We start from the raw sequence: 144,179 nt of genomic DNA, 5'->3' as shown, positions 1-144,179 counted from the left end.
AATTTAACAATGAAGATGACACTTGTGCAGTATGTTGTAAATCCACAGAAACAATTAACCATATTATACTTGAATGTAATGGTGTCCATCCGGAAGTCGATGCAGCGGTCACTCTTCTTGAAGTCCTGGGGTTTAGAGATACCAGTGGCTGGGTGAATGAACCTATGGTGGAAGCTAGCAAAAAACGATTGGAAAATTGGTGGCTTAAAAGCAGAAAAATGACATAATGTTAGCAATGTAGAAACAAAAATTTAATAAATAGAATGATGGTATAGTTAACCAATTTAAAACAATAATTAAGATATAGGGGAAAAAATGAGCATGATAGCAACTGCTACCACCCCGTTTCAAAGGGGATGCTCCTATATTCCATCCATCCGCTAGGGTGCCTCGATGCGCGCGCCCTCTGGAGCGCGCGTGCATCGTATTTCCTTCCTCCATGGCATCGAGGCACCCTAACAGGCGCTGGGTTTCCGCTCTGCGAGCGAGAGCTGCTCAACGGATGCAGCAAACCAGGCGGCAGTTTCAGTGACAAAGCGCTGATTGACTGAGTGGTGGACGCTGGTGCGACACTAGAACTGCTTTTACGGATACTGTTTCGTCGATATTATGTGTGTATTCGCTTCGCGCTTGATAGCGTTATTGTATTTGCATGTAACCAGCCAGGGGCGCCCTTGGTAGGCACCCGCCCTTTACAAAGGAAAGGCTACATCATCATCATCATGGCGGCGGCTCCTAGCGAATGCCCGTTGCCTATACCGGGTTTTTAGAAGGTCCAGTATTTTAATTAAATGTCTGTAGCTTAGCTCGGCTGAGCCCAGTTATGCAAGCGACAGCCTAGTTATCTTGTGCGGCTTAGCCCGATCAGACTCGCAGATAACTTGGTTTACAGAGCGGAAGCTCGAAAGAGCATGGTCAGACACAGTTTGCTTTGGTTTAGCTCCTCCATGGCTGTCTGCGAAGATCAAGGAAATACATCCAAAGCCCTGGTTCTAGCGAGTGACTCCTTCAATGGTGTCTGCGAACCTCAAGGACACCACAGCTGGGTCTAGACGACACGAAGGTGTCAAGGGCATCTTAGGGGAAGGGGGGTGGGTACCAAGAGGCGAGCCAGATGGGCAGCGGTGGGGGCAAAGAGTAGGCAGAGAACTGGAAGACTGGTATTGTGTCAGGCAGTGTTGAATATTTGTGGAGATTTGCATCGGTATGAATAAAGTTTGTGAGGTGGGGGAAGAAGCAGCAGGTAAAAATTAGAAAAAAGCACGGCGCCTGCTTCTCGCGTCGCACCTGAGGTCAAATTGCCAGCGCTGGTGGTGGTGGTGAAAACAATTATTACAGTTGGGGAGCCACAGAGTGGCTTCGCTATATGGTCGGCGTCCCTAGTCCGGTGATTACACGCGTCCGAGACATCGCATGACGAGGTCCTGTCTCGCGCCCGTTTCACTAGAGCCTGTTGAGACTCCAGTGAAGAGCAGTTGAGGTGGGCAGTCCCGATGCCTCTCGGAAAGAAGTAGGGGAAAGGGGGAGGTGAGGATTTCGAATACATTCCCACACCATGTGGCAGGTATCGCAGATCTCCCCACAGTGCATGCATTGTCCATCCGTTTTTAGATTGTATTGTTTTATATGATTGCAGGACAGAGTAGAGTACCTGCTTGAAGGCGCCTTTAAGTTAGCTCCTCCGTTTTACTCAACCCCTTGGTAGGATCCGAGAAAAGGTGGGTTGTCGCTGTAATGTTTTATTTTATATTTCCCCGAGCTCCAGAAGCGGCTGGTTTGTCTCCGAGACATGAGCTGTCATAAGGTACCGGGTGAGTAAGCGCTCGGCAGCTGCGTCAGCGGTCTCATATTACCTCGTAAGCCCAAATGATTTTCTTCGGCATTGGAGCTGTGGCTGCCCGAGAATTCGGCTGAGTAAGGAGGAATTCTTCCCTGCCAAGTTTAAGGACCACATACTTCAGAGACTTGGAATGGGAGCAGTTAGGGATAAGGCTAGATGGAGAATACCTCAGTAATCTGCGATTTGCTGATGACATTGCCTTGCTAAGCAACTCGGGAGATGAACTGCAAATAATGATTGATGACCTAGACAGGAAAAGTAGAAAGGTAGGCTTGAAAATCAATATGCAGAAGACTAAGGTAATGTTCAACAGCCTCGGGAAGGAACAGGAGTTTACATTAGGTAGCGAAATACTGGAAGTAGTAGGCGAATATATCTACTTAGGACAGGTAGTAACCGCAGATCCGGACCATGAAAAGGAAATAACAAGAAGAATAAGATTGGGATGGAGCGCATTTGGCAAGCACTCGCAGATTATGACTAGCAGCTTACCGGTATCGCTCAAGAGGAAAGTATACAACAGTTGCATCTTGCCTGTACTCACCTATGGGGCTGAAACGTGGAGGCTAACCAAGAGAGTTCTACTTAAGTTGAGGACAACCCAGAGGGCTATGGAACGAAAAATGGTAGGGGTAACATTAAGAGATAGAAAGCGTGCAGAGTGGGTCAGAGAAATAACTCAAGTTAACGACATTCTAGTGGAAATTAAGAAGAAGAAATGGACATGGGCAGGACATGTAGTGCGAAGAGAGGATAACCGATGGTCGCTGAGGGTAACAAACTGGATTCCAAGGGAAGGAAAGCGTAGCAGGGGGCGGCAGAAAGTTAGGTGGGCGGATGAGATTAAGAAGTTCGCAGGGGTCAAGTGGATGCAGCTAGCACAGAACCGGGTTAAGTGGAGAGATATGGGAGAGGCCTTCGCCCTGCAGTGGGTATAATCAGGCTGATGATGATGATGATGATGATGATGACTTCTCGGGAATCCGTGGTTATTCTTGAATTTGGGTCCACGGCAGCAAACGCTATCGCTACTTACTCAGCAGGAGCTGAATTGTGGGCCCGGAACTGAGAGTCCACCAACGTGCTTTTCCTGGTGAACGACAGCAGTCGTGTAAAATCCCGTGGGCGACGGCCCTGCTAGGTTTACATAGTATACATACCATACACCGGGTCTGGAGCCGTATTGTCTGTCAAGCGCCCGAGCCCGCGTTACCCGCGTTAATTGTTTGCTTTCTTGCGGGTCGGTGTCCATGTTACAGGAAGAGGAGAGGCCCAGAGCATATGGCGCTACAGTTCTGGGGTATGCTTCGCCTCCGAGATCTGGAGTACAATAGTGTTGGGTGTGTAAACGGTTAAGCAGTGGTGTCCGGGTGCCGTCTGCACGAGCCGTGTGTACTGGGGCCGAATTACGGACTCCGCTCACAAGTTTGTGAGCGTGACGTCAAAATTACGAAGCCGTGATGCAGCCTTGATACGTCAATCGTGACGAAGTGCGAAATTGTCCAATTACCAGCGACTTTTAGCGTGGCTCCGCCCTAGTAGTTCCGAAACCTCGGCAAACGTTGATGCCACAGTGTGGCACAAAACTGAGCAGGGACCATCTCCTAACTTTTTATAACACGACGCAACTAATACGCAATAAATAAAACAAACAAAGATTTATTTTGGCAAGATACTATTTTTAGTATTGACTAACATTGAGCTCAAGTAGAAGCGTTCTTAGTTTTGTAGTTATACTTGCTATTAGGTAACCTTTGTTGCCGCGAGGGTGCGCCGGCGCCGTCATGGCGTGCACGCCCAACGGGCCCTCGTGACACGTGCGCGGGTAGCAGCGGCAGCCGCTGGAGTCCCGGACTAGGGACCCCACCTACACATCCCCCTCCCTTAAATATACTTAATAAAGTTTCACACACACACACAAACATGGCGCCCTGCAAGCAAACAGCTGATTCCCCGAGAAGGTGCTGCTTTTTTTAGCGTCGTCGGTAATCGAAGTAACCGTACGGGTGCCGTGAGCATGCTGAAAATCTAATAGAATGCAGTCGAAGTTCAGGGCCTGCAGCGATAAAATTTCATGGAGCGCTTGACACGAAAATGGACAAAGACAACTCGCGAAGGTGTTTTCGGTCGGCGCCTACTAGTATCGATGAGAAAAGTGCTGAAAGTGCAACGTGCAGTCTCCGTGGTTCTATTTGCTTCTCTTTAGGAAATACAAGACGACTGTGAAGCATGTAGTGTAAGCCAAAATGAAGCTCTGTCCTTGCATGATCATCTGTTTGTATGTAGCTGGTGTCGTGATGCTGGGGCTACGTCGACCCGGCCTTCACTTGGTAGCGTGCAGAGACTCGGGGTTGAAGTAGGATTGAATCTTCGAAGTTGGTGAAATATGTACAAGCAGGTTTACTGGCACTTTGAGAAAACGTATTTACAAGAATATTTACATGAAAAAGAAGGGTACATCAGCAAAATGACAAGCGTTAAGAGTTCATAGCGAGAAGCGACTGGATGAGCCGTTTACCCAGGGCCCAGAGCCCATTTCGTGCTCTGCAGCGTCCTTAAAACCCCCTATGTCCAGCCCCTCTCTGAAGATGCTGACCAACCAAATCCAGGGCACGCCCCTCAGGTATCGGCATCCAATCGAACACATCACTGCACTGATGGTTTGAAGCACTGACTGGTCCGGCATTCATTCGTTGGGCGTGATCACTTGTTGGCGGGAAAAGCTTGGGAACGGCGAGGAGAGGAGGTACATTTCTATTCTTCAGCAAAGAAACCACAGGCTGGTTCTGACAAGGGGTTTTACTTCTCAGAAACCCGAGTGCACGTGGCGCCGCATAGGGCTCCCAACATTGTCCCTTTTCGACAATTGCAAATCTTTCCTGCATTCCCGGGAAATCACTTAATGGCCGTATGAGTCATGCTCCTTTCTTGTCCTGCACGTCAGCGGACATGTCACTCTGTCGTCTCCTTTGGATAGGAGGCATTCATCACTGGAGGATATCACTTCTCGACTGGAAGGGTGAACAAAAGAAAGAAAGCACTTCCTGCTATTTCCCGCAGGGGGACGTTTCTTTGTGTTTTTCCAGACGTTCTCTTGACAGGGTCAATTTGGCATTTGCAGGTTGTCCACAAAGCAAAACAGGCTTACAAAACAGGATTCTTGGAAACAGGCTCACTTAGAGCCATTGGACCATCACCACATTTCCACAGCACTTATTCATGCCCACAGGCGAACAATAGAGCGCGCAAATGCGGATGCTTGGTCGTAACAGCCTCCTCCCCCGCCAGAAGAGTCTCGGAGGGCAGCAGTCCCAGCTGCTGCATGAAGAGACGACTTAATGGTCTGCACGTGAACGCTTGAAGCTCGCTGTTGCTTGTCGCGTTGTCTTGATTGTTGTAGGCCAAATTGCTCGAGCTGTCTGAAACTCAACCACATGTCGAAGCAAGCACTCGGCTCCCGTCTGAAGAGACCAGGTCAAAAGAAAACTGCCATTGTTGTTCGAGAAAAGCCCACTCTCAAGACGTTCAGGACCCACGTATTCCTAGAAAACCAAACGTGCTGCTTTACATAGTCACACATATACAAGCGCACGAAAAAAAAAAAAAAACCTGATTATCAATTTGGATACATGGTGAGGAACATCTCGGACCGCTTAGAAAGAGCGGCTAAGCGCGTCCGCATTCCCATTTAACTTCCCCTTTTTGTATCTTATTTCAAAATTGTACTGCTGTAAAATCAAGCTCCACCTAAGAAGGCGACTGTTCTTTGATGTCGCAGTTTGCAGCCAAGCCAGGGGACAATGGTCCGTCTCTACGGTGAATTTGGCCCCTCCAAGATAACACTGCAATTTTTGAATGGCCCATACAATGCAAGCGCACTCTTTCTCTGACGCGCAATAAGCCCTCTCTCTAGAACTCAGTTTTCTGCTCAAGTAGAGCACGGGGTGCTCATTACCGTCGTCATCTCTCTGGCAGAGAACAGCACCTAACCCTCGATCACTGGCATCACACTGGACCGTGAATTCTCGGTCATAGTCTGGAGCTCGCAATACCGGACGGCTAATCAGCACAGCCTTCAGGTTTACGAAGGAGGCTTCCTTTTGTTCGTCCCAGACTACATTTGTCGGTTCTGTCTTGCGGAGAGCGTCGGTCAGAGGGCTAGCCAAAGCTGAATAGTTAGGGATGTAGTGATTGTAGTACCCAGTCAGACCCAGGAATGCTCGAATTTCCGTCTTCGTGCTCGGCCGCGGGTAGTCTGCTACCGCAGAAATCTTAATCTCGCTGGGTTTCCTGAAACCTTGACCTACATTGTGACCCAAGTAGTCCACGGTCGCCCTTGCCAGGCAACATTTCTCGGCCTTTACGGTTAGTCCAGCTTGACGCAAAAGGCTCAGTACAGCTCTTAGATGTACCATATGGTCCGCCCATGAGTCGGAAAAAACCGCAATGTCGTCTAAATAAGGCACCGCGAATGTTTTACACCCATTTAAAACCCTATCCATGAGTCGGGAAAAACAAAATTGAGCATTTTTGAGCCCGAAACTCATCATTGTTGGCTGGTAGCTGCCCGTCGGAGTGACGAAAGCCGCGTATCTGCTGGCGCGTTCAGTGAGCGGTACTTGCCAGTATCCTCGAGTAAGGTCCAGCGTAGTCACATATGCCGCTCTACTGACCTGTTCTACTCTCTCCTCAATATTCGGAATAGGATACACTTGATCCCTGGTGAGAGAATTTAGCTTTCGGTAGTCTACCACAGGCCTAGGGTCTTTACCTGGAGCTTCTACTAAGATCATAGGCGAAGCATAATCGCTTTCCGAGGGTTTTATTACTCCTAATTCCAGCATGCGAGTTACTTCCATATCCAGAATTTCTCTTTGCCTTGGAGAAAATCGGTAGCACCTTGATCGCACTGGCACGTCTGAAGTCAGCTCAATATCGTGCTCAGTCAAATCAGTCCTGCCTGGCCTGTCCACGAAGCAGGCCTCAAACTCTGTTATTATTTCGCCCAGATCGGACAGCTGGGATTTCTTTAGTTCTCCTCTCTGCTCCGTCTTTTTGAGAAGCTCCTGAGCGTTGCTTCCCTTTCCGCTGAGGCAAATCAAGTTGTCCCCCATCTCCTCGGGAAGGTTTAACGTTAGATTTACCACGGCTTCCCTCTGCACATAAGGCTTCATAAGATTGCAATGATAAATGCGCACTTCTTTACGCCTACCGGGAATTTTCACTGCGTAGTTAGTGTTAGAAAGCTTTGCAACGACTTCAGCAGGTCCTTCCCACTGTACTTCGAGCTTATTCTTGGGATCATTGGCTTGCTCCATAGTTAAGTCCTCTCGGGTTCCACTTAAAAGCCTCGTGAGATTACTAGACACTGGCGGCAAGAGGTTATTCTCAAGAACGTCCTCATTCCGCGTCTCATCAAATTCACTTTCAAGTTGACTTATTTGAGATGCCTCGCTCTCAAAGTTTTCTGACCCGCTATCTTCCACATAGACCACTGTTTTAACTGCCGTTTCCTCCGCTGTGGAATTTTCTGGTATGAGCAGTGTAGCTAGTTCTCGCGCCTTTGAACGTGTTAATGCTTGCACAACAGTGTCTCCGAAAAGGATGCCCCTCTTTCGCAGTAGCATGTCCGATTTGTTGGAAAACAAATACGGATAGCACTTAGGCAGCTTTTCTGAAACGGCAGCCTCGGTTGTTAACTCGCCGAAAGGGCCCTCGATGACCACGTTCGCGATTGGCAAGCACACACTCTGTTCCTCCACTACCTGGCGGATCCACGCACACTGTCCTGTATAGTCGGAAGGCGACACATACGCCGGATGGACAACATCCATCGTTGCGGCCGAATCGCGCAGTACCTTGCAAGGCTTCCCGTTGACTACTAGGTCATGCAGGTAGGGTTCTAAAAGCTGCATATTTTCATCGCAGTCACTGACATACGAGAAAGCAATCTTTTCTTTCCGGCAGTTGACGGCAATGTGACCCTGCTCATTACACCTAAAGCATGTGAGCGGCTTCCTAGCCTCAAGCTTATTCTTTGTGTTCTGCACGTTGGTCACTTCCCCACTTTTCTCACTGCCGTCCTTTCTAGGGAATTTGCCTGAAGAAACCTTCATTTCTTCGTTTCCAACTCTAGCAAAGTGCCTTTCCTGACGGTTTTTCACACTGAACTTGGGATTGCGGGGCCTATCCACTGCTGGGTTGCTGAATTGTCGGCGCGAAGCATACTCCTCAATAAGTTCGGCAGCTTCAGTTGCCGACTTAATTTCGCCTCGGTCCTGTAACCAATTTCTTTCTTTTTCTGGGAGGCAGTTATAAAACTGCTCCAAAAGAATTCGCTCGACTACAGCGTCCCTATCACTGTAGGAATCTGTGCTCTTTAGCCACTCGCCCAAATTAACTCTTAAATTGTACAGGAATTCAGGGTAACTCTCGTCCCTGGACTTAGTAGCTTTCCGAAAACGTTGTCTGAACGCCTCGGCGCTAAGCCTATACTTTCTCAGAAGGCAAGCTTTGACCTTCTCGTAGTTGTCCGCGTCCTCCTTGCTTAGCCGCGCGACAACCTCCGCTGCCTCGCAGGGCAGAACCGTCAATAATCTCTGAGACCAAGTGTCTCGCTGGAAGGACAGTTTTTCGCAGGTTCGCTCAAAGTTAGCCAGATACAGACCGATATCCCCTGATATCACATATGGCTGCATGTACTTTGACATCTTGAAATCTGCCTCCTTGTTGAGACGAGGTACCGCTAGCTGGGGACAATCGCCCGACCTCTTGCTCAACTCTAGTTCTAATTTCCGGAGCTCAATTTCTAGCTCCAGCTTTTTTGCTTCTCTTTCAATTTCACGCTCTTTCTGCTGTCTGAGCTGTTCCTTTTTTTGACCGATGAGGTTCCATGCTTCACTGAGCTCCTCATCATCGGTTCCCAGATCAGTGATTGCCTTTATAATCAAGGGTTTTCGTGCCAAACCACTTGTATCAATTCCCAATTCCTCACACAATAGCAACAGGTCCGGTTTCTGCAGCTTTTGTAGGTCCATGATCGCTCCGAGTGTCGGCTACTTCCAAAACAACTGTGCAAACTACCAACCTAAAGGCGTTTCCACACTCTCTTTACCAGTTCTAAAATCTAACCCTGTTCTAGAACCTGGTCCACATCAGAAGAAAAGCCAAGCACTCACCCACACATGCGATCGATGTTCCGAGCTGCCCTCTTGTTGGCCGATTGTTGCGCCTGCTTGTTGCTTGAGAGGCCACCTCCGATCACCAGATGTTGTGGCTTGCAGATTCTGATCCACCTCGAATCACCAGATGTTGTGGCTTGTAGATTCAGATCCCACCTCCAGTCATCAGATGTTGTGGCTTGTAGATTCAGATCCCAACGCTGGTCACCAGTTGTCGTGCTTGTAGATTCAGATCCCACCGCTGCCACCAGTTGTCGTGATGCTGGGGCTACGTCGACCCGGCCTTCACTTGGTAGCGTGCAGAGACTCGGGGTTGAAGTAGGATTGAATCTTCGAAGTTGGTGAAATATGTACAAGCAGGTTTACTGGCACTTTGAGAAAACGTATTTACAAGAATATTTACATGAAAAAGAAGGGTACATCAGCAAAATGACAAGCGTTAAGAGTTCATAGCGAGAAGCGACTGGATGAGCCGTTTACCCAGGGCCCAGAGCCCATTTCGTGCTCTGCAGCGTCCTTAAAACCCCCTATGTCCAGCCCCTCTCTGAAGATGCTGACCAACCAAATCCAGGGCACGCCCCTCAGGTATCGGCATCCAATCGAACACATCACTGCACTGATGGTTTGAAGCACTGACTGGTCCGGCATTCATTCGTTGGGCGTGATCACTTGTTGGCGGGAAAAGCTTGGGAACGGCGAGGAGAGGAGGTACATTTCTATTCTTCAGCAAAGAAACCACAGGCTGGTTCTGACAAGGGGTTTTACTTCTCAGAAACCCGAGTGCACGTGGCGCCGCATAGGGCTCCCAACATTGTCCCTTTTCGACAATTGCAAATCTTTCCTGCATTCCCGGGAAATCACTTAATGGCCGTATGAGTCATGCTCCTTTCTTGTCCTGCACGTCAGCGGACATGTCACTCTGTCGTCTCCTTTGGATAGGAGGCATTCATCACTGGAGGATAGCACTTCTCGACTGGAAGGGTGAACAAAAGAAAGAAAGCACTTCCTGCTATTTCCCGCAGGGGGACGTTTCTTTGTGTTTTTCCAGACGTTCTCTTGACAGGGTCAATTTGGCATTTGCAGGTTGTCCACAAAGCAAAACAGGCTTACAAAACAGGATTCTTGGAAACAGGCTCACTTAGAGCCATTGGACCATCACCACATTTCCACAGCACTTATTCATGCCCACAGGCGAACAATAGAGCGCGCAAATGCGGATGCTTGGTCGTAACACTGGATAGTTTAGGAAAACATGATCATAGGAATGCTTCCACCCCTGCCGGGACTGAACCCGAAGCCTTCATTCACTGCAGTGCCACCGTGACAGGACTTTCGATGTAGCGTTCATTGTAGTGTGCTCTGTATTTTTTTTTTCTTTGTTCTCCATGACTGGGTTGCATTGCTTTTGAGCGGTACCTTCTGCCCACACACCATTTGCTTGAGGCATATGTGATATTTTTTCACCAGTTTGTATACCTATGGGATTTTCTTCTTATGCTACAATCACTGTGAGCACTAAAACTCGCAATATTACGCATTCAATTTGTCAGCTTTACGCTGTTTAGCATTAAGCAAATGCGTTCTATGCATCCTAACAGTATATGCAGGCCTGTAGTCCTGAAAGGCTCACTATGGAGACTGCCCTATGCAAATGCATTGTACATAGCACTACTTGTGTTATGTTTCTGCACTGCTAAGTGCCATACTTTGTTTCCTGCTTCTGAAATGTGCCGCACCTATGACAACTACTATGCAAGCCTGTAATCCTTAAGCAACTATTCTTTTGTGTCTTGCCTCTGTGTCGCAGTTTTATGCACAATACTTTCATTTCTTGCTTCTGAAGTGTGTCAGACCTGCGATGAGTACTGTGCCAGCTTACAGGCTCTAAACATTATTCTTGGTGTGTCCTCTCTGTGTAGCACAATCGTGCAGCACGTCAAATAACTGCCGATGCTATTGCAGGCAGTTGGTTTCGCTGCTGCATATTCAAGCGTGCGATATTCAAGCGTGTGATATGCTGCAGGAAAATAAAGGTGCACAATGGATACACGTGCTTCTAAAAACTCTTCTGTGAGACTTTCCCATTCCGATAGGCTTCACAATTGCTGCCTCGTTGTGAAACACTTTAATTATGTACTCAAACACATGCACACACACAAACACCAACATGCACGGTTGCAAGCAACAGTGAAGGGGGGTGTACGAAGACAATTTTTGACTTGACAGATGAGGTGTTTTAACGCATGGTTCGAGAAGATGCATCTTTATCACAACAGGTTTCTGGCACAGACATGAAACGAGAAGACGCTGCACTTGGCTGCCTGTGATGAGTTGGTCAGCTACGTGTGGTATATCACGGCCGATTGCTGTGCTGTGATTGACGCTGCAGCAGTTCCCGCACCATGGGCAGCTGTGCCAGCCTCTGGTGGCAGGTTCTGTGGAACAGGCTCACAACATTATTCTGTATGGTTTTTCCCTAGAGGTATGCATGGCAATAGTGATCCCACTTCCAAGTAGCCAGTGCACAGATGTGACCCTTTCTTGTCCAAGCCGGCAGCACCCTTCTCGTCTGCAGGCAGGCAGGAAGACATCCAAAGAAGTTATGCACACGGTACATGCTACACGCTCTGGCTGGTAGAGGAACGTCTAGTATTTTTGCAAGCACCGGAAGCGGGTCTTCAGCACGCCGATGCACTTACCTTGTGGAGGTGTATGCCTTGTTCTATAACAGTTATGGAGAGTCGGGACCGGGATTCCATGGCACTGGCAGCCGTCTCCAACAGGTGCCCCTCTCACCAGCATAACGGAAAATGGCACGCTGTTAAGCACATTCTTCGTCACGTCGTTGTCGACCTCAACAGCCTTACTGACACAATGGAAGAGTCGCATCAAGTAGTTCATTGCCAGGTTTTGCTGACGATGACAATCATGGGCGTGCAGACAATGAATGACTGAACGTTTCAGCAACACTGCTGTAAGGACAGCCCTGCATGCACTTCATAACGGTATAAATGATGCCCCAATCCTACTCAATACAGGCATCAAACACACGCATTCTCATCTTCGTTTCTTACGTAGGCATTTCAACAATGTAGTAGTGTCTTATGTTTCAGCTTTTATAAAAGCCCGAGAACGGTAATACATGTGAGGCATGTGGAGCCTACCGTAACTTATCTTGCAAAGAGCAGCGCGGCGCAGTGTCGTGAATTCGACGTCTCGCAGCAGGCCGGCTTCGACCTGTGTCATGCCTGTGTGCAGCCGAGAATGTCGCCAGAAGAAAGCATCATGCCAAGATCCCAGGTAGGGAGGTTCATGGCCAAAATCATGTTGGCATTTCATATCTGAAATAGGGACATCACAAGGCTGCTCGTATATAGACGACCGATGTGCCGTCGACAAACCCGACGACACCGGGTATTGCCGTGACGAAGGAAGCCTTTCTTCGCCGCACTAGCTGCACGCCGCCGCAAACGCTTTCGAACTGTCGGCTGCGCGAGGCCGGTGTTCGCCTCGTTGCCAGTAGCAGCTTGGAAGCCACTAGCAGTTCGGAAAAAGCACACATTATCTGCCGCCGCACAGACAGCGCACTCGGCCGCACACACCTATCTCAGTTCATCGCGTCGCACAGTCACTGTACTATATCCTTCTCGAGTATACAACATGCGTCGAAACATCTCGCCGGGCACGTCAAACAGTCTTCGTACACCGTCCTTCGCCGATGATCGCGTCGGGGCGCCGCCGCTATACCGCCTCACGAGAACGCCGGCCGCCGCATAGATCGCCGCCATTTTCCCTTTGTGAGCGCTCACAAACAAGTTGTGAGCAGTTCGCGTCGCTCACAACCCCCGCTCACAATTGGCCCTACTTCCGCCATGATTAGCCCGTAGCCAACGTCATCACTTCAAGTGTGCTCATGACGTAAACAGCAGACGTCGATGATGTAAAGGACGGCCACTCCCGCCGTGTTGCCGCTGGCCAATAGGAAGATTGTGAGTGTGATTGTGAGTGTGAACCGTCTGTAATTCGGCCCCTGGTTCATGAGGTGCGCCTCCGAAAAAGAAGTGGGAGACGGTAGATGGCAAATGACATGGCCGAGCACTACCTGGACGTAGGGCTTCCTGACATTACGTTTGGCAGGAGCAGCCAACTCGGGCCTCTCCTTTCATATAGGAGGGTATTATCACAATCAGCCTGCGAAAACACTTGCATTCACGTTATCCCTAGTCCACGCAGGCACATTCATACGACTCGGTTAAAGCGGGGCTTTATATGCTGGCTGGTATATCTTACGTTATCGCTTCATCGCGAAAGTGGGAATGAAAACGGAGATAAAGAGGTGCCGTAGTGGAGGACTTTGGATCACCTCGCAGTGTAGGGATTCTTTTATTGCGATAGCAATACTGCGCCAGGTTTCGAGCCGTCGCGTGGTCCCGGCGGAGGCCACGCTTGACCTTGAACAGCCGACAGGAGGAGCATAAGAAGAAGACGAAGAAAAATGTTGGTAACTTACGCTCTCGCGTCATACTCTTAAAGGATGAGCTTAAGTGCCCCAAATAATGTAGTGTCGTGACCCAGGTTGCGTGTTGTAGGCCCGGTTGGTTGTCGGAGCGGGAACAAGGACGAGGCGGCTGGAAACGGACTTTGAAGTGAGATGGGAAACGTTTATATACAGTATTTACATAGTAGCATTGCTTAGTGGGAGACTGACTAGAGGTACAATCTCCGTTTTACGACCCCCGAGTCCCAACACACACTTGTCGCCAGTTTTTATAGGGCTGTTTCCCTCTTCCCCAGATGAGAGGCTGGCCAGTTTATGAGGGAGTGTCTGTCACCTCACTTTCCCGCACTCTCACACACACGCACCAACGCTGCTCGCACTCGTTGACATGCCCCTCTGACTGGTCCTGGCTTGAGGGTGAGGAGGGGGTCGTCTAGATGGCGTGGAGGGCGTCAGCAGGTTGTCGCCGCGCGTGTTTGCACCTGGGCTGGCTCATCGGTCCCGACGTCGCCGGGTGGCATTCAACCAGGCAACTTAGCCGGAAGTTGTCCCCGTGGCCCACCACGGGAACAAAGGGAAGAATGCACGCCCGCTCTCCGTAGCGGTGCTCCACACTTGAAGGGACCGGAAATTGGTAGTTTCCTCTCCTTTGTGCGTCGTCGATCATTGTCGCCGTTCTTAAGATTCGACGCGGGTCTCCGCAGCTCGTCCGATCACAGTAGCTGTCTCCGCAGCTCGGCCGATCACAATAGTAGCACCTTACACTTATAGGGCGTGATAGGGGAATAATGTAGTAGGCAAAAGAAGCTTCCGCCGTTGCTATCGCAATTCAACTAGGGTTAACCAGAGTTAAACAACAACTATTATTTTTTGTGCTTATATTGCGGGCTATGGCGGACACCAGATAAGAGGCAGAATGCTTCAATTCGCTAATCAAGTAAATACGTTTTTTTTTTTACTTCAGGGGAGTCTGTTTGCAAGATCGGAGGTAGTCTTCCAGATAGTATAACCGAGAAAAAATATAGAGGTTCAACTATCTGAAACAAAGTTTCTCGAGTTAGCTGTCGGCCGCTGCCCCAGTCGCTGTTGCTGCTCTGATCTGGGCTGGCTTCCATGCTTGGTAAATTTTTGGCAATTGTCCGGCGTCTTTTTTATGGTCTCGGTAGTCTCGGCAGCCTGTCTAGCAAGGCTGCGGTCTCTGTCTTGGGCAAGATGGTGTGTATGTATGGCGTATATTTACTTAGGTTAAATGAAGGAGAGGCGCTGTTGCAACTTGCTGAAGACGACAATGTTTACTCCACAGCGCGAGAGGGGGTTGCCGTCTTACACAGGGCGTGATCAGCTGCGTGTCTCGTGCCTGGGCACGACGAAGACGGCGATATTTGGTCCACAGCGCGAGCGTCACAATTGTACCATCCATTGACCTTGAGGTTTGTACATGAGGAGTAGAGCTAGCGCTCTAAAAATAAGAAAATTTGTAGCGAGCGTTACAAGGCCCACAGATGTCAGCCGTGGTAGGCCGCTGCACCCCCATTTACACGAGCCAATTAAGCGAGCGCGTCTAGTCACGGCCGGTCTCGAGGGAAAGCGCGCGCTGCGCGCTCTCCCTCGAGACCGGCCGTGGTCTAGCGCAGATCGAACCGCACCGACCTTGAGGCTGGATGGGAGCGAAATGGTCTGGCTTTGTTTATGGGGCTTAACATCCCAAAGCGATTCAGACTATGAGAGACGCCGTATACTAGAGGACTCCGGACATTGTGACTGGCAGGCGGTTATCGCCTACAAACTTGCTTTTTATTATGCTTCTCTACTTAGCTTGCTGTTTTTTCATCAACTCATGTGTAACCTTTCAACGCTTAGTGTCATACAAAGTAAGGCCACCTAAGCACTCATGTGTATTTCTTTACACGAATTTCTTGAAAATTTAAATCGTAGCTGGTCTGAAATGCGTGAACTGCGAGGAACGACTCTGATTATAGGAGCGAATTTTGAAAGCAGTTCTCTTCCATTTTCCTCTATATGTTACTTGTGGCTCAGACTGATGCTCTCTCCTGTCATTTACTTCCGTAATGATATTAGCTTCGCAAGCTTGCACTTGTTGCGACGCCTTTCAGCAGCGTTCCGCTGACAGCGTCAAATGCACTTGTGAAGTACTGAAGAAATTTAATTCTCCCAATAAATTATTGTTATAACAGAGTTTCAAAGAGATATCATTCGTCCTTTATTTTCATAAAGCCCCGTCAGTCAAATACTGTTTGTTCTTTTTTTTTAATTCGAGCAAATCTTGTTTCCTCAAATCCTCGATATTTCTCTGAAATGTCAACGAAATGAATGTACAAACTAATTTAAAGCAGCGACAAGGTAGGCCTCTCCACAGCCTTCTTTTTTTTTTTTTTTTTTTTTTGCTATCGACTCATGACTTGCGAAAACTGGCTCCAGATTGAATGCGCGAACGACAATATCAGGGGATGACACGCAAGTGTTCTGCAGTGAAGTCTGTTCTGCAAAGCCTTACGCTGTGGCTGTTTATGGGCTTTAAAAAATAAATTTCCCGACAAAATTTACCCGCATAAAATCATCTACAGAATATAATCTAGGACGTTGATCTATATACTGAGACATTTCAAGTGTTTTTATCTTGAAGGCCTTAATTCCTAATACAGACCTGAATATCGCGAGCAAGTCCCTTTTTGCGTAGTTTGTAACTGTTTGTTTTAAAAATTGCTTCGGTCAACAATTTTAGATTATATTTAACACTACCTACAGCAGCCTGTGAAAGCGTAAGAACTTAATTCGGTTGAAGCATTAGTAGCGTAATGTAAAAAAAAGGGGGGGAACGCCTCTCTTTTTTTCTTTTTCTTTGCATTTTTAGTGGCCCAAGAAAGTACCAGTTCTTACATTGTTTCATTCATCAAGTGACATCAAAAAACAACTCAAATGAAGTATACTACAATAATATCTGTCGTTGCGTCTTGGTTTCCGCATGATTTAAAAAAAAATATTCTGAGATCAACTTTTCCTTCTTCGCGACGTCAACAAAGAATTTATCCCGAGAAAAATACTTAGACGAAAAACGTTTCGCAATTGCCAAGCGTGTTTTTTTTTTCTTTTTTTTTTTGTAAAGAATTGGCGGCATTCGGCTTGGGGCCTGAGAGTCTGGGACGATTCACATGCAACGGCCCCTCTAGGGGGAGAAATCTACGCCACACAGGCGGGCCAGCGCTATGTTACGGAGTGATGCGCTGCCTATCAGGCTGACATTTGTGGGCCTTTCCAACGCGCGCTGCAATTAAGAAATTTTTTTCTTGATTATACAAACTGGGGCACGAGCTTGAATTTTGCAAATACCACCGATCCCCTAAAATCAAAATTTACGTCATCACGTATTTAGTTAATGAGGTTCTAATTATAACATTCTGTCGCATACCTTGTGACCGCCGAAAACCCCAAATACTAATAAAAAAAAAACCGGTAGTGCTCTGGAACTACAACAGATAGTGCGTCGACCTCAAAGATACCAAAATAATTTTGTTTCGTTCACTTCCGCAACAATTTTATTGCTTAATTTTGTTTCCGCTTCATGAAATTTTTGAATTTTGTTTCCATCTTCATGGACGTTTCGAGGCGCTTTTTCTGTAAATGTATTCTAAAGTACATTGGTTTGCAAAATTTAGTCTACATTTATTTACCTTTATTATGTCGATCTTCGTCGTACCAGCCCGTCGGGTCTGTTCATAAACACTACCTTTCTCCTTGAAGAGAGAAATCATTTTATTTAAAGGAAAGGTGGAGAGGTCGATCTTGTTACGAGTGGCCGTGGTAATAGCGTGCTGCACTGGGCGTCGGGTACTGGGCCATCGCCACTGCGCCAGTTGAGGAAGGAAAGTAGGCCGGAAACGGGGAGTAGGAAAATCAAGGGAGAATTGTATTTACATATTTACAGAATCGGAGCGTTACAAAAACCAACAGAGTTGAGACGGCTGCTGGGAGCCGCTCCTCAATGCGAGTGTTGGGCACTTTCAATACCTTATCGTCATTTTCCTGGCCTTTCCTGTCCAATCCCGGGGACTTGATCTTAGACGTCGTTTTTGGAAGGGGTCATTGATGTTCCTTGGCTCGCTTTCTCAGGTGACCGAAGTCTGGCATTCTTTCCCGGCGCCTCTCTCTCCATTGCCTTCTTTCGCCGAGTCACTGGGAAAAATCTCCCGAAAGTTTCTTCTCCTCTGGTCACCTCCTCGCCGACAAGTTAACGCGCAGTTGAACAAAACCAGCTGGCTTTTTATTAATTAGGATCCGATGACCCAAGAGTGGTTCAATGCCTCGTCCTGAGATCCTCCTGACGGCAAGTACCACCGGAACCCTCGACGCCGAAAAGGAGAGGAGCGCAGGTGATTGACAGCGAGTTTGCTGCGTGCAGGAGGTTGCGTGATACTTTCAAGGCTGGGCTGCTTGACGTAGGACCGTTTCTGCTGCGTTGGGGGCTACCTAATGACACCACCTGAGACTGCGGGACACACATGGTGATGGTCGCATTGTAGCGGAGGCGCGTGGAACAATGCAGTCGGCCAGACATGGTGTCTCCGGGCGTAGCTGAGCTTCTTTTTCAACGGTGGTCGCACGAGAGCGAGCACGCGGAGACGCCCCATGTAGAATGGTCCCGCATTTCCGTCTTAGGTTGAGGGAACTGAAACTGCCTTGGCGGAGACAGACAGGAGGGAGGTCGAGAAACAACACCCTTCGGCTGAGACCCTGGCCTGCTACTCCACTTTGAGATGTTTTACATCAGGCAACGTCCAAATTTATGGTCGATTTTTCCAGGGCCCGCTTGCACAAAACAATCTTAAGACTGTCTTAGCTAAGTCCAGACTTAACTGGAGTCTAAAGAATAGGCCACTAGCATGGCCGCTTAAGACTGGAGTCAAGACTGGGCTTCAGTCCTGACTTGAATATGTCGCTTGTATGATTACGACTCTGGTGCTGTCTTGGTTAAGACACAAGGACGCCAGGTGTCTAAGTAGAGAAATTAGGGAAATACAGGGATGCGCTGGCACTGTCCCTGCTGTAAGACGTACACATTCCGTCAATTTTGCGTTGTGTAAAAAACGTGTCATTGCTTTTTGCGGCATAAGATTGTGTTACGAGGAAAAATGCCCCAAGTGGTTGCTGAGCCGTTCTGGGAAGCCACTCTGGTGAACATGAACCCGAAGCGTTCGACGTTCGGAACACGAGCCGTCTTAAATAAGCGTGGTCTTTCTAAAGACACCATTTAAGTCTGGACTTAGCTCAGACTTTATCGTGCAAACCGGCCCAGGTCTGTGTTGTAAGTCGAGTAAAAAGTCATACGTTATACAATGTTTTCTGCCCTTTGTGTAAAACGGTGTGTAAAGGAGACAGTCTGCTTTTCCCTATCTCGCTCTTGATTTCCCTCACCACCTGTGCTCGAATAACCAGAGACCCCTGCATTTGATGGAGCCAGACTTCAAGCACTGAGCGGTGCACGGGAAAAAAAAAAAAAAAAAGATAAATTCTTAGTAGATTAACGACTGCTATTGAACGATGTGGTCTGATGAGGTATTAAGGCTTAAAATAGGCAATGGGTGGCAAAGTTACACGATGGAATGAAGCAATAACTTCGTAACTCGCACTTGTTGGTAGTCCTTTTTATGTTCAGCTTTTTGCAGTTGTGTTTGTGTGTATATCAAAAGTTTAATGATTGCCATAACAATTATTGATAGGCTAATTACGTAGAAAAAATGCTGGTGCTTTTTTACTGACTGGGAAAAAGTGAAGTCCTAAATTTTGCATTGGAGCACCGCATGCAATAGCATCCAAGTGTTCTACACACATTGCCACACTCAGTCGTGTACACATGTTATAGACTATACATGCAGCCTTTGTGTTTGTGGGGAAGGGCATGAAATAAAGTTGAGAAAAGCGTGTACTGAAAATTTTGAACTGTGATAAAAAATGCTGTCCGCTGACCATCGGATTGCCGAGAAGTTGAATCCATTATATTGGGATTTGTGTGTCTTTGGACTCATTCACGTAAAAAACGCAATGCAGTAGCAAAATGCGCATCATCCAACGTTCACTAAGATGTGTGGCAACTGGTGAGGCCAGAAACCGCTTTCGTTTCTATGGCTGGACAGCGGTGTGCCGTTTGTGGCACTCGTCGACTGTTAATTGTGGTTAGCAAGTGGTCTGGGGGGCTTAAAGCGCAGCATCATAAGAGATACATGAATATTCGCAGCCTTTCTCGGGCATGTCATCAGCGCAGCTGTAGAAAGGCTCCACCGCTTAGGAGCGCAACACGAATAAGCGAAAATAAATGGCAGCGGCGAGAGTCATCGAGATTAGCTGGTGAAGTCATAAGACGGCCTTTGCTAAAACGGGTAGACTGCCGGAAAGAAGGAAGTGAGCGCCAGGGCAGAATCAACAATCGCGGCTGCCGCTTGCTGCAAGGAGCGCCGCAGGGGAGGGGGGAGGGGGAGTGCACCGGCGAAGAAAGCGCGCACGCATCTCGAGGAAAGCGCTGCGTTCCAGGGCGGCGCTCGTAAAAAATGCGCTCCCGACCTCACGCAGGCGTCAGGTGACGAAGCGCAGACGCGCCGTCGATGCGGCGGCCAGCAGTCTCGGCCATACTGCCGGAGCTCCTCGCCCGATAACGGTTGTCTGCCGCGCGCTGGATGTCCCGGCCGCGCCTATCGCTCGAGCAGCGGAAAGCGCTGCGTCGCGGCTCTCTCGACGTCTTGCGTCGCGTAGTCAGTGCTTTGTGCACCGCCGGCAACACGAGGGGATTTTCCTGCTGCTTCCTTGGCTCGCTCACGGTTCGAGCTACGAGCGCTTGACATCCAGCGTTCTGAAGCTTTCGCTTTTCGAAGAGTCGACTGCAATAGTTGTGGCGCGAAAATCCCTTATCTTGTGTCGACGCAAGCTACAAAATAAACCTCGTCGACGTACTATATCGCCGTATAAAAATAAAAACTGGCTAGCTGGCGTGCTGCTTACTTCGAAAGCGGGTCGCTATGGGATGCTATAAGTTGTTGGCTGTAAATTGAGGGACTTCAGGTCGTGCGAGCATGAAAAAAAAACAGACGAATTTCGTCTCGATGGTATCGTAGTCTGGTCGATTCCTAACGCAGTACGACTTTCTTATGACGTAGGGATATGTACAGTGTTGCTATGCGGTAAAAAAAATCCAGTAAGGCAAAAAAAAAAAAAAAAGGACCCCATATGGAGGACAGTAGCGCTGCAGTGTGCTCTGCTGCGCTCTCGCGGTTAGCTAGGTTTGTAACCCCCCGTTTGGTGCGACGTTGTAGTCCGTGGAATACGCTAGTGATTGACATTCCGCAGTCACTTCCATCACTGTCCGCGGATGTATGTTTCGGCGCAGCTACATGACATGACAGGCAGCAAAGACATGAGCGCCCTCACGTGGCACTGATATGACATATGCTTCATATGTCCTCCTAGCCTGAGTGAGCCCTATGACAGCTCCATCAGTGCTTGGTGATGTTAGGACAAATGACACACACCGCGTGCTAAATAAATAGGTAGACGCATTTTATGCTATTGCAGTTGAGCGGACAGGCAAAGATGCTGGTTTGGGATTTCTTATCAGTGAAGGTATAGCTGCAACATATAAAAACAGCATTAACGAGAGAGCGGTGATTGGATGTTGAGGTTGTTGCTAGCTACAGGTGGGGTTAGCTTTGCGGATTCTGCCGTCAACTACTCAACCATGGCGACACTTAAATATTAATGTCCACAAGCCAGGTACATGCACACGATCACAGCAATAGTTAATAGTCACTCCTGCTGTCATCATCCGAAGTCCAGCCGAGTCCTGCAGGAGAATTCAAATGCGTGTAACATTTCTAGAGAACCGGTTTCCGCACGGATAGACAACGTCCTCAAGTGAACTGTGGGAGACTCCTTTCTTCAAATTGGAAGTTACAAAGGCCTGCACACCTATATATTTGGCCATGGCGGCGAAGTAGACAAAAGGCCATCTGAAGATATGGGATCAACAATAGACTAGAGTAAAAACGTGGCACACTGTCCTGGTGGCCGACTTCAGGGCGAAGAAAGCAGGCAACCAAGGGAGACGGTGGCATATGAATAGCTTGCGGGACGTGTTAGTTGCGCTTGCAGAACGAGATAGTTAACAGCTTTTGAATAGTACTTTATTCAATAAAAGCTAGAACCGAAAGTGACCTTGGTTAAGGCTCGAATGGCGAGACTAGCATTAAAATTGCTTTCACAGTGTGCTTCCATCCTGCTTGTGTGCAGGATATGAAGCTTCTCTGCGAATAGTGAGGGTGGGGTCTCGAGTTAGCCTAGTAAGTGAGAGGCACCTAAGCAAGTTATAGTTAAGAGAGAAAGTAGAGGAATTCAGGGTCCAGCTTCAGAACAATATTCTGCTTTAACCGAGAACGACGATCTTGGAGTTCAGACCATGACTGATTATCTCACTATGCCATTAAGTAATGCGAAAAAGAAGTAGGTGGGAGGGCAGCTCGGCAGGATGTAGTCGCAAGCTATCAATAGACGAAAGAGCTGATTAAGAAACGTCAAACCACGAAAGTTTCTAATCGTACAGATGGAGTACAACTGGCAGAGCTATCAAAGCTAATGAGCGTAAGGACCGACGTAAGGAATTGTAATGCTGAGAAAATCGAGCATGCTCTAAAAACGCAGTTAGCCTAAAAGCGGCTAGGAATAGTAAAAATAAGCTGTGCGCTCCACGAAGAGGAAAAGGAAATATTGTTTGAAATGGCGTTGAGCACAACAACTATGACCGCTCTTGTACTCATAAGGCCCCTATATATCTGTCCAGGAGCCCTTGGCCTCCGAGTTTTCATTCGCTCGATCGATCAGCCTCAGCTGGTCGGGATAAGATACGAGGAGGGCAATGTCATTGCCAGATATATATATGTATATATATAGATAAGGTCGTTAATGTAGCCGAGGAATCTGGACACAGATCTAAACGGCAGCAAAAGTTGCCAGGACGCTTATGACAGAGGCAGTGATGTGGAGGAATTGAGGCATCCCGGCAGGAACGAAAGAGGAAGTAAAGAAAATCTCATAACAGCGCAATCCAAAGAAGCAAAATGACTGATATGGATCAGGTTACTGGAAGTCTGTTGAAGGACGACGTGAAGACTGAGATAGAAAAACCTGCCACTCTGTATATGCAATGCACCACGACCTTCAGCGTGCTGTAATAATGCCATAATTGTTTTCACCAGTTGGCTAGCGAACATTTCGACAAGAAGGCTTTCCTTCATCTGATGACGTAGACATGCAAAGCAGAGCAGAGACCTTAAACAAAACATGAAGAAGTATAAAGCCGTGTTCAGTAGTGTGAGAAGTACGATAGGCATTAAAGCATTGAGCGTTGTGCGGAATAAATACATACTGGGTGTTGCAGCAAGCACTTTTGAAAATTCCTGAAAATACGAAATTCGAAACAAAATAATACTTCTAGGAACAAAGTTTCTGCCGCGGCGGACGTACGTTACTGTAAAAGCCCTTATAATTGCATGTCCGATCAACTAAAATTCGTTGCCACATCTGGCTCTGAAACGGAGGAAAGCAAATTTTCTAAAGCCCTACAGTGTGAGAAAAGCACCTTGATCTTTGGTTGCGTTTCTGAAGCGCACTTCTCCCTTGTGCAAGTATACGGGTCGATGGTGGACGACGCTTCTGAAGGGTGGCGTTGGTGTGGAGAGGTGGGTGGAGCTCCTGTAGGGTGGATCGGTGCACTTGCCGAGGGTACACGCGCACTAAGACGCTATTTTCGCCAAGTGCCACTGATAGTGCTATCGCAATGAAACAGAAACCAACAAAAATGTCAGATTGCCCACTATTTCGCATGCTTGACACATAACGACCAGCAGGAATGACTCTATGCGTACTTTCGCGCTCTGTCGAACTTCGTAACTTATGGAACGGTCACTAGAAGAAGGTTCACAGGAACACCTAGTGACGTTATATGTTGACAGTGCGATATATCATTATGAGTTATTGACGCCGTTACATGTAGTTTGTGTCATCCTTTTAGGCTTATGTCTCTCAGCATACGGATCGGACATCTCTGCGGGTCATCAATCTGGTGGCTATATGTCTCCCCGATGGTGCCTATAGAGGTAGCGTCAACATTTAGTTGTCACTTCCGGTCTGATGATGTAACTTTCCTGCAGCCAGTTAATAAATGTTTCGACCGACAACACATTTTTTTTTTTTTCGATGACGCTTCTAATTCTATGGCATTGCAAAATTTGCCAATGGCCGACAGTTTAGGAGCACCGTATTTTCCCGCCTTACGTACGGAACTTATCATCGAAGCATGGAACTGTTAAATTAGCGGTTATGTCTTCTGACTTCAAAGTAAGTGTTTCCAGTGACTATTGTGCTTTCACTATCGCTATTCGAATTAGAATAAAGGGTGCACCTCAAATCATCTCGCTGGCATTGAAGTGGCCCAATGCTCGGCTTGTGAGCGCGCTGTTGGTTAAACAGTGGATTATGCACGTGTACCAGACAAAAAGTTGCTCATCAGAAACGAATACGTTTTGGAGGAAATTTCCAATCACTTTATTACAGCCAAGGTCTTTGGTCAGTCGGAACATGAGATAGAATTAAATATAGCTCTTCTGCATACAACATGATCTTTTTCTCACGAACATAGTGCAGCGAGTGAAATAGTGTACTAATTCACACATATTCAGGTTACACATTTTCAGATTCGCGCCGTTCTATTAGCAAGGCTTATGAGAAAAAGATCGGCGCAAATAAAGGCACAATGTGGGTGAGCCATAAAATATAAGAAAGGCCCTTGACTCGTTAGGTATCGCAAGGCATAAATACTAACAAATGCGTGTTTAGGGCGTTTGCTTCATCGCACGCACAAGAAAACACACTTCTTATTGCTTCTCCCGCTTGTTCGAGAAGGCAGTTAGAGAATTTGGCGCAACGTTAAGCGTTCCGCTCTTTTGCAGGTCCTTACGGTAAAGCGAAAGGCACAGTTCAAGTATGAAAATAAACGTAACACTGAACAGTCACCGGAGCTAACACATCTAAGAACACACACGCACACACATACCAGCGCTTCCTTAAATAAACAACCATTGCAGTATGCTAACGTCTTCGAGACGCTCTACAACAAGAGGAGGTTGGGCCTCAGGTATTCCACAACCTCAAAATATACACCGCCACTCCGGCTATGTGCAGCTTGTCTAAAAGCTTTTACACGCAGTGCGGCAAAACGCTGAATGATGCCACTGAGCCGTATACATAGCACGCGGAAGCGGCTTATAACTCTTTATGAAACTGGCAGCTGCAGTGTAATAGCAGTGTAACGTTCTATTTTCACTCCTTGCTTGGCCGACAAGCAACATCAACTACTTGCATGCATATAGCACCGATTCTTTGATATTAAAAAAAAAAAAAAAAAAGGAAGGCAGGAACTGAAGGACTGGGTCCTAGGTCAACGAATAGAAACCTGGTTTAATACTGTCGGTAGGCAGTCAACTGTGCAAGAATGGGCTGGTGGAGGATTCCGGCAAAACAATGCATTCGAGGTGCAAGAAATACGCAGGTAACGAACAAGCAATCACTGCGCGCAGCAGCGACAGGTGACAGCAATGAATCCCTGTGCGTGTTATAAAACAGGATTCTCCTTTGTTTCCTCGCGTGCTGTGAACAACTTAACGTACTGGTAATTTCCGCCGATGCAGTCGTCAATGAGCTTCACAACTACTCCGCGTAGGGAAACACGGGTACGCCTGTTTTCGTATAATACGCCACAGAAGATGAACGACCTACATCTGGCGTCAAGGGGGGTGTTGAAGGGTCCCCGGAATCTCCTCCCTGTCTTCGTCTTCAAAACAACTGGGGTATGTGAGCCGCCTTACGGGCGACGTCGTTGCCGAAAACGAACGGAAATTTAATTGTGCAGTGTTTAAATCTCTCCAGTCCCTAACTCGGTATTATTTTATAGCCAGATTTCATTCGCTTTGCTCATTCGAGAGCACCTCCACGCTCCCCAAATCTGTGGCTAAGGCAACTCTATTCTCACTGCACCTTGAGCATCAGCGCTAGTTATTTGACCGCTCCCTTCCACCCCCCCCCCTCTTCCCCCCTCCCCTCCAGTCTCCCAATCATTGCACTATTGGGTGATTCAGCAGCCATAAGAGAGGGAATGAACCTTACTTTTGCGCTTCGCAGGCTCTTAAGACAATCTCGAAGGGAGGCTAGGACTATTTAAGACCCGACTTGGCAAGCTGGTCCGAAAGGGGCACTTTGGGCTGACAAATCATTTCAACCGCCACCAGCAGTACGGACACCTTCGTCTGGTAAAAAATGCGTCGACAGTTTCTGTGGCTTTTAAACGACTGAAGCGGGCATTTTCGGACACTTCACGCGTAGAAACTGAAAACCCGCTAGCGCGTCAACTAAGGCGATATGCATCAGCGAAACCGACATCTCGGCACTGGAGCAGCGTTGAACGCGTGCCAGAAGGGAACGATATCTCGAATGGCATATTTCTTAAAATAATGCGCTAAAATAAAGTGACATTAATTCGAACGCATGGAAGTGAACTGATTGGGTAAAAAACTGACATTTGACTAGCTCTGATAAGCAAAAAAAAAAAAAAAAAAACACCAAACAAAGGTAACGCCAAAGTCCACGAAGAGGTCGCCTCATCATGGTAGCCTTCCTCTATCTAGTGATCATATAGGGGGCACTCAAAACAGGGGGCACACAAAACGCCACAAAGAGGCACGTTGTTGAATTTGCGGTGAGGCGAGAGGTTCCCACGACTAACACGACTAAATAGTCGACTGCGCCCACCTGCAAGAAAAAGAAAAAAACAAGATTTCACTACCTTCGCACTTCGCACTGATTCTAAGAGCATTGGCTCGGCTGCCGATGTATTTTTGCCTCAGACATTGGTGGAAAGTTGCTCGGTCATGAGCAACCCGGCGGTATTTCCAAGAACAGTATTCGGCGACAACATTGCATGTAATGCCCAAAAGAGTCGTCACACTTTCTTGATTTCCCGTGGCTTGTGGCTTGCAAGCCGATCGTTATTATAAAGGCTGCAGGCAGCCTCGTGTTCAGAGTCGACTAGCAGTTTGACTTAACGCTTCGTCCTTCTGATCTGTGCTGTCGGAGTGACCGTGCACGAGAGTCGACGTCCGGCGGCGAGCAGTCCCGGCAGGCGGGCGCTGCTCAGAGGGCGTACTTGGACTCGTAGTAGAGCGGCTGGGGCAGCGCGGACGTGGGTGCACCAGGGCTGAGGCTTCCCAGGCCGGAGAGTTGCGGGGCCGAGAAGGGGCCCGCCGAGAAGACCTTGCGCTCGCACGGGCTGCTTCCGCTGTGGGAGAACCGCATGCCTGCACAAGACAAGAAGCAGGGCGCTTGTTAGCGCTTGCCAAATGGAGCTCCTGTGACCATAGTGTACGGTCTACCTGTCGAAACGCCGCCAGCAATAGGCGTTTTGACTGACAAAGGCCCAGGCAGTGAAGAAGGCAAACATAATTGTTAGAAGAGCATTATAAAACGAACGAGTGAACAATCATAAAACACTTGTGGAGGAAGAGCCGAGTTGACCAGCTGATAGCGGATCTAGTGCATACAATGCAGCGAAAAAGAAAAAAAAAATGCAGCGAAAAAAAAAAAAGCTTAATTGCTTCTCAGCCCCGGCCATGCAGCCTGAAATTTGAAGATGCAGCTAGCACTCTTGTGAAGGGTTTCCGCAGTGCATACTATCGTCTCGTGCTGCATACCTAGACGGCGTGGAAATTCAGTTTTCTGTTTGTTTCTTTATTGGTTCGTTCGTTGTATCGCATAAGTCTATCGCATGTGTACAGTAAAATTGAGAGCCGACAGTGTGCAAGGCGACTGTGTCGGCTTACGGGCATCGATATCGTGCCCGTAGAGAAGCTCCGACTCCAAGCAACCGCTGCCAGTCTTGTGAGCAGCAACCGCTGCCTGTATTGGGAGCGAGAATGATATGACGTGCTTCTGTAGTCGGTATTGTCCCTTTCTATACATATCTACACAGTCCTCGAGCTGACGAGCTCGGTTTTACCTCGATGATACGTATGGTTGTATCTTGTTTTACGGCACGAATTCCATTTTCGATTAGGAGCGACTTTGGACGGCTGGCAGTAGGTACGAAAATGTACGCTGTGAATGCGTTTTTAGCAAATTGAAAAGAGAGGCTATTCTTCGTCACGGGAAAGAAAGCAAAAGAATAACAAAATAGAATAAAAAATGGCAGCTAATCTCCGGTTCGTTTAACTAAATTTCAATTTGTACGCCTTTCTTTCGTTGAAAAGCACTGCAAAATGCGCGACAGTTAACTCGTTCGCGTTAGAGTACGCTCCACCTGCATTCGTTGAGGGAGTTGAAGCGTGCACGTCGTCTGAGACTAATCACGTTGTCTCCGCGCAGCTTAAAAAAAAAAAAAAAAATAAAAAATGATGGTGCGTCACTGATACCTCTGCGTACAGCTGCACACCAGATGGTATACAAAAGAAGAAGAAAAAAGTAAATACAGGTGTCGCCAAACCGGCGGATTTCGCACATAAACATGCGTCGACACCGATTTTAGGGCGCGTCACCCTTCTAAAGGGTATACGCTGCATCGCCATTCACTTCAAGCCAATGGCAGCCTGTCCTTTTAGGTAAGACGTTGCGGTTTTGAGTCACCCGGCTAAAGTATTTTCAAGTCTGTGTTTTTTTTTTTTCTGATAAATGCATATCCTACTGTCGGGCAAGCGTCAACGTAGCAAGAAGTAACCATAGATTGAGTTTTTGGTGAGAGCAATAATTGGACAGAGTTCTTCCATGTCACATGAACTGGACTGCGGGTATCACGAGCGAACATTCCAAACAAACTTTTGCTAAGTCCCTCGCAGTTTCAGTTCGATGGATTTCAGCTATCTGAAACGCCAAGTTTAGCGAACATTAGGAAAGCAACGATGTATTGGTTTCGGTTCAAGTTGCGCCATTTCGGCCTACGTGCAGCAGTTTTCGTGCGCGAACCTTCGGACCTTCGAAAACATATCCGCTTGCTTCGCGAGCTTGTTGTTTCGGTCAGTGTTCTTTGAACCACAGATATGTAGCGGTTTTATCAGAACCTTCATTACGTCGTGTCCAAAAACATTATTGGAGATTACTTTTGGGTGTGTTCATGGATTAAAATACTTTCATCGGCCACCGCGGAGTGATGACGTTGAGTCTCCCGAAATCAAGGAGTACGGGCGTATTTTTGTTTCGGTGGGCTTCATTAGGGGCTATGTTTTTGCCCCTAAAGTTATTTATTCACAAAACCCCCAAACCAAATAAAAGCAAAAATGAAATTTTCTAGTAAGGACGCCCTTTCGTGCACTTTTAATTAAGGTTCTCAGGCCGGAGTTCGTTTTAGTGATCGTAATTGACTGCAAGCGTACGTATACAAAGAAAGACAGCACCCTCGTTACGGCAAAAACAAGAGGGCAAGGATTACAAATATGCGAAAATATTCAATACACGCTAATTTAATATAGACTAATGCACGAAAGAGTCGCATAATTTTCGATCCTTTTGAATGCATATTTATATTGTAGTGACACTGCGTTCCCTTCAAGCTTCACCCACTTCACTTTTCCGTCACCCTGACATCACGACGCTCTGTGTACAACTGTCCTGGACTACAAGTGGCCGCCATGCGAGTAGAGGGCGAGAATTTGATCAATTTGTTTGTTTTATTTTTCTTACGCTTTTTTTTTTTTTTTTCACGGAGAGTCAGCACAATTTCTTTAATCATTGTGCTTTTGGGTTAAAATTTGCAGATCGACTGCTCAGCAACTTTATTCTTGTCAGTTTGCTACCAGAGGCATACATAGGCCCGTGGCAGCAAGTGCGGTGGCCCGTCGGGCGCATCTACTGCGTAGTTGAAAAAAAGTTCATCCTTGTTTGGATCTAGTACTAAAACACTTGCCATGCAGCTCTAGAACGCGGGGGTAATTATTATTCGTGACAGTCCTTTCCCTTTGCGGGTATTAATGATAGTGACGATATGATGTAGTCGCTATGACACAAAGGAATGAAAACATATCCCCCCTCTCCCAATAAAATATAGGCCACCATCATTAACCATCATGCATGAGGCATGCATGGCCAATCCAATGGGCGATCGAAGCGCTCCGAATCCACGAAGGAGCAAGATGTCTATAGGAGGATGTGAATCCAAATCACCCATCGAAACAGATGTCCGCTTTCGTAGAAAAAAAATATATATCGCTCCGGATCGCCGACTGAAATTCGCCATTAGACCCCCCTCAGGTGGAGCAAGCCACTCCTGAAGTGATGCGATGGATAATTGGGTGGGAGAGAGTCTTGGAGGCTTTGAGGGCAGTCCCACAGCACGTGCACGGTGTCGGGGTATCCACAACAGTAAGGGGGAGGGTGGGATATCCGGCGATATAATGGAGGATATAAGGGGTGGGAAAACTATGCGTCTGGGCTTGTCGGACAAGGCAGGAATTTCGACGGGAAAGGAACTTGGCAGGGGATGATAGAAGGCAAGCTCTTGGAGGATCTTATGGCGCCTATCTCGTTCTTGGTGGGCTTTGTCGGAAGGGGGGGGGGGGGGGGGGTGATAGTGGGTGGGCCAAATTTGCGCCAATCTCCCGAAAAAGCTGCGGCATGGGAGAGCTGATCAGCCAACTCGTTGCCCGGCTTCCATCATGACTTGGGACCCAGTCTAGAGTATAGGTCATGCCCTGGTAAATGGCTAAATGAACCAAGAGTTGATGGAGGATGTGAGGGGGGAGCGCGTGGTCAAAAAAGGCACGAAGGGCGTCTTGGCGGTCGGTGATTATGATGTGTTGGAGAAGAGTGGTACGGCAGAGTTTGCCAAGGTCTGAGTCTCGAGCGATAAGTAGGTGGGAACACGTGAGAAGTGGGTGACAATAGGGAGCTGTCTTGGGGCTATAACAGCCACCGTACGTTGCTGCGTCTCGACATGGTATGAACTGTCTGTATAGGTAATCTGTCGGGTCGAAGTAGCGGTAGCGGTGTGTACAGATGCGAGCCTTACTGCGGCGAGTATGGTTTACTTGGTGCATGTTGCGGGTGGCAGAGTTGTCCATGGAGATGGTTTTGGTGGAATTGGGGACAGGTCGTTGATGTTGTAGTGAAGGGAGCTAAAAATCTATCTGCCATGATGCGTTGGCGGGGCGTGGTTGTTGTGCTAGGAGGTGCATGTAGATTCTTGAGTCCAGGGGTGTGTGCAGGGCGGTTTTTTTTTTTAAAGCTTTGAGAGCGGGGTGTAGCGGGGCACCCCGAGAGCCAGGTGTGTGGCGGGGCGCACGAGTCTGTTCAGTTTTTGGGTTGGGGTAAGTATATATGTATGGGAGAACATACATGACTCTTGTGCAAAGGTAGGGTTCTATGAGGCGGCGTATGTCATGCTCCTTGAGGTCCTGACGTCTGTGTATCATACGTCCGATTATGTAAGTAGAGTGAGAATTCGTTGGCTTGTGTTATGTCACATTCGGTGGCTTTGTCATCCTCCGTAAGGTCGAAACCGAGTACTTTGATTATTCGCTGATCGGGGAGGGGTGTGTCGCGTATGGTGCGGCGGATAAGGTCGCGATCGGCTTGCGCTCGGGCTCGGTGAGGGCGATTAGCGACAACGACATATTCGGATTTAGTAGGAGAATGGGTTAGCCCTATACCTGATGAAAGAAGTTGACAACAATATCAATGCCTTGTTGAAGGGTGGATGAAATAGTGTCGGGGTTGCTTGTGGAAGTCCAGAGGGTTACGTCGTCTGCGTAAAGCCCAAAAGAGGGCGATGGCACCCGTTCGAGAAGGGGTCTTCATCTCCCTTCATCTTTCATCTTGCACGAAAGATGAAGGGAGAGAGAACAGAGCCTTAGGAAACACCGCTAGAGGGTATCCAGAAGGGTTGAAGGTAGTTTGGCTGCTCAATAGTGCAGTGACGGGCCGTGAGAAAATTTTGGATATTAGTGTACAGGCGAGAGCTGCAGGTTATATGTTTGAGTTCTTCATGGATGACAGAATGGTAGATGGAGTTCAAAGCTTTTTGAAAGCCGAGACTTACAATGTAGCGGAATTCATGTCTGCTGGAGTATTGATATATATTTTGCTGAATACGGAACTTCGTGTCTTGCGTGCAGACATGAGCTCAAAATCGAGTCATGGTCCAATGAAGGGCATCAGGTTGATCTGTAAGACAATTAAGACAACCGAGGACCATCTTCTCCATAAGATTGCCTACACATGACGCGAGAGAGTTGGGTCGAAGGTAGTCTAGAGCTGATTTTTTTTCTTCTTTTTTTTCTTTTTTTTATTTTATTTTTTTTTTTTGCCGGGCTTCGGAATGGGTGGGAACTATGCGAGAAATTAACCTCTCCCTGGGGAGGATCCCTGTTCGACGTAGTTCCTTTATGTGGCCGAATAAGACTTCTAGTGCAGTGTAAGAAAGATTACAGAGGCGGCCATATGCTATGCCGTCGGGGTCAGGGGTCGTTCTTTGTAAGCCACGCTCAGCCATGCTGAAATCCGCATCGATTGAAAGGCCAGTGGGATTACTTTTAAAGCGGGAGACTCGCTCGAACATGCCAACATTCTGACTAGGGCCATGACGAAGACCAGTCTACGCTGACGCATTGGCGCAAGCGTGGCGCTTCCACCCACGTTCTATTAGCGCTCTGTTTCTGTTCTTGTTCCCTGGCGAAAGCAAACTTCCTGGTAAACTGTTGGCGCAGGCTCTCGGTCGCTCTCATTTAGTTCGGTATGCGTTTTTTTTTTTAGTCTATTTCTTCTTTGTATTTCAGCGACGACGTTACCGACAGCTCTTGGTTTATTGAACGGTGTGTTTCAAGCACTTCTGCGTGCGCCCCGGGAGCTCAGTAACTGCGGTGCCCTAATGCTAAACAAGCGATTTCAGGATTTAACTGGGACAGCAGCTGCCGCATTTCGAGGGGTGAAACGCAGAACCAAACCACGAAACGACGGGCCTCATAGCGCGTGGTAGTTTTGGAGCCTTCAAAAAAGTTTATCGTTTTTATTCCGTTTAGGTCAGAAAATATTGCAGTGAGAGAAAAAAAAATATCTGAGAAACTAAGCTGCGGCTTCATTAAACAGTTAAGCGATAGCCGTCATTACTTCCAAATCTGACGCGGCAAGTGGGGCTCATACAACCCAGAAATGCATTTAGGCAAATAAACGGGAGTTTCCCCGAACAATGTTTGGTCATCCATCAGAGCATCCATCAAACAGCTGGCTTAAACGGTTTCACACGATGAACACGCCGGATTTGCGGTGTAACATGATACGCACCGTTCGTCACGTCATGCCCAGTAACGCCGTCGGGCTATCTACCAACCGCAAAGAGCGCAAATCAGTGCCGCAGAATCACGGCGATGCGCGCGTGGTCCGCGGCTCAATGTTGCCATGAGTTACTTCGTGGTAGCCACCATCAAAATGTAGTTCTCAAGGCCGTTGCTCGCACCCAGCTTCGTTTTCGCTGTTCAGACTTTCATACAGGCGTACTATTAGGAGTGCCCATAAAATGGCAGGGAGGTGCAAAAGCCGTATCGTCGCGTCGTCAGTACAGCTACGCAGTTAATTCACTCTTCCAGGCGCCGCTGTATGTTTGAATCCGAAATATAATTTATATATATATATATATATATATATATATATATATATATATATATATATATATATATATATATATATCCCTTTGTTGCATTATAAAAGATGACGTGTGCAAAGTGCGAATTTTGGTGGTTTTCTGTCTTTGTGCATTCCGAAAACCACAAGAAAAATATTTTGCTCCTTTCAAAGTGTTTATTTCATAAGATATAGAATGTTCACTACAGTGGACATCATGCACCCGAGCTCCGAGGGCGGAAGTTCAGACTAGTGTTTTTTTAGTCAGCAGTCAAGGTTTGCTGCTCCACACAGGAATCTTGAGTACAACATGCTAGATGAGGTGTTACTCTGCCTTATTAAACAGAGCCTTGCATCACTAACACACACGTACACCTTGCACCTTTCGCAGAGATGCGCGGTTTTGCTCTTGCGGTTGCTGATCTCACGTCATTGAGCAGTATACATATGCCAGCTGACAGCGAAAATGACATAGACAACATGCACATCATTGCAACCAGTGCTTGATTTCACAGGTGGCCTTAGGTTCACTGCGGCAGAAGCTGCTTGCAGATCCACGAAAAGATCGGCTTCATTAGCTGTGGCCATTTATTCGGCTTTTATCAGCCCTGTCCTATCTATTGCTTGAAATAACAAAGTTGGATGGTGCACTCTGCTGTGAGACGGTAGTAAAAGAGCCATGCATTGACAACCGCGAAGTGTTTGAGAAAAGAACGTCAAACATTTCGTCGACTTCGGTATCGGATGACGATTTCTTGTTGCAGCCCGCTGCATTATATTCATAACACAAAGTAAAAAAAAAAAAAAAAAAAAAAAAAAAAAAAAAAAAAAAGCAGACACCAGAAACCATGCATGTGATGTTATAAGTGACAGAGCACGGAAGATGCTTTCATGGGATCGTATTCCGAGTTTGCATCGTTATTGAAAGTGTTGCTGTCTGCCTTGCCTCGAGTCTTCTGATTGGAGGAAACGCCGGAACAGGTTGTTGCCACTACTTTCAGTTCTGGCGTTTCCACCGATCAGATGACTCGAGGTCGCGAAGATAACAACACTTTCGATAACGACGCAAACTTGTCCGTTCAGGATGCACTCATTATTGAAACTACGTTTTCAAAACTTGGTGGTGCCGCGGCGCCAATCTAGAGTGGTAGAAACAAAGATTTTTTGTCCACTGTGTTACCAGCATGCAACAATATATATATATATATATATATATATATATATATATATATATATATATATATATATATATATATATATATATATATATATATATATATATATATATATATATATATATATATATATATATATATATATATATATATATATATACTTTGTCTGCCTAACTAACAGATCAAGACCACCATCATATTAGTTCTGTAATGACAAAGACCAAATAATAATTATTTCACTTATTTACTGCGTGAGGAAGCTTTAACAATAAAAAATGCCCACCAATGTTCTCGAATACATGTTTTCGCATGACGATGCCTCCGCACACAGAGCTTCCAACCGTTAGAAACTGGTCAATATCAAATTCGAAATGCAGCACATTATGCCTTAATCGCCCAATTTAGCTCGAAGCGGCTATCAGTTTCCGAACCTTAACACGTGTTTTTGTACGGGAAGATATAGCTGCTGCAAGCGAGTGGTTTGATGCTCAGCTACGATATATTTTTTTTTTTTTTTTGGTAGTGCCTGCGGAAGTTGAGGAACTGGCCTAAAAGATAGATGCGCCTCCGAGGAGATAATGTTGATCATCTGGCAAGTTTCATTCGTGTGTTGTTAATTTTTCTTTTTACAGCGATTTCAACGCCGTAAAAAAAATCTATACTACAAAGAAAGCCCGCGAAATACAAAAAAAAAAGAAAACAGAATTACATGATCAGCGCATTCGTGCACCACAGTTGTGCTGTTTTCAGGCCTGTGCCTAAAGCCGATAAAGCGGCCTTCTGTCAATAACGTCGATCCAGCCAGAATAGTTTGTTTCGTTCGTGCGTGCATGTTTACTAATGCTCGAATCCGAACGTAATCCTAGCAAAAGTGACATGTTTTCGCCTACACATCTTGTATAGGGTATACGCGGCACTTGTGTGGATGCAATTAGTTCAAGAGTTGCCAGCGTGTTTGCCCCGGTACTCAGCATCGCTCGATACGCGCGGGTTTCCGTGTATATTTACATACGGCCTTTGCATGACCTCTCTGTGTGAGTTTACGCGACAACTCGCATGTATCAACAAACCGAGTGCAGAGTGATATAACGGTTCTCTTGTACCATGGTCGAGCCAAACAATATATCGCCGCACCCAAAGAGCGCTCCGCGGCAGCGCTAGCTCTCTAAACAAACGCACACAAAACAGGGGAAAACTTTATTTTTCCGCGCCGTAACTTCCCCTTCCCTTTTCGATTCGCACATCTTCCGTACAGCCTCGGGCAGGGTTCGGGAAATGCGCCGATACGCAACCAGAGGGAGCTCCGCAGTTCGAGCGCTTGCGAGCAAAGTTTTTGCACCGTAGTGCGCGAGCAAGCAATGTTCACTTGGGTGGCTGAACGTTAGTGGAGTATAGCTAGCACTAGTTCAGTGACAACACAGCCGCGTTTACTCGCTCGGACGGCCGTATAGAACGGAAGCTTATACATCCAAAAAGCAGGACGAAAACGCAGTTTTCTAACCTTACGAGCACGGAATAATAACAAAATAAAAAGAAATCTTGGGGTACACTTTAGCTTCTCCTTTGTTTTTCTCCCCTAACATGGCAGGCTTGGCTACCAGTTGACAGGCTAGTTGGATTCGGTGCCCTCGCCCAGGACATACAAAGGTCTCTCTCTCTCTCTCTACTATTCCTCTTGCGGATCCTCGTTCGTGTGCAGGCACTTTACCACTAGTTTAATCGCTAATCTCTTACTCTGTGCCTGCGCTATCTCACAAATACTAATTCGCATATGATGTCAAAGACCCACGGGCATATATATAAAGCCCCGCCCAAGCCAGCCGTATAAGAACTGGCCTGCAGATCATAGAGGTGTGCCTGACTTGGGATGCGAGGCTCATGGAGTGCTCGATTCCCCTCAGCCTCCCATCTGAATTGAGAAGCCCGAGTTTGCTTCAGAAACCTGCCTAATCTGCGATGTCACGTGGTTGCGTGACGTCGCACAACCGTTCGACCAATAACTAACTACCCGGCCATACAAGCCTAACAACTATACTCCCTACTAGTGCCATGCCCATGGTTTTTCGCTCACAAAGCTGACACCGACAGCTTCGACGCCAGATTTTCTGGGGAACGGGCATTTACCACTCCCCAAACTACTCGTGGAAATGGGAGCGGGACGGCTATGAGGGATGTTGTGGTGAGGGGCTTCCGATTCAATTCGGCAGCCTGGGGATCTTTAGCGTGCGCTGGCATCACGTGGCACCAGGCTGTGCATTGCGTTTCGCCCCAGTCAAAAATGCAATCCTCTTGGAAGGTATCATGTCCCGCGACCATGCGTTCAGCAGCCGACATGGGACGAAAAAATATAATCGAACCTCAGGCTCTCTCAAACACATAGAATAGCCACTATAATATCCCGTAATAGGTATCGTACGAAGCGTCCCGATGTTGCAGCAATGGGGAAATAATTACTCATTAGCACATACATTAGCTTTCGTGGTCTGAAGTTAGCCGCAAGAATAGAGTGAAGCCCTCGCGCGTGGCTGCAAGCTTCTCCATTCCTATTGTTGTCACGGTTCACTAGTCTCTTAATGGTCAGTAATTAATGCATAGAGCTGGGCTTTTTTTTTTCCTTTACTATCTCACCTTTCCATCGACTTCATTAACCGATGCAGCATATCAATAAGCTATGGTACCATTTTCGTTATTTGCGCTGGCTCCCGCTTCCTCTCTGTTCCCCGCACGTTTTCAGAATATGAAAAGAACGTCACGTGGCATGCGTAACAGCGTCGCGGCAGTCAAATAACGAGAGAAAGAAGATGGCTACACAGTATGAAAGAGCACTGAACTAGGGTCTGACGAAGACAAGTCCGCTTGTCGAAACGTTGGCTCGGCTTGCGAGCTGAGACTCCCCCTCAACCCTTGTTCAATGCTCTTTCATCGAGTCAAAGAAGTTATTCTCATTTTGCCATGATTAACCGCCTGGTTAGAGAACTTGGGGCAAGAATCTGTAGACTACGGTGTACAGTTGTGGTTTTCAATTGTTTGGGCGTTTAGAGATGCCATCGAATAATAAGAGGGCGACAAAAGAAGAGGCAGTAATGTCAGCGTGCATAGCGCAGAAGAGGAAGAACTTTTTTGCGCATTAGTGAGGAATATAAACTCTGTGTAAACAAGCGGCATGCGCTGAAGGAGGAGATAAAGTTGATAGTTATTTAGCATTAGCCGCAGGGGTTTTCAAAATTACTCAGAAGGAAAAGAGACTCCCGTCTACGCGAGTTTAAAACAGCGGTTCATCTACCGCGGGAAGGCCAAAATGGTAATTTCTTATTTGTCATAGCCGGTGTTGGGCCAAAGGCGTGAATTTTGCAGCATAATCATAACTGCACTGCGATGCTCTCCAGTCTGTTCAGAGCATTTTTCACTTCTTTAGTAAATTCAACGCAAGCGTATATTTGATGTTAGGCTCGTATGGCCACCAGCAAAACATTTCTTTGAGGAGAAGTATATATTGCTACGATTGTATCTATAGGCGCCAATACTATAACATCGTGTCACGTCGCCACTTGTCCTTCGTGTGAATGAGTGAGGGAATAAACTTTCACAGGAGAATATATCTAAAATAAAGTGCTTTTACTACTACTACTACTATATCAGATATAAACCGCTAGTTGGTTGAACAACTCTATGGCGTTGGCGAATAGCCCAAGTTTATTTTTTCTCCTTTTCTGTGTATTTACCGCTCACAGCTACAAGGAACGCACTGTTACTTTACAGCCGCAGTTTAAATCGCTTCATTGGCTAGGACTAAACGCTAGGACTGAACGCTATGTTTAAATCTGCACACGACCGATAAAGTTTGCTGCGCCCACGAGAAAAAGACTGCAGAGCTCACATCAGACTTGCTATTTTGCCCTATGCAGCCATTTCCGCCCGTAGAAGGAAACCGCCAGCGAAATCTATCGGTCTCCGCAATGTGCGGGAAAAAAGCTTTACGGAGCAAACTGGCTTTTCTTTTTTCTTTTTTTGACGCCTTATTTGTTCACCGATTCGGATCCATCCTATAGCATACACGCGAAGGATGACGAACGGCCCGTCGTCACATTGGCGGGAACTGGGAGGACACAGGTGATTAGGGCGGAATTTACGGCTCCTAGACACCGTGTTGCGCTCCGGGCGCGCAGCGGAAGTTGCGACAGTCGCGTCCCCGACCCTCCGGAGGGCGCGTGGGGCCCTGACCCAGCCGAGCTGTCTGGGAGCTTCTCGCCTTCTCAGTGCGCCACTTGGCTTTGTGCATTTCTGTGCCCGCGTGCGTTCCGTCCTTGATCCGGTGAAAGAAAAACACGGAGCCTCGTAGCGGGTCGAGCCCACACACAGGCAGTCGTATTGTCTTAGCTGGAGACACCCGGCCGCCTCTTCCTGTTCCTCGGCGAGGCCTGTCAGGCGGCCGCTGGTGCGCCTTCGCCCGGGCGGCTCCCGGCCATTACTGTCAGCGGCCGAGGGCCAGCCACCGAGGGCATCGGCCAGCTATTCTCAGTGTTCGCGCGGACAAAACGAGCCAACAACGGGTTTCCTCTGTGCCTATGGTGCAGGCCGTGTGCACAGTATTCTCAATAGAGTCGGCGCCGATCGAATACGAAAAGATGGACGCCCGGTGCAGCCGCTCTGCATGCGACGCACCCATAACACGGACGCCGGACGGATGTGCGCTGTTCAGCTGTCTACGCATGAGGCAGAATGAAGCAACGCTGGCACTTCAGCCGAGTCACATCAGTCTATACGCGTGGATGTCGCGTTGTATAAAATAGAGCTTGTCCCCGCGTCCCGAAAAAAATATATATATTCTCAAACACTGTCGTAACGGAAGGTTTGGTTTGGTTAAAGGGGGTTAACTTCCCAAAGCGCCGGCTATGAGAGACGCTGTAGTGGAGGGCATCGGAAATTTCGACCTCCGTGGGTTCTTCAACGTTCACTGACGTCGCACAGCCTACGGGCGCCTTGTTTTCGCCTTCATCTTTTGAAAAGCGGTCGCCGTGGCCGAAATTCACGCACTCTTGGGTGCAGCAGTCTAGCACCCTAACCACTGCGATAGAAAGGGATGAAGGCGCGGCCGAACATTCGTGGAACTTACATGCTACACGAAGCGCGTCCTCTTCTTCCAGCACGCTACCAGTGCGAGATCGAGACAGATGAAGCTGCGAGACAGATGAAGCTTTGATGATACGAGCTCTCGGCTCATTGTGTGCGATTTTTTGCCATGTGTTGTAGTGAAGAACGAAGCCTTGATAAGCTAGCGAATGTAGAAAGGAAATGAAGTTCTGTAAAGCCAGCTCTGTAAAGTCAGTGTAATGGCGGTTCTGTGAAAACATCTCTTGGTCAAGTACAGTGCGGGGTCAAGTGATTGTTTTTGGATGAAACTACAATCCAATAAAGTCGCAAGACCCGCCTTTCTTTAGCAGGTGATATAATTCAACATACATACTAAAGGATTCGCTATACGAGAAAGGTAATCAAGTAAAACTTGTTGTCCTTGTGGTTCCTTGTGAGCGTGTTCTGCTGCATTGAACTTGTTACCGAAAAATGTGCATCAAACAAGCACAGCAACCACGTTCGTTGGTAAAATCGCCGTAACGGATATTCATCTCAGAATATTAGGCACCGGCGAATTTAACGCATCACCGACGAGCGGCGCAATCCCAAGATCATGCTGAAATGAAATGCACATCTTCTTGTGCCACATACCCTGATAAGGCGGCTAGAGCTGTTAAGAGAACTGGCTGCGGCCCATGGACCTGATTTATTCACGACCTTCACGCAACTACACTGGGTGCTCTGCTCCTAGTGGAATGATTTTTCGTGAAGCTTTGGATTTTTCGTCGGGGCTATTTGCATTAGTACCAACTTCCAATCGACGCGTTCCTAGTGCGTAAAGGCGGCGTCTGTGACACGCACTAGCAGAGCAGATTCAAAGGGCGGCTCTCTATTGCTGCATGCATGGGTATCAGATGTTTCAAGACAGCCCGCCACTAATATTTAAAAATCGCCGAGTCTACACATATGTGGCAGAGAAGATTTTGTTTATAGCTCGGAATAATAATAATAATAATAATAATAATAATAATAATAATAATAATAATAATAATAATAATAATAATAATAATAATAATAATAATAATAATAATAATAATAATAATAACATAGCAGAACCGTTTCGAAAGCAGCAAGATGTAAGGCACCGAGGGGCCATCGAAAAGGCAGACGGCGTATGACGAAGTCAGGCGTGCGCAGCGGCATTCCCTAAGTTGAGTGCTCGCGCCTGGCTACACTTATCGCCACAAGGTGGAGGGAGGGAGAGGAGATGAGGGACTCAGTAGGTGGAAATGGCCATGGAATGAGAATTACCGAGCGCAAGTTGCAGAGGGCGATGTTTGGGACCACCGAGGTCACAAATCATCTGCCTCGGGAGGAGGAGGAGGAGGAGCAGGAGGACGAGAAGGAAATATATATCCGGGCAGCAAGACGTTGGTTTGGTTTGGTTTGTAGGGTTTAACGTCCCAAAGCAACTCAGGGTATGAAAGGCGCGCCCGTAGTGGAGGACTCCAGAAATTTCCACCACCTGGGGTTCTTTAACGTGCACTCACATCGCACAGCACACGGATGGCACTCCGTTTCGCCTTCATTGAAACGCACCCGCTGGTGGTCGGGTTCAAACCCGGGTATTCCGGCACAGTAGTCGGGCACCACCCGTTGGTTCACCACCACTGCAGCACCACGGCGGGGATCAAGACGTTGAGTTTGAGGCTTGTTTATGTCTTGACCGCGATGGAAGTGACGGGTGGTCGACCTTCATATCTGTTTTCATTGTTTTGGTGTTGTTGTGCTACCCTTGTAATGGGGTTTGCAGTAGGAAAGAAGAGTGAAGGAATGTTTGTCCGGGACGGAATTTCGACGGGAAGACGAAAGAATGCGGGACTCACACCTGGAGAGAAATTGTCCGCTCTTGTTGGGTTTAATTTGTGTGTATGGAAACCAAAAATTAATTTCAGTCGTAATTGCAATTTGTAATGTAATGTCATTAGTTTTTGTAGCAACAATCGGTGATGTAAGTTAATACCTTTTAGTTACATACTTGCGATTTTTTAAAGTAATTTGTAATGTAATTTAATTCCTTTTAAAAGTAATATTGTCATGTATAATATGTACTAAAGAAAAAAAAAAACTCTTTCCTATTGGTTTCATTGTTTTCGATGGCCGTTGGCTTCTTTCATATGCACTTCGTGACGAGCCCCTCCTTTTCCCTATATTCGGTGTTTCTATATACCAGGTGTTTCAAGGAAGCCGGCCACAATTTTTGTTTTTTAACAAAGGGTTTTTGGGATACGAAGACGGCTTCAGTGGCGTAGTCGTACCAGTGTCGGCGAACATCGGAAAACAGGGGAATTATTTTAACTTGGAACTTAGTTAATTAATTGCTGATAATTATTGCTTAACTATTACAGTTAATCAAATACCGGAGCCTCAGGCTTCTTTACTGGGTTTTGAACCCGACATTGTCGCAATGCCCAGACACATAACTGAGCGCAAATATTTTAGAACTTGTCCCAACCGGCTATATGCAGTTGGTCGTTAGACGCTAAATTACCAGAGCACGGAAAGATGGGTGTTTTGCTAAAGCAAATCATTCTTCCCTCAGACATGTTGGGCGTCACTGCTGTTTGAACAGTGTATGGCCCAATATTCACCCGCCCGATTATCAACATACCGGCTGCCATGCAACATATCTAAAACATGTGTTTGCCAAGTTCATTGCCTAGTATTTGCGATTTAAAATCCAGAAGTGACGTGTGGGCTTGGAGGGACACTGCAACGGAGGGCGACGGATTAATTTAAACCACCTAGGATTCTTTAGCGTGCGCTGACATCGCACAACTCACGGGTGCTTACGCGTGTCGCCTACATCTAAATTCTGCAGCCGCGGCCAAAGCGGCCTTGGCAACAGCAGCAGAACGCCAAAGTCAGTAAGCCTTCGCTGCGGGTCGTTTTAATTTCTTAGACGCGTTTCCGTTTGGAAGGTAGTCGATCGTGACTGAAGACTGTAACCTTCCAGGCGTACACTGAAGCTCTCAGAACCCGCGTACTCCGAACAATAATCTGACGATTAACTTCTTATTCACGTTCAACCTCGTCAGCTCAGTGATATTCTTAGCGATCATTTCATAGGGCTTAGGCTGTGAAATAAAAATGGAAACATGAGTGCTATCGAACTACAAATGAGCAGTTGGTAACTAACCTTATCCGCCTACATCGTACAAAATGACGTGTCTTTGCATTTAATGAGGCTAGCGATGATGCTGTATGTGACATGCCTCATTGATACCTGACTATATCACTCTCGCCTAAATGCATTAACCATCAGTAGTGTATCAAAGAAACCGAGTGAAATAGTACCTGAACTCAAATTTAGCACACACACACACACAAAAAAAAAAAAAGAGAAATAGGTAACGGAAATTTCTCAAGGATAAAAAGGAAATATGGAAGATGAAAGGGTTCCCGCACTTTTTAGCTTCGACCCGGAGCTAACTTCGACACCGACTGATCAGGAACTGAACAGGAAAATCTTGCTGTGAGCAAGCTCAGTCACTTCCCGAGACTTGCGATTGTGTTCGAATGACTAATTTTGGAGAGTAGTAAAATATTCTGCGTAAAAACTCGGCAGCCCTTCTGAGCAACTCGCGTCAAGGTTTAGAAGAGAATGGTGAATTTCGCGCGATGGAATTGGCGACGGCATTAACCGCGGAATCTGCTATGCGGCTGGTCTGTAAGGGAAACTAAATATTAATGTCAGGCGGTGGTGCCCCTGAAGTCTGGCAAATAGTGTGCGCACAAGCGATTGAAAAGACGCGAACTCTTGGCTAGCCGTTTTTGTATTTAGGCGACATTTGACATGATATTATGTACGCCTGTCAGCTCACCTCTCATACAAGACACAAAACGTACTTTGCTGAGAAAATAAGTTTGGGAATTTTTCTACGTTGTTTAGCAAAATAGCGCGAAAAAAAAAAGGGGGGGGGGGAAGGCAAAAGACGGAAAAAAGCCTTTGGTGTTCCACTGGTGTCTTGACTTCGTCAGTTGACATCGCTTTTTGCTTTCTTTTATGTTACGGCACTTCGATAAGTTCAGATAAACAGGCTTAGATTACGCTGGCTATTTTGCTCCGGGTTACGGGCGCCAGCTGTGTGTCTAGCGGTATCTAACTTGTATTGTATACCTTCGACCAAAGCGTACAATGACGTGGCGTATGACCGTGGAGTCTACAGCGACCTGCGCAGAGCCAGTGGCAAGTAGCACCATTTTCAGAGTAAATATTAGGGCGAATTACACCGGCAGTGTAGTAGTGAGAGGTACTCATTATTATTGAACCAAAGGAAAGAAAAGCAAAGAGCAAAAAGAAAGGGATATGGCCTCCACGCCTCGGAAAGGGAATCTTCCTAAACTATACAATGTCTGAGAGAGAGCTTGTAGGTATGCACACTTAGCGCAGGAAAATATAAAGAATATAATCAAGGGCCGATGTGAGTTAACTGTCTGGTGCAAAGAAGGGTATTTTATGCGACAGTGTATACAGGTTGTTTGATCAAAACGGCATCGCCGTCGCCGTATAACCCAAAATTAAGAAAAAACGTGTCAGGAAAAATTTGCAATTTAATAAATTTGTCGCCAAAGGAGTTCGAACTCAGGTCCTCTGCATGACAGCGTGTTAGAAGGGCACCTATAGTGAACGCGTTGTGGTAAGCATGGCTCATTTACGTGTCCTTGGGATGTATACTGACGGTACAGTAACAATAATTCTAAATGTTTTAGTAATTTAAATGAGAAAAAAAATTAAAAATATCGCCCAAAGCAAAAACGGTGTTAAATGCGCTATCGCGTCTACTCATAATGCGAACCTTAAGCGTCTTCCTGTTATTTTTTTTTTTGTGTAATTACTACAGAGTTGATCTCAGCAGTACTGCCGCTGTTGAGGTTTTCATTTGATTGTGTACTATAGCGCTGCGGTCATGCGCAGCCCGTCCAGGTAGACTTTACGGAGTGAGAGGAAAGACCGTCATTGAACAAACTTGAAAACAGCGCAGAAATGTTTGCGGGGTAATTTGTGCTTGGAAAAATAAAGAAGAGAACACGACGGTTTGTTCGAATCAATTGTGTACATAGTGTCATCAGCCCTCTCGGAGCGAATAGAAAACCTGCCTTCGACAGGTAGCAAATTTGTGTCAACACAGGTGTACTCCTCGGCGTTCATGACCCTCCTCAAAATATTTTAATAAATTTACGTGGTCGGCCATAAAGATAACTGGGGGCATGTTCACTGTACTGTCTGTACAACGATGAGAGATTCATTTGAAATTCATAAAATTTATTTTCATTCTCAGGCACGTAAGAATGCACAAGTGACGTTATAATAAACGAAGTAAGCGAGCTCTTACCTCTTGAACTATTGATATAGTTCATATTGATATAGAACCTTATTCTGGGCCTCGATGCCATTGCTTGTGAGCAAATCAAATTCAAGCCGGTAGAGAAAGACGCAGAACTCCTTCACAGAGAGCCACATTTAATATTTGAAGTAGGTTCGGAATCTTTCACTCACCCAATATTCTACGCTCGCCTATGAATGCATATAACTGCGCAAGCAGAGTGACTATGCGCAATATATGAAAAAAAAAGAAAGATAGAAATGGCAATATGTAAATTGTCAAGATTGATGAGGCTAGTGAAATATCATTAATTGTAGTTATTTCAGTAGTGGCGCCGATTTACGCTCTTGAATTATTGATGCAGCACAATTAAATTCCCGTGATTCGGAAGGTGTGGCAGCGATCGTTCTGCCGTCGATATTTAATTCTTGAATGTTCGCAAACGTAGCAAATGGCTAACGCTTTTTTCACGGTGCTCATTATAAATATATTGCACATGGAACATTTCAGCAAAACGAACAAGCGCCTATCCTTTACTACTCTTTCACAATAACTACTATTTGCATCGTAACAATTAAATTATGCCTTCTATTTCACTTAATCGCTTCAGAAAGGGAATCCCACGTTTTCATCCCAACTGATGATGACCGGGATCAATCAAATTACAGCGCTTATCCCGCTTGAGCGCTGTTTCACGGAATACGCGTTCGTCCTAAATATCCAAAAGCTGAATCAGATCTGCACAAGAAAATATGTTTACTGCAGGTCCTTTAAACCGCCAAGCCTTAGCAGTCGCGTGCTCTGCAGTATACCGAATCATTCGCGACCCGGCCTCGGTCAGCTTCCTAGTGCAAATATCCATTTAGCCAGAACATGCGATCGACATTTAGTGTGCCAGCTATGGTGCTGGGCGAGTTTACTGCATTTATTTGTGTCGTTTAGCTTCTGGAGCAATTGTGGATATTGCCTACAATATTTCAAGCAACGCCGCGGTTGTTTCTTTGATCTCCTAGTTGTGATATCATGGCGATCTTCCCTATACTGCCATGGAGAGCATGCTTGATAAAGAGCCTATATGCAACAGTTGCTGTGTGGGCTATCAGTCGCGTGTGCAGGTATGAAGCCCGCGTGACTTGATGGCTTCCCACATTTAATTTGCTGACTTCTAGTATTGTACATAAAGGGAATAGCTTTGTTGCGGAGCAAGCTGTCGCCTCTTGCCGCAACAATAATAAAATTGGATTGGACGGCTCGAAACGTTTCCAAAAAAATATTTGCATACTTGGAAACGAGTTAACGATTTTTTGAAACAACGTGCACCACGTGAATAGCGATTGCAGAAACCTTCAAAAAATGGAGCGCCCGCACATCAGTTTCTTTGCACTGAACATGTAGCGAACTAAGCATGATTGACTCATGGTTATATGAGTGCTTTATATGCATATACATATAGTAACTCCCGGCTTGACTGATGGAGATTTGTAGCTGGAGCACACTTAGACCATATGGGCCCGATTTTTCAGTAGACTGGTTGATTTTTATTTTTATTTTTATTTATTTATTTATTTTTTATTTATTTATTTATTATTATTATTATTATTATTATTATTATTTTATTTTTTTTTGCGGTTAAACTGCAAGCTTGAGCAGCACCGGCTCACGTCGGTTCAAAAAGAAAAAAAGAGTGCGTTTTTATGCACTACCGGAAATTTAATGAACATGCAAGTTGGCTCCTCTTTTGCTTCCAAGTAACAAATAACCTAGTCTGTATCGTAAATTTAACGCGAACGGCCTGCAAAGGTCTGTGGAAAATCAGCGCAGGAAGTAAACGCTGGAAACTGGTCGGCGCGTTTACACGTGATAGCTCGCATTGCGTTTGATGAGCTTGAACGTTCGCGCTAAGTAAAAAAAATAATAATAATAATAAACAATGCTGATACGTGCCTGGTTCCCACAAGCATCTAACATTATTCTCACAGAGTGCATACAGGACAACTCAGCGTGGCATCCAGACTTCATTTTTCACATGAAGCTCAGCTGTCTGTAAACTGCTTATGGCTGCGGTTTCGTTTTCTTGACCGAAACAACAAGACAGGCTTAGTTCTCGGAGCGCTAAGAGATGGCGCTCCACATTAGATAGTAACTCTACGCCTATCCTAAGTCGCATATTGTCTATTGCCACTCAATACTATCACCTCGCGCAAGATCGTTGAGAAACCCTGCGATCTCCGATACAGTAAATTAAATCCTCCATTTGAAAGAGCTTATGCCAGAAGGGATGAATTAGTTTTTGATTTGCGGATGTAGAATAGTCCGCAGACTCTGACTTCACACTCGCACGATCAGTGGCAAAGGAGGGGCCAGACGGGGCGTGCTGAGGAGGAGTCCGATAGTCCGGTTTACGTTTACGGTAGCAGGTCCTTGTAATGCTAAAGCTCCCTACTGTTTGGAAACAGCATTTTTTTTGCACAGAGCAAGAAATCTGACTTACGGGGCTGTACTTTCAACAGCGAAGACTGAACAAAAGCTCTTTTTTTTTTAACCAATATCTGTTAAGCTTACCATCTAACGTGCGTGGATATACTTGGCATCTTTTTGTAGTCCATCATCATCATCATCATCATCATCATCATCATCATCATCATCATCACCATCTTAATAGGCCTTACTATGTGCTGGTGCTGGTGAAGTGCCTTCTCTATTGATCTAAAATGAACCTCATTTGCGCGCAGCAATCCCCGCTATTTATCTTTTTTCGCACAAATAAAGCCAAAGGGCGACATTTTAACAATCCTACGCAGTGTCGCGTTCCGATGGTGTTTCCTTTACACTGCGTGTTGTGCTTTTAAGTAGCCTATGACACTGGTACTTGAGAAAAATCATCTAATCGAGCTAGGATAACAGAAGAAGACGCCCCCCCCCCCCCCCTACCCCTCTCCCCTTTGTTGTTATTCACTGAATCAACTGTAGTCGGGTACAACCCAAGCAAAAAAAAAAAAAGCGACAGTTTCCCTTTAGAGGAGGCGGCCCTTCAGCCAATGGCGTCGATCGACTCTCATGACGCCGCATGTAATCTCATCAAGGTGTGGTCAACGCCGTTTTATTTGCCACAGCCTGAGTCCCTACACTATAGCGGGCCCAAGTGCACGAATTACTCACCGACGCTATTCGCTGCAGGGGGCTCCTCTGAGGGGCAAAAACCGCTTCTTACTTGACTTGTATCCGACTATAGCCCAAACTGCAATTCTACATGAGCTGGCTACTACTTATATTATTTGCACAGTGCAGGTTGAAAGCTTTGTATGTAAAATAGTGAAAAGACCAGCGCAGAAACGTTTTTATATCATCATTATCATCACCACCACCACCACCACCACCACCATCATCATCATCCGTGGTATATCCACTGCCGGTCGAAGGTCTTTCCCATATTCCACCAATTAACCCGGTCCTGTGCTAGCTGCTTTCATACTGATTGGTAAAAACTTCTTTTTTTTTATTATAAACCCTTTGTTTAATTAACTCTACCGCTAAATGCTGTGCCTGTACTAGCTGTGCGTTCGTCACGAACATTATTAGATCATAAAGTGCAAGTGAAACCCCTTCATTTCTGGAAGTGGCATCCGTATGCGCACTGCAAGCAGTGTTGTGTCTGTCTGCACAAAAGCCGTCGCCAGTTCTGTGTCGCTGCAAAGCTTGCGGCGAGCGTTTGTTTAGTCTATAACGTCGGCGAGGAAGCCGATCATTACTCGAGGAAGGCACCAAACCGCAGTGATAATGGCAGTGTAGAGCCTTGTTTTGCCCGACAGCTTCACAGCAGGCACGTGCGCTAAGACGAGGAACGCGCACGTTTACTGATGTTGCTTTAATAAACGTTTCTCCTGTAACCGTTCTGTCTTTCAATTATCATAAGAGCACCAAGAATGAATAGGAAGCATAGGCTTAAGGTTTTTCCTTTTTTTTATCATTCGTCGAGTGCGCATATAAGCATGTGTCTAGAAATGGAGATTAATATACAGGACGCGAAGTTACAATGAAGACTACAACACGGTTTCACGAAGAATACCGAAGAGAGGGTCTGTATTGGAAACATTCAAGAAATAGGCGTCATGCAGCAACGGTTCCATAAATTCAAGATACAGCGGTGGATACAACCCGTCGTCGTCCTCCTCGTCGTCGTCGTCATCATCATCATCATCACCACCACCACTACCATCATCATCACCACCATAATCGTCAGCAGCAGCAGCCTGACTATATCCACTGCAGGGCGAAGGCCTCCCATATTCCTCCAATTGCCCTGGTCCTGTGCTAGCTGCATCCACTTGACCCCTGCGAATTCTTAACCTCATCCGCCCACCTAACTTTCTTCTAGTGCCTCGCTACCTAACGTAAACTTCTGTTCCTTCCCGAGGCTGTCGAGCATTACCTTAGTCTCCTGCATATTGATTTTCAAGCCTACCTTTCTACTTTTCCTGTATAGGTCATCCATCATTCTTTGCAGTTCATCCCCTGAGTTACTTAGCAAGGCAATGTCATCAGCAAATCGCAGACTACTGAGGTATTCTCCATCTACCTACCCCTAACTGCTCCCATTCCAAGTTTATGAATACTTCCTCTGAGTAAGCTGTGAATAGTACTGGTAATATCGTGTCTCCTTCCATAACATCGTTCTTTATAAGACTTTTGTTACTTTCTTTATGCAGAACTATGGTTGCTGTGCAGCCACTATATATATCTTCCAGTACTTTCGCGTACGGCTCGTCTACCCCCTGATTTCGCAATGCCTGCATGACCGCCAAAGTTACAACTGAGTCAAATGATTGTTCGTAAGCAATGAATGCTATGTATATGAGCTGGTTATATTCTGAGCAATTTTCTATCACCTGTCTGATGGTATGGATATGATTGATAGTAGAGTACCCTTTCCGAAAAGCTGCTTGATCTTTTGCTTGTTTTCAGTCTAAAGTTGACCTGATTCTATTAGCAATATACCTTAGTAAATACCTTATACGTGACAGACAGTAAGCTGATTGGTCTGTAATTTTTCAGGTCCTTTGCGTCCCTTTATGAATTAAGATAATGTTTGCGTTCTTCCATGGTTCCGGTACCGTCGATGACACCAGGCACTGCGTATACAGGGTGGCCAGTTTTCCTAGGACGATATACCTCCCGTCCTTCAACAAATCTACAGTTACCTGATTCTCTTCTGCTGCTTTCTCTCTTTTCATATTTTTAACACTTTGTTAACCTCGCCCTTCGTCACTGGTGGAACGTCTGACTGCTTTTCCCTACTGCCAATCTCATTATTGTCTTGACTACTTTGGCTACTGTGGAGACCTGTATTGAACTCCTTGGCTACTTTGACCATCTTGTCCATATTCTTGATGACGTTGCCCGCCTTGTCCCTTAGCGCATACATATGATTTTTACCTATGCCCAATTTCTTCACCGCTTTTAAGGCTTTCCCCGCTCTTTACAACATGCTCAATTTTCCCCATGTTATACTTCCTTATATCGGCCACTTTGCGCTTATTGATTAGCTTTGACATCTCTGTCAATTCTGTTTGATCTGCTGGATTGCAAGGTTTCATACTTTGCCGTTTCTTAATAAAACGTTTCGTCTCCTTAGACAGCTTACCGGTATCCTCTCTAACTATCCTTCCGCCTACTTCTACAGCTATGTACTTCAGTTCACTCGTTCAGTCGTGTCCGACTCTTCGTGACCCTATGGACCATGTCACGCCACGCTTTCCGGTCTCTCACTATCTTCCTAACATCACATAACTTAATCTGCAGTGCCTCGAGGATGCCATCTAACCATCGCGTTCGCTGCCTACCCCTTCTCCGGCGACCCTCAACCTTTCCCAACATCAAATCTTTCTCCAGCGACTCCTCTCTTCTCATCAGAGGACGCCTTCCAACCCGGGGGGCTCATCTTCCGGCGCTATATCATTAATGGTATTGTGACTGGCCATAGGGTTTTCTTGGCAGGAAATACTGGAGTGGGTTGCCATTACCTTGTCCAGTGAATCACATTTTGTCAGAACTCTCTGCCGTGACCTGTCTATCTTGGGTGGCCCTACACAGCAGAGCTCACGACTTCATCGAGTTTCGCAAGCCCCTCCGCCACGACATGAAGGGGAGCTATGTACTTACCAGCTATATATTTATTGACAAGGAAACCTACTCCTATAGTTCTCACCTCTCCGGTAAATGTCGATAACACTGTACATGCTCAGTCCTTCAGTACAGTATATGCCTCACTCGGCCTGCTAATCTCACTAAGCCTTACGACATCCCATTTCATACCCTTGAGTTCCTCTAACAGCACTGCTTAACTAGCTTCACTAGCTAGTGTTCTAGCGATAAACGTTGTCAGGGTCAGTTTCCAATGGCGGCCTGTCCAGCGGAGCCAGGAATTCTTAGCACCCCCGCTGCGTCACGGGTCTGATCAGTTGCTCCCAGCCGCTGGTAGCTGAGGGCCGGGGTTTTATAGGACTAATCATGGGAGGTTGCGGACAATTACTGTACCAGGGTAGGGTGGCAACTCCTGTTCTGGTGCAGGGAGTGCGTTGCCGGAGGTGTTCACCGGCATCAGGTCGTACCTCAAACCTGTTTATGCAATTTTATCAAGACGTGTATTTTTTTTTTTATGATCCGGTGGAGAATTGCGCGGCACTGGAATTCGAACCACGATCATCTTGCATGCGAGGCGGATGTCCACCTCTACGCCACGGTTGCATCGCCACCTGACAACGCTTAAGCGGCCCTCCGGCCAATGTTGTGGACCGGTTCTCATGACGTTGTGGTTAAGCCCATTTCATGATGTCACCTACCAGCCGCCCGCGATGTCACGCTAGGGGAAACTTCGTGAGGACTGGTAGATGCCATTGCAGCGATGTATTAAGGGGGAGGGGGAGCAAAGGGGAGAGGGCTAAGGATGCTGGGCCAAGGCCTCGTCTCCGAGGGTACAGAGGAAGGGGCCCCATTTATTATAACCATTTTCACATATGAAGGCACAAATAACGTAACTTCAAGCAAAAGGCATGAAGAGAGAGGGAAAAAAAGGCAGAACGTGGAGATGGGGCCCCCGCCTAATCTGACTTTGTTTAGCTTTTGGGAGACCTTGTCGAGCTCCAAAAAGCAAGAATTCCCCGGCACCTTGGGAGGTCGCTTTGTTGTGAGGTGACCTGCATTTGCTTAAGGATTGGAGTAGAGATTTTAATGGTTTCGTGTCAATCACTTCATCCTGTAGCGGCGCACAACATTGAAAAAAAAAATGTAATTGGAACAATATAGATGAGATAAGGACGAAAATCTTTTTCCACCACCGCCATCACTATCGCCCTACATCTTTCAAATAGTTTCAGCATTTCTTTTCTCCCGCTTTGAGGGAGGAAAAGAGGCCGCGTCAGTTGAGTCCCGGACTATATTGTAGCGTGTGCAACAGCAGCCGCTAGGCGGCTGCTCATCGAGAGTCTTGTGCGCGGACTCGAAGAAGTGGCCCCGTGGCGTTCGAGAAGAAGCTGAGGTCGGCTGCTGTCACTCAGTGCTCTCTGGACCTGCTCTTCTGTGCCTACTAGGTCAACCCCCTATTAAAACCAACCTTCTGGTTACGGGCCTAAACGGCTACGTGACAATATGATAGATAGACGTGTTTATCGGATGGAAATGTAGAGAGGTCGATAGGAAAGTTGAGCATCTGGCTTGCTGCTCCGCACCAGATAATGGGAAAAGTAGAAGAAAAAGGGTTGTGATGGGTGACAGTGTGATGAGAAGTAGTATGACATAAATATACAGGCACAGCCATTCGTCTCACAAGCGCAAGTCCAGTCCCGTGTTGCTCAGGAAAAGGCAAAAGGTCCGAATTTCCTGCAGCTTTGCACTTGTACGGCCAAGTGCCCAGTAGTAATCCACCGAGAGAAGCCTGCTGTTCAAACGCTTCAAGGAAGTAGCTAGCATTATCTTTTCGCCACCATGCACTGGGCGCACCAATATAATATATGCTACACGGTCGCCGTAATGGCACAAGTTGAACATTCCCGGGAGTCCGCCTGTCCAATTAAATGCAAGTATTTGCACGTGAAAGCCACGTTTAAACGCAGTCTACGGATCAAGCATGCGTGAAGGCGCGCAACATCCACGCGGAACAGAAAATGACAGTGTCCAATCTAGCCTTCTCAGACAGATGTTTCGGGGTGCCTGGCTAGGCCCAGTAAGCCATCGTCGCACTCCTCATACAGTTCGAAAGAAGACACGTTGTCTCAGCTCTTGAAAAAGCCACAACTGTTTGGAGGCCACCGCAGTGGGCGTGCTTTGCTTCAGCGTCTGCCTGCTCATTTCTGTCGAGCCCGCCACTGCAGTATGCAGGAAGCTATTGAAATATTATCCTGTGGCCTTGGGCATTGGCAGGTGTAAGGAGCTCCATGATTTGTAGTGCAAGAGACTGGTAAGCGTGGGGAAGGACGTCGGAAACTCTCCAAAATTTGTAAACTCTCAAAATTACAAATTTGTTAAAAGTTAAATTGGTTCACAGGAAGGGAAAGGCGCAGTAACTGTCACACTTGCTCTGTGGACACCCGAACCGCGCCGTAAGGGAAGGGAGGAAGGTGGGAATGAAAGTGGAAAGAGAGAAAGAGGAGCCGTAGTGGAGGGCTACGGAGTAATTTCGACCACCTGGGGATCTTTAACGTGCGCTGACATCGCACAGCACACGGACGCCACTTCGTTTCGCCTCCATCGAAACGCAGCCGCCGAGGCCGGGATTCGATCCCGGGAACTCCGGCACAGTAGTCGGGCGTCTTACCACTGCACCACCCCGGCGGGGAAATTTGTAATTTGTGACTCTCCAAAATTCACAGACTCCGGCTTTGAGTCTGTGAATATACACCATTTTTGAGGTGTTTCCCCACAAATGTAGCAAATCGATTCCCGGTTGATGTAAAGTTATGACCTAAAAGAAACCGCAGGGTCCTCCTCTGGCTCGGTATCACCGTGGCGTCAGTTGATGCTTGTGCTGACACAGATCCGCCAGTATACACATGAGTATAGTACAGATATTCTTATCAGATGTACGCCAGAGTAAGTTGCTTCAGCTCACTAATTGGCAACATCGATTTCTTCAGTATTCCGGGAACATGCAGGCGCACCGAAGGTTTATCTACACTCTAAAAAAAAAAGGTGTGATCTTAGTCTTTTTGGGGGGTAAACTGCTTGTCGCTGAGCTAACACCTTTTTGGGGTAAGGTTACGCTGTGTCTTGGAAGATTAAGTATTTATACCACTGCATGTAGTGTAACATTACGCTTCTGGTAGCATAAACTTGCACCTTCACAAGCAGTGTAACTGTATTCTACCTAGGCATAACGTTGCACCTTTCATAAAGACCTATGTTTTAGTCTGTCGATGGCATAAGCATACCCTTGCATCAAAGGTGCAAGTTTGCACCTTGACAACGTAAACTTATCCTGTATGTACAGGTGCAAAGTTACCATTTTAGAGTATAAATTTATATTACGACAAAGAGCGCAAAGTTTTGCACCTTTATGGTGCAAGCTTATACCACCAGGAGAAGGATAACGTTGCCCTCCAAGCAGTTTAAAGTAATGCCATATTACATAGGGTATCTAAGCATCATCTTGTGGTATATATATGCTATCCACACAAGAGTACTATTACCAATCTGCATCGTAAACTTGGTCACTGGAAGCAGGAATAAAGCTAACCAATACATTTCAAGATTTTCTGGAAGGAAAGATTACGTTGAAACATTGCAATATCTTTGTGTCGTCTGGAGTGTGACAGTGAGCAATGTTTCAGGTGAGGTAGGCTGTGTCATGTTGTGTTCAAGCCGTAAGTTATGTTGCAGAGTGAACAAAAAGAATTTACAGAACAATCGGTTAAGATAACGTACCATGGTGTTTATTTCACCTCATTATACACCGAAGTTGCAGCAAGGGACTGGATAATCTTCTCCGCACAGTCAGGGCAGGGATGTACCACGTATTTGACCTGCATAGAAAAGAGAACTTGTAATCGGTTACTCACGAAGAAAGTCTCACAAAACATGCTTATGGAGTAATTAATTCACATATAAAAATAACACCGCACAAAGGGCAACTAAAAAGGAAGACAGATGGAAATAGTGCACCAGTACAGGCTTCCAAGTGTTTATATAATGAGAATTGTGAACTCACACAATATATAGATCAATGAAAATTCTCCAAATCTGAGCTTTACCTGTGCCACTAACACACACATAGACAACTAGCACATTGCAATCTCAGAAAAAATTGACAATATGCTCAATGAGACACAATATACAATGAGACATATTCTTGTTAGGAGCAGGGTCAAGCCATAGGCATCACTGATGTTGGACTACCCAGAGGGTCATTTAAAGAAATATGAATGAAAACATATTGATAAAATAGAAGCTAGCCTAATAAAGGCAAAAGATGTGATTTAAAAAACCCCTCCCTCTACTCGTTCATATGTGCAGTTCTCCTTTTTTTTTATCATTAGCTTTTTATGTTAAACTTTGTTTTATCACCTTCACTTTCACCTTTGTTGTTTGCTGGTTTCCACTCCAACACCCAACCATTATAGTTTGCTTTCACACCTGACCATACCAGTGGTCTTGTTTCTAGTCACTATGGTCTCACCCTCCTAGAAAACACTGTCTCTGGTCCTTCATGACATTATCTTATGTTGCCTATAGTGTTAATGTTTTCCTGAGACTACACTGTCTTTAGTCATCTGATCATCCATCACAAGTGACAACTGCAACTCTCTTCTTCTTCTTCTTTTTTTTTTTTTTTGGGGGGGGGGGGCATTTCTCATGAATATAACGAATGAAGCTTGTTCCTGCAGAGCTTGCTCCTGCAGGGGTATGTCTAAGGCCATTCTATTGTTTCTGCCTTTAGTGCAGTTTACATTCCTGGAAAAAGGCATGAATATACCACAGAGGCTATGCCTTATAAAATGCGGGATACCACTTCTGAAAGATGGAACATTTCATGCTAAAAGAGCAATGATAGCAAGGCACATCCAAAGCACCTTCTGCACATGTGCATTACTGCAGTGATGTCACAGATGCAGAATTATGTAAAGCATGGCAATAAAATGCAACTTTTACATAAGTTCATTGCTAGTTTCACACCACACATCAGCTTATGCCGATGCCAAAAAATTCTCGAGACTGCCGTTTCACTTCAAAGCTACATTATCTTGCTCAGGAGGCAAAAAACAATACACTTCAATACCCCTATAATTCCTTGAACAAACCACAAAGCTTGAGATTCTATGTATTGCTGCTTCATGTAATGCTCGCAGCACATGCAGCAGGAATAAAACTTCTCATAAACTGCAATTTGCCAGAACTGTCAACTGCTTATCTCTTTAGATGCCTAACTAATGAAATTGTAAATGCTGACCAATATTATACAAGAATGATTATTAAAAAGTGTTTACAACAAATTTCTCGAAGATTATGTTCTTTACCTTTACAGATTGCAAATCATAAACTATGAAGAGACACCCGTGCAGTCTTTGCCGGTGGGTTGTGCAGCAATGTGGACTTTGGGTACCTGGTACAGCTTCAGGAATAGACTTAATTATCTATTCTTTTTGTTTATAAGAGCCAATATGAAAACTGCAAAATTGAAGGCTATTAATGAGTGAGCCTAGGCCTAAAACCCTCCTAATCATCTATGTGGTCTAACATAATGAGCATCAAAAATATTCCTTTAAAAGCTTTGTAAGTTGGTTTTTCCACATTACATAACTAAAAAAGGGTGTTGCTGACATTTCTTATTCAGATAATATAGACATATTTTGTGTTTTTGATGATGCAGAAGAAGCTAACATGATTCTGGCAACAATACCAAGTGCAGCAACATTTTTTACATGTAATGTGGGAAAGCAAGACAATAGTTTTCAAATATGCCTTTCCTTGTTCAATATTCTGAACTACATTGCTCTTTCAGAAAATTTAAGAACTGGGCTCACCTATAATATTGGGGACCCTCATTTCTTGTATATAATACTGTCCCCTAAAATTAAAATGCAAAAGTTAAGTCAATTTTGGTTGATTAGCCATTCAACCATTATCCTCTACCACAGACATGTCCACTGTGCTGCACAATCCAGTTCTAATTGTACTGCAAATTTCATTTCATTCATTCTCCCTTTATAGGCCCATAGACATGACATAAGGGGTGGGGGCATATATATACATATATATTTGTTAAATGGTAGTGGTGGAACACAAGGAAAATACGCTGAGTACAAATGGCACAAAACAATATAAAGAACACAAAAGAAACAATAAAGCTGAAAGTGCAAAAATACCGTCCATTACATATCACCTGCAGTACTTCATTTTTAGTTTCATTCTATTGTGGACATACCTAGCAACATAAGAGCATGTGAGTTGTTGAAAATTACACCCATCAGAGAACATAACCTTACTGCTGAGAACCAGGTGCAAACAATTTAAATATTAGGTTTTGAAGAAAAAAAGAAAAGAGGCATACATTAACAGCTCACTCAATAAAAAGAAGTCAACATGTTCAGATCGATTACATACTGAAAAAATTCCTCCCTTGCTAACTTGCTCAATAGCACTGAATGGTTCCAAAATCAATGTAATGCCAGGGCTATTGCTCCTCAGCATAGAAAAATATGCTCTTTGATAGACATAAAGCAACAATGAACAGACCACAATGCCACAGCTATGTCGAAAAATACACACCACACAAATCTTTCCGTAAGTAGTCGTCCAGCGCTGAAGAAAGCAGGTTGATCTTTAGAAGCAGGAGTAACAGCACTTCTACACCGTATTCCTCCTACTGGCAGGTACGCTGCAGCAAAGGTATCATTCATAACATTAGCATGATACTCGTAACTAGTACATACATAACTATAGTACAAAAAATAATGGCACCACACATGCCAAAACAATGACTCAAATATTTTGACAATGAGCTTAAAAGCTACAACTCCTGTTCCTAGATATATCTGTAACAATATCTGCCACCTCTTTACAGTCGAAATAACTGCTTAAATAAACTAGAATAGCAGATTTATGACAAACTGCTAGCACAATGACAATACACATTAACTTCAATGAGGGAATGTCTCAGTACCAGTGAATTGTAATAATGAGTATAACACAATGTCTGACAACAGAAACTACAGAAGGAAAAGAATGTGTTGTTATTGGTCAGGCATAGCCTCCTTTCTATGGGTCAGGAGGCTGAAAAGTTCAGAATGGAAATAGCTGAGTAGAAACTATAGCAAATCCCCAAATGAAAAATATTAGTGATATAAAAATTTTCCGTAGCTCGCTAACGAAAATTAGCACATTTAATCAAAATAGCTGTTTGGGCCAGTTAGTTCATACTTACACCCTAAAAGACCAGCGAAAAAAAAAGAAAAAAAAAAGAGAACAGGTACAAAGGAACACAAAACGTATTTCAGTGCCCGTCCTGTCATTTTTTGTTCCTTTGTCCCCGTAATTATTTTTTTTTTGCGCTGGTCTTTTTATGTACCGATTACAAAAAGAAAGTCAGTCTTAAAGCAGAGAAGGGGTGATACATGGTTTGCTTCAATGCTGAAGACATCTGATCACCAGCTAACCCAGATTTTTCACTTGTTAAGTGATTTGATCGAGTCCAATATTTATTATCAGTTCTTAACATAAGTGATCAGCAAGTTAAATAACACCATTTACTCGCACACGCCCTCAAACACAATGAAACTCAATTAATAAGTCACTGTCTGGGCGTGCACCATATTGCACGGCATGAGCAAAAATGGCAACACGCAAGGAGACACACACATGGCACGCGACATAAATATTCTCCGACGAGAATCCCAAACAGTATACATTGAGGCAGATGTCAGTGATCAGCAATATGTGCCACAAATGTGTGCGTGTCAATTTAAACGCCCCTTTCTGGACGGAAACAATGCTTTGGACTTACCAGCACGGATAGCAGAGACCAGTTTCAAATTCTTTGAAGAAACGACAGTCTACGTTCTTGAGCAGACGAGACGAAGGACTTGAGCCTGCAGCGAAGAAAAAAAAAAAGCGTGAGAAATGTCTTTCCTGCACATTGCGTCACTGCGACAGTATACATGTACACGAATCGGCTCGGTCCCACCTCTGGTCTCGACGCCATCAGCTCAAAACTGCGGGGTTAAATCGGCGTTCTGAAAGCGTGCCTTTAGGATATCAAGCGCGCTGCCTTCGAACGTACAGGTTGCTGGCAAAAGAACCGTAAACTTAACCCATCACCCTGCATGCTCTCCCGCGTTTATCGCAACGTTCCCGTAAAGCAGCAACAACAGACGATCAAAATCGATTGTAGGCAGCGAGCAAAAATAATGCGGCATGCAAACACGTCAATGCGTATCACCGGGACTGCATTAGCGCTCGTCGACGCATACTTTCGACCGCGGGATATGCTTGTGAGCGTCGTAGACGACTAAAAATGCACCATTAACATCCCGCAAAAAGGTCGTGACCATCTGAAAATTTTGGGATGCGCCGCTCCTCCAGTCTGAACTGAGGGAGTAGTATGCTCAGGTTGGGATCCAAGACGTCGTGCTCAGAGGCCGTTTCACAGACAAACAAGCAGCGTCGCGGACGTAAGCAATAACAAAACATGTTCAGGCCAAGCTAAATAGCAGAGAAAAACACGTAAAACGAAATGTAAAACGTCACTTACATGCGCGGCTGAAATTTGGCGCCAAGGATCCGTTGGAACACCACCACCGCGACGACCAGCCATCCGCCGTTTCATTCGAAGTTCACACTTTCACGAAGTCGTTTCAGAGTGAGGCATCGATGAGCGCACTCGATGAAATAATCGCTGAGAGCAACCGAACTTTTCTAAAAACACAGATGAGTACCAACGACAAAGAGCACGAACGCTGACTCGTGCGGCAATCGCCGTCGTCGTCTTCTCGGACTCGCAGAGTCGCAGGGAACGCAGGCAGGCTCAAGCAACTACGAACACGTGACGCTGCGTTGAGAATAAAAGCAACAAAACTAAAAAGCAGCTGCTTCGCTTCTCGCCTCACCACCACTCCCCCCTCACCTCCCCTTTCTCCCTGTTTTGCAGCGTACACACTTGTCTGTCCGCCCTTGTTCTGAGTTCGGCCTTGCTCCCTCCACGGTCAAGCTCGCGTAGGAGTCAAAAGACGGGACGACCAAAGGCTGTCGGGGGGGGGGGGGGGGGAGGGGGAGGTGAAGGGGGGAGGCACCTCTTTTTGTAAAAAGATAAGATGCTCCCAACTTTCGACGATTCCCCACCTCCTCCGGGGAAAAACGGGGGGTCCTTTTGTGGTAGCTCTTGAAAGGACATCGGACGGGAAGTAGAAACACAGCCGCACCCAGCTTGAAACCGGTTACCATTATAAAAAAAAAAAAAAAAAAGAAGAAACAAGCGGCAAACTTTTTTTTTGCTTGAGCTGCAGGGACGAAATGGTGTAAAGTCATGCGAGAGAGACTAACGTCTTCCGTGCGGGTGATTGCGCAGGGTATATTTAGGCCATGCGGTTTCAGATAGCATAAATCCCGAAGTTACCCTCCTTTTACACTCTTTTTTTTAGAGTGTATCACTCACGGTGGTTGGACGGGATGATGCGGGGGAGCATAACCTGATGGTATAGTTGCGACTGACGGCAGCGTAATACACTCGAAAAACTGCTGTCCGGCCGCTCATCCCGAACCTTCATCAGCGGTTGGTAACGGTGTCGTGTAAGTACACGTAAATGCACACAAAGTGGTTCGTGTGACAAATATATCGATATTGGGCGGGCACGTGCCTCTTCAATCGTGCCTTTGTTAGAGGTGCATCGTGGCAAGCCAATGCATGTCTTGAGCGCCTGCGCTTCTACGCTCCCTCGGCAAGCAGGAAATACTCATGTCAGAGAGCATCGAGAGGCTATACCGGATTTAGCCTACGAACAGAGTCGCCTAAACTGGTAGTAGGGAGTGTTTAGCTGGCCACATTTGATGCTTGCTATAAAACGAAGAACATCGAAAAAACTGGTGAGCTTTTTCTTCAGCATATTCATATGCTTCGGCCCCGAGGTATTATCATATAAAGTATTATCACTCTTATTATCACACATTTGTCCGTAAATGCGATTACTGCACAATTTTCTGCTGCTAGCTAGGAGCAAACCTTGCCGTCGTAGGTACATCGATGTCGACGACACAGCTCGTTGCAATCTCGCGCGCAGTTGTGGGCACGTCGAACCGGAAGTCCAGATGAAGATGCCGTCGGCATATGCTGTGATGTGGATATTATCTGCAGTTCACTGATGAGAAGGATTATCGCAGCGTTGAATAAAGGACTCCTCTCTGTGAAACAACGCGACAGACCTGATGGCGAGCAATATCTCCATGAGGCGTAGTCATGTAGACTCAGCGGCCGCTGAGATAGCTCACAATCCACGGGTATACAGTTGGCCACCAACTCCCAAGTCGTCGAGTCCATCAATAATGGCTTCATGAAAGACGTTGTCGTAGGCCCCCTTCATGTCTAAAAAGACAGCAGCTACTAGCCAGCAGCGACGTTTTTCGTGTTCCACTGTCGTCACAAGGTCGATGACGATGCCAGTGGATGAGCATCAGCGATGAAATCGAGTAATCTTGTCCGAATGACGATCAGTTCTTTCTAGAAATCATTCCAGTCTCGCCAGAACCATTATTCTCTCCATAACTTTTCCTACGCAGCTTTCTAGGCCAGCCGGCCCAAATGACGTAAGCTCGTAAATAGGTTTTGAAACGAGCAACCAGGTGGCTGACCTTTCAGTGTAATGGAATAGTACTGGACACCCATGTCACTGAAGTAATTAAGCAGTGCATTCCATCCTTGGCTAAGTTCGATAGAGTGGAATGAGAAATACTGTCAGGCCCAGGTGCAGATGAATGCCGACAAGAGGCAAGAGCGGCGTCTAATTCTGAGAAGAGCAAGTTGAATTTGAAAGGTTTGAAAAGAGCAAATAGTATTGGGAATTAGGCGAAGGTGGCCCAAAACATTCTAAACTTGATTGACTTAGTGACGCTGACTGTGCTGTGCCCACAACATTTTATAAAAATCTCCCCCTACCTCAACTTCATTGTGGCGTTGGTAAATGGGCCAGTGTACGGAAAGGGCACTTTCGTTGCGGAGGTGAGCGCGAGCTCCTGACCCGGACTAGTCCTTTAATTATTATCTCCTCGTCTGAGCGTTTATGGCTGAACTAGTATTTTGTGTGCTTCAAAACCAATACATCATGCACTCCCGCTGTAATCACTATCAGATTTTGTTCTTCTTTAATTTTGTGAAGTTGAAATGAAGTGGTGTATATTGAAAAAATGTAGCACGTGAAAGTGAGGAAGGACTGCCAAGAGGGTGGGCGGTTACATGCGCTTTATCCCGGGGCTCCTTTCTACTCCGGCCCTTCGCCATTGGCTGGAAGGGGCATTATTCGCCGCTACAAACTGGTGTTTTATACGTCTATACACCCAAGAGGTCGGCGCTCGCTACCGCGTTGTTTGCGCGAGTATTTCGCCGGCACATCCAGACGTTGTAGCTAGACTGTCCCCGGAAAAATACATTGTAGGTGCATTGTGACATGGTTCTTGGACCTTGACATGCTAATGAAATAAAAGAGCTGCTACCCATGCCAGTGCACGGTTCTACTGGTGGAAGCCACACAGAGAGTGTGGGAAAAGGAAGTTTCACTCTGTATTCGTACGCTTGCAGTGCCATGACAGCGCAGTTCTTGTCAGGCACGAAGCTCATATTTCTAGGGAGATGATTTCCCTAGACCAGTAGAGCCTTCGTATACACGATGCTCTGCTTGTTGAGAAACATAACTGAGCATACATCAGATCTAAAGGGCTAATTTCAAACGCAAATATTTTTATCCGTGACCGCCTCGGCAATAATAGGCCTTTCTACGGCACGCCTGTACGGTGATATCATTCGAATTGCATTCTCGAGCTTCGTTAAGCCCCCCCCCCCCCCCCCCCCCCCCACCCCCCTCCTCATGCCCTCGCTGTCGTTAAAATCAATATTAGCGAACTGTAATAATTGAATAGAATTCAGCGAAATCAAAGCGGACTACAATGATTGAATAGAATTGATCGAAAAAAATTCTGTCATAGCGGTGCTTGTGACCAAACTGAAAAGCAGAAGGCGCGGTTAATTGCTCCATGAAAACATTGTGGCGAAAAGGCGACACCATTATTACCGCCTTCTCGCCATAGCACATGATAAGAAATTTATGAACACGAACGACAATGGTTGCAGTTGGATCAAGTTAGGCTCAAAAGAGAAGCGGCTGCATAACGCGTTTGGGATTTTTTTTTTCTGGCTTGTTTTCTGTGCCAGTGTGATGATCGCTAGCTGGGTCTGGCTAATCTATACAGTGCTATATTCGAAGAAAAAAAAATGCGCAGCTCGACTTTGCCGAACATGGATATCGAGCATTATTTGACCTCGGTTATGACGAAGATGCATGTATTTTCGTTATAATCGAAGTCACATGTTCGTTATATCCGAAGTCACGTGGTATGCATGCATATTTGTTATAGACGAGGTTACGTGTTCGCTATATCCGAAGACGCGTGGTATGCAATCATATTTGTTATATAACCGAGGTTACGTTATATCCGAGTTCAATGGTCGACCCGGGAGTAGCGCGAAACTCGATCCAGGAATACCTCGCAAATGAACGCACTGAAGCTAAAGCTCTAAAACTGAGCTTAAAGTTTTGTCGTTCACCCGTTGTACAACAAATCGCACGTCGATTTCATGCCGGCCGTTTTTAAAACGGCAAATATACCGGCTCACACAAAAGTTTTAAAACAAGCGCGGTTCAGCCTATAGGAATGCTCCGTAATACAGCCATATTGGATTCTTCAGAGGCTACCTCCAGGCCGTGCAAATTGGAAATAATGGCTGTTGTAATTATTGAATTTTCCCTTTTAGTGACCGTGAGGTGAACGTGGTTGTTTAAATTTATCTAGCTATACCATGAATACTACATTTGGCAGTCTCATACTTGTGTTCAGTTTATAATATAGTATTCAACGATTCCACAGCGACCGCCATTTTGCTGTCTGCGAAGCACTCTAAAAGGCCGCCGGCGTATCTGAAGGCCATATCGCTTCCTACTGCTGTCTGCACTACAGAAGCTATGTGCTGGACAGTAAAATGACACCCATGACGTCATATGACTACCCCCTTTCTAATGTTGCACACAAGAACGCAAACGAGATTTCTTTATGATTGTTCTGAAATGCATAAAGCGCTGCGGATCGCAATACAAGCTTCGAAATACACGTGCCTTTGAAACAACATGGAATATGTTAAGTACTTTTTGCGATCTTTACAAGACAGTTCAATTTTCTTCATTTAAATGTGCATATATCCAAGGCTTCCAAGCTCTATTTAACTCTCACTCGAGACCGGTCAGGACTTAGGAGTATAGGTCTGTTCAGAAAGACGTATAATGGGCGATAAGATTAGATGTGTGCTCGTAGGGATGGAAGCAAGTTTTAATCATGAAATGCTCAAGAAGTAGGTATGTAGGTAATAACTTTGTTGATTCAAGAAGCAGGCTGTGCAAACAATCGAAATTGGCTCGAAGAATTTTCACATACACATTTTTACAGCTGCCTGCAAGTAAACGGTGAACTGCGTAACGCACCTACAACAATTTCCGTTTCAATCTATAGTTGCTCACTATAGATAAGTAAATGTATTTACAGCCTTAAAATAAACTGCTTCTTCGACAGAAAGGCAACTTATATTGTAGAACTGTTTGGAAACTTAGTCTGAAAATGAACCGATTTTGAATGCTTGATATATATGCAAAGTTAAGAGTAGAGCTAAATGACAGCTAATTTACTCTAACTTCAACATCGCCGATGCATTAAGAAGGGGCGGCTGCTCTGAAGGACGTTGCTCCCAGAAAGGAGATATTAGGTTCATCATTAAGTGCTGGTGCACAACCATCATTTTGCAGAAGTGTGGTATTAGATCGCGACTCGCCGCGCTGGCTTGGTGAATTTTGCGTTCGGTCGCTGATCGCAAACCGCGGTATGGAATCCCGATTGCGTAGGCCGATTTTAAATGAGGCGAAACGCAAGCGGTACACGTCGTCACCGATATAGTAGCAGATTTATTCAAGAAAAAATGGCTTAGGCGGTAAGGGCGGGGTTGGTATAGGGTGCTCCCCCATTGCTCCGTTGGCTGAACGCCTGCCGGTGTAAGGCTTCATTTTATTGACAAACCCACCCATGCCATGAAACAAAGACAGATATTCTAGAGCCAATACTTTAAGAAGGCTCCGAAATGCATGATTGGGTGGCACTACACATACACGCAGGGCATGCCTCATGCAATGTGCACGTCATAGCCATCGAGTCGGACGCGTGGCTTATGCCGTCTATTAAGCGCTTAGAAATGCCTGACTGTTGCGCTGTTTATTTATTTATTTATTTATTTATTTATTTATTTATTTATTTATTTATTTATTTATTTATTTATTTATTTATTTATTTATTTATTTATTTATTTATTTATTTATTTATTTATTTATTTATTTATTTATTTATTTATTTATTTATTTATTTATTTATTTATTTATTTATTTATTTATTTATTTATTTATTTATTTATTTAAGTACGTACAAATCGCCCCACTGGGCATTAGAGTACGGGGGGTATGCAAAGGAAAGGCAAAAGCACTGTGAACAGATTTACAGTGCATTCATACAAAAGACCCGGCAACAATTCAGCTAAGAACAGCAACAAACACTTGGGAAATGCTGTGCAAGTCATAAAAGGGTTAAAATACATGTATAGCGAAAAAGTAGCATGCAAAAGCTCTCTGTTGATAAGAAGAGCAGTCAATAGCTTATGGTGCATGGTACAGTGATGCATCAGTTAGTCCCCGTAAATGTGTTTTAAGAGCGGCTGGAAAGCTGTTGTCATCTAATGAAACTATTGCGTTTGGGAGGCTGTTCCATTCACGTAATGTGCGTGGCAAAAAAGCTGAACTAAATACAGATGTGCGACAGGAAATTTCGCGTGTTTTACGGATATGGTCTCGTCTATGGGAAATGCATGTGGGAGGTGCAAGGTAAGCATCACGGTCAATGCCAATTTTTTTTTTGTCCATAATGTCGTGTAAGAAGACTAGTCTGAAGAAGGTGCGACGGAGCTGTAGGGAAACCCATCCTAAATGCTTTTTTAACGCACTGGCACTGCTGTGACGATCATAAGTGTTTAAAATGAAAAGAAACTGTGGAGAATTGTAGTACTGAGGTGGAACGCGCAGCCGTTACAGATCCTACCATTACTTATATACGCCTTCAGCGTTGCGTGCGGCCACTCATGCGTCCAAATTTTAAGAATGCTTCGTAGCCCTCCTCGATTAAATCGCAGCAAAACAGGCGCATATATATATATATTTTTTTTTTCTTTTCAAGCTGACAACGCTCGCTGCCTACGTATAGAAACAAAATACGGCGCAGGATACAAGCATATGTACTTCTGCAATCTGCAATAGGGCAGTTTAAAAGCTTAGCACCTACTAAACCATACATACTATACGCTGCCAGCCTGGCTTAATTCGTAGCGATCAGGTTTTAAATCCGCATCCTGTAAACTTTATCCTGTAAACAAATATAAATATTGCATAAACATTTTATTTATGCAATATTTATTTTACGTGGTGAAAGGAAACTGAACAAGTACTGAAAATTCGAGGACACTTTGGCGACTAAAGTGATGAAAAGCGAAAGCCTGAGTGCTGCATTCTGCTCCGCGACTGTTGCGCATGTAGCGATGAATACGAGTAAAGCGAGCGACTACTCTTTCACATTCTGCAAATGCATTTATTCAGTGAATTCTGCTTGGCAGCGACGAGATCGCGCTCCTTGTATCTTCGCAGTTGTTCTACATTTACTGTTGTGTGGCTGATTTTACCGGGTGCGCGACATTAATTATAAATAAATTATTAATTACAAAACGAATACTAATTATTAATTGTTAATATATTAGCCATTAATGAGTAATTAGTAATTAATTACTATTTAATTAGGTATCGATTAGTAATTGATTATTGATTGGCATATGGTCATATAAGGCACGCATTCTCGCATACTGTGGTGGTGCTCTGTGATTGGTCTCGACCTCCATCATCCCGTCTCGACCAATCAGAGCCGCCATAAATGCGTGACACTTTTGCTGACGACAACGATGAGGCAATAAAGGCTTTCGGCTTAATATGATCAATTGCTGGAAAACAGAGGTCGAAGAGATCGCGCAAGTGAAGGCAAATGCTGCGCCATTTCGCTGACTCCGCAACTCGGCGCCAGCACCGACTGTATTGCGCCCTAGGTGGTCTTGTAAGCCCAGAAGTTGAGCTAATTGCAGCATATTTTGCATTGTGGGTTCCACCAACCATAAATTTGCACTTGATTCCTATATGCCAGCGCATTCAGCGTTGAGTGCTTCAGCAAGGGACCAATGATGAACAAACTCTTTAGGCTGTTGATGATGCATAGCTCATAGTCATAAGGTAAATCTGCACACATAAAAAATAAATCAACGTTCTCTATACGTCCTCTACCTTCGCCTGGCAGAGACAAAAAAAAATCTAGCTTTAATTCTCAGATGTTCTGGTTTGATTTGGTTTTGTGGAGTTTAACGTCCCAAAGCGACTTAGACGCCGTAGTGGAGGACTCCGGAAATTTCGACCACCTGGGGTTCTTTAACGTGCACTGACATCGCACAGCACACGGGCGCCTTGCTTTACGCCTCCATCGAAAAGCTGCCGCAGAGGCCGGATTCGATCCCGCGTCCTTAGGAACAGTAATCGAGCGCCGTAACCACTGCGCCACCCCGGCGGGGTTCTCAGGTGTTATAGAATGAAGTGCATTTATTTCAATAGCGTTGTACGCTCCTATTTTACATTTTACTATAAGTTCTGTACATGTTGCGACAGCTGTTTAACTCTAGAGTTCGGACTTCACGTTTGCAGGTAAAGAATATTTCAAAGAAAATATGGAAGAAGCTTAAAGCTTAGCAACCTCACTTTTGGGGACTGGAAATACGTGCAATGAAATTTTTTGTGTTACAGAAATAAACAAAATAAAAACATGATGTAATGAACGCGTGCTTACCACCGAAACATTTGTCATAACATTATTATTGCCAGGTCATGCTGCCCTTGAAGGAAATTTTTTGTCCGCATTTCTTGTCCGAAAGCTGAATAAGCGGGTGTATAACTATCATGGAGCTGCCTCCGAATATTTTTTCAAAGTTGGCTTAACATCACGCGTGCAGTATTCTGGAAAATTTCTCCATGCTTATATGGGATTATTATTAAAACTTATTGCGACCAGGCCGAAGGTATTTCAATCTAGAAAATGCGTTCGTTCTAACAGCTTAGAAAAAACGTATGTTCTCTCTCGCAGTGTGACGCAGCGGCGCCAGCCCTCGCCGTGGCAGCGTACGCTTTCTTCGTTCCCTCCTCGGCGCAACGGCGGTGATTCCCTCAACCACGAGGAGACAGCTGAACGCACCGACTCCCCCTTTCCTCCATCATCGCCAAGAACAATAACATCCCACGCCTCAGCAGCCGTGCAATGAACGCCGGTGGAATTCGAACTAGCGGTGCCATATGAAACCACAGCATTGCCGCGCTCGCACGACTAGCGCGCGCTCTCTTCCCTCTTCTCTCTAGAAGCGGAGGTGCGCGCCTCGCTTATTGTTGTCTGGTGTCTGCCCCGCAGCTCCGCTTTCACTCAGAGAATAGACGCTCAAACCACATGTTTCGTCCTGTCTAGCGGATCTTAGAACAGTCTGCGCCTCCATGTGAGTACCACTGGGCCTTTATTTTAAGATATATGTTCGTAACGGAGTATGTTTTTGGGAGCATTTGTTCATTTATTTGGCTGCCTTGTTGCTACACTTCCCTGCAAGAGTATAGGATCACTAGGACGGACCTCTGCGTGCCAATTTCCTCTTGGGCTGCTTCGGCTGACGCTGCATGCAAGGCTGTGGGGGCCAAACGGTGAGATATCCATTTTTTATACAGTGCGGCGTATTAACTGGAAATTAATCATCTTGTCAGTCATTGGCACCTGATATGATTAATAGAATGTGCTTGTCTGCTGTTTATGCACAGCGGGAGTCAGAAAAGCTTTTGCTTCAACTCTACTGCACCCAAACAGAAAATATATTTTCTGGAATTAACGAAGAGTACTCTTCATGAATTCCATTTTCAGCACACTCACTTGGACACACGAACGTTTGTAGCAGTGGCAAATTTTACGGCTCATGAACAGTTTGCGCAAGTTGTACTGAAAAAAAAAAAAAAAAAAACATAACTCTGCACAATATCGTTTCTTATGGTTGTTTTTACTTGCAGATGTTTTCTGCGAAAGGGAAGATGGTGATATGCAAGCTGCTCAAGCATACATCGGCAAGGGCTGCTGAAAGCTGCTGTGTTTATAACCGAGAGTAAAAGGCTCATGCTAGAGATACTGGCTTGGCAGGCACCTGAAGCTGCCATTAATGCGGCGTCTTCCTACAACCTGGGATCTGCTGACATCTTGTCAATGGACCCAACCACAGGTGAAGTCCTGGAAGTCTGAAAGAATTCTGCCTAGAGTTTTTTTGTTGTTTTTTTTTTCACTATGTACTACATGCGCACCTAATAAATATTCATGCAACGAACCATTTTGCCTATTTTGTGTGTATGTATAGTATCAGCATGTTGTATATATATATTATTAGCTGCATATAAAATACCTGCACAAAAGCGAACTCAACCCTGTGCTTGGCGCATGATGGCCTTAGTTGCTTCTGCACCTTAACACCCATCAAAGCACAAAATAGCCACCAATAAAAACAAACATTTAACAATAATGGGATGCCTGGATGCCAATGATTCGTAGCCAGTCGACAAGCTTGGGTGGGCAACGTTGGGCAGCCGATGAGCCTAGCTGGATAGCAGTTCATAAAAGCCAGGGATTAAGTTTCGTTGCAAGTATTGGGTAACCAGTGAGAGCGGCTGGATGTCCGTTGTATATCAGCCATGCTTGTGTGTAAGATATTTGGTAGCCGTTGAGTGAGGCTGTATGCTAATAAATAAGGTAGTCTGCCATTGGTGGCCATTGTAGAAAAGCCAGTCTAGTAGATTGGATCAAATCTTGGCATGGGTAGCGCCCTATTGAAACGCCATTATTGGCTCCAATATTGATACCGGTTTCCCCAATATTGGGCTGATGACGGCCCATTGACGGTATGCTATACTCCGTTTCATACATCAACTGCAACACAGCCAAAGCTAGAGCCCTTGTTTGCGCTCCCGGCATCCGTGATGAAAAATAGTGCCTGCTCCTGACGAGAGAAAATAATAGTTGCTTTGTCTGCAAGCTTAATAAATCTTACATTTGCCATCAACTCCACAAAAAGCACCTTTTTTAAGGAGAAAAGATCGGTTTCGGTGAGTTTGTATGTTTTGTTTGTCGTTTTCGCTGCCCCCAGCGGTGCCCTCCACGCAACGCAACGCAGCGATCTCGACTGCCTCTTCGGAGCGGATTTTTTCTATAAGATCCGCACTGCAAATATGCTCGGTGTAGAGCCCGTTTCCACAGAAACCACTTGGCCACGAAACGAGCGCGTAGTGATACACCTTTTTTTTTTCTTGCGGACTACTTGCGTAGCTTTCGCTGCGTTGCACCTGATGTATGAAACGGAGTATAGTTGGGGTGCCTGCGTGTGCAATGCGATATCTGCGCACGTGAAAGAATCCCATGTGGTCGAAGTGGCCTTTGTCATGGTCCTTGTGTCACGTCGAGATGTTAAAAATATTTTTTTTTATTTACGAACCGTTCACTCGTAGTTACGGAATCATTTAAGGCTGGCGAACTGCAGCAAATATTTTTACAATTGCTGTGGGCTCTCGTCTGAACGGAAAGAAATGTCCACATACAGAACATGAAACGTTTTAAATGCGTTGTGTTCCGTTGGACAAGCGCCATGAAAGAAGTCAATTTCCTGCATCAGGCAGTAGAAGATGGTGGTTATTGTAGCATGTATGACGGAATTACCCTTACACCTTCACGCCGCGGCATGAGAGAGGCGGCGCACTGACGTCCGAAAGAACCGAACTAGGTATGTCCAAGTACTAACCATTAAGAATGTTAGCAACTATAGTCACCACAGCAAGATACCAAAAAGTACAGAGAAACGAATTGCATAAACTGCGCTCAGTAGGAGGCTGCGCGCTTTATTTACACTATACAAGCAGCGATGTCGCGCTTCTACAGGCGAAGACGATGTATTTTAAAGACCGTGGGATTTGGAAGGAGCAGAAGGGTAAACCAATGCCTCGGTCGAGAAGGAGGAAGAAGAGCATTTATTGAAACATAATATTTGGGATCTAGTGAGGAGGTGATCAAGTCGGAGTTCGTGATCCGCGCAGGCGATGGAATGCAGTCCGAAACTGCGCTCCGTGGCGCACAGAACGCTGCTAGACTCCGCGCGGCGCCGTGCGGCGCGACGGCGCGCCGGGCGGAGGCGCGCTTGTTTATGAGGCGCCCGCTGTCAGCCGCGCAGCCGTGGGTGTAGAGTTACCCTCGAGCCGCCTAAAGGTTACTCTACGGTTATTGTTTGCGTCGTCGCGGAAACTGGACTCCGCTCGAAGACGGCTCTCGATCGCCGCGCGTGCGGAGGGCGAACCAAGGACTTTGCTTTTAGCTCACTGGCAGCAACGGAGCCAGACTGGTGGCACTGCGAGTGCCCATTGTTTCTTATCCAATTGTTCTGCCCACTGCCGAGGAACAGCTAGTTTTTAGTGCAGCCCTATATGGTAGCAGAACTCGGGCTGGATCTGTTTGCGGACTTGTGGCTTTCAGGGGTGCAGCTTTATGCGTTTTTGTGGACCGCTAACTGCAAAATGCGCCTTTACTTAAGAGAGAGAGAGAGAATAGAAAGGCAGGGAGGTTAACCAGGCGACGCCCAGTAGGCTTTGAGCAGTAAATAAAAAAGAAACAAATAAGTTAAAGCCCATACAGAAATCAAAGAACTTCTTAGCTGCGGATTCTTGAGTCAGCCCCACATGAATCACAATTAGGCGTGTACTGTGTCGACCACCGGCAACAGTGTATTCGCAAGTACGTTTCTTCGAGTTATGAAAGTGAAAGCTTGCGAATAAATTTTCAAGCAGCACATTTGCATGCTGTATGGACATTTCAGTTGCATGTCTTTTTTTCCTTTTGTTGTTCTTTTTTCCACGAACCATAAGTTTGATGCAGCTCGCATTTTATGTTTCGAGCTTCATTACCACTACTGTTTGGCGTTGGTTTAACAATGCGGCCATAGTCACACATGAGCTTCTGCATATTTGTAGCAATGAAAGCGTCTATCGTGTGAATGCCGTACTTCTCTGCATTCGCTCCGCATACTATTAAATTCTGTCGAACCCCTGCACCATCTCAGACTTTCTTTTTAGTTCCTCATTCGTGTGCATAGGTGCTCACAATTTTTCGAGCACGAAAGTCACAATAAAGTCAAATTTCCTCGCGCTCTAAGCATGCGGCTACGAACTGAATGATGTGCTTTGTACTTCCCTGTGCGGCCGTCGCGGCACGTGCACCATATGAATTCATGGCAATTCCCTCAATATGTGGCGATGGACGTGGTTCCTGAATTTCCTGTTTCGAAAACTTTTGTTGGCGCCTGTACGGGGCTATGCTACCGATGGCTGCCCTATCTGTAGCGCCTTCTCCTCATTCGCATCAGAAGATCTTCAGTACACTCTGTTCCCGGTGGCGGTCTTTACGATCGACTTTGAATGGCCCCAGAAGCATCATGCTTGTGTTACCGTAGCCCTTCCGCAGGCAGAACAGAATTTGCTGGACGCAACATACAGCACATGTGCACCGACTTTCTTGAACTGAGCGCGCGGCTGGTTGGTGGCGCACCAGAGGGCTACCATTCCGCGGGTGCTTTCGAAAGATGCAGCTGCGCGCAGCTTGCCCAGCGGCACACAAAACGGGCCCGCGTGAACAGCGGACTCACTGCGGCGGCGTGCGCAGCTGTTCGCGGGTTCTGTAACGTTCAGCCATGAGTTAGTGTAGACCTGTGCACAGGCTCATGACGCGCTGTCTCGTAAACAAGGGAGACAGCGCTCATGCCAATGGGAAACGAGGTGGCCGCAACATCCGAAGGAGTGGCGGGTGAATCAGCGCTGAAAGGGAGCTGCCACGTCGGAACAGTGCACGTGCGTCGCGGTGGCTACCAGCGGCGGACAGGATACACGTGCGACAACAGCGGCGGGCCCCCGGCCGCAACCCGACGCCGGCCGGTTCCGCTTTCTCACCGCTGCTGCTCGTTTCACGCCCGCTTGCCGGGATGCCGCCCCGACGATTTCACGCAAATGCGGCCTGTGCCGACGCTTCTGTGCGTTAGTCGCTAACCGCTGTGTGCGTCCGGAACTTGCGACGTTTTCGACAGTGGAGAAAAGGAATGCGAAATTTGTGGGGAGTGCTTACACAAGCTATTCGGCAGCCGGACGTTTAACTGTGCAGGGATTGTTTGGGCTGGTTCACTTTGGAAAAGGACTAGGTCGTAGAGAGTTTTAAGCAGGCGAGAAGAACCGCGCAGGAAGGTAGTAAATTAGTGCACCACGCTTCGGGAACTCTGAAGTTGTCGAAAAAAAAAAATCGTCTGTGTCCGTGCTTGTGCCGCAAATTAATCTACCTAAAAAAAAAAAAAAAAAAAAAAAAAAAAAAAAGGGGGGGGGGGGGGGGCGCTCGAACACGTGCTCGCTGCAATTGGAAGCCTGTAACGCCCTGCCGCTCCTCTGCAAATATCTTTCTTTTTTTCTTTTCGAATGGGCGTGCCATACGTCTAGATGTTCGATCTGCATATTCCCCTCGTCGCAAATTTTGGCTTAAAATACGCTCAGTGGCAAGGCTGGTGCGTTTTTTGTATGAGGATAGGGCGTTGCTATGGTTAGCAAGCTCTAGACGCCACATTTTTATGTTGTGTAAAAAGATCGTTAAATGTGTTGATGCCATGTTTTTGATCTGCAGATCGAAAGGCGCATTCCAAAAGTAAACTGAGCCGGTGTCACCGCCCAAGAATGCTTTTTTTAGATGATATTCAAAAAACAGCTATTACCACGCTCAGTACGGAATACACGCATATACGTAATACCGCTGTATGTAAATTTGTTCATCTAGTACGCGCTTAAGGGATCGTGGTTTCCGCGGACAATAAATGATGGCACAGGCTTCCTTGAAATAACGGCGGAGACACTACACATTCGTAACAATACATGCTGCATTCATTGTCAGCACTTAGAATAAGCGCGTGGAATCAGCAAAATTAAGTGCAACAACATTGTCCACAAAACCATGTGCAGCGGACGCTATAACTGTGCTTTTCTTTTACTAGTTTATTGTATTTTCTATTTTCAAGTTTCAGCTCTTCTTTGGCCCTGTCTAAACACGCTGCTACCAAATCACAGGAGTTGAAGCAACTGAAGCTGCTTTTAAACAGCAAAGTGGACGTAAAGAGCGTATATTATGTGGTATATGGCCTTCCACATTTTAATGATCTCAAAACTAACTGACTATAGGCTCCGCGGTTCGAACATTGCGAAACAGCATGTGGTGCCGACCGATGATGTGTAGATCCACTTCAATTAAGATTAATGTTATAGTGACGATGAATCTGCTGAAGCAGGTCATTGCCGTGCATGATGACACGGGAACGCAATAAGGCATTGCTATATCGAATTCGGTACCGTGAAGATAGAACAGTAAGGTTAACATCGCGACGACAGTCCAAGGGTCGTTGCGGATAGCTTGGTTCTGTGAGTTTTGTAGTGAAACGATGCGAGACAGAAAGGTGAGCGCCCCATGAAGCATTTCAAAGAATAGCTGTAATCGAAGAAAAGTAAAAAAATAATATGATTGATGTGGTACGTATTTCTAAATATTGGTGAGCCTCTAGCAGTATCACGACCCTTTTTTTTCTCCATATCATTTTCTTTCGAGCTGAATTTTAAATGACACTGAAGCTCGACACACAAATCAAGAGCCATATGATTCACTGGTGATATAGAATGCCCGAGTAGCTAAATAGATAATATCAGCGTTTGGTCTTTAGAAATTCTTGCATTCTTACCGTGGACGGATTTGTGAATAAGAGAAATGTTCAAAACAGCGCGAACTCGGCTCCAACCGCAGGACCAAGGAAAATGCGATGTTGACGTCTTTCAAGTCCTTACACATCGGTATACTTCCAGTGTCGGCGTCTTTTGAGCGCCGCCTCTGTACTTCAGAAATTTGTGTTGGAAGGCCTGAGCTTATTAGTTCCAGCGCGTTTCTAAATGCGCTATAGAGCGAAAGCACGTTCAGTGCGGTGCCGAGGCTCTCAGGCTTGTTTTTGGTGTTCAACAACCCGACCGTGTTTATTATTGCGGTCGTAAGCAGTTCGTCCATCGCGTTCGTGCATGTTTCTTTCCATGGTGCTTCTACGCTCATCAGCGCGTAAACACAACACTTAACGTTCTCGTGAACAGCGTATACGAAGAGTTTATATAGACAGCGATCGTTAAAAGACAACACTTCAGACAAGCATTATTTCCTCTGAAACTGACAATGCCAGCGCATCGGGTCAAGGGCTTACAACACGGCGTAATCAACAAACAAATAAAAAAAGCTGCGTTCTATATGTGTGTCGCCTCTTTCTTGTCCAGCCTCTTCCCACTGTTGTATGTGATCTTTACTATTCACCAGCCAAACCAACCCCGTGGGCTGTATTGTGAGGCAGCGCTAGCGGGGATCACAAAAATTCTGCTTGCTAAAGTGACGATATTCATAAAACACTGTCTATTTTATCAGGAGTGCAGAAGAGTCATGAAAAATACGAAACTGGTTGTGAAAAAGCGGAGGGATTTCTTCGCGGACTACTCAGTACGCTCATCTCACTGGCGTTAATAAGCTTTGTAAACTACATCGGTACCGTGTGACCGCCCTTGGCAACTACAAACATATTTTATTGCTTCTCGAGATCGTGCTACATTGAGGCGCTTTTGACACCACCTCTAGTTTTGAACAGTTAAGCGCCGATGCAGCTGCTCTTTTCTTTCGGCGTCAGGCGAACTCGGAGAGCCGACTTATATTTCTGTAACTCAAAGGTAAGTCAGTGAAGCGGGCTTGACGTCTCTGGAGAGCACGAAACCAGCGTTGACCGATGCAAGTAATCTCTTGGCCGTTCGGGACGTGCCCTTCGTATGCTTGGTTAAGAATATCATTATCACGCCCAGCACACGTTGCTGACACCTGTGGGTGCCTGTACCGCACCATGCGCGCCTGTATGCTTCTGTTGCCCTGTTTATGAAGCGTGGCGCGCGTGCAGCGGTTCTCGGAGCTCAGGAAGTATACGCGGCGACGTGACAGCCCCAGCGTCCGCACTTCGCACACAGCGTTTCCCACGAAATGCGTCATGAGCGTGAAAACAACGCCCGTTTAGATGAGCCGTGCGCCCACTTAGCGGCGTTGCAGCTGACTAGCCGCCTTGCAGGCGGCCCCAGCAATGGCCTGCGCATTTCAGGTAACGGCATCAGCGAGTAACATTGCCTGCTGGCACGCCGTTACATATACAGGCCCGATGAGTCGCAGGCGTGTGATTTAATGCAGCAGCACAAGTGACGCGGAAGAGCGCGATGCGCTCACTTGCGCCCCGAGCTGGTCGTTGCCCACTGAACACAGAGCGCGCACTTCGAGTGGCTGGACTACGTGAACCAAGTATGCAGTGAGAAGCTTCAGCAGAGCACTGCGAGGTTGCTTGAGGGCGTCGACCGGGTTGCCTTCCGCTCCGAGCAATGTGTCTGCAGTGCGTCGTGCCCGCTATTCTTTTAGCCTCGAGAATGGTCTGTTGATACACATCTGTCCTAAACATATATGGCCAGAATACTTAGTGCACGTTATGGAATTGCAGACACCTTAAAAACACTTCTCTTCGTTCGCACTCCGCCCACTTCAGTGCGGTATCCAGTGCTTCCGAGCATCGGACACACGGATTTCCGGCTACCAACGAGGCGCCTTAGCAGCCGAGTCAACGTACAACTGGCATGTCTATGGTTATGCATGATACAATGAATAACAGAACCCCGATTTAGAAAGTCGGGATAATTGCAGAAACATGCCGTGTTATGCAACGCGTAGCGTTCGCATTCAGGCACATATTTAGGCATGCATGGCGCCTGATTATGTGCATCGGGGACAAGTACCTGTACGTGCATCGAGGGATTTTGGTACTGCGATGTGCGATGTGAATGAATAATTTCCTTATTAGTATGTTAAATGTCAACGTTAGGAAATATGCCGGCCGGGGTTAGCTTCTGAATGCTTTTTACGAAGGTATGGCGGGTGAGATTCTTGTATTCTTTTGTATTCTTTTTGATTATTGTTTTTTTTTTTATTGTGATTACAACTAGGAGAAAGTCTGTCCGACTGCCGTAAGGAAAGAATTGTCCCGATGCAAAACAAACTGTGACCGCCTGACAGTGTCAAACTATTGTCCTGCTTTTCAGAACCAGCATCTCTCATAGCCTGAGTAGCTTTGGGACGTTAAACCACACAAAGCATCATTAGTGCCACTTGCAGGAAATTATTGTCGCAGATTTTATTTGTCAGCATTTGACAGACTCCAAAAAAGCATAGGTTCAAAAAAGGACTATCGATCCTCAACTCAGTTCATGTCGGTTGCTCATGAAATACTTGACTCGTCCATAGAAGTTGACATGTTTTTCTTTTATTTTAGTAAAGCGCTCGATTAGGTTATCCATAGAAGACTATCTCATAACCTCAAGTGCATTATTCTCCACTCAAATATTACATCATGTATGTATCACGGATACAAGCCTATCCCCGCAACAGAGGGCAGTTTGTATAAATCACAAATTCTCTTGCAATAGGTGACTTCAGGTATTCCGTAAAGACCACATTCTCATTTTTATTAATAATATAGCAATCTAAATCTCCGCTAATGTGCATGTTAATTTATTTATGGATGTCTGTCATAAGTTATGAAAATAACTTCTCGAAAGAACCACAAAGGTTTGAAAAAAATCCGTTATCGCTATTTTCGATTGGTGTAAACGGTGGCGTATGGATATAAATGTACATAAAGTAGTATTGCTACGAGTGACACGAAGAAAGGAGCCCAATGTATTTTCATGTTCTGAATGTCGCACTATAACGAACACTATAATGCTGAAAAATATTTTTGCTGTAGGGTTCGATCTCGGGGCGTCCAGTAGAAAAAGCAGGGCATTCCCAAAGTAAATGAGATATGCCGCCGCAGGTTAGAGTCGTACAGTGGGGGCACGTAATCATTTTCTCTTTATACTGACGCCAGCGGGCCATAATACGTGGCGTGTAAGCCGCATGGGCGATGAGCTTATTCAAAAAGACTTCTTGACTTCGGGTGAGGTGGGTTCTTCTCGTAAAAGGTGGGTCTGGTGTGGCCACCTGCATGCGATGCTGACTGAGGCTACGAAGACTGGTCCGAGTATAGTGCATAAGGGCAAGAGAAGGGGTGAGTTGCCCGCCCAAGGTCGAATAAGGATGAAGCAAGGGGGGTGGGGAAGTAAATGTGGACATCCCACCTGCCAAGGCAGCCGCGGCGTGTGCCGCCGCATTGCCCCCTGATTCGTCCGAGTGACCTGGGGTCCAGTGAATAGCGACAGTTCTGGTCGCGAGTTGGTGGCGTTTAAGGAGGCGCTGTATAGCCGTAGCTGTTGCATCTTGTGAACCCGGAGTAGCGATTTCCTTGTAAGCTTCAAAGGAATCAGTAAGAATACGTAGTGACCCAGTTCCGGTGCAAGGCACTCCTGACAAGGCTCCCCAAATCGCGAGGAGTTCAGCGTGAAGAGGGGTACCCTGAGGTAGATGGCAGGCATAAGCGCCTGAAAGGGAAGGGTTGTCATCGCATACCCAGGCCATAGATGCGAATTCGCTTGTAATGGATGCGTCGGTGTATATGTCAGTCGTATCGGGGATTCGCTCTTGTCGGTGATGGGCAGCTAGGAGCTCCCGGGGAATGACAAAATCGCGGTTTATAGGTCGGCGATGGACGCGTGTGACTACTGGCATCTCCCAAGGGGGAAGTGATGCATATAGGGCTGGTGTTTTGTCGTTACGCTGTTCATCCCAGGCCAGCAGGCGACGCCCCTGGACAGTGATGCAAACACACAGATGATATTTGCCAAGTATGGCTCGCTTAGTGGCCTGGTTAGAGCAATGTGATTCGAGTGACGGCCTAAATAAACAATGAAGATTATGTCTACTCCCCTTTATCCCCATCCATGGCCATGAGCCTTCCCATTCAATAAAGGACATTCAATCAATCAATTTTTGCTGTCGCGAATGATGGAAAGTATTTAAGGTGCAAAATTCGCTAACGCACTCTCTTGATCACACCATGTTTCCTTTACATTTTCAGGAGCGTTGCGCAAGCTATGGTTCCTAAATAGAAAACTTTGTTCGCGCACATTTTTGATACAATGAAATTGTAGGTGCCATAATGAAGGTGTTAAAATTTACATTTCGAAAATATAAAAAGTCCTTGTAAATTCTTAGGAATAAAATAAGCACCATAGAACACAGGCGTAAAGTCGGTTGTATAGAGTTTTTACATAGCATCACAAATGAAAAACTTGGACGTAGCTGCCTCATTACGTAGAGCGATCTTTGTGTACACGTAAAACAACTTCTCCTTTGAGCCAATATTCTTTAAATCAAGTTCTAACAGGAACAGTTTGTCCACTGATTATAAAAGAATGGAATTCCATACTTATTGACGGGAAGGAAATTCGTAGGAGAGTTGGAAATCTATTTTTACGATAAATTACCTGAAGTACCTTTACCAGTTTTTGCAACGGCTTTCTTTACATGTGCGTCAAAATTCCAAATTTCCTGCTGTTTCGCGCTACCTGTATTGTTTCCTGTTGAGTGCTTAATTTGCGCTCTTAATTTTTTTTCTCTCTCTCTGTATTGTTTCTTGCTGCGATTTTCCAACATGAGTAACTTAATATGCGCATTTATTCTCTGAAGTTGTTTGCGCTGGTGTTGTGCTAAGGGGAAATTTAGATTTTTAGTGGATTCAGGCTGAATCCTATTAGTGAGTCGTTTGCACTTTGTGTTTTTATTGTCACTGCATTAGCACTGCATTACCTCTGGTCTTAAAGCTAGCATATTGGCTTGCAGTATCAATAAATGAATAAATAAAGAAGCGAATACACACACAAAAAAAAATTAACACTGTGATTGCAGCTACTGTAACTGCGTTCATGCGCGTTCAGGCAGGAATCGTGCCACCGACACTGTCAGCCCATGTGTCTACCAGAACTTCGAGTTTCTCCTCAGGAGACGCTTCAGGCAGGTTATGCTACCGCATGCATGGTCTGCGCAGTTTTGTCCGCGGTGGACTCGCTTACTCCTGAATTCATTTCTTGTGGTCTCCGTTTTCTTTGGGCTGTTATAGCGACAATGAACGCGGTTTCTGTACCCGCTTTATATGTGTCGGTATAGACAATAAGTAGACAGCGCTAATAAAGAAAAGCTCGACCGCGCAGCACCGCTTCGATAGCGTGATTCTCGGGCTTCCAAGAGCTGCAGCCTATAGCACCCCCAAAAATGGCCCAAGGCGCGTGTGTCTTCCGTTCGCAATCTCGTGGCGATGAGGGCGAATAAATTATCCTCTCCCTGGACCGACCAACAGCGAGGAACAAGCGAAGGCGAGATGGGAAAAAAGAATGGCGCCCATATTTTCTCTCAGCCTTTCTTCGCCTGCAGAGAAGCGCAATGGAGTCTCGGATTTCGTCTTCTTTCACGGCCTGCCAGTTTTCCAACGGCCGCGTTGAAATGTGAGGCACCAAGGACTTGGGCGCCGCTGTAAACGATCTGCGGGCTCTGAACAAGCACCTATGCCCAGGGTGAGCGGGGAAGACCCCAAGGCCTTGGCCTTTGAGCGTGCCTCGCTTCATGCGCCGCTGTTCTCTTCCCTCCTTTCTTTGGGTGGTTCTCGGTTCGCACACGGCTGGATCGGGGTAGAGCGGCTCATCGGAGCGTATTGTGCGGAAAGTTAAGACCCAGCGCAGCATTTTCCACGACGGCAGTCACGTGCTGCCAGCGCGAGCCAAATAAGTTTGAGTGCTTCTAAGGACGGCACCAGCGGTTTCAGAGGTTCCAGGTCTGCGAACTAGAACCGTGGACATTATATGCTGGGATGAGATCAGTGACCCAGTGCGTAGGCCAAATCACTGGCTGTGATGAATAGATCAGTGACCCAGGGTGTAGGCCAAATCATTGAAGAAAGCTTCCATACATTCAATCTATGTAGTGACGGGATCCAAGTGCGGCGCTGTGTTCATTAGGCGCGCTTTCGGTTGTCCTGTATGTACACGGAAGTGCCTGGACTGGTACGGGCATTAGCCAGTTTTAGTCCTTTAGAACAGTGAGACCTTCTCTGTTAGGGGGAGAGGGCGACAATGCGCTAAACACTACGCTGAAAGGGCGAGGGGGTGCTTGGCATGCACACTCACGCCCCGCTATTACCCTATCCTCCTAACCGATAAGGTCTTCCTTCCCTTCAATCAATCAATCAATCAATCAATCAATCAATCAATCAATCAATCAATCAATCAATCAATCAATCAATCAATCAATCAATCAATCAATCAATCTTTATTTCAGTTTGTATATGCAAACTGGGGATGGTGAGAAAAAAACGTAATATCTCGCTATTCTCCATGATGTATTGTATAGGCGCTCGAGAGACGGCCTTCTCATGAGACAAGTTTTCCCATTCTCTCAAATATACCAGTTGAGTCGAAGGTAAATTAAATAGGATGCTGTGATCTAACTTCGCTGCCCTCTAGGGTAGTAATGTATAACCGTGTGTAGGGTATACTGCTGGGCTGGTTGGTGGTTGTTATCAAACATTATGGTGTCGCAGCGCTGGCAGACAAGGACAAAGGACTAGGGACACACACAAGTGCGCTGTTGTGTGTGTCCCTAGTCCTTTGTCCTTGTATGCCAGCGCTGCGACACCATAATGTCTGTATAACCGTAGTCATGGAATGTTAAGTGCGGCGGTAACGAGGCATTGGAACGCTCAAGGCTGCGCGTCTGCACATTTTGCTTGATCTACAAACCGTGCCTTGTTTTATTTTTGACGCCGTAGTACGTGGCACGAATACGAAGTGGAATTATGAGGAATTTACTCGTGAACATTCGTCATATACTTGTTTAATGACTTTTGACTCATGTCAAAGCAGAATTTTATTGTAAACTCACTCACCTTTTAACGACAAATGCTATGAACATTTTGAGTGAGCTGATTATTTCGCGAAGGAGACAGCAACTTTCTGCTATCCCCTGAGGTCAGCGAGGTTTCTGACCCTGGCTCATCCTGTATGGTGCTCCACGTCCGTGGAAGGAATCTTGCGGGAACTCGGCACAACAGTTAAAAATAAAACATACTGACGGCCGTTTTCCGCTACGTATGATATTTTTGGAAGTAATTCGAGCGCCTGGTGAATTTCGCACTCTCCAGGCAGGACGTAAACATACCTTTTTTTTTTCTTCTCCTTCCCCCAAACTCACCTCGTTAACACGTCTAGTTTAACTCGAGCGAAAAATACCACTAGTTAGGTTTCCAAATACGCCAGCAAAACTTCGTTTCGTCCTCTCGTAACAGAAGATTTTTCTATTGTATTGAGAAGTCTACTGTTGTTACAGAAGTGACTTTATCGCTGCGACAAAGACTCCAAAAAATTCTGCAGCAGCAAACTGCTTTCTTTTTATTACAAGGCTGCGTTCCAGAATACTACACGAAAATTTTCCGTTGTGTTTTTCGAAAATACGAAGTATTACTCGTAAAGGTCGCCAAAAGATATTACCCTTTTCGCTTGTGCCGCTTGGCTCCAGATATTTCACGAAGAGCAGATGGGCACGTAATAAAAACGAAATAAACAAACAAACAAGACAATAGAAAATGTACTAACAGAAATTCGGGTTGTGGGTTAATACGGTTGCACTTCAGTAACGTTCCTTTCAGTATGGGAGTAGAGATGCCTCCACAGTTTCTATGTATTTGCAGGTAGGAATAATTCGTCGATTTCAAAAATGTTTTCGTTAGCTCTAAGTCTGTGTTGTACCGAAATTATCCGCGAGACATAATTTTCGCTAGCTAACTTCACTCCTCGTTAAACTTAAGTCTGTCAAAGACGCTTGTGTCGACGAGTCTGTTGACTCTTCTGTGGAGGAGTTTAAATTGCTAACGACGTGCTTTGTAAATCTGCATATTGAGAAAGGTATTCGAAACCACATGGTTAACAAACGCTTTCGCAACGCTGAGGACGTGAAAAGCGTCTTTGAGCGAAAACCACCGCTCCCAAGATGCCCGAAGAGGTACTCTTCAAAGTGAGTTCCAACCCTCCAGCGCATCCCGGAGATGGATCTGCGTCGTGCGGCCGCCGCCGGCTGCTCCGAACCCACGTCGCCAGAGGGAGCGGCGGTATGTACGGCCGTAGGGCCGCGCGCTAAGCAAACAGCCGGTCGGCTGATGGGCAGGCTTCCAAGCGCTGCGCGCATCATTCCTCCGGCCGGCGTGCCCGTCCGTGCTGTGGCTATTGGCAGCGGGACCGCCTCGCTTTCTTCGGATCGCTTCTCAGCTATGTTGGTGCCCCCTCCGTGCTGAACGCGCGCGAACTGCCGACTGCTGGCCGCAGCCACGTGCTCCCGCCGAACCCGCGCGCTCTCCGCGCCAGCACCCCCATCCGACTCAGCTGGTCTTTTTTCTTTTTCCGGGGCATTGCAACGCCGGGGGCTGCTGGCGGGAGGAAGCCCCGGCCGTTTGTTTATGTTCTTTGGAGCGAGCAGCTTGGCCCGCGCGCGGTACCGGGATAGGAGCTCTTTTACGACGCTCGTCAGAAAAAATTAGGGCCGCGCTAAAATTGAAACTGTAGCCGACGGACAGAGGGGACACGCCGTTGGTGGTGTTCGACATTCGGCATGGCAGTCGTGAGAGGCGTCATCTGGATGGGGTCGGCTCGCCTCAGCGCAGAGATAAATCACTCCATCCCCTTTCCCAGACGCCGTTGCAGCCGATGGGCGCGGTTTCCTCAAAGCTATGAATTCTATGTTTTGCGACGGCGACACATGTCCACCTCCCGTCAACGCCGTGTACACACACTTGCTGATGTGGACGAATAAGCTGCAACTGTAGGAGTAAAAAATCCCCATTCTTATATCGTAAAATGCAAACTTACTGGAAGCGAGCGCTTCTCCACCACTATTTGCCTCTCCACCTCGTTCCCAGAAGCCTTGAATCCTACAGCCTTTCTCCTCCGCGGCTATTTTCCTGCTCCATCAAGGCTGACCTAACTTGTTTGCTCCATTGACTGACGTCTGAAGGCAACGTGACTGCTTTACAGCTGCTCTTCAGAACTCTTATGTAGTTGAAAAAATGGCGTACTTAGCTTTTTGGATCAATATAGCATACAACAGAGATCCCAATAAGATTTCGTGAGACGCCTCATTGGCATGTTTTCGTCGTGTTTGACGTTTAGACTAAAAGGACGCTGATGACAACTGCCTATAAGTATTGCTCAAAGAAAAAAAAAAAACGGATTATTTGATTCTTTCTGGCAGCCAAATATTCATCTACTGGCGACAAAGTGACATTTAAGCACCTTCCAATCCGTCGATTATACAAGCCCGATACGTCCTTCCTGAGACGGAAGGGTTGCTACCGTCTTGAAGTGAATGGTGGTGGAGTGCAGCCTCCGGGATCCTCGTCCAAATATATATCGTCGTCGACGCATGCGCTTCACGTGTGAAATCGGCCGGTGGAGGCGCCATATGTACTTTGTGCTTGTGAGAGCTGCATTTTGCTGATAGTTATTTTCCTTGTGTTTAGAGCGGTACCCAAAGCAGGCTAACTTCAGCATGTCCTCAATGTCCCTTTAAACTTTGAGTTGAAATATACCTGCATTATCCATACCTTCGCTTTTTTTTTATTTTTCATTTATCGCTGTTCTTTGTAAGTGGACGGCATTGCGGAAAATTCACGTAGGCTCAATTTTGTTGCGAGTGCGTTCTCTTTCTCTTCGGGAATTATAGGAAAGATAATTTGCGTCTGTCGTCTTTCGGTGTCACGCTGGTCTATTATTTATAAAAGTGCGCACATACATATGGACACGAGAAATAGGTATCAAAACGACACGTAATAATAAGCAACCCATATTTTACCCCATTGTATGCACAGATGCTTGTGAACATATTTACTTGGCATTGAGATAGTGCATGTGCGACATTTATTCAATTAAAAGTCGATTCCTGTTTTTCTTATTTTGGGGGCGGGAACGGCACACAAAAATATAGATTCACACGTCGCTATGACTAAGTGAGATGTTCCGCCATCGTAACCGAAGATTTGTGGGCGACTGTGGTAATCTAAGTCCATATTCTGCATTGTGTACTCCCTCGGCATCCTCAAAATCACGATTCGACACTGCAGAGTGCTCAGGAATGCCATTAGAAATTCTTCCTGCAGTTGTGGATAGTGTGCTTTTACTCGATGCACAGGACCTGTGCGAACGCCAGTGAAGCCCAGGGGAGGATTTAAGGGGGCAGGCGAGCGAATTCGGAAAAGCATGCCAAACCTGAATTTTTCGACGAAAAAAAAAAATCAAATAAAAATGCATGGTTCAAATAATCCCCCCCCCCCCTCCCCCCTCATACCATCCGCCTTCAAAAACCATCCATAATCCGCTCTTAGTGAAGACTGCGGTTCCAAGTTGGGGAAGAAGCAGCCAGGAAGTATGAGATATGCGGCTTTAAATTTTGATCTTGTTAACTCGGTATACGTTGGGAACGACTGAGTGACGTTTATACAGTAATTTCCTTTTTATGTGCGTGGCAGAGATTTTGCAAAAAAAAAAACAAAAAAAAAACCAACAACGTCAATCACACTATCTACAAAATGTTTGACAGGATTCTCTAAATTGATTTGCTCTCGCTCTTACGGAATGCATGTCACTGTCCTGAACACTCATTTTTCAGCCATCACAGAACACTTATCATAGACACCCCAACCAATCGAAAATTGCCCCATTAATTATTTTTACCAAATTTCAGCCCTGACGGTGCACTGCTCATCCTCGTTCCAATGGTTGGCAGGGCTGTACGCGACTGTTATTGTATATGCAAACCATCCATCAAATTCTTTTTCCCTCTCTCCGAGTGGATCGAGAACGGAAATCCCTCCTTATCCAAGTGATGCCTCAGCTTCGCATCCAAGTGGTATCTCTGGACGGGCTCGGCGCCGCAGCGTATGCCATCTAGCCCCCACACTCTTTCACCTGAGTTACATACCTCCTGCCTGTACAGTCAATCATCTATCACTATTGTAACCCTGGAAATTCTCCCGTTGTGCTCACGGTCATCGAATTCACTCATTTTCCCCCACCCCATCAGTACACACAATATACACAGACTCCATGCATGCTATTCGCTCCCTCAAAAACTGCACAGTGCCTGAAGATTTTCACGATGACCGCAATTCAAGCCTTCATACTCTGTCCCTCGCCACGGTCATAAACAATGAGATGGTCCACAAGTTTGCTCTGAAACTATTATCCAGGTGCCCGCGATCCCTTGGTCAAGCCCTCCGACCTGTGACTAGGTAATGCGCTACAAACGCAGCCCCAATATACACTACACATGTGGCTTTCTCTTCAAATACTCCCCAAATGCCACCCAAAGCTCAGCGTCGCCCAGATACATTCTCTGCAAGCTTCACACCGACATCCTTCTCAACAATCCGACTCGCCTGTACCTTACCGCCTTTAGACTGACCGCTCCTGCCCCAACGGGAATATGTTTAGAAAGAAATCACGCACTACGGTCCATCGCACTATGCTTCGTGCCACCGCTGAAAGTAGTTTGGCAAATATGAATCGAATACTGGGCATACACGAATCGAATACGGATCGTGGTGACGCACTTCAATGCACCATATCAAAGCGGACGCTTTTACCACCCATCGATCCATCCAGCACTGGCGGAACCCTTTTGTAACAGCGACACAAAGCTCGGGAAGGTACCAGGGAAGTTCCATTGTAAGCGTTACATAATGCCATAACCAAGAGCAGAAGAAAATGATCTAACACCACCTGCATGTGGTGTCCGCATGTTTTTATCGCGATGTGGTTAAGGTACACACACACACACACACACACACACACACACACACACACACACACACACACACACGCACACGCACACGCACACGCACACGCACACACACACACACACACACACACACACACACACACACACACACACACACACACACACACACACACACACCACATGTCCCAGCTAAATGTAACCAAAGTTATGAAAAATAAGGTGAGCCCTAGCCCAGTGGCAATCGCTTTGCCTAGTCTACGGTATTTTTCGTTCGCGGAAGTTAATTAGCAAACATTAATTAGGTAGATTTACAATTACTGGGTTGAGGAAGAAAGCGGCAATGTAAACTTTGTAGATCTGTTCGAAAAACAGCGAGCTACGTCATTTTTTTCACGCTAGTGCTTACGCAAAGTAATTTTTTACAAACCGAAAATGATACCTGGCGCAATAATAATAATAATAATAATAATAAAAAAAGGCTTCCTCGTGACGGCGGCGCCACTTTAAAATACCGAGACACGTCCCAGATAACAAAATCCGATTTTCTCCTGTGCTCTTTCTGATGAAGCTTTGTTTACGCACTTGACCAATTGATTTAAAATTGAAGCTGCGTGACAGCTTTATTTAAGTCGAATAAATAGAGCTACGTAAAACGTAGCGTGATGAAAACAACGTAGCTACCGTTTTTTGAGGCGATCTGCACCTCTTTATTTTCAATTTTTTTTTTCTCAAGTGAAAATTACAAATATCTAGTTCGTTTTTAACTTAACTTACATCGTTGAACGTACTTCAGATTAACATGGACGATGCTGAGTTGGTTTCTTTTAGTGTAGCTCTCAGCAGGTTGCACTGGGCTAAGGCTCACCGTATATTTTAAAACCTTTCTTAAAACATTGATTATATATATATATCATCTGCCCTTTCTCAAGAAGCGAAGAAGATGACCAATAAAACTGAGTAGCGTTACTGTATCGACACCCGGAACGCACGGGAGATTCAACGTGCTGGCCCATCGGTCCACAAAAGGCGTACGTGATCCCGTAGTTTAACTTCATGGGGGATACGTAGGCGAAAAAAAAAAAAAAAAAAACTGCTTACCACGGCATCAAATGAGCCAGTTTCGTAACATATAGGAAATGGCCCATGCAGTCTTGTAGATACATATAGACCTCTGGCTACCCCAGTGTTAAGCCAGCAAGATTGAAACATTGTACTTAACGCTGCAGTGTGAGCTCACAACCATGGTTTACTGTTCAACCCGGGGATTGTTTGAATGATTGACCTTTGTATTCCGACACTGCGACCAACCCGCCCTGATGACCATGCCAGCTCACCTGTTCGTGCACGACTCCAAAAAAGCTATAGTGCCACTAGCATAGCGCGCTGTGCTTGTCGAGAGCTCCGCAGTGGTGGCCAGTGGTTAGGTTGCTCGACTGTTGAGCCTGAAGAAGGCCGACTCGAACCCTGCTCGGCAGAGGCTGCGTTCCGATGCAAGCGAAGCGCAAGACGCCTTGTGAGATGCCAGTGCGCGTTAAATAACTCCAAGTGGTCGAAATTAATCTATAGAGCCGTCTACTCCGGCAGCCCTTATAGCCGAAGCTGCTTTGAGACGTTAAGCATACCACAGAGCGAGTGAGAAGCAACGGCATTGACCACGAACACGTGGTATACCTTGACAGACAGAACAAAATATAGGCTGTTCCTTGCGGCTGCAGAAATTTCGAGCTATTAGTTGCCCTGCGTGCCTTGACAGAGGTTCGTTTTATATTGCTACTGGGGAAAATTTATAACTTCACTTAATTTTTTCACATGTCCTTTAGTTCTGAAGAAGTGGGGTCACACAGTATATATTTGCAACTTCGCTCTTTCTCTGGTTCCTACACCTGAGCTTATATATGATGCTTGGATTTTCTTTTGGGCTTTGCAACGGTTAGGAGACAACGAGTGGTCCAACTTTCTATTTTTGGTTCAAAACCTGCATTTCGCAAGCGCCACAGCATTTGATTATAATCTCACATAGAATGAGAGAGTGTTCAGATAGCTTTACTGTATGTTGCTTACATTTCGAATTTACATTGCAGTCAAGAACCCGGAATACATTATACTAATCTCTAAGGCTTGATCGCGATAGTTGAATGACCCGTATTCCAGGCTGGCGTCACGCTGTATGCCTAGTTGACCGTACAGGCAAACCAGCAGACCAGAAGTTTCAAGCCCAGCGTTAGTTCCCTGAACCGAAGTTTAGACGAATCGAAAGCAAGGTTGGTTTTAAAGATCTTTATCAATCAGAGGTTGTATTTTGAGGAATGAGGTACAAGGCTCTTGACTCGACGTGAACTTGAAGCCGTCCCGTATTGACATATATATATATATATATATATATATATATATATATATATATATATATATATATATATATATATATATATATATATATATATATATATATATATAATACATGAAGGAAAGAAGCCAACAGACGGCGAGGCCAAGGAAAGCGTAGGGGATGTTACTTTGTCCTTTTTTTTTTTAATGTTTGCTTGGATAATCACAGAAATTAGTAATGTAATCTTGTTTAGGGGAAAGATAATTAAACACAAAGTAGCAGAAAAAACAACGTGCCGATGGTGGGAACCGAACCCACGACCTCCGAGTATCGCGGCCGGTGCTCTTCCAACTGAGCTACATCGGCCGCTGTCCCCCCTGCTACTTGCTTGGGTATTTATGTTGTCTGTATACGAACCTTGAGAGTGTTCACCAGCGCCACCCTCAACCATAGCGGCGGACGTAGAACGTCCTTTTGTTACCGCCAGCGTCACGTAGAACGTGATCAAGAGCGAGGGCGAAAGCTGTGCTAGAACCCTCTTACGTTACCTATGGCTTCAAGACTGCCAGAACCGAGACCCCCGTAAGCTACAAGCAGATTAATTAAGGGGAAATGAGGGTGCTCGTTATAATACATGAAGGAGATTCGGTTCCCACCATCGGCACGTTGTTTTTTCTGCTACTTTGTGTTTAATTATCTTTCCCCTAAACAAGATTACATTACTAATTTCTGTGATTATCCAAGCAAACAAAAAAAAAGGACAAAGTAACATCCCCTACGCTTTCCTTGGCCTCGCCGACTGTTGGCTTCTTTCCTTCACATATGTGTGTATATATATATATATATATATATATATATATATATATATATATATATATATATATATATATATATATATATATATATATTGTTTGTTTGTTTTTTTGCGCTGCACTGATAATTTCGCACTGCGCGATCAGTGACGTGCAAGGTGCAAGGGATTACGAGGAGGGGGGGGGGGGGATATAGTCTTTCCTGCTTGTAATACCCGCAGTTCGTTTTTATGGTGCAGTATCTGCAGCGCATGGAAGAATGAATGCTGCACTAAAAGTATGCATCCTAAGCGTTTGATAAGTATTCAGCTTCGAGTAGGGGCGCACGCGCCACGTGCATGTCGACCCTGGCAACGATGGAGAGCACGTTCAGAATATACGCAGCGCAAAACCAGATAGATTCACGGGGAGAGTATTGAAAATAAAAAAAAAAAAAGAAAAACAACCTTAGAACGCCATTCATGAGCCGAAAATTTTTGGCCAACTGTCTTTCCCAAATGTTTGTTGCTTATTCGACGCGCGATGTATTGAGATAGTGTAACGAGAGGCATGAGTAACGGAGGACGTAATGCAGAATGATGAGCACCTTCCATTTTTGAAAGGGGGCAAGTATTTACAGATGGAGTTAATAAAAAAAAAAAAAAAAAACTCGAACGGTGCGAAAAAGAAAACGCTAACCAACACTGAAAACGGAGAGAGAGAGAAAGAACTTTAATTCAAAAAGAAAAAGAAAGAAAGATAGGGGGGGGGGGGGGGAGAGTGGCAGTGAGTGGAGTCTTCATTTCAAGACCCCAGTGGCCTGGGCTGCCGCTCTTGCCTGAGTTACCAGCCTACGCTGGGTCGCTAGACCAGAGCCTCCCACTGCGCCTCCGAATGGTGTATGTTTATGTCAGCAGGTTTGAGGCCAGTGCACCCCCTTGTGACGTGGTAGGCGGTGGGCTGGTCGTCGCACCAAGGGCATATGTCTGTGTAGTGCTCGGGGAAAATTATGCTGTATTGATGTAGGTTGGGGCAAGTGTTGGTTTGGAGCTGTCTCAGTTCCCGCGTTTCCTTTGCATTTAGTTCCTTGTGCGCAGGGGACAAATTCTGCGTTGTTCTCGTAGGTAAGTCGGGCGCCGTAAGCCGCGGGGACAGAAGTGCTAGTTGTGAGATCGGGATTAGTGGCCGCTCGGTTTGTGTGACCTCGAGCTAGCCTATCCGCGACCTCATTACCTTCCAATCCAGAGTGCCCCGGAACCCAAGTGATCTGATGTTTGAGCTGTGAGGTTGTAGCCAATGGGTTAGTTGTGAAGCGAGATAATTTTTTAGGTATTCTGCCTGCAAGGAGGAGCCGACACGCCGCTTGTGAGTCGGTGATTACGTGCAGCTCTCGATTGGTCGCGTCTCCGTAGGTAATGGCCAGTACGATCGCCGCCACTTCCGCTTCTGTGATAGTAGAGTGCTGGATAGACATGCTGGAGACTTCTGTATAAGAAAACCCCGTCACCACGGCTGCTGCTGCGTTCGATGTATGCTCGTATAGAGTGGCATCCACATAGACAGTTTTCGGACTGCGTTCCACTACAGGCGTAAGATAATTCACTCGTGCGTGGCTTCTGCCTTCGTTGTGGACTGGAGACATGTTCTTTGGGTGCGGGGCCACATATACTCTTGCCCGGTACGAAACAGGAATGTTAGTCGTTTACTGGATGACTTGTAGGCCCGAAGGATAGCCAACGCGCCCGAGAATGAGCCGGCCTGTCTCAGTTGACAGAAGGCGTTCCCTCTGGGACAGGAGGGCAGCCTCTTGAATCTCTTCAAAGGTGCAGTCCAAGAGCTTCCAATTTCACGTTGGGTGTGTATGGTGGGAGGCTTAACGCGTTCTTGTAAGCTGCACGTATGATCGCTTTTACTCCTGAGAACGGAAGCATTTCACAACCTCTGTGCTTTGCCCAATGCGCTAATGTCATGCGTCTGTAAAAGGTCAACTCGCAGCCGGTTAAATGGTGCAAGCGAAGAGAGACTCAGTGACCTTCGCGTCTTCCTGCATCGATTCGCGGGAAACATCATCAGTTTTTGTTCAGGAAGTATGCGCACTTAGCGCGGGGAATGTATCTAATTACAGCAGCGGAAATGACGAAATTAAGACAATGAAGGAAGACCGAGACAACATGGCACTTAAAATCACCCTTGAAAAGTAGGAACCAACTTCGCCCTAATTTCCGTCCTTCAAAAATATATTGCATTGAATGCCTAGATAGATTAAAGGACTTCATCCGGTGCGTGACGTTCCTGTCCAAAACCACGTACATGCACAGTCTGTCGGCGTCCCGTTGCAATAGGCACGTCATCTACGCCCGACACGTGGCATTGCACTGGGACTTTCTTGCTTGTTGGAACGCAGCTGATTCCCGCGGCTTTGTTCCCTGTTCACATCTATGTCTTTTAGGCAGGCTTAATGCATGAGCGTTGTTGTGCGTGGCCGCACTGGCAACGACGCAGACACCGCAGCCTCGTGACCTTTCTCAGTTATAGCGAGTTCGGCATGCACCTAAGCGAAGCATTGTTTTTTTGTTCACATTACCGGTAAATTACTTTTAGCTATAACTCAAGAAATATAATTTTTCAGCTTGCAAGACGATGTAAAAATGCGTTTTTTGCATTCTCCAGAATGGCGCTGCCGAAAGATATGCAAGGATAGAAAGACCCTTATGACAGACTGGCAAAGCAGGTGTTTTCAATAGTGCCGATAAGGGTCTGTTACAAATCAATACATGCCATACCCGATGGCCCATGTGTCTCTTCGGGACGATAAACTCAACATACAATGCAATAGTATACTAGAAGCCAAAGCCCCCCTTTTTGGTTTTCTAAAAACTTCACAAGCTTAACTATGTAAAATATATCCGTGGGGTGCTCAGTTTAACATGCTAAAATCGCGAGCAAATCGGTCACATATCTGTCTGGGCTGTTTACTGGAGGACATGGTGCCGAAGGAGTTCCTTAAAGATATTCCATCTTAAGTTATAAGAAATATTTACCCTTACATCCTTACGCTTAGTTCGGCATTACCGGTGTCCCGGGGACGGAGACGGGCTGCGTGACGCAGTATGTGCCGAGAATCCATGGTAGTACGCCATGCAGACGTTGGCGCATGTCCAGTGCGCATGTATACACTTCGGAGCTCGTAGCTAAGCTTCTTTTTTTTCGCTCTTTTTTTTTTCTTTTTTCTTTTTTTTTTTTTTGTGCGCGGAATCGAGTGCTAGTATCGCTCCGAAGATCAATCTCATCAATCACATTCTGCAATTTCAATATCTCGCCGCGGGTGTAAGCGCCAACTGCTTGAAAACTCTGAGTTTTATGGCCGTCAGGTGGTGCGAAATTAAGCGCGTGAACGGCGAGAGGATCCGAACGTGCGAGCTCGCGACGCTGAGATGAGACAACAGGTCCCGAAGCCAGAGGAGCGATATATGCAAGAGACCGAACCACGATATGCCGTTCATGTGTTTGAGGGTCTGCGCCAGCCCGCTTGGCTTTGCGTGTTTATTCTGCGACAGCTATAGGCTCTTGAAAATGTCGCTATCTGTACTGGCAGCGGCACCCTTAATCCGCTCGTTTAACATTGTAGGGAAGCTGACTTAAACCTCGCTTTCTAATTTTTCTTTCCTTTTTGACAATGTTCTGCCTTTTGTGGTAAGATATTGTGCTAGGAAACAGCGGGGACGGACTTCAGACGCAGTGTGTACGAAAAAGCCCGTATTCTGGATGAGCATTAATTGATTGATTGTGGCTCATCCGAAGTTTCATACGTCGGTATTTTTAAGAATTTACTCCTGCTTTGCTATTTTCGGACTTAGCAATCGAAGGATTTTTTCCCCCTAGACCCAATCAATGTAAAAATTCCTCTCTTGGAAACCGTGAAGTTAATTGAGAAAATACAAGAGAGCGGCGCCGCCGTTCTCTTCTTCTCTTGTAATGCCTAGCATCCGCCTCGTGTTCGGGAGGTACGAGGTTCGATCCCTGGTGCCGCCGGGTATACACCGGCTTTTGAATGGGTACAACGTTCCCCCGGCCTGGTGCTCGGCTCTTTGGGGTGAAATGTTTGGGAAAGGGGTCATAGGTCTAAAAAAAAAAAAGGGCCACATAATGGGCTTTTGCCGCACAAGGCGGACTTAATGTTGTCTGATGGCGGAACTGATCACTGCCACATCGGATCAACTATTTTCCCGCTACTGCAGTGCAGCTCATGTGACCAGTATACCGGGAACCATTTCAAAACCGCCAACTCCTAGATCCGATGTAATGAATAGAAAATTCTGCTAGCGAAATACTGTGCCCTTTATTTCAATGTTCCTGTTATATGTCTTGCCCGATGCATGGAAATAAAACAGCGCAGCACAGCTCGTTGGGATTACGGCAAGTAATCAAACAGCTGTTCAATTTGGTTTGGTTTGGTTTATGGGCGCTTACGTCCCAAAGCGACTCAGGCTACGAGAAACGCCGTAGACGAGGGCTCCAGAAATTTCGACCACCTGGGTATCTTTAACGTGCAACGACATCGCACAGCACACACGTGCGCCTTGCTTTTCACCTCCATCGAAAAGCGGCCGCCGCGGCCGGGATTCGATCCCGCATCTTAGGCACAGCAGTCGAAGGCGCTAGCCATGCACTGCACGACAACGGCGAGGCCAAACAGCTGTTCGGATCGTTCCATAATCACGGCGTCAGCCGCAGTGAATTTTAACATTAAACGGTCCAGTTGGCGTTGTGGCTTTTGCCTCATCATATGAATCTCATTTTGAGCAGTTGATTTCTGCTCCGGAACAGTGTTTTATTATTACTACTACTACTACTACCACTACATTGCCGTACCGTTTTCTGTCCACTTTTTCACATATCGGTTTGGAAGGACTCAACATTTGCTCATTTCCTTATGCTCTTGGCTATACATGTTGTGCTGCAAAGAAGCGGATGGACACAGGTAAGAAGCTGTCGCTGCACTGCGGCTTTGCTTTGAGCTTCCTTCTACCTTCAGCAACTCAGAATCCTTCAAGTAAAACTTTCCGCTAGGCTAGTTGGTCCATTTTTACATGAACAAAAAAAAAAATCCCTATTTTCTGTTAAGTCTTCATTTCTGCTTCGGGCTTTTTATTCGCGCAGCTTTTTCTTGTTAGAAGCCTTCAGTGAAAAACAAATGAAGCGCAGTACATGAGCGATAAACCGCTTGTGTTTTAGGCGCGAAGCTGGAGCACGACATGCCATTTAAGACTGTCTGACATCACACGGCAATTTACTCAAACGCTCGCGCCAGCACCCAAAGAGTCACATGCTTACAATGCGTATGTTTGAGGGTGTTAGATTTTGAGGAATTTTTTTAGATGTCTTGCCCGCTAAGATAGTGTTTACTCTATTGCTTTGTTTACCTATATTTATAATAATCGCAGGTGTGGTGTAGCGATAAATTGTTTCAGGTGGTGTTTTACGCATCAGCTAATAAACAAATACATAGAGAGCGTGCGCTGAAATAACGTCTTAGAAGAAGACGGTGACAGATGAAATGATGGTTTGGTTTGGGGTTTTAACGTGCCAAAGCGACTCAGGCTATGAGAGACGCCGTAGTGGAGGGCTCCGGAAATTTCGACCACCTGGGGTTCTTTAACGTGCACTGACATCGTACAGCACACGGGCGCCTTGCTTTTCGCCGCCATCGAAAAGCGGCCGCCGAGGCCGGCCCTTGGGAACAGTATACAGATGAAATGAGGTCCAATCGTTTTTGTATGTACACTGACGGAAGCGCATATATATCGTATGCCGTCTCGCAATGTTCCATGTTGAGCTGCGCGTCAAATGCAACATCTGGAGACCAGGTTGCAATCGGCGCATAAATACCGAGACTGCTCTGAGCGAAAATGCGCAATGTATTGCTAAATGCCCGAGCATTGCACCTGCCGGAGTACGTTTAGTGCTGCAGAGTGTATAGGATTTGTCACTCTTCTTCTTTTCGCGGTTTTTAAGGCGCATAGGAAGAAAAGCATGACGCAGGACCCTGGAAAATTTAGAGTAAAATGTCACTGACTTTTCTTATTTTTATGTTTGCTCGCCCGTCGAATGTGCTGATTTGACGGAGCTTTGCCGGCCTTACGTAAAGTGCAAGGCTGCAGCCTTTACTTAAATACGACTATATACCATCACCTCCACTGCCACGAGCGCGCAAAATTCGAAGAAAGATAAGCGATTGCTCACGCAAAAGTTGCAATTGCGTTTAGAAGTAGTTAGGCCTGACCGACAAACGTGCGGGTGAAGTGTATTTCTGCGAAGTTTCACAGAATATAGGTTCTGAAGCGTGATGTTAACAATAAGAACGTCTCCATTTTTAAAAGACATAAGAGGAAGCGAAGTTTAGTGCCTGCTGCGGCATACTTTCTGACTGATTTAAGACAAATCTCTGAGTTGGGATTCTCACAAAAAAAAAAAAAAAAAGCACTTTACGCTGACGTTCGCCTCGGCATGTGACCGACAAAAAACTATAAAAAATGTCAAGTACGGGCTATATATACACTGTAAAAGATGGGTGTGAAATCACAGGTATTCATAAAGAAAATTTCTTTCCCCGGACAGAGAATATCTGTTCTACTTCACTGACCGAAATACATTCACGAAAAAATCAGTAACTTTTTGCTTTCCAGAAAAACTTTGATTGGAAGGCAAACAATTCGATATATGTTTGTCGTCTGTATTATTTTCTACCGCAAAGTGGTTTTTACTTCAATAGTAGGTAAATGCTGAATAGAAAGGAACACGGTATGGCAACCCCGAATGCGCTGTCCGACGATCGCTGCGTAACAATTTTGATTCGAAAGAAGATTGTCGTCTGCATTATTTTCTACCGCAAAGTGGTTTTTACTTGAATAGTAGGTAAATGCTGAATAGAAAGGGAAACGGTATGGCAACCCCGAATGCGCTGTCCGACGATCGCTGCGTAACAATTTTGATTCGAAAGAAGATTGTCGTCTGTATTATTTTCTACCGCAAAGTGGTTTTTACTTGAATAGTAGGTAAATGCTGAATAGAAAGGGAAACGGTATGGCAACCCCGAATGCGCTGTCCACCGATCGCTGCGTAACAATTTTGATTCGAAAGAAAATAACTAGTGGCGCCACATTGAGGTCCGTTTTTGGTGGCTCCCTGTTACAGCAGCATCTGTTATGCCTTTTTCCACTTGCCTTTTTTCGGTGGCTAGACAACGGCTATTGCGCGGACAACTTTATGGGTGCAATTGAGCATTGCCAGTGCGGAGAGATATCCGTGAGATGGGTAATTAGCAAGGCTTAAAAATGATGTTCATTGAAGACATTGGCGCTTAAGGCAATTTTGTTGTTGTTACAGGCAGAAAAACATATGAAATAAAAGACGAGTAAAAAAAGATATTTGCATCATTACTCTAACCGCAACAGAAAAAAATCAAAATAAAAAGCAAAAAACGCCGTATAACAGAAAATTTTTGAAAATTTACAAAAATTTTCTATCAGGTGTAAACAGAAAAAACTGCAAAATTAAAAACCGAAAACATAGCAGAACAGAAAATTTCTGGCAACCCAGCTGCCAGAAAATTTTTGTATTTTTGAACAAACATTTTTTACAATGAGCGCAGTGCGACAAAACGGTTGCTGCGCTACTAAATTCGAAGAATTGTATTTTGCTGTACAAGTTTTGTCCCATAATTTGGCGTTAAGCTTGGTTCGTTCGAGGTCAACTTTGCAGCTAACTGTATTTGCGAGGGCAGAGGGCTCTATTCTCATATTGGTGCTTATGTTTCTTTCTGCTCTTTTTTTTTTCTTTTGCAGTAATGCTGCTACTACTACGCTACAACAAATTAATGATGCCAGAAAGACAGTCTTGGTTCGAGACATGTCGGTCTCTTCAATCCATAGTGCCACGTGTACTTGCTCCTTTCCCTGCGGTCCTTCTTGGACGGAGGAAGTCAAAAAGGCTGAGATGGCGCACATGCACCTCATGATGCCCGAATCTCAGAGCCGCTGCCAGAGAACCTGGCGTGCCAGTAGATGCTTCACCGCTTTCGCGGATGCTGCGAGTGCTCGCCGTCTACTCCGGTTGTGTCCAAGGGCTAAGGCTCCCCGGAACAGAATACCGAGAGCGGCCGGCCAAATTACACCTTCAATGCGTTTGGCGATGAAAAAGCTCTCGAACTGTGTTTTACTGCAGTTTCATGAAACAAGCATGCTCGCCTACGTCCAACTACTTCACTATCTCCTGGGCAATCTAAACAGACAAGGACGCTGTATGTGCCCAAATAAATCAACTGAGGGAAGAAGAGCCGGACGCCAATGAGAATTCTTTCGCAGGGTCACGAGGTTTCGACCTCGATGCCGACCTCAGCCTCACAGAGTTAGGTAATGTTGAGGCGAGGTCGGTGACAGCTCGGAATACTTTGAGTGAGGTCAGGAAATTGGCCTCATAGGTGAGTTAGACGCTGAGGGAGGTCGTTATTTAATGAAGTCGAATTTGTGAGGTCCGGGCTGTTTGCAGTTCTTGTGGCTTACTCCAATGAGTGCCCCTCCGGGCGCGGAGTTCGAGCGTACCTCCGCGATGTGCATGCTGTGAAGCTTGTTACCCTTCGTTTGGATGACCGGGTGCGGGTAATGTCCGTAATGTCCGTTCAGCCTGAGCCTACAGGAGGACGCTTGCCTCTGGCTTTTTAAGGAAAAGCGACGTTTCAAGACACTATAGACTTCTCATACCCTCTTCCAATTTCTCACCTTGGTGCAGCTGCTTGCCGCTGGCTCAAACGCCCAACAGCGCGTAAAGCATACAACTCACTGTGACTCGCGGTATCCTTGTCTGAGGTCGCAAACAAATGTGTTCAGTACAAAAGATAGCCAAGAAATTCGTCGAGCGGATGGCGCAAAACAAGACTGCTCTGTATAGCGTGCCCGTTCCCTGGCGCTGACCTAAAAGCTATTGCGATTAAAAACGACCCCGCTGTACATTACACGATGACTTAAAACTGGATCAATGGAATTGCATGATAACGTGATTCTGGCAGGGCTAAAAAAGCACGAACAAGCGAGAGGAACCTGCATAAAACCGTCGAAACTTTTTATCGGGGTCCTCAATTTCGAATCGCATGCTATCTTAGTGTATTCCCGTTCCATAAATTATTCTCCACAATAACCTCTGTTTCTCTGTCTGCCCCCCCCCCGTCTGCTCCTTCATACTTCTCGGATATTCACATGCAGTCCTGAACAGCAACGCCGAAACATCGCAGCAGGTGATGAACGCAGCGTTTTTTACATATATACCAGTATAGCGATAAAAGATGCAAATGATGAAATAGTGTAGCTTATAAGACACAGCTGGTTTAGAGGGAAAACGATTGTTAATGGGCAGGAAAGATGCCTGCGCATGTTAACCGCTGACAAGCGTTTATTGAGGAAGAAAAGGCGAAAACCTATTCAGGGCTAGTAAGACCAGTAAACGAAGAGCTTTTGCTTCGCTGGGCACTATTTTTTTTTTTTCTTCCGAATTCGAGCGTAACCGGTTGATGCAAGAGGAAAGAGGGAGGTAAAGGATTCGGCAACTCAATATATTATCGGGCCTCGTGGCAGCCATTTGAGCGTTGACCTTTTATTTATGAGCAGCAAAATATGTGATACTTGACATGCTGTCTCGTACGAGCTGTAAGTTAGAAATTAATGAGGAGATACATTTTGCCTGTACATTTGGTATATCAAGCCGGACAGGTCGATTTTTTTTTTTTTTTTTTTTTTGGGGGGGGGGGGAAGTATCGGGCTGACACTTTGTATTTAGACAATCCTTTGGCTTTTTTTTTTTTTTTTTTTTTTTTTGTCAGGGTATGTGAACGGCAATGTGGAATACAGTACTGAGTCGATGTTTCAAGCCTTCTAATCTGACGCTTAATGGGGCGCGTAGCTGTTCTCTAGCGTTTTTATTATGATAAATTTGATTGTGCCATCTTTCTTTTGTCCTTTTCTCGTATGGCATCAGTTACGTTCACTTGCTGCCTAGGAGATGAGAGGAGAGGCCGCACACCTCACAATTGGCTTTTGTTTGATTATTCTACAGAGGACCATAGTTCCCTTCATCCACTGGCACTGCCATTCCGTTCTCTTTATTTATATATATATTTTTTTGCAGCAAACTGTGCAAATCGTTGTGTAGTCTCTCAGAGTGGAGCTGACACACGACAATACTGCTTTTGTCGAATATTGATGACAGTTCGGGAGCGCGCCGCTAGAGCAAGAGCAGACAGATGGCGAAACGGCGTATCGCGTTCAGAGCAGGGAGCTCGGTCCCTCTGGATTGCGTATTCATCTCCTTTCCGTTGTTCCTGTCATTCTTACATGCATCTGCTGGAAGTTGTAACTATAAAGCCCTAACGAAGTAAACTGCTTCACAGAAGCAACTTCGATGGCGCTGGCGTTGCAATTCATTGCTTCAGTTTTTGGAGGAAAACAAGTGAATGCCTCAAAGAAACTTGTTTTTGTCTGGTTGTCGAAATGGTATACCATTCGGACATAAGGCTAGGTAAGCTGTCTATTTTTTTTTATTATTTTGCGTCGGAATGGGACCCGGACAAAGATTTCGCTCTGATGAAACTTGATGGGCGAGTCGGTGTTCGTGACGTTCAGAGCGGTTCACTTTTATACTCCGCCCCAGTCGTTTTGATTCGTGTTTTCGCGTTCGAATACAACATTCTAGCTCTCTCTTACAGTGCGCCATGGGGCCACCGAGTTATCGAACTTCGAAGACGCAAGTCACCACTATACTGTTGCTGATAGGGAAGCCGCATAAACTGGAGAGGGGCTTGACCTGTTGGGGTTCTAAAAGATCAAAAACATCCTTCTTCAAAATTTTCTGAGGGTATCCTTGTTTGCCCCAACTAAACATTAGCCTTCAGTTGCTAGACAATGCGCAAATAATTAAAATACTTGGCAACCATAACTTTTCTTTTTTTCTGGGGCTCCAATTGATGCGCAATTTCGTCATCATCATCATTATCTGGAGAGTCAAAAGGATGTGTCATTGCGCACGCTTATGGGTATTAGAATGAGACTGACAACAAATGAGGGGGACAACTGTTGTTACCACTTTGCCGCGGTGTAAGGCGTGAAGTTTGCGTGTTTGTCACCGGGTCGATGTTTCTTGCTCTGTAAAATTGGTAGTCAAATACAACCCTCGCAGAACAAAACTGTTTGACCTCGTTATATCGGAGCGGTTAAGGTTCAGCTCAACAACTCCTTCCCCCCCCCCCCCCCCCTCTTCCTTTTTTTTTTTTTTTTTTTGTTTTGAGGTTGAGCGCTCGACTTCAACGTCACAATTTGAGTTTGAGGTGAGGCTTATAGTGAGGCCGCCAGTGGTAACGGGAAAAGTGAGATGAGGTCGTCTGAGGCAACCTCTGCTGAGGTTAAGTGAGGCCATCATTTCTTTCCTTTTTTTTTTTTTGAGTTTGAGGAGGTGTGGTCTAGGTGTCTGAGATACAGTGACCACCTCTGATGTGCGCATAGTATAATTCACCAGATCTTTCATGAGAGCAGACTTCAATGCATGCATGAGGTTTTCAAGCTTGTCAATAGTTAGCATGGCATATATGTGCAAGTGATTCCTTAATATCATCATAAACAGCCAGGTTATACTGACCGACAAAGGCTCTGTCGGTGAGCTCCAAGTCGTGCACAGGTCGCGGCAGTTGTTCCTGCAAACTACCTAATCTCGTCTTCCGCGCTACTCCGCCTCCTCTACTGTGGTGGTGGTGAAAAACTTTATGCCATTTTGGGAGCCTTAAGTGATTACATCCTATTGACGGGTCGGCTCTTGGCTGCGTGTTGTGGCCAGAAGCTGGTGCTTCCCAGCGACTCCCAAAGCTAGTCCGTCCGCCGCTTTTGAACGGCCGGGTGAGAGCTGGACACCGCAGCCTCCCATCGCTCGAGGTCGGAGAGTTGCCAAGTGGCTGGAGGGTGGAATTCTGAGCATTTGATCATGATGTGTTCAAAATCAGCTTTAGGTGCCCCACACAGGGCGCACTGCGGCGAGAACAGCCCTGGTTGGATCAAAGCTAAGAAAGCAGGGGATGGGAATGTACGGGACTGAAGCTGGCGCCACGTCACCTGTTGTAGCTTAGTCTGAGATATATGATGAGGGAAGGGGGGGGGGGGGGGGGGGGAGGGTAGATGGTTCGTTGATCGCATTCCTCCGCTTGCATAACCTGCTGTTTTACCATCGGTAATCTGTTCGTAGTACATCGCCCGCCAAGCCCGTTTTCTCATCTTGATTTTAGCTACAATACATTAACTCGAGTTCCTTCTCTAATCCATGCACTGCGTTCTCTTTGGATTGACGTCGATCCTATCATTTTCCTCTCAGCAGCTCGGTGCGCTGTCCTCAATTCGATTTCCAGCCTTGCCGATAGCTTTCAATTTTCAACCCAATTGGTGAGTAGCGGAAAGATATACCTATTATGCATATTCCTGCGCATGGATATTGGTATATGTTGCGGCCTATATTCTGAGAATGACTAGCAAATGCTCTCACCTTTAGTGTTTCTTTCTCGTGATTGAAATGTGCAGTCATTATTTGGCGTCTATAGGCGTACTTCCCTGTTCGTTTTATAGCATATGTGATACACCTCGTAATTGGCGGTTTTCGCGACTTTGAGTAGGCGTCTCAATTGATGCAACATGATGGCGCTAGGGTGTGCTTTATGACTGCATTTGTGGTCAGCTATACAGCTAGAAGAGCGCTTGTTTAAATATCACGACAAACTCGCGCTTGTTAGTCAGCAGTGATAGACTCACGTGAGCCAGGCCGCCTCGTTTCTCCACTGTGTAAAGCAGTGAACGATAGGTAAGAAAGAAATGCTCTCTGACGTTTGAAATCATGAGCTGTGAAAGTGATGGGCACACGAAGCGCTTTGTAGAGCATTTTCAATCTGTGACATGGGCGATAAAGACTTTTGTAAAACTGCAAAGAAAAACAGACGCGCAATTTTTCGGATTTAACTACTGGTAAGCAAGATCCAGCTACTGCCATGGTACTTGATGAGAAAGAAAGTTAAATGTTTGGCAATCGTTGTGGCGTAACGATAAAGCTGAGTACTTTGGACCTTTTTTTCTTGCCGATCAGTTTTATTACCGCGTGTTGTTTTGAATATAAATCCAAATTTAAATCGTTTGTACAAGTTGAACGCAAGACCAATCAGGTCGCTGTTCCCGGCCCGCTTTCACGGATTACTAACTGCAGCTCCCTTTAACATATATGTCTCGACAATTAAGCGCCCCATTTTCCTACCCTTGTCTGCTCATTGTGCTCTCTGTTTGTAAATTAGCAGTGGATGTAAGTAACGTGTGAGCGTAAGACCACTATTATTTGACCGGATCTTGGCCATTCTTACGATCCGCTCTTGTGACTAACTGGTTTCAGTGACAACAATATAGTATGGTGCAAAAAGGAAAGATAGAAAATGAATATATAGACAGACTGTATTGCAATGGAAGTGAAATCATTATATCATCGATCGCTCAGCGTGGTTAACGAATCATCACCATGCAACCACGCACGCGTGTCGTGATTAGGGCTTTTCTCTTGGAATAAGGCAGGAGAGCAAGGTAACAACACAAAGCATAAGAAGCACACACAAACAAACACAAGGACAACGCTGCACTGACAACTATATTGACAAGAACACGCACATCTTCTCCCTTCGCTTCACGCCTGCAGCCAACTTCTTTCTTGTCTTTAACACCCTGCCCGGTTTGCGAAAAACTCTAATTCCGTCTTCAATAAAACCACAGAAGGCACACTGACACATTGGTCTCCCGAGTCACAGATTGCATATGCTTCATAAATTTCCCTTGCTAACTTATCCTTCATCCTTTTCATAACCTTAACATTGTGAAGGTCAGCTGGACATTTCTGGTATCTACAACCAACCTGTGTTGTTATCTGCTCTGCTGCCTTCTTCCAAGAGATGTGTGACCACCTAGCTCAACGTTCGACTCTATTAGTGATTTGGGCTGTCAATAAAGACAGTCAGGCACAAATCTCTTCGCACTTGAAGTTGGCCCCTTGGTCGAGTGCGCTCAGCGGTGTTAACAAGCCGGGCATTTTATAATGGTAATCGTTGGTCTAGCAAGTGTACATGCCGGGTGCCTTTTGAAAACAGGTTCAGGGAATCTTTATTTTCGCTGGAAAGTGTTAGACAGATTTGCCGAGATCTCCGCGCACTAAGGCCCAGCTAGTTGTTGAGGGGCGAGGTAGCGTGTCGAAGTTATCAATGTACAATGAGACATTAGCCCTTTGTTTCCCCGTGTTCATGCCTGAACAAGAGCCAAGGATCGAGCAACCACAAGTGAGTAATTGGACCAAGTTCGTTGTCGCAGGATTGTTCTTTCGAGTGCCTGCCTCGATTTATTGGTTACGGTTCATTCTTTTAGTCATACAAGTTAAAAAAAAAAAAAGTAGCTCCGCAGTTACAGTGTATACCGACGTTGACCATTATAGAGCTCATGTTTACGATACGCAGTGTCACTGCAGCATAACATTGCCTTGAAACGGACAAGTATTAATCAAATCTTGCTTGCGCCGAAACAAAAAAAAAATCATGAAATTAGTTTTACTTGCCGCCTAATTTCATGGCTTTCGGCTGCCGTTTTATAAACGCTCACCCTCACATTTTTTTTAAAGCTGTACAGGCCATTAGTCCAGCTTCTGGGCAGCGCAGTGCGGCCTGTTTTGAGTTGCCAGCGTTCCAAATCCACCGGGGACGAGCAGAATTATTGACCTAGCTGTTTTAGAGCTCAGGAGGGCCTGAAATGCCACCGTATACCCGCAAATGTGCCCAGCAGAAAATACTGTTGACGTGTATACGTTTGGCAATGGCATACGTCGCTGTTTGCATTATATACATTGAAACGGCGTTACTCTAAACATATACTTCTTTCAGGGCAGGTAAATAGCCAATTCATATATACCTGGGTGATGCGGCGCTGCGTTAAAAACATAAAAATGAAACGCACATTCTTTAGAGCCGTTCACTTGGATCTCTTAATCGGGCATGCGATTCCTGACACGACCAGACAGATTCCTCTTAGGAGTTCGGTGTGGCCGGATCAGGATCATAAAATATATAGTTTCACGCGTGTACCCCTGAAACCCTACGGGTTCGCAGAACACTGTGTTATCTGCGTTTCCGTATCAGGTTCCTTCGCGTAGTTTTCGAATGCCGAAAGATTTACGTTTAAATACGCTACTCTACTCAGTATTATCGCATCCCTCTGTGGTGCACGAGTAAAGACTTCGAAGAGCCCAAAACGTAATTTAGCGAAACTGGCACCTATCGTGTGCATGGCGCTCCCAACCTGAACAGATTGAGAAGGGTAGTCCCATCCTCCAGAAGGCCGGCAGTGCCGTACGAGCCGTGCAGCATTCAGCTTTGCCCATGCGAAAAGAGGGACCTTTCAGAGTTCCATGCAGTACGGGTATAGATTTGGAAGCGACCAATGCGCGGTTGATGCTTAATTGCTACTCCTTGGGATTGCCGCTCACAACTCCGTATGTATACGTTGCTTTCGCGGAGTGCACCGAATCTCTGCTCACCTGCCAATGCGATGTCCATGCTGTCAGCCGTGTTTCCCAGCAGCGACTGTCCGTGGAGGCTCGGCGATCCGGTAGAGTAAGGCATGGAGCTGAGGTCCGGCGGCAGACCTTGCATCTGGGACACTGGACTGGGCACGGGGCTCGGCGGGGGCTGCTTAATGTATTGCGAGCTATGAGTTACGCTCGGGTGCGGCGGGCAGCTGCTCCATGCTGCCGACATGGTGTCCATGGTTATGCCCGGAGCTGCGGCTGAGTACATGGACGAGTTGAGGGGGAGGTCACCAGAGCCTGCGGTGGACATGGGCGTCATGGGCTGAGGGAGAGAGCAGTTAGCCAAGTAGTGATGACCCACGGGACCCAGCGAGTTTTGGCCAGTTGACGGAAAGCTGCAGTGAGACGTGGGCGCCAGTGCTGCTGTGGATGACGGCATCATCGACTGCGGGTCGGGAGACATGTAAGCCTGGTGGTGGCCTGTTCCAACTTGAGCATGGCCTGGTAAGACACCGGTGTGATGTTGCGGTTGACTGAGCAGGTCATACGGTGACGGGGAAAGAAGGCTCGTGCTTGATGGTGTTGGGTAGTAGGTCGTGTAAGCTTTCATGGTTTGACATTTTCTCCGAAACCCCCGGGGCCGCCTGCGAAAAGAACCCTCCTCGAACATGGGCTCGCTGCTTGGATCAATAGTCCAGTAGTGCCCCTTTCCTGGGCGGCCGAGTCCTTTGGGCAGCTTGATGAAGCACTCATTCAACGACAGGTTGTGCCTGACCGAGTTCTTCCATCCTTGGTAGGTTCCCCTAAAGAAGGGAAACCGCTGTTGAAGAAAGTTGTATATCTCGTTCAGCGTCAACCTCTTTGTAGGGGAACTTTGTATCGCCATCACAATGAGGGCGATGTAGGAATACGGGGGCTTCTCCTGTCGCCGCACGCCGGCCCCAGACTTCTTTGTAGTAGACACAACCTTGTCCTCAGAATCGGGCTCTGTGGAGGCGTTCAGACCGGTGTTATTGCTCGACGTGCAGTTATTCGTGGTGCTCACCGCTGGCATGCTGATCGAAAGTTCGTCCAAACGGGTGTGCTGCTCACACAGCTGGTTGGCCTCGTGGGCGGTGTCCATGGCGTTGGGCATTGGCATTTCTATCTTGACCATCTTCATCGTGCGCCAACCACGATGCGTCCGCTCGCGCGGTTGCTCTTACCAGCGTCCTCTCACAGGGTCGAAGGCCCACGTTTACGGCACCGTACGGCCATGGTAGCTGCCTGCTGCTGTCAATGAGGACGCCGCAGGCGACGAGAGCTCACTATCCGAAACCGTGAGTAGCGATGTGGAACCGTCGCGCGTACACCGCTCGCGCGTCGCTCTCAAACGCCGAAGAAGCGGAGCCCCGAGGCGAGGCAGTTGACGACTGGGGCACTTGTCTGGCTCTAGCACGCGGAGAGAAAGGGAGGCAGCCCGAGGGAACGGGCAAGCAAAACAAGAGCAAAGGGGGCGGGCCTTGCCCACATTGGTTGCGGGGCTAATCGTAAATCAGGACGGGCCGAACGTCTCCCTCGTGTGGGCGGACTCCCCGGGGGAGGGCGTTAAGCAGGGAGCGCCGCCGGCAAGCTGCACCGCGCAGGCAGCGGTCGCGTGCCTCGTGCGCGACGGGCCTGCTGCGCGCACCCAGACGGTTTCCGCCGCTGACGCGGTCTCCCGGTTACCGTGCGGCGGCTACACTTCGCGTTAAAGTCACTGACACCTCCAATTACTGCCCCGCTGCCGCAGCTCGAGGGCCAGCACTGGCCAGCCCTTACGAAAATAGGGGCTCGCAGCTCACTCCTGCGCAGTCCTGCACCGGTCCGGAAGAACTTGTTTATTTTGCATCCAGAATCATTGCGATCTAGCGCTCGAAGAGGAAGAGGAAAATGCATGCGTAAGCCGCGTACGCAAGGTTTTGGCGCCGAAGCTGCACAGGAAGCGGAGGAGCGTATAGCTACGCCTTTTGATTATTACTGTAGTGCCTACGTTCGAATCAGATATAGCGACTTATCTTTGTCCATTGTCGCTGCAGCAAAGCTAAATTTGCCTGCTCCTCTCCCTGAATCATTCACACGACACGAGCAGTGCTACCTCTTGCCTCGCACAAAACTACAGCGCATGTTCAGAGGATCTAGGTTAATGCCAGCGAGTTTGTAAGCTTGAAGGCCATATTTAAATATCGATGTATTTTTAAATAACTCCAGTCTTGCAACCGGAGCCTTCATCGCAATACTTCTGCGTGATCAATGGTACCATACTGTCGTGAATCCCGTTCCTTTCTTTCTTTTTCTTTTTATTAATTTTTTTTTTTTTTTGAGAAATGGAGAGAGCACGACGACCAGGAGTGGTTCCTGTTTCTAAACGCTTTTATTATGTCCTCTGAATAAGTCAGAAAAGTGGAGACCTTACATCGAGGCCTCCTTTGACGGCTTGCGAATTCGTTTCTTCTTCATACTTTGCTTCAAAGCTAAAACGCCATGGAGAATGCGCACAGTTTGTAAGGAAAAGCAAATGTGGGTGCACGGGTTCAGTTTAATTTGAGCTGTGCCCACTGCGGAGATAAAGCATCCCTGTTAGGATCTCATAGCTGAAGATGGTGGCCCATTTTGTCTGCACGTCTGCGGTCGTTTAAGTGGTGGTGGTCCCGGGTTCGAACCTCGGAGGATGTTTCAACTATGAAGTTTCTGAGAAATGTATGTGGCTTTTCTTTGTAACCTTATGGCTACTGCTACGTAGATTCTAACAGTAATTACTCCCTTAATGCAAATCTACTCCTCACTAGCGGATTCTGCTAATGGTTGGACCACTATCGAATATCTATAGTTGTTTGTTTAGAAGAAACCGCGCCGCTTAATTACAGGCAAAATATTGTGAACTGGACTAATTGGTTCAATGTTGAGCGTAACTATTTAGAATAAAACCATCTATCGAAGTCACCCAAGGAAGCCAGTTTCCAGTTATTGTGGTCTGAACCGTGTGAGTCAGAACTGACACCATTTATTTCCTACGTATACGAGTGAACACTACGCAGAGAAAACGAGACCACGTGCACGTATCCGAACATAGCCTGGCCTTTTTTTTTTTTTTTTTTCTATGCAACTTGATCATACTGTACTCGCACGTCACGTAGTAGACCCGAGTGGTGTGAATGGCCATGTGTGTCACCCCGAAGGAAGAATAGAAGCGGCCTGATGACAGGTGTTTATTTTTGTCGCGCGCAACGTTGTGACGGCAAAGCGACGCATAGCTCACGAAAGGAGGAAGCCCCTCCCCTTCCCCCCGTATATCTTCACCACCCTGCGCTGCCCGGCTTTTGCGGTGTTTTGCGTTGTCGTCAAGTGCGGTGACGCTATTAGTTAACTAATGAGGAACCGGGGGTTTATGAAAGCGTTGCTCCGCGCACGAAACATGTATGCACACGTTTTTTTTTTCCTTTTTTTTTTCTTTTTTTTACGGCAAGACTTTTGATAACGTTTTCTCAGCTTGTAATTATTAGTTAATATCCATAGCAAGACAAATAAATGCATTTCAGGACAACTGACACCTTATAATTATTGGCAAGAAAAAAAATGCGGGATTTAATATTAAGGCAACTGACACTTTATAATTTATGACAAGAAAAAAAAATTGTTTTGTAAATCAATGAGCTTAGGTTTGGTGTTCAGCAGCAGATATAGTATAAATGGCTCGGGAAGTGATATCGTGTTTGACGCCCATGGTTGATTTAATGACCTGAAGCTGTAATGACCTCGATTCGGGCTTACCTAGCATGTGCACCATAATATATAATCTATAAATGAGCAACCGAGACAAGCCTGTCTGTATCAGCTTTGCTTCATGCCTGTGCCTGACTAAGAGGGCAATGTGTTGAGTTCACTGAGAACCACAAGCTCTGAGAATCAAATGGATATATGCACTGAACTGGTTTCGAAGGACATGAAGAGTTCGCGGGTTTCTACTATGAATTCCGGAAGCACGTAGTAAAAGAGATTTATGAATTTAAACATCTAAGCATATTTATCCGGGGAGACCTACAATGGGAGCACATATGTGTCATGTGTTATAGAGAAACCCTGTCGCCCCTTTATTTCTTGAAACGGCCGTTAAAACCGCTTCTATCGAAAAAAAAAAAAAAAAAAACTCCTTGCACATTCTCAAACACAACACGCCGGCAGGGCCGGAGCCGAAGGAAGCGAAGGCGAGGCGAGGCGTCGAGGCACCACGGAAGCGACGAGCTCTTGGAAAAGGAGCAGTGCAAATTTATTTATGATTGCATGTTGGTACATATTTCAGAGAAAAAGTTTCCTAATGTCCCCATCAATGGTAAGACCCCGGTTTTTATTCACTTTCTCGTCCCTAGGTACCTGGGTAGGGAATCCATTGTAGTTGAGCGCTGGCCAGTAAAAGAGCACCAATTGGCAATTTTGCACTGTTACGACCAAGCATCCGCAATTGCGCGCTCTATTGTTCGCCTGTGGGCATGGATAAGTTTTGTGAATATGTGGTGATGGTCCAATGGCTCTAAGTGAGCCTGTTTCCAGGAATCCTGTTTTGTAAGCATGTTTTGCTTTGTGGACAACCTGCAAATGCCAAATTGACCCTGTCAAGAGAACGTCTGGAAAAACACAAAGAAACGTCCCCCTGCGGGAAATAGCAGGAAGTGCTTTCTTTCTTTTGTCCACCCTTCCAGTCGAGAAGTGCTATCCTCCAGTGATGAATGCCTCCTATCCAAAGGAGACGACAGAGTGACATGTCCGCTGACGTGCAGGACAAGAAAGGAGCATGACTCATACGGCCATTAAGTGATTTCCCGGGAATGCAGGAAAGATTTGCAATTGTCGAAAAGGGACCATGTTGGGAGCCCTATGCGGCGCCACGTGTACTCGGGTTTCTGAGAAGTAAAACCCCTTGTCAGAACCAGCTTGTGGTTTCTTTGCTGAAGAATAGAAATGTACCTCCTCTCCTCGCCGTTCCCAAGCTTTTCCCGCCAACAAGTGATCACGCCCAACGAATGAATGCCGGACCAGTCAGTGCTTCAGACCATCAGTGCAGTGAAGTGTTCGATTGGATGCCGATACCTGAGGGGCGTGCCCTGGATTTGGTTGGTCAGCATCTTCAGAGAGGGGCTGGACATAGGGGGTTTTTAAGGACGCTGCAGAGCACGAAATGTCGCTCTGGGCCCTGGGTAAACGGCTCATCCAGTCGCTTCTCGCTATGAACTCTTAACGCTTGCCATTTTGCTGATGTACCCTTCTTTTTCATGTAAATATTGTAAATACGTTTTCTCAAAGTGCCAGTAAACCTGCTTGTACATATTTCACCAACTTCGAAGATTCAATCCTACTTCAACCCCGAGTCTCTGCACGCTACCAAGTGAAGGCCGGGTCGACGTAGCCCCAGCGTCACGACAACTGGTGGCAGCGGTGGGATCTGAATCTACAAGCACAACATCTGGTGATTGGAGGTGGATCTGAAGCTACAAGCCACAACACCTTGTGATCGGAGGTGGCATCTCAAGCAACAAGCAGGAGCAACAATCGGCCAAGAGGGCAGCTCGGAACATCGATCGCATGTGTGGGTGAGTGCTTGGCTTTTCTTCTGATGTGGACCAGGTTCTAGAACAGGGTTAGATTTTAAGAACTGGTAAAAAGTGTTGAAACGCCTTTAGGTTTGGTAGTTTGCACTGTTGTTTTGGAAGTAGCCGACACTCGGAGCGATCATGGACCTACAAAAGCTGCAGAAACCGGAACTGTTGCTATTGTGTGAGGAATTGGGAATTAATACAAGTGGTTTGGCACGAAAACCCTTGATTATAAAGGCAATCACTGATCTGGGAACCGATGATGAGGAGCTCAGTGAAGCATGGAACCTCATCGGTCAAAAAAAGGAACAGCTCAGACAGCAGAATGAGAGGGAAAAAGAGGAAAGGGAGCGCGAACGTCAGAGGGAAAAAGAGGAAAGGGAGCGTGAACTTGAGAGGGAAAAAGAGGAAAGGGAGCACGAACGTGAGAAGCTTGAGAGAGAAGCAAAAAAGCGGGAGCTAGAAATTGAGCTCCGGAAATTAGAAGTAGAGTTGAGCAAGAGGTCGGGCAATTGTCCCCAGCTAGCGGTACCTCTTCTCAACAAGGAGGCAGATTTCAAGATGTCAAAGTACATGCAGCCATATGTGATATCAGGGGATATCGGTCTGTATCTGGGTAACTTTGAGCGAACTTGCGAAGAACTGTCCTTCCAGCGAGACACGTGGTCTCAGAGATTATTGACGGTTCTGCCCTGCGAGGCAGCGGAGGTTGTCGCGCGGCTAAACAAGGAGGACGCGGACAACTACGAGAAGGTCAAAGCTTGCCTTCTGATTTTCGGAGACAGAGATGTGCAGGCCTTAACACGTTCAAAGGCGCGAGAACTAGCTACACTGCTCATACCAGAAAATTCCACAGCGGAGGAAACGGCAGTTAAGACAGTGGTAGATGCGGAAGATAGCAGGTCAGAAAACTTTGAGAGCGAGGCATCTCAGATAGGTCAACTTGAAAGTGAGCTTGATGAGACGCGGAATGAGGACGTTCTTGAGAATAACCTCTTGCCGCCAGTGTCTAATAATCTCGCGAGACTTTTAAGTGGAACCCGAGAGGACTTAGCTATGAAGCCTTATGTGCAGAGGGAAGCCGTGGTAAATCTAACGTTAAACCTTCCCGAGGAGATGGGGGACAACTTGATTTGCCTCAGCGGAAAAGGAAGCAACGCTCAGGAGCTTCTCAGAAAGACGGAGCAGAGAGGAGAACTAAAGAAATCCCAGCTGTCCGATCTGGGCGAAATAATAACAGAGTTTGAGGCCTGTTTCGTGGACAGGCCAGGCAGGACTGATTTGACTGAGCACGATATTGAGCTGACTTCAGACGTGCCAGTGCGATCAAGGTGCTACCGATTTTCTCCAAGGCAAAGAGAAATTCTGGATAGGGAAGTAAATCGCATGCTGGAATTGGGAGTAATAAAACCCTCGGAAAGCGATTATGCTTCGCCTATGATCTTAGTAGAAGCTCCAGGTAAAGACCCTAGGCCTGTGGTAGACTACCGAAAGCTAAATTCTCTCACCAGGGATCAAGTGTATCCTATTCCGAATATTGAGGAGAGAGTAGAACAGGTCAGTAGAGCGGCATATGTGACTACGCTGGACCTTACTCGAGGATACTGGCAAGTACCGCTCACTGAACGCGCCAGCAGATACGCGGCTTTCGTCACTCCGACGGGCAGCTACCAGCCAACAATGATGAGTTTCGGGCTCAAAAATGCTCCATTTTGTTTTTCCCGACTCATGGATAGGGTTTTAAAGGGGTGTGAAACATTCGCAGTGCCTTATTTAGATGACATTGCGGTTTTTTCCGACTCATGGGCGGACCATATGGTACATCTAAGAGCTGTACTGAGCCTTTTGCGTCAAGCTGGACTAACCGTAAAGGCCGAGAAATGTTGCCTGGCAAGGGCGACCGTGGACTACTTGGGTCACAATGTAGGTCAAGGTTTCAGGAAACCCAGCGAGATTAAGATTTCTGCGGTAGCAGACTACCCGCGGCCGAGCACGAAGACGGAAATTCGAGCATTCCTAGGTCTGACGGGATACTACAATCACTACATCCCTAACTATTCAGCTTTGGCTAGCCCTCTGACCGACGCTCTCCGCAAGACAGAACCGACAAATGTAGTCTGGGACGAACAAAAGGAAGCCTCCTTCGTAAACCTGAAGGCTGTGCTGATTAGCCGTCCGGTATTGCGAGCTCCAGACTATGCCCGAGAATTCACGGTCCAGTGTGATGCCAGTGATCGAGGGTTAGGTGCTGTTCTCTGCCAGAGAGATGACGACGGTAATGAGCACCCCGTGCTCTACCTGAGCAGAAAACTGAGTTCTAGAGAAAGGGCTTATTGCGCGTCAGAGAAAGAGTGCGCTTGCATTGTATGGGCCATTCAAAAATTGCAGTGCTATCTTAGAGGGGCCAAATTCACCGTAGAGACGGACCATTGTCCCCTGGCTTGGCTGCAAACTGCGACATCGAAGAACAGTCGCCTTCTTAGGTGGAGCTTGATTTTACAGCAGTACAATTTTGAAATAAGATACAAAAAGGGGAAGTTAAATGGGAATGCGGACGCGCTTAGCCGCTCTTTCTAAGCGGTCCGAGATGTTCCTCACCATGTATCCAAATTGATAAACAGGTTTTTTTTTTTTCGTGCGCTTGTATATGTGTGACTATGTAAAGCCGCACGTTTGGTTTTCTAGGAATACGTGGGTCCTGAACGTCTTGAGAGTGGGCTTTTCTCGAACAACAATGGCAGTTTTCTTTTGACCTGGTCTCTTCAGACGGGAGCCGAGTGCTTGCTTCGACATGTGGTTGAGTTTCAGACAGCTCGAGCAATTTGACCTACAACAATCAAGACAACGCGACAAGCAACAGCGAGGTTCAAGCGTTCACGTGCAGGCCATTAAGTCGTCTCTTCATGCAGCAGCTGGGACTGCTGCCCTCCGAGACTCTTCTGGCGGGGGAGGAGGCTGTTACGACCAAGCATCCGCAATTGCGCGCTCTATTGTTCGCCTGTGGGCATGGATAAGTTTTGTGAATATGTGGTGATGGTCCAATGGCTCTAAGTGAGCCTGTTTCCAGGAATCCTGTTTTGTAAGCATGTTTTGCTTTGTGGACAACCTGCAAATGCCAAATTGACCCTGTCAAGAGAACGTCTGGAAAAACACAAAGAAACGTCCCCCTGCGGGAAATAGCAGGAAGTGCTTTCTTTCTTTTGTCCACCCTTCCAGTCGAGAAGTGCTATCCTCCAGTGATGAATGCCTCCTATCCAAAGGAGACGACAGAGTGACATGTCCGCTGACGTGCAGGACAAGAAAGGAGCATGACTCATACGGCCATTAAGTGATTTCCCGGGAATGCAGGAAAGATTTGCAATTGTCGAAAAGGGACCATGTTGGGAGCCCTATGCGGCGCCACGTGTACTCGGGTTTCTGAGAAGTAAAACCCCTTGTCAGAACCAGCTTGTGGTTTCTTTGCTGAAGAATAGAAATGTACCTCCTCTCCTCGCCGTTCCCAAGCTTTTCCCGCCAACAAGTGATCACGCCCAACGAATGAATGCCGGACCAGTCAGTGCTTCAGACCATCAGTGCAGTGAAGTGTTCGATTGGATGCCGATACCTGAGGGGCGTGCCCTGGATTTGGTTGGTCAGCATCTTCAGAGAGGGGCTGGACATAGGGGGTTTTTAAGGACGCTGCAGAGCACGAAATGTCGCTCTGGGCCCTGGGTAAACGGCTCATCCAGTCGCTTCTCGCTATGAACTCTTAACGCTTGCCATTTTGCTGATGTACCCTTCTTTTTCATGTAAATATTGTAAATACGTTTTCTCAAAGTGCCAGTAAACCTGCTTGTACATATTTCACCAACTTCGAAGATTCAATCCTACTTCAACCCCGAGTCTCTGCACGCTACCAAGTGAAGGCCGGGTCGACGTAGCCCCAGCGTCACGACAGCACACAGAACCACAAAGCCCTCCTTCCGAATTCCTTCTTGTAGGCCACGGCACATCGACGAATACGTCACCAGCTTCCCACGGGTAGGCCTGGTTTCTGACGCGGCGTAAGCCAGGATCGTGTTGTCGGCGCGTCTGTTCTCTCCGTTCGGCGCACTCTCTGTAACTTCAAACCGACCTGAATTCTGGGCCGGCGAAGCATGCGCCCTTCTCCCACCGCCGCTCTTGGGAAGAGCGTAGTTCCAAGGGCAGCTTCCCGTAGCGTTCGCTGCACGTGGATACCCGATGCCATGCGAGCTGCCGCTTCGCGCAGGGTCCTTCTTGCTGCTGCTGCTGCTGCTGCTGCTGCTGCTGCTGCTGCTGCTGCTGCTGCTGCTGCTGCTGCAGCAGCAGCAGCAGAAGCAGCAGCAGCAGCAGTAGTAGTAGTAGTAGTAGTAGTAGTAGTAGTAGTAGTAGTAGTAGTAGTAGTAGCAGTAGTAGTAGCAGCAGCAGTAGTAGCAGTAGTAGTAGTAGTGGCAGCAGCAGCAGCAGTAGTAGTAGTAGTAGTAGTAGTAGTAGTAGTAGTAGTAGTAGTAGCAGTAGTAGTAGTAGTAGTAGTAGTAGTAGTAGTAGTAGTAGTAGTAGTAGTAGTAGTAGTAGTAGCAGTAGTAGTAGTAGTAGTAGTAGTAGTAGTAGCAGTAGTAGTAGTAGTAGTAGTAGTAGTAGTAGTAGTAGTAGTAGTAGTAGTAGTAGTAGTAGCAGCAGCAGCAGTAGTAGTAGTAGTAGTAGTAGTAGTAGTAGTAGTAGTAGTAGTAGCAGCAGCAGTAGTAGTTGTAGTAGTAGTAGTAGTAGTAGTAGTAGTAGTAGTAGTAGTAGTAGTAGTAGTAGTAGTAGCAATGAATCGCCGTCGTCGAGGCAGGCCTGTTGCCAGGTCGAGGTTGATATTCACTTCTATACCTTTCAAAGTGGTCCCTTGCAACGAAGACACGCTGGCGTTTTCGCAGACGTGACCGCACAGACATTACAGTGCCCAAGGATGCGGGATCGAATCTCGGCCGCGGCGGCTGCTCTTCGACGGAGGCGAAAAGCAAGACGTCTGTGTGCTGTGTGATGTAAGTGGACGTTAAAAAACCACAGGTGGTCGAAAATTCCGGAGCCCTTTACTACGGCGTCTCTCATAGCCTGAGTCGCTTTGGGACGAATTAAACCCCATAAATCAAACCATATTACACACAAACACCACTAAATTAAAAACTCAGTGCAAAAAAGCCAAATTTATTTATAACAAACATTATCTTTACATTTCAGCTTCAGAACTGCTACGGCTGGCCTACACCTAACTATATATAGCAAACGGGCCAAGATACTGCGTTTAAAACTTAAAGGAAGCTCTCAACTTGTTGAGAATGGACAGTAGCAAGTATCTGTCTCTATCAGCGACAAAGACAAGAGCCGGCTAGCAGACTCCACATGTGTACACACATTTAGTTATTGATTTTTTTCATATACAATCAATGCAATGGGCAGGACATGTAGTGCGAAGAAAGAATAACCGATGGTCGCTTAGGGTAACAAACTGGATTCCAAGGGAAGGAAAGCGTAGCAGGGGCGACAGAAAGTTAGGTGAGCGGAGGAGGTTAAAAAGTTCGCAGGGGTCAAGTGGATGCAGCTAGCACAGAACCGGGTTAATTGGAGAAATATGGGAGAGGCCTTCGCCCTGCAGTCGGTATAGTAAGGCTGATGATGATGACGATGATGATGATGAACGGAATTCTACGACTCAAGACTTGATTCGCAATCTGTCATCGCATTCATAAACAACCTCTCTAGATTTGTATTTCGAGCAGAAAGATGAACCGCTCTGAAATAGATTTTTTTTTTAAGACTCCTACATCTCAATGCATTCTTTTCGGTTGTATCAAAGATAATTTTTTTATGCATTTCGGCATTTATGACGTTTATCATACGCCCCATTGCGTCCAAGACCATTGTTCTTCTCCGATTCTTGCGAACGTACATTTTCAGTGTAAACATTTCTGCCCCAAACCTGGCACAACCTCATCAAACTGGGTAGCAGTACTATCTGCAAATAAATAAATAATGAAGAGCAACACGCGGCGGCATAGGCAGTTAAAGTTCAACAGGGAGTTTTCACAGATAGATGTAACGTAAGGGTGAGCGCGCTAACAAGAGGGAATGCCATTCCGCTTAAAACTCTATCTGCTCATATATACTTCTGCGTTTATAAGAATGCGTTGGTAGCGCATCGTATTTCCTAGCGCATCTCAATGAGCCGATGAGCTATCATTTACATGTTCCGCGTTGAGTTGGTGGCGCCGCTCAGCGTCGCATTTTTAAGTGAGAGCGAAACCGATCGCACTTTCCGGTTGCATTCCCACGGCACCACGGCGCATCCCGCTGAAGCAGACGGCACGTGCCGTCTTGTCGGTCTTGAGATATCCGTTGTTATTTGCGTATAGACCCTTTACAGCGCGAGCGCATGGGCGCTGCCATATTTGATCATGTGACCCTTCCGCCATCGCTGGCCTTCGGGCCTTCTGGTTTGACGGCTTTCGGCGCGCTAGTACTCGGCTGCACGGTGCGGCGTACCCGCTATCGCTGGGGACAACGAGCTTGTAGACAGCCGAAAAACTTCCTGTGAATCCTCATAGTGTGTGTGTAGGTGCTAAAAAATGTTTAATTTAACCACGTAGTTCATTTATTGCATCATCCTAACTATCTGCATTTGCTAGAACGTTTCGACAAACCGGCAGCCGTCGACTCATTTTTTTTTTTAATTTTTTTTTACCAATTCCCTCTCTTGCGCTCTCAGTGGAAAATATTTTCTGTAAAACTGAATATATTACGAACTGATTGTCCCCTCAAACTTTTTTCTTATTCTCTTGCGCAGAGGGCGAACGCATGTTCAGACCGTGCTGGCTGAGACGCATTATTAGTGTTCACCATTTAACACTGTGCGCAATATTTACTGCTCAATATGGACGCGCGTGTAATCCCCGACAATTGATAAGATATAATTTTATCTCCTGTAAACGTCCTGGTTTCAAAAGGCTATTACGCTGCTTGAAGGCCGCATCAGGCGCTCAGCGGCGTTCACCTGCGCTCGGGCGAAGGTGACTGGAAACTGCACCGGAATTCAGAACGCACAGTACGCAGCCCAAGCAAGCGGGGATATAAAAATTCTTATCATGGTAAATTTCATCATTGGCCCGTGCATTAGTTTCATAAAAGCAGCAGTTATTACATGTATTTCAGCAGTACTTGTCTAATTAAAGTTTGGTTTTGTTTGTGCGGTGTTACGTCCCAAAGCAACTCAGGCTATGAGTGGAGGACTGCGGAAATTCCCATCCCCTTGGAGTTCTTTAATGTGCACTGATATCGCACAAAACACGGGCGCTTGGGTTTTTGGCTCCAGCGAAAAGCAGCCGCCGAGGCCGAGATTCGATCCCGCATATTCTAGGGAATAGTACCTAATTAAAGTAAACAGATTCACTTACATGCCCACACTAACTTTCCTTCTCTGTGCAATGAATTCGTATAACTGCATAGACATCAATAGCAACGTTAAGGTACCTCTTAGCGCCCTGCGAAAAAAAAAACTCGGCAGCAGTGCAAAGATTCAATATCCAATTCCTGAGAAAACGTCAGGGTCGTTCTCGCATTGCCATGGCTACTGCCGGTGCTAAAACGAGCTGGGGCGTGAGGTATAGCCATTCTCTTCAATTCACAGGCGCTTTCTTGTCCCAGAAAGGAACATGAACTCGTGATACATCTCCCAGAAAAACGGTTGCCTAGGCCATGATGTGCACCTTATGTAGAAAGCGTCTTCTGTTCTTCCGCCAATAAACAACAGGGTCATTAGCTCTACTTCCTCGCAGAATACTTCGATAATACAGATGACACCTGCAGCAAAGCAGCGCTGTTTTAAAGTCAGCTGGTATTCTTACACAAGATACACAGCAGCAGTTGGCACTGCGCGCCGATGCGTTCCGAAGGCCAGCAATGACGGCCGTCCTAGTGGCGCCACCTGTTAGGGAAGAGTTGAACTACACGCTGTAAACGGTCTATAGGTATAGTGGTAGGGTGGATACAGGTATAGTGCACTGAACTTTTTTAAATGTTGCGTACATGAATTGTCATTTGTCATGCGTCATTTCATTCGGGAAGTCTCCTGTGTGATGTGACCGTGCATGGTCCGCGCTGGCGCGCACTATTGTGCACCTGTGGGCATGGTATTGATATGTGCTGTTTGCGCAAGGGCTCTAAGTGAGCTTGTTCACATGAAACTTTTTGTGTGAGCATGCTTTGCTTTGTCGTGACCCTACAACTGCCAAGTTGGCCCTGTCAAGGGAACGTCAAGAAACGTCGCCCTGTGAAAAATAGCCGGAAGTACTTTTGTTCAACTGTCACACCCTTCCCGTCGAGAAGCGCTATTGTCAAGTGAGGAATGCCTATGGTCCAAAGGAGACGATCGGAGTGACACGTCCGCTGGCGTACAGGAGAAGGAAGGAGCATGAGGATTACGGCCATGAGAGGATTTCCCGTGAATGCAAGAAAGAGTTGCAATTGCCGGAAAGGGACAATGCTGGGAGCAGTATTCGTGGCACGCACGTACACTTGGGTTTCTGAGAAGGAAATCCACTTGCCGGAACCAACATAGCGAATCTTTGCAGAAGAATAGAAATTTACCTCCTCGCCGTTCCCAAGCTCTACCCGACACGTGACCACGCCCGACGAAACAATACTGGACCAGTCAGTGCATCAGACCATCAGTGCAGTGATGTGTTCGATTGGTTGCCGATATCTGAGGGTTGTGCCCTGGAACTGATTGGCCAGCATCTTCAGAGAGGGGTTGGACATAGGGTAATTTAAGGACGTTGCAGAGCACGAAATGACGCTCTGAGCCATGGGTAAACGGCTCATCCAGACGCTTCTCGCTATGAACTCTTAACGCTTGCCATTTTGCTGATATACCCCTTTTTTATGTAAATAAGTTTTCTCAAAGTGCCATTAAACCTGCTTGTATTTATTTTACCAACTTCGAAGATTCAATCCTTCATCAACCCGGAGTCTTTGCACGATACCAAGTGAAGGCCGGGTCGACTTAGTCCCAGCGTCACGACAGTGACCTTCAGGAGGAAAACGAGGCTCTGGTGGCCATTGGCTATCTCAAGAAGTGCGAAATTCTTCAGAGTAGGCAGAGGCTGGCCTAGCTTGCAGCTTTTACATCCGTAAGGGTTAGAAGTACGAAGTTGTAGTAAATTCTGAAACCAACTTGCTTCCAGCTTCTGCGTGCAATGAAAAAAGCCGAAGCAAGATTTCTTTGCTCTGTACCATGCACTTTCTTACCGCTTGCTAATACTCGCCCAGAGAACTATTGAAGCTCATTTTTGTGTACTAGGCATTTTGCTACAATTTACTATTCCTCACTGAGCAGCCCTGCTTTGAGGTCATTAGTCACATGGCACATAAAAAAGAAATGCGCGGCAAACGTTTTGCCAGAGAAAGGTAATATCAGATGTTATTACAGTACGAGAAATGTTTCTCATTTACATCCAAGAAACTTTCCTATTTCATGGTTGTATAATAAAGTAGTTACTTTCACTTGTGGAAATTTTCTTTTCTGCCCTGGTGTCTGACTGGTGCACGTAGAAAAGCTATGCTGCAAGTGTTCAGACCTTGCTTTCACTTGATGTTTTCATTATGAAGCACAACGAAACAAGTTGACTTTATGCCTGGCTTTTCGCACTTCACTCTTTTACCTTGAAAACACTGTGTATAGTGCAAAAGTTATACATTCCCACATTTCAGTATGTATGCATTAACAGCCTGTGTCTATTGGAAGCATAATTTTTTTTCTGTTCAACCACAAAGTACACAACATCAAAATATTAACAGGCTCTTCTAAGTTTTGACTGGAAGCATCAATGGTTTCAAGAGATGCCATTAAAGCATATTTTGCTTAGTACTTCCCTATTTTTACCGACATAATGCAGCCATCAGTATTGGGAATTCAAGCATGGGACTTTCAAACATCGAGAGCTTCCAAAGTTTTCTGTAAATGGCGTAAAATATCCCACACACTATGCTTGGCTAATTTTGTCTATGAGTGGGGTTTTGTTGCATGCACTGCAGCCTTGGCAAGTGGGTGTGTCTATCTCACTGCGGAATAGCTATGTCACTAGCCCATCCGGGCCCTGACACGCATTATTAGAGGTTTTTGGTCGTGTAGTCTTGGCTGCACACATGCTGGGGTATAATGCATGCATGCAGAATGAATACAGCAGTGTTAAAATGCCACCCATATTTCATGCAGTTTCATTTTTGCAATGCAACTCAAGTAAAAATCAAATGCTTGAGAAAGAGGTTCATTTCTTTCATGATCCTCCTAAAGTTTTCATTGATTGACAGTATAATGTTAACCATAATACAGTTGTTAGGCATTCTACCTACTACAGTATTTTTTTAATAACACTAGCACATATGTGAACAAATTCAATTGAGCAGTCAACAGCATGTAGCTTAAAAACGTAAAGAATTGTGCCCCCTTCTTGATTTCGAAGCACTGGTAAGCAAATCTAGATCTTCGGGGGGAGGAGCACAACACACTTTTAGAATCGCATGTCACAATGTTAGCTGAGCTACAAAAACGCCGCGCTTCCAAGCAGCGACAGACACTGCATGCAGGCGAGGAACCCTAGCTTCTCTGACTCTCTGAGGCAATGCAGCATAACACTATAAATATTTGTAAAGGCTGCAAAAACGTGCAGAAAGTCCTCCTTGGATCTGCATGCTTTCAATTTTTTGCCGTCCCATGTATACAACTAGCGCGACATTCCGCTCGTACGTATACGTTAAACTGTGGCTGCTGGCAGTACAATTATCCGGCTTCCGCTAGCGCAGTACCTCTAGAAAATGTTTACTCCTGTTGTAAGAATGGGGCGTTTATTCAGCAGATCAACAGGACTTGATCAGCAGGACTGAGCAGATCAGCGGCGAACACAGCGGCAGCGAACACAGCCAGATCCAGCACGCGCAGCGATCACGATGCCACTGACTGGCATGTTCCTTGTGCACTTCTTCCTCTTCACAATTACCCGCGGGACGAAGAGGAGACATCCTGGCGACTTACGGCGTGAGCAAGACGGCAGGGTTGTAATAGGGTTTGAGGCGCTGGACGTGAACCATCTCGCGTCCGCGCCGGCGTAGATCATGGGACGGCGTAACAGGTTCCACCACATAATTAACCGGAGAGGTGCGCCCAGAACACGGTATGGGCCATGGTATTTAGCAAGAAATTTTGAAGACAGTCCAGAGGCATTGGAAGGTATCCATAGCCACAAAAGAGCGCCAGACGAGAAGTGCGGTGTCGAGTGTTGGCTGTCATGGTTGGATTTATGGCGGTACTGGGTGTTAGCCGTGAATGCGCGGGCGATTTGTCGACAGTCTTCCGCATGCTGGGCTGCTTGAGACGCAGGTGTATACTCTGATATGTCTGGCTGATACGGGAGTATGGTGTCGATTGTAGCAGAGGGGTGACGGCGGCCGTAGAGGAGAAAAAAAGGAGAGAAGCCAGTAGTAGACTGCGTTGCGGTATCGTATGCGTACGTGACATACGGAAGGACGAGGTCCCAGTTTGAGTGGTTGGAGGGACGTACATAGAGAGCATGTCGCCAAGGGTACGATTGAAACGCTCAGTGAGGCCATCAGTCTGGGGATGATAGGCGGAGGTAGCTCTATGAATAATGTTGCACTTGGTGAGCAAGGCTTTCACAACGTCACTCGAGAAAACGCGTCCTCTGTCGGAGCAGCTCTCGAGGTGCGCCATGGCGAAGAACAAATCGCTGCAAAATGAAGGAAGCTACTTCTGACGCTGTGGCAGATGGAAGTGCGACGGTTTCTGCATACCTCGTCAGATGATCAACGGCTACGATAGCCCAGCGGTTGCCGGCCGCAGTGTAGGGAAGCGGCCCGTACAAATCAATGCCGACGCGGTCGAAAGACGTGGTGGGCTGGGTAAATTGTATATTTTAGAGATATATGTGGCGACTGCATAATAACAACGACAAACGAACTCTGACCGAATGAATGATGCATGCTAAACTTCAGCGCGAACGCACGAAACACGCTGAATTATGGTTGCACTTGCAACAATTTTCAACCTTTTTCATCAAATACGAAACGTTAAACACGGTCATATTGTGTTCGCAGATCATTATGGCCTCTTTTAAGACTTCATTCCCGCTTATAAAATAAAAGAACAGTCGAATTCAAGCTTGTTGATGCCGACTTTCAAGCACAGAGCAGCAGGCTCTTGTCTCGCCGATCGACCCGGAAGTCGGAATACCCAGCGTGCTTTGTGGCTCGTTCAGATTGGACACCACCTATACGATGCGCCGCTCTGTTTACATGCATCGCGCAAGTCGAGTTATCCCTTTCGATCTACCCCCGTCTGGCGGATCAATGCGATGCGCTTTCCTTCAGACGGCATTCTTAGCGCAAAAAGCTCACACGCACACGAGAGAAAAGGAGGGACACGGGACAAGCGCTTGTCCCGTGTCCCTCCTTTTCTCTCGTGTGCGTGTGAGCTTTTTGCGCTAAGAATGCCGTCTGAAGCTGAAAACCATCTAGCCCGTCTAAAAGTTCTTTTAAACCATTTGATGCGCTTTCCTGACGCATTTTTCCGGTTTACACGAGTGCGATGCGCCAGAAAGTTAATACAATGCGCTCTTGTCGCATTATAATAAAAACGCGGTGCCTGAGATGAACAACAATTTGGCCAAAATTATATTTTCGCCCCGCCTCAGTGGCTAGAGCGCTCGACTGCTGTGCCCAAGGACGCGGGTTCATCCCCACCACGATGGCATGCAGCATTCGATGGAGGCGAAAAGTAAGGTACCCGTGTGCTGTGCGATATCAGTGCACGTTAAATAACCCCAGGTGGTCGAAATTTCCAGAGCCCTGCCACGCCAGCATATTCAGTTAGTGTCGTCCTCAGAATCTAAACCAAAGACACGCAAGTCTTAGCACGGTTCATCTCGGTACCCGAAACTGTGCCAGACTCGTCAGCCATGCGAACATCTCATCCATGCTAGACTCATCTGCGCAGAAAAGCGCAAGGTATAGTCTGCATACTCCAGTACCTTGAGTTTGTGATCTGGGATTCGGAAAGCTCGCACGACGCTATACCTGCATGCTGAATGCTTATATATAGCTGCTCTATATAGTAAAGTGCGAACAGAAGTGGCTACAATGGGTATACCCTTCTTTGGCAGATGATAAGATGGACATTGACTGTGAAGCTGGGAAGGACAACCGTTAACAACTGACCGGGTGGAGTTTGATTATTATAGCAAGGACGTATTACACTGTAAACAAGTGAACCGACATTGACGTGATCTAGACACCCATTCACACTTGCGAGTCGCGAAGGGTGTGCGACCGGCTGTCGCATTTGACCAGAGAGTTTCCAGCTCGACCGAGGGTGAGCAAAGTCGACCTGTGCATGGATCGCTTTCCCGGACTGGTCCCGTTCGTAAAGAGATATCGATCAACGAGACACCGTATATGTAAAACTAACTTCCGTTCACTTAAACTGCGCCGCTGATTGGTTACTGGTTTGCGAGCAGCCACAAGGCTAAGAAATCGAGCAATGCTCGAATGGCTTGTAACTGTCGCTTTTAGACCAATGCGACCATTTCCAACAGTCTCTTTAATTTCTACTAAAACGGTCGCACAATCTCTGCCAGTCGTAAATGTGAGCGGGCTTTAAGAGTTAATGAACATTTGCGACGGGCCCGATCAAAAGCTTTGACAAGGTCAGTTTGAAGCATTGTCACTTGTTCGCGATAGTTGCTACAAAAAAAAAAAAAAAAAGAGAGAAAAGAAACTGGGCATGCAAATATGTGAGTTTAAATGGAATGGCCTCTCATGCTTGCCACAAGGCTGATGAGGTGCAATGACAGTCGACATTACAAACATTATAGCCTATTTGGCCAAACGTTTGCAAAAATGTAATAGTCAATACTATTTAGCGTGATGGGGCCTATATATAAGTCTCTGCATGTCGCAATTTTTCTTTGTGAATGTTTTTATGTACAATAAAATGCTACTCTTTGTGAATTTCTGCGGCGGAATACCGATATCCATACTATAGTGGTGGAGCAAAACGGGGCTTCACGGGGGTTAAAAACCATTGACAATTCTCTAGAAAGACCTACAGGCCCAGGAGTCTTTGAAAGGAGCAAGCAAAAAAACCCTGCGATTCATTTAAAGTTAAAGAGCATTTATTGTCGATCATTCATCCTCAGAGAAGGGCTGCACAACGGAGACAAAGTGTGTCACAACATCAGAAGTGTCGTGAGAATAAATGGAGAGCAGAGACGTGTAGTAATTCTTGATTTCTGATATTCAGTTATGTCAGCGACTAAGGCGCTATACCGCAACAATAACTGATATTCTCTTGGCAACCGCATGACAGCGCTCATCGGTTTCTCTGAGTTAAAGGAGCAATTTCTTTGAGTTCGAATACGCATGCAGCTCTCTGGCTATTAAACTCCACTTCACACCTGCCACTTCTTTCTTTCGAATAGGAGCATGGAGTCTTGCAATCAAGATCGTAAAGGCTATTAACGGGTTCCTGTTGCTGCTTTTCTTCGTTTTTTTTTAAGGTATAAACCTGCCGAACTGATTTCGATAGGTATGTTACGCACTTCCGTCTACCAAGATGCATGTAAATGCAGTCTTCTAAAGAAACGAGACTCGAACATGTAAATTTACCGGTGCTCTAAAATCCTCATGATCTATCAGCGAAGCACCGAGGTCCCAATGAGCCCATTCCAGCTTAGGACGGGTGCATCCACCAATAGACACAATAACCATGCTGTCATCAGAGAAATACATCGGTTTTAAATAGCAAACAATGCTTCGGGTGAGAAGAGTGGAATACACGGAGATCCGGTCTAGACAGGAACGAAATTTTTTTTTGATACTAGGTATAGCTGTTGTTGGTCCGGATAGTGCCTAGCAAGGTTGCGCTTAAAGTAACGCAAGGTAGCAATGTAGAATTTCTATCACTATTTTTGCTCGGTCCAGAAGGGTCATGAAGGTTGTACACGCGGTTTATAGGTTTCCCATCAGAACAACGTGACATTTATATTCAAGAAGTATAAGTTTAAGTTTTGAAATAACAGCTTTGCAAAGTCATTGAAAGTGTAAACGTTGATAATTCGCCAAAACTGTAACGTATCTACTTCGTGCGTAAGGTCAGAGTAGGGGACGTTATATTTAAGGTATAGGAGATCACCTGTCAAAACACTAACAAAGTGTGACATTAAAACAGTGTAATCAGCTAAAAACATTCCTTATGGCTCTCTTTGTCGCATCACCTTGGCCTCCCGTATACATATAGCGACAAAGGCGTACCGACTTCCTGAAAACACTAACAGCACTTGTATGCCTGCTTTCGACAAGTCAGGAGTCCACAACACTGGGTGCTGAATTCAGTTGCTGAGAGGTAGCCATAATGGACAAATATAGCTGAAATTCACATCCGTGAGGTCAGGCAAGGAGCTATAGTGGGCGCAATCTCCCTCGAGGCAGCACCCTCTTTCCTTTGCCTATATAGAGCGACGTGATGCTTTGGTCTTGGAATCTTCGTGGTGGGACATATGCCTGTTGTTGGACGTATGGGTTTCACCTCCCGACGCGCACCGTTCCGCAACTTCCACTGCATGGGTCTGCATTTCGGTCATCGCTAGGCTGTCGGACACAGCGCTGGCTTTCAGGCTTTTGCAAGGTACACTTATATATTTGCACCACCAGCTTCCACTGCACAATACTGACTAGACGACGCTGCAGTAGACAGAGCAGCACCGTGCATAAATCGTGATTTTAGGAGTTTTCTATATAGGCACCATAGCACGAGATAGGTATTTCTGCTGCAGGGGAACCTACGAAACCTCGTCATTAGAAGACAACTGCCCTCCAAGATGAGGCTTTGATATGTCCTTCACCTCCGCAGCATCTGCGGTCTCGGTATAAACGTAACCTCACCTTTCGACGAGACAGCATTAACTTCTCCGGTAAGTACATGCAGCGTCCGATGAGCCGGTAGTGGCATTCAGTACCTCCGTAGCGTCCATGAAAGGCTGCAGTATACGGCTTCATCTGTAGGTTTGAGGCCACCCCGCAGCTTGTCCGCTTAGGAAGCTACGCACTTTTCAGATAAAAGACCACAAGCTGGTAGTCATAAGAACGTTGCGTATACATAATGATGACCAATATGGCTACAAGAGTGGCTTTTCAGGAATTAAACCAAACAGGGAACTCTATACCAAGCTGTCAGAAGGTGGACAATACCATTAATATATATACACCATCCGAAAGCTTCAGCACAAAATGATATTCAGTTTCCGCATCTTCACTATTTCCCAAGACGTCCAATTTTTAGATATAATTGATGACACCCGACCGCAAGATTCTAGGGCGTTGCGGATATGTAGACTTTCCAGAGGAGGAGGAGGAGGAAACAACTTTATTTAACGCATTACATTAAGCGTTAAGAATGTCCTGGGCCAGGGTCACGAAGGCCAACTGATCTTGCAGCTGGTCAGAGGCTAACCAAGCCCGCCACGTTGGGGGAGGAGGGTGTGGAAAGTGAGGAGATTGGAGGGCGACAGGGCATGAAAAGATGCAATGCTCCAAGTTTGCATAGTGTTCTGGACAATTTGGGCATGCAGGGGAATGTATGATTCTGTATAGAAAAGAGTAAGCAGTGTATTTAGCTGTATGCGTCTAAGAATGCGGATTTGCGTGGTAGTGAGAGATTTATCAGGAAGAGGAAGTGTACGGAGAGTTTCTCTAATGTTGTCGTAGTGAACGTTGATTTCTTTTTTGTAGTGAAGGGTAGTGTCCCACGTTGGTGGATAAGGCCAGGGAATCCCAGGCGCCCGGTGTTGAAGTTCGCGGGCGAGGCGATGCACTACCTCATTGCCTGGGATTCCAGCGTGACCAGGAATCCACCTCAGTGTTACAGCGTGGGGACGTAGTTTGGTAAGAGCTCTGTGTAGATCATGGTGTAGTTCTTCAGGAATGCGACCCGTGTGAATGGCGCGTATAGCTTGTATTGAATCGGTGTATATGGTATATCCTGAAGGGTTAGGGAGCGCTTGTGCGAGGTCTTGAATACTGGTAACTATTGGTAGGGTCTCGAGAGTCGCTGTAGGAGGAGGATCTATGTAAGGACCGAGGGTATGGGTCACTACATCGCTACAGCTCTGAATTGAGTAAGCAGCCGCTCCGACGTTAGTTCGTGATGCATCTGTGTAGATGATCGTAGAATCTGTTGGGTGCACATGGTTGGAAACGCGAGCGGAACGTCTGCCTGTGTTAGTGTCGGGTGCAACGTTTTTTGGAATGGGGATTATTCTGAGGTTATCCGGGAGCGAAGAAGGAAGGGTAATTATAGGGAGGTCTATAGGTTTGAGTGCAACCTGCTGTAGTATCCAATGTCCTTGTTTGGTGCTAGAAAGACGTGCCATTTGCCGGTCGCGATGTTGTTGTATGAGGTCTTCCAGGGGCAAGAACAGCCCCGTAGAGTATAGGCGCTCCGTGGACGTATGTACAGGGACGTTAAGGGCGGCCTTGTACAATATGTGAAGCGCAACCTCAATCTGATGTCTTTGGCGACAAGTTAGTGTAAGGTAAGGAATCGTATATAAAATTTTGATAAGTGTTAATGCGTGGACAAGCTGCCTGACTTGACCCTCGCGTAGCCCGGCGTGCTTATTGACTATGCGGCGAACTAGATGCGTAAACTGATTGCAAACTTTAACGGTTGTAGATACATTGGCCTGATTGGTTGACTCATGGATGGATATGAAGTCCGAGGATCCGGCAGGATGATACACGAGGGATGGGGTGACCTGCCATCGTGAGATTGATCAGCTGGTTATGTTGGCGTTGATAGCGAGTTTTTGCAATCAGCAGCAATTCGGATTTTTCAGGTGCGGGAGATAGCCCTACTTTATCAAGGTAACTAACGACTGCATCGATACCTTGCTGTAGGGTCTCCTCTACTGCTCCAGGAGACCCAGAAGTGCACCAAAGAGTAAGGTCGTCTGCATAGAATGTGTGTTTTAGGTTTGGGATAGACGCTAAAATACGAGATAGAGGAGCCATTCCAAGGTTAAAAAGGGTGGGTGACAGAATAGCGCCCTGAGGAGTACCACGTGTGAGGGGGTAAGGATCAGATATCGAATCGGGGAGACGGAACTTGGCCGTACGGTCGCGGAGAAATGCTGTGAGGTAGCCATACATCTTTGGACCACAGCCAGTAGAGGCAAGGATGTTTAATAGAGGATCGTGGGCAAGGTTATCAAAGGCTTTTTGCACATCAAGGGTCACTATGGCTTGGATCTGGGAAGTGGGCGGAGGGTCAAATTCGTGCATGAGGAGAAAAATAGGTCCTGAGTAGACACACCTTTTCGGAAGCCAATTTGTTGAGGGGGAAAGAAATCTATGGATTCAAGATGAGTCTCAAGCCGGTTGAGCACCATCCGCTCCATGGTTTTTCCCAGGCATGATGTTAAAGAAACTGGGCGGAGGTTTTGAAGGGCAGTTTTTTTGCCTGGCTTTGGAAGTAGGGTTATAAGTGATTGTTTCCAAGATGCTGGGAGTGTGCTTTCTTCCCAATGTAAGTTTATAATGCTCAGAAAATGTTCTTTGTCCTTGTCAGAGAGATTTCGAATGAGTGAGTATGTAATCTGGTCTTCACCTGGGACTGACTTCCGCTTTAGCTGTTCTAGCACCCAGTCGAGATCCCAGAGGGTAAACGGCTGATCGAGTTCTACATTGGAAGCACCAGTGTACGGAGTATAAAGGCTGGGTAGGGGAGGAGGAATGTAGAGATCGCGAAGTTGGGCTGTTAAGGCATCCGCGCCTAGTTGAGAATAGTGCTTCTCGAGAGTGGGAACAGGCGCCGGTTGAGGCCCGTGTAGTTCTCTGAGTAAATGCCAGGTTCTTTTTTGATTTAGTGTGCCGTTAATGATGTTACAAATTTTGTTCCATTGATTGGTGTCAAGTGTAACGCAGTGTCCTTTAACCTGTCGCGTCAATTCGGTGACTCGGTCGGAGAGGCGAGCATTGTTGGGCTGGGTGCGAAGAGTGCGCAAGAGTCATTTCCGCCTCTTCCAGATGCGTACAAGGTAAGGGTCCGGATTATCTGACGGGGCTGAAGTGGAACTCTTCTGCGTAGCTTGTTTCTGAGCATGCAGATGTTCTGGAAGTCAGAGCCGCTTCATTTTGGCTATCTACTTCATCTCCTGGTCAGTGACGATGCAGCGACAGCTTAGTACTTTTTACTGTTTTGATGTTCACGGGTTTTTCGTTGAACGATAACGCTGACTCCCATGTAACCATCCAAGCATATGACATCTAAGATTGTCCGATCGAACTGATGTCACTCAAATCGACGATAGAATGCAGTGCTTTTTGAAAGTGCGGAGCACGGCATACGTACAACAAAATTTCCAAGCAAAAACATCGAATAGAATACCAGCTTACAAGCAGGCAGACGGGGAAGCACATATGGCACATATTACTGCATGCCGGCTGACGGCATAGCTGTACCTCGTCCAAGTACCGATTTATCCCTGCCGGATGATTTAAAAAAAGTAACCGATTGGAACGCGAAAATCGTCTTTCTCTTAGGCCTAGGAGGAGTGCTCTTTCAGAACCATTGTTTAGAGGCCATATTCGACCGCATCATACCGCATAGCAGACAGCCGCCGCAAATTACATTGCAGCATCGCTTAGGTAAATTAAAGACCACCAAGTAGCACTGCTAAGCAGTCCATCCTAGCAGAACTGCTACGTATGTAGCTATACTTGTAGTAATTCTAAATATATAGCCCTACTATACATGGCCCTGCTTAGCACTGCTAGTGAGACCATGCGGCGATGGCTGAGTGGTTAGGGTGCGCGGGTGCATGTTGATCCCAAGGACGGGCGGGTTCGATCCCGGCTGCGGCAGCCGCTTTTCAATGTGTGAGAAAAGTAAGACCCAATTACTACAATGTCGCTGCATGTTTACCCCAGGTGAAAGAATTTTCCGAAGCCCTCCACTACGCGCCGTCCCATGATAGCCCGAGTCGCTTTGAGCCACTGAACCTTATAAATCAAACGAGCTACTAATTAAGACTCCTGAGCAGAAAATAATTACGACCGCTGATTAGCAGCAAAGCATATAGTGCCCATCCGGCAGTGCACGTATACTTAAGCGTCTGTTGATGTTTTGATTAGCATTGTAATTCACTTTATAAGTGCGCTATAATCATTTGCTCTTTTTACGTAATGACGATTGCTAGCGTCCTTCTGAAGCTCCGTGATAGTTATAGTCGTTCTCAAACACGGGGACGCGGCATCACAGTCCAGCCGAGGCAGTTGCGTTCCGATGGAAGCGAAATGCAAAACTCGTTCGTAGGTTGTCCAATGCCACACACGGTGACTCAACCTCAAGGGGTGGAAATTAACCCAGAGCATCCTACTCTTCGGCGCACGTCTTCAGATCGTTCTTTCACTTGCGTCTTCATTTCCTCACGGCATAGTTGAGGTTTTCACCGAAAGATAGACATTGCTGCACCTTTCCTTTTCACATAACAAATTTATTTTCTATAGCTAGCGCTGACCCCTTTTTCCAACTTTCGTAACAGTACGTTTCATCGATAAATATAATAGACAGCCAAAACAGTGGTCATGAATGCCAGCCGAGAGGAATGAGACTTCGAAGGAACGTTGAACTCCAGCTCCAAGTTTGCGAACGACGCCCCTGCCGTTAGCCGCTTGTCAACACCATGGCTGCTCAGAGGCGTCTTCCGTTGTCTCCGAATCACGAGGAGACAAGAGCTCGACGCCTGCCGCACTGTGGTGTCCTAGACGAGTGAGCAGTGCAGCCATCTTCGGTTCCGGAAGCGCTTCTTGGGCGCCGCCTTCGCTTCCTCGCCACCACCACAGGGAAGGGGTCGGAATGAAAGGCTCGAAGAAGCATCGCTGTTTCAGATGTGGCGCCGTAAGGCTGCAGGAGTATAGTGCTCACCCGCGGTACCTGACGAAGGACTGCGTCGCCCGTAGTCGCGGGGGTGGCATCACTGAGGGTCAGGCGGAAGGCTTCCTCTCGTCGAGCGTCCACCTGTACGCTCGCATCTCGGGCCTGGGGTCGATTTCGCATCTCGGGCTTTGGGAGAATGACTCGAAATGCGTGGCCAAGCTGTCTGGCCGAACACGAACCGATCAGCTGCAGAATCGTTGCTTTCTTTTCTCTCTGCGCGTGCACTCGCCTTGCACGTCGTCGTCTTTTGAAACGCACATCGTTAATCTGCTTTGATATTGGGCGCACTATTTTACACTACGGACGAAGCTACCAATATACTGAGGCACATATCCACCTCTTGTGGGTTTGCCCAGCGCTGAAGCTAACGGGAATTCAACACCTGGCTGCAGCGGGTCTCCCGCTGAACAAAAGGTCATCATATATTGTTCGGATTCAGAGGCCATGCCATAGATGTCTTCGGGATTTCATTAGATCGGTCAATCTTTCATTCATTCATTTAATATCTCCACCTTCATTTTCCCCCTTTACCATATCCATTTATGGCTTGAGGCAATGAACAATGTTATAAAAAGTATTATGCCCAATTTCATTGCAAACCAACTCACCCAGTTTTCCGTCCATCAGAAGTAACTCGCTCGGTAGAGTTTGTGGGGAAGAGCGGGAGTAGCGCGGATGTGTCGTAACCACATTCGGTCAAAGTAGCCCGGCGTCATTGCTGCTGTGGATATAAGCCGAAAGACGTGTGTGAGTCTGTAAGTTGAAATGAGGAAATCGATGTTACAGGGCCAGTTGAGCCCTGTAACATGAGAACGCATTTAAAGGCCACTGTCCCCGTCACTTTTATGGCGCAATGGATTAACACCACCCATCTCTGCACTGATGCCACTTAAACATCTGTTCGATTCCTGTGTTGTAATTTTTTTTCTGAATATTTTTTTTTTGCAATTGTCTTCATCGTAATTATTTCCTGTCTTCAGTGAGTGTATGTTACCTTTAGGTTGCGTTCAGAGATACCTTTTAGTAACAATCGGTATGAAAACGGTTACACTAAGTAATTACCTTCACAGTAATCATTTCCTGCCTTCATTGAGTGCATGCTACCTTTAGGCAGCGTTCAGAGAGACCTTTCACCAACAATCGCCGTTTAACTTGTTGAGAGCGTAGCCTGCTACAGTGCGCCTACGGATATGGATTGGCAATACGCGTCCCACTGAACCAAGATATATACAAGCGTATACGTGCCACCGACAACGCGGCAAAAGAACGTATTTGTGAGATTTCAGCACTTCGCGCCGCCGAATACCGCTGCCTTTTGTGTTGGAGGTGTCGAGAAATGATACCACAGCCCGTGCCGTGTATCGGCGGTTTGCCAGTAAATCCAAGCCACAACGAGCCTCAACTAGGCGGCCATGTTCAAGCATATGCTGAATTCACAGCTTCTTTTTTTTTTTTTTTTTTTTTTTAATCCTGTCTTCCTCTCCCAGTTTTCCTCGCTGGCTTTGATGTTATGCCGTGAAATGTTTCCAATTGCTGCTCTGGGAAAACTTAACTTGTGGGGCCTTGAAAGTTCGCAATTGCAGCTCACGTTTATCATTATTTCAGATGCACTAAATTGAGCGAAAAAGTGGCGGGCCCCTTGATGTTTCAATCGTTCACTAGAAATAGCTACAGGCTGGTGTGGTCTGCTTTCACAAGAGGCATTGGAGTATGGACAAACTGCAAACGGTACGTAATGGTGGACTTGCAGCGAATTTATGGGGATGGATGCATGAACTTCTCCCGGTATAATTTTGCTCTACAACTGTGCGTATGACATTAGTAACGTAGATCACCACATGGAATTCGACAGCATTTATTAAGTACTTTAAGACTAATTTTTTTGTTATGCAGTTTTAGTTTCGTGTTTCAGAACGAAGGTTCTGACTTCACAAGTGAGTATGATGCGGGACGCCAATAGGTTGACAGCCGCATGATAACAGCTCGATACCAAGTCTCCAGATCACCGTTCCTTGCTAAATTTCATTCGGGAATCTGGCCTATGCCTTTATTTATAAAATCACTTTATGCTGCAAAGCACGCTATCGCTATCAAAAAGATCATGTGAAGAAAGCAAGAGCTGTATCGTGTATTCGGTGCTTCGTAGATTTAATTCACGCGCACTCTTACACTAAGCTGTTCCAGAATCCGGAACGGCAGCGGCCAGCTGTACAAAAGAGATATATTATATTGAAGTTTTCTGTGGGGCTCATGTGGTCTCATACTCGTGACGTTGCGACCGTCATACGCCGCTAGTGGTTATGGCTTCTGCACAACTGGGGGCACCTCTTGCAGCATTAATTTTCTCATAATGCCCCCCCCCCCCCCCCCCCCCCTTTGCACTCACCTGGTGCTGTAATGTGAATACGGAAACGAGAATTTTTCATTCATCGAGGCAAAGAAAACAAAAATACTTTTATTCTGTTGTTACCTCCGCAGTAATTCGCTTTATGACTGCGCCACGTTCCTTTTATCTTTTCCAGGAATGTCAGTTTTCGCCTTGGACGATGCGTTTCCTTTTTTTTTTTTTTTTTTTTTTAGCCGTTTGGGCAGAAACTTGACTCAATACCTGCTGGTGCAGCTGCTGAGCACTACACCTGATCATGCACAGCCAGATCTTGAGCTGTGGGGAGAGCGCGGGAAAAGCTGATCCTCATCTCTTTCCTTTTCCTCCGGGGCCACCAGTGTTTGATATGGCGGCCCGTTTTGATCTGTCCTGGAAAAGGGGGGTTTGGTGTCATGAGTATTTTCTTTCTTATTCCATGCTAAAAGTGTATACATGTCCAAGCATTGCTTAATTGTGTTGTTGGTGTTTTCATTACTGCTTATTTATTTTAGCATTGTATTTGTAGAGCGTTCCAATTCATCGCTTGCACCTGCCGGCCGGTGTAAGGGTAACAAGGTGCTCGTCAGGGAGAGAGTATCTGTCTTTAGCCCTGTCAATCAAGACCATTTGTGCTTAAAATAATGTTCGAAATAAAATAAGTAAAAACGTCCGTGCAGCGGCAGCGTTTCAGTGTGAGAGAAATACAAGACACCTGGGTGCTATGTGATATCAGTGAATGAGAAATAGGCCCAGGTTGTCTAAATTAATCCGAACACTGTCTTCTACTCCGCCTATGTCCCTCTTTCTTCTTTGTTTCCTTTCTTCGTTTCCTGATGGTGTGGTGGAGGAGCTCGCCACGAGAGAAACTTTATACATTAACTTTACAATATAACGACTTTATTGTTTCATATTTGTCTTTTCCCCTCAAGATTCGGGAAATTTGTCATCACTGCTAAAGGCACTTCTCTCAACTGAATACAGTGGCAGCCGCTACAAAGGCTAGATGGTCGTGGACAGGGCGACGTCGGGTCAGCATCAACTGCAGCCCCAAGACTGATGGTACCTGTCATTAGTCGAATATAGAAACACCAGTGCCCGCCCGCAACCGTCCTCCGTTGCCCCGAGGAGAAGAGTTCGGCGTCATCCACACCGTGGGGTTTAAAATGAATGAGCAATTGAACCATCGTAGCTCTGAAAGCGCTTTTTGGAGGACTCCAAATGTACGCTGCCTCGTCACCACCCCAGGGATGGGGCTGGAAGGAAATGCTGGAAGAAGCATCGACGTTTTGGGCGTGGCACCGTGACATAGGAAAAGCACCCGTTGCACCTAGCGGAGGACTGCGTCTCGTGTTTACGGCGGTAGTGGCTTTGTTGAAGGGACAGGGCTTCATTGAGAGTATATGCTTGGGCGTTCACATCTCGCACCTGAGGTCGACTTCGCATCCCAGCAGACATAGTGAAGGCGGTTGTAAAAGAGTGGTTAGGCACACTGGCCGAACACGTTCCCATCACCATTTTCTTCTTCTCTCCTCTGTACATCTGCCGAACGTTTATTTAATATACTTCTTCCTGCCCATGCACTTCCCTCACAAGTCGTCGTCTTATAAATGCCTCAGCGGCAATTTGTTCACTAGCATTTTAAATGTATTTTCGCTTCAACGGCTTCAAATCTAATAATATTTGCTATCAACCTGCAACCTTTGCAAAATTAAGCCATTAAGGACGCACGCTTATCGCTTTCGTCTTGTTATTGCAGGGCGCGTCGATTGTTGTGATGACGTGACCGCAGAGGAGAGGAAGGCGCGAGGAAGGGCATGCTGGGATGGAGAGGGTCCCGTGAAAGCACAAGCTTTGCGGCGGGCACAAGGTCGCAAACGGAAACGGGGAGTCCGCAATTGCTTGCCCCCTCGTGCAGCCAACGCCGGAGGTGTTTGCGTATGTCGGCGCTAGGCAGCCATGGATGGATGCGTCGGAAGAGTATGCGTCGTGCATGGGGTATTTACTACATGTTAGCCGGAGGTGAGGGCTCGCGAGCAAGCGCCGAGTGGAATACAGAATGAAGGCGCACCTACCGCCCCATTCTTCTTCCTAATGCTGTCTGCTATCTTATCCTTGGTAATCTTTTGGAAGTCTGTCGCGTTTTTTTTAACTACGGTGTATAGTGTTCGGGCTAGAGCAAGCAAAACACGCTGCCTTAACCTGCTGAATCCTTTCTGAGGTGTCTATGTGCGGGGTGTAATAAATACCCTCCATTTTCGGGCAAATTAGGCGGTATTAGGTCGTTTCGATGCATTCGAAAATCTCATTCGTCGGGCAATGGGAGAGACAGGTCTCTTACGGGCGTACCGCATGTCAAGGGATGTGCCATTTTATCCTCTGAGACTATTGGGATATGGAATTCTCCATATGCTGACTTTGTGGTACAGAATTGAGGTAAGTTTTAACGTGTTTTCCCCGCTCCGGGGAAGGCAGAGGGGTGTAGCATATTCTCCTACGAACATTATGGAGGGTCAAAATACTGCGTGGAAATGTGTACGCCGCGTCTTCGCACACCGAGTGAAAACGACTGTTTCATCTGCTTTCCGGCTACAGTGATAAGAGGTCACAGCTTGTGCTGTCTTCCGAATGTGCGACGTATGAGAAGATCCTGCATACAGGTGAGGGAAGCGGTTGTCTCACCGCAAGTGAATTAGCCGCGAAAGAGAGGGCAGATAATTTTTTGTAAGCTTCGCCATTATCTAGGGGTTATGACGGATTGAGAAATAGATTGGAGAATAAATTGGATGGAGAAGATCACTGTAAATAACGAATATCCTAACCTTTGCAGAACAGAACGTTTCCCTCAGAAACGCGGACTTATCTATACAAAACATGTCATGCGGCACAGGCTGCTTCATTTATTTTTTTATATGCATTGCAGAGTGCTGAGTACCTATGTTCAACGCATACAAAGCTGTAGTCTCCCCACTCGGGATTAAGCAGTGCCCTCCAAAAGTGTGTGCATTGAAGTTCATCGTTGTCGTATATGCATAAGAAAAAGAGAAATAACGACAGATGGAAGCGAAGACGAGGGTAGACTATGGTGCTGTACAGAGAATGAGTTCAGAAGAACAAGTCCTGTTTTATGCCCCGCATGCTGCCTGGTGAAGCTCGGGGACCCATGGCTTGCTTTTTCTTCAATTTCTTTCCTTTTTTGTCTTTACTTTCATTTTTAAAAATCTGGCGTATTCTTGAAGAGAGAACACTATTCTTAAATCTCTCCGCAGATGGAAAAAAGCTGTAGGCTTAACAAAGTTGCCTGTTGGGCTAGTTTGTGTGGCATTCTCAATTTTTGACAAGCGCAGATCAAAATAATGAATGACAGTAGTTGACAGGACAAGCGCTTGTCCTTCTCTGCTCTGTCGTTCCTTACATTCACCTGCGCTTTTGAAAGTTTCTAGACTGCCGCAGAATATTCCAATTTTGGCCAAACAAATGTTTTGTAAGCTAAAATGATTATTTTGTGTGTGTGTGTGTGTGTGTGTGTGTGTGTGTGTGTGTGTGTGTGTGTGTGTGTGTGTGTGTGTGTGTGTGTGTGTGTGTGTGTGTGTGTGTGTGTGTGTGTGTGTGTGTGCGTGTGCGTGTGCGTGTGCGTGTGCGCGTGCGTGCGCGTGCGTGCGTGCGTGCGTGCGTGCGTGCGGGTTATGCCAGCGTTAGTGCAGTTGCCTTCGGTCTTTTTTTTTTTTTTCTGTATACGATATATGTGACCGTTGCATCGAAGGTGTGTGGTTATGTGAATTCTTAAGTATTTACAAGCGATAGCTTTAAAAGGTTCTTTATTCTTTTTTACATGTTATGGGGCATTGCTACGGTCTTAATAAAATTCAGTCATTTTGCACATCGCGCACCATTTTTCTGTTGTAGATAGAGAGCCATTTAAGAGGAGTTGATCTTCAGGGCTAGAAATTGATTGATAAATTATATAATAGTCTCGAATAGTCGTAGTTTAACATGTATGTTTTGGAGTACGTCATTAATACACGCTAGAAAGAAAAGGGTACCCAAGACTGAGCCCTGGAATACCGAATTCCACTGGGATAGAATCAGAAAGAACACCATCAGCAACTACTCTTGAACATCGGTGCGAAAGATAAGCTTCGATTCCTGAGGTAAGCACTCGTGTTTTGGTATAGGTTTTATATTATGCGACAATTTGTGGTAAGACACATAGCCGAACGCCTTCTTTAAATCAAGAGAAACAATATTAACTTGACTCTGCCTATATATAGTGCTGCCGTTAAATCGTGAACAGCTGCAATAAGTGTGTACAGACAGCGACGGAGCCTGTGCTGACGGCTATCAAGGAGGTGGTTCGAAAGTTAGTTAAGTGTTTACAGATGATCTGTTCAAACAATTTTACTCGAGTACACTAAATAGAAATCGGCAGGTGAAGATGCTGGTTTGTTTTGTTCTTTAATAACTAGGGCGATTTTTGCGAGTTTCCAATCCCTGGGCAACTCTGAGCATTTTAGTGATTTTCTAAATATTAAGTTAAGTATTTGGTACACGATTCGGCGTACCGCACTAGAAAGATGTTAGCTATTTCGTCAATCCCTGGCCACTTCTTCATGTCTAAATTAATCAGAAGAGCTGAAGCACCATCCTCAGTTATACGAACGTCACTAATTGGTGGCAATCATCAAAATAAGAAAATTGTGGCGCGCAGCGATCATCGTGTGTAAATACTGAACTGAAGTATACCGGTTGAGTGCATGCGCTGTTTTAACTTGTCGTGCATACTTGCACAGAAAGGCCAAGAATCGATTTCTTGCGTGGCGCGAGATATTGCTGAAACTTGTTTGAATAAGAAACAAGAAAATTTTTCATACGTACAGTGTGGAATCGATGTTTGCCCTTATCAATAGCGCTCCAGACGCACAATGTGTTTTGTCCTCCATGAATTTCTACCACGCAATATTTTCCGTTTTCTTGGCACAAAATCACTTATGCATCGGTGCACAAGTTTTTGAAGAAGCACCACATGTGCTCAAAAGAGGTACTCTAATTCGTACAAACAGAAAAGGGAAGGTTCTGTTTGGGAGATTTAACATCCCAAAGCAACTCAGGCTATGAGGAACGCTGAAAAAGGAAGAAAATGAACTGTCCCGTGCATATAAAATATCGACATCACTTGCACTTCAAAACACCGAGACAGTTGTCTCTTTCTTCGGAAGTTTTGATGTAGGGTGCAGTTCCATGGTTAGGCTTGCCATTTTAAGGTTTGTTCATCTCTCTAAGACAGTCACACGAGGTATTCGGCGTATAGGAGGTTGCCGGAAACAAGGAACAGGTGCAGAATTAACTGCTAGTCATTTTTTACACGGGTGGGCTCGGTGACTGGTTGGGTCAAATTATGTAATAGCACTACGTCGAGAAATATTTGGGGGGCTCCAGCGAGATCGGCACTGGAATGTCAGGCAACGAAATTATTGACGGAAATGTGAAATCACCTGGCAACAACAAATTGGCTGGGCGGGTTTCGTTTCGGCATAGGAATTCATTAAGAGTTTCTACAAATGTGTTATGACAATTCGGGGAATGGTAAAATCCGCCAATGATTAGATGAAACTTCTCAAGGAATACTTTGAGCATAATACTTTCTAACCCGTCAATGCTTGGCAACCTTGATACCTGCAGGTACTCTTTTTACATTATCGCAACGCCACCACCGCGGCCGTCTCTGTCGCACCGGAAAAATATTATAACCACAAGGTGTTATTTCACCGTCGTCAATATCAGGGTGCAGCCACGTTTCCGTTACGACTACAACGCCAGGATATATGTGCCAAGACGGTGCTCTCTCGGTTGCTTCATTTAATACGCTTCAGGCATTGATGTTCATATAGGAAGGTCTCTCTAGAGCAGTCATCTATTCATTGTGTTTTGGACTGCGACGTTCGTCAGTTATAGGAACCCCTTTTTTCAGAGTGCTGACCCACTGAACACATCATCACTTATTTTAATCTTATCGTATACTATAAGTTTTACTTTATTGCCCCCTTTTCGGTCCTCAGCTCCTCAGCTGTATACTATCCCAGAAGAACTTAATCGCTCTTGTGGCAGTGCAAATGTCGTCCGAAACAGAGATAATCTCTCCTTTAAACTTGTGGCGATTCTCGAATATTTTCACTTTTTCGCGGTTATCTGTTAGTTCAAACATTACTGGTCGTGATTTGTTTGTTTGTGCCCTATTCGGTGAAATCTCTCTATGAAAGAGATCTCCATCCTTAATATTTCCTGAAATAAGTCTACTACTGTCTCTGAAACTGATTCCGAAGGCTTATCGGCTTCTAATAACATTGTTGCGCCGGCTTCTGTCACCAAGATCTATTTTTACAGGCTCTGAATAGTCCTTTCTAAGTCGGTAATTTTACCGTCTAATTCCTTTACAGTTGACCCGGATTCTTCTACCTGCTTTAACTTCGCTTGTATGTTATCCAGCCGGTTATAGACGGTTTTCTGTCCTTCGAGCGACTGTAAGAGTGGCTCCTCTGTATTACCAGGCCCAGGGTTACCTGCCTGCAAAGTAGCCTGCATTGATGCTGACTTCGGCGAAGCAGTCGTCTTCGCCGCTTCTCGAGCATTGTTAAGCGTTCATAATGGAGGGCTCTGGTAGTCCTGGGGTGTATATTAGGTTGTGGCTGTGTATTGTGGCTGGGTATGCACCGTACTTGCGTTATTTTTGTCATCATTAGAAAGCGTCTTTGATACGTTATGCCCACGCACTTTTGTGCTGTTTATTAGGTTGTGGCTGGGTATTTTGTACAGCGTGACAGGCTGCTGTTTGTAGGGGACGAGGTCCAGTCAAGCTGCGAAAAGCGGCTTTTTACCTCGTCTCCACCATGTTCAATGGAAATAAATTTTTTAAATATTTTTTTTATATGTTTAATATGAGCTGATATCGCAGTAAAAAAAAAAAAGAGAAAAGAAAGATTGTAGTTCTGAACATTGTAGTTCCTTCTTCTGATGTCTCTAACTTTGACGATTGGGTGCCTGCAACCTGTGTACTTTTTCCATTGGACCCTTTACTAGCCGCTGGCTATGGGTCCAAGCAGTGTCTGCCTATTTTCTTGTAGCGCACACACACACACACAAAAAAAAAAACAATAAAAAAACAAAAACAAAAAACGTCTTCTGTGCTTCGCCTGCACCGAAAGTCGGTGCGCTGCGGCCGGGATCGAACTTGCGACCGGGCGGTTAGCAGCCAGGTCGCCATAACGACCGCGATGAGTCCTGTCGGCCCGTACTTCGGCTTGTTTCGTTGTGGAAGCTGAATTCGGGTGATGCGCGCTTTAGAGCACTGTTTGAGCCAGTATACATTCCTTATAGCTGGAGTCGAATTCGACATCGATACATATCAACCTTCGTCAATTAAACGCACATCATGAGTAAAACGATACTTTGCTCGGAGCTCCCAAGACGCAAGAAAGTTGCGGGGATCGAATGCCTGGTCACCTGTGCAGAAAACAAAAACAAAACTTAAGCAACGTGTGAAAGAGGAAGGGATAAATCGGGCGCGCCTCAAGTAAGAGTTCAGCCGACAAAGCCAAGGCTTGTGTTGGGCTAAGCGTCGTGTTTGGAACGATTCAGAGGGGCCAAGCTTCTTGCTCTGTTTCCAATCCAGAATGCGAACCAACAAACAAGCGGCGCTGCGGAAATAAACCCACGTGAAACTGTCGAGCCAGTCTTATTTCTTTCTGCCCATATACACGCTTTCTAACGATTGTGCGAACGAACACAAATATGCATGCATATATACACACAGAGGGGCAAACGGTGGCAGGCTATTTCTTTATCGCCCGCTTTCAGCAGCGTTCCGTGCCGGCAGGCCACGTGTTTGGTGTCGAATTAAGTGTGCGTACAGCTTTTATGTCGCAGTCATCGCTTATATATCAAAGCACTGTACAGATTGTGGCCAAATCAATAGAGAGCACGCTTCGGCACTTAACTCTTCTGAGCCTTCTCATGCTATCCATCAGAAAAGAAAGGCTTCTTGTGCTCTAGCGTTCGAGTGTCATTTACTACCGTCTGTATTAAATATTCTCAATTTTCGCTGGGGAAGGAGTCGGAGACGTTTTATCGCTGATGCTCAAGGATCAGTCAAGAAGTGGTTCGTCTGACTGTCACGTTGCCGTTGGTGACGCGGATTTTTAATGAAGCAGTTTCGATCAGAAGCTCCGAGAGTGTACCAGGCCGCCATAAGAAATCATTTAAGTATTCCTTAAGAGATACCCTAGTCAGCAGCTATATCAGTGCAGCATGAGGTAGTGGGGGCCGCAGCCAAGTGATCCGCTGAGTCTTCTGCTGATAGCGCTGAGCATGGCAGCCGGCCAAAGTGCGGGTAAACCTGCGCGCAGCAGAAAAGCGGATGGCGAAGGTGAATGGGCAATCTATAATTGGTTGGACACTGAATAATTCCCCTGTTGCCGGCGTTGGCGGAGGGCGAGCGCGGAGGCTTCCTCGGGAGCGCTTGACGAGTGCCAGGCGCGCGCACTAAAAGGCCCGACGAGGGGGCCGCCACGGCTGCAGCGCTCGCATGCCGCCCCCTCCTCCGCCATTCCGGGAGCACGGCTACGGGGCCAAAAAACAAAGAGAGCGGCAGAAGCGCAAAGAAAGCGTGTTTACTCTCGAGCACGATGAGTGGTACTGACCAGAAGCCGTGTCTACAGTTTATATAACTTGCTCCCTTATTACGGCGACGATCTTGGCCGGGGACAATTTTTGGCTCAGTTTGCTTTGGGGCTCCCGTAAGTTGGCGGAGGGCCGCGAGCGTTTAACCGCGCGTGCCGCGGCGGGCCGCTGTGTCTGCGCCGGGGCTGCCATGGCGACCTCCCATGTGGACCAAGAGGCCATGTGTCTTCAGGGCCGGATTGAGCATGGAGGAGCGCACAAGAAAAACGAACTCGGCGGTGATATATCGCGCTCGTAGTGGACTGTGAGCAATCATCCTCGGTTCGTTAATTACGGGCTCGTTCTTAAAAGAAGACAGGAAGCCGAGTACACGACGGGGACGACGAGATGAGGATAGAGATGGAACCGTCGGAACACAGCCCCCGCTGAACGGTCGGCGAGTCGTTTGCAGAGAGCGCGCCGCCGTTCACGTGAAGAGCTTGGGGAGTGATGCTACTTTTTCCGAGAGCTGTGAAATAATTTATCCCGATCACATGCACGTCTGCAAGAGCTCTCGGCGACTGGACCAGGTTGCTGTCATT

At 46.3% G+C, this 144,179-nt stretch overlaps 1 protein-coding gene and 1 long non-coding RNA gene across 2 annotated transcripts; one reads left to right on the top strand and one right to left on the bottom strand.

Moving 5' to 3' along the window:
* Positions 1–26,217: 26,217 nt before the first annotated feature.
* On the bottom strand, positions 26,218–107,336 carry LOC146205645 (forkhead box protein F1-like). The gene is made up of 2 exons (XM_084590316.1): positions 105,924–107,336; positions 26,218–26,925 (listed from the first exon to the last, which is right to left on the bottom strand). The coding sequence occupies exons 1-2, from the start codon at positions 107,074–107,076 to the stop codon at positions 26,762–26,764; spliced, it is 1,317 nt and encodes a 438-aa protein (XP_084446442.1). The 5' UTR covers positions 107,077–107,336; the 3' UTR covers positions 26,218–26,761.
* On the top strand, positions 95,082–142,640 carry LOC146205644 (uncharacterized). Its single transcript, XR_014704238.1, has 3 exons — positions 95,082–95,271; positions 134,169–134,291; positions 142,379–142,640. It is a non-coding gene; the product is annotated as an uncharacterized LOC146205644 (long non-coding RNA).
* Positions 142,641–144,179: the final 1,539 nt, after the last annotated feature.

Source organism: Amblyomma maculatum, chromosome 1, assembly GCF_055883805.1.
Source record: "Amblyomma maculatum isolate TAMU_Amacu chromosome 1, ASM5588380v1, whole genome shotgun sequence".
Lineage (NCBI taxonomy): Eukaryota > Metazoa > Arthropoda > Arachnida > Ixodida > Ixodidae > Amblyomma > Amblyomma maculatum.
Note: the sequence above shows the minus strand (reverse complement) of the source record. Positions and strands in the feature narration are given on the sequence as shown.

Excerpts from the sequence above, each read along its gene's own strand:
- LOC146205645 (XM_084590316.1), bottom strand. The coding sequence starts at position 107,076 with ATGAAGATGGTCAAGATAGAAATGCCAATGCCCAACGCCATGGACACC. Across the intron at positions 26,926-105,923 it reads CATGGACATCGCATTGGCAG|GCATGCGGTTCTCCCACAGC; the intron begins GTGAGCAGAGAT and ends TGTCTTGTGCAG.